Source organism: Falco biarmicus, chromosome 3 (genome assembly GCF_023638135.1).
Source record: "Falco biarmicus isolate bFalBia1 chromosome 3, bFalBia1.pri, whole genome shotgun sequence".
In the NCBI taxonomy this organism is placed as follows: Eukaryota; Metazoa; Chordata; class Aves; order Falconiformes; family Falconidae; genus Falco; species Falco biarmicus.
The window spans coordinates 114,974,827-115,086,037 of record NC_079290.1 but is presented as its reverse complement, the minus strand read 5'-3'; the positions used below and the strand labels follow the sequence as shown (position 1 = coordinate 115,086,037).

General features: G+C 57.9%; 7 protein-coding genes across 13 annotated transcripts; 3 read left to right on the top strand and 4 right to left on the bottom strand.

The window, feature by feature from the left end:
- The first annotated feature begins 4,676 nt into the window (after positions 1-4,676).
- On the top strand, positions 4,677-13,831 carry TMEM222 (transmembrane protein 222). The gene is made up of 6 exons (XM_056333756.1): positions 4,677-4,828; positions 7,220-7,304; positions 8,091-8,122; positions 9,126-9,222; positions 9,388-9,518; positions 10,541-13,831. Exons 1-6 carry the CDS (start codon positions 4,713-4,715, stop codon positions 10,626-10,628), a joined length of 549 nt encoding a protein of 182 aa, XP_056189731.1. The 5' UTR covers positions 4,677-4,712; the 3' UTR covers positions 10,629-13,831.
- A 4,747-nt stretch (positions 13,832-18,578) lies between these two features.
- Positions 18,579-25,148, top strand: SYTL1 (synaptotagmin like 1). Its single transcript, XM_056333755.1, is given in 17 exon segments — positions 18,579-19,142; positions 19,899-19,948; positions 20,958-21,218; positions 21,547-21,692; positions 21,771-21,882; positions 22,182-22,221; positions 22,569-22,668; positions 22,862-22,956; positions 23,298-23,423; positions 23,509-23,634; positions 23,636-23,676; positions 23,760-23,862; positions 23,970-24,131; positions 24,204-24,282; positions 24,359-24,458; positions 24,540-24,745; positions 24,863-25,148. Coding segments are annotated over 15 exon segments (1,788 nt in total). The 5' UTR covers positions 18,579-19,142; positions 19,899-19,948; positions 20,958-21,006; the 3' UTR covers positions 25,003-25,148.
- Positions 25,147-34,636, bottom strand: MAP3K6 (mitogen-activated protein kinase kinase kinase 6). Of its 3 annotated transcripts, none has more exons than XM_056333751.1 (28): positions 34,157-34,634; positions 33,522-33,661; positions 32,811-32,834; positions 32,203-32,390; positions 31,917-32,085; positions 31,630-31,736; positions 31,338-31,508; positions 30,894-31,006; positions 30,582-30,741; positions 30,304-30,454; positions 29,995-30,102; positions 29,877-29,926; positions 29,663-29,758; positions 29,265-29,349; positions 29,049-29,182; positions 28,843-28,970; positions 28,606-28,742; positions 28,341-28,446; positions 28,027-28,184; positions 27,740-27,920; positions 27,501-27,663; positions 27,054-27,219; positions 26,770-26,955; positions 26,527-26,632; positions 26,053-26,281; positions 25,711-25,963; positions 25,514-25,590; positions 25,147-25,405 (listed from the first exon to the last, which is right to left on the bottom strand). In XM_056333751.1, exons 1-28 carry the CDS (start codon positions 34,455-34,457, stop codon positions 25,351-25,353), a joined length of 3,942 nt encoding a protein of 1,313 aa, XP_056189726.1. In that variant the 5' UTR covers positions 34,458-34,634; the 3' UTR covers positions 25,147-25,350. The 3 variants fall into 3 exon arrangements, with proteins under 3 accessions (XP_056189726.1, XP_056189725.1, XP_056189727.1); XM_056333750.1 differs by having other exon boundaries at positions 25,147-25,388; positions 34,157-34,633; XM_056333752.1 differs by lacking the exons at positions 25,147-25,405; positions 25,514-25,590; positions 25,711-25,963; positions 26,053-26,281 and having other exon boundaries at positions 26,529-26,664; positions 34,157-34,636.
- Positions 34,637-36,536: 1,900 nt separating this feature from the next.
- On the bottom strand, positions 36,537-42,931 carry CD164L2 (CD164 molecule like 2). 3 transcript variants are annotated; one of them, XM_056333463.1, is made up of 6 exons: positions 42,454-42,931; positions 40,505-40,609; positions 39,846-39,923; positions 39,570-39,638; positions 38,705-38,870; positions 36,537-37,144 (listed from the first exon to the last, which is right to left on the bottom strand). In XM_056333463.1, the coding sequence occupies exons 1-6, from the start codon at positions 42,893-42,895 to the stop codon at positions 37,138-37,140; spliced, it is 867 nt and encodes a 288-aa protein (XP_056189438.1). In that variant the 5' UTR covers positions 42,896-42,931; the 3' UTR covers positions 36,537-37,137. The 3 variants fall into 3 exon arrangements, with proteins under 3 accessions (XP_056189438.1, XP_056189436.1, XP_056189437.1); XM_056333461.1 differs by lacking the exon at positions 36,537-37,144 and adding an exon at positions 37,151-38,251; XM_056333462.1 differs by lacking the exon at positions 36,537-37,144 and adding an exon at positions 37,151-38,251 and having other exon boundaries at positions 39,570-39,635.
- Positions 42,932-45,539: 2,608 nt separating this feature from the next.
- Positions 45,540-50,252, top strand: GPR3 (G protein-coupled receptor 3). Its single transcript, XM_056333460.1, has 2 exons — positions 45,540-45,660; positions 46,358-50,252. The coding sequence occupies exon 2, from the start codon at positions 46,374-46,376 to the stop codon at positions 47,358-47,360; it is 987 nt and encodes a 328-aa protein (XP_056189435.1). The 5' UTR covers positions 45,540-45,660; positions 46,358-46,373; the 3' UTR covers positions 47,361-50,252.
- A 3,697-nt stretch (positions 50,253-53,949) lies between these two features.
- On the bottom strand, positions 53,950-87,573 carry WASF2 (WASP family member 2). Of its 3 annotated transcripts, none has more exons than XM_056331892.1 (9): positions 87,469-87,573; positions 70,462-70,615; positions 66,346-66,480; positions 65,669-65,822; positions 64,431-64,548; positions 63,124-63,254; positions 61,397-61,552; positions 59,091-59,614; positions 53,950-58,614 (listed from the first exon to the last, which is right to left on the bottom strand). In XM_056331892.1, the coding sequence occupies exons 2-9, from the start codon at positions 70,589-70,591 to the stop codon at positions 58,457-58,459; spliced, it is 1,506 nt and encodes a 501-aa protein (XP_056187867.1). In that variant the 5' UTR covers positions 70,592-70,615; positions 87,469-87,573; the 3' UTR covers positions 53,950-58,456. The 3 variants fall into 3 exon arrangements, with proteins under 3 accessions (XP_056187867.1, XP_056187868.1, XP_056187869.1); XM_056331893.1 differs by lacking the exon at positions 87,469-87,573 and adding an exon at positions 70,920-71,703; XM_056331894.1 differs by lacking the exon at positions 87,469-87,573 and adding an exon at positions 70,826-70,849.
- Positions 87,574-102,537: 14,964 nt separating this feature from the next.
- AHDC1 (AT-hook DNA binding motif containing 1) lies at positions 102,538-109,454 on the bottom strand. Its single transcript, XM_056332557.1, is given in 13 exon segments — positions 102,538-102,688; positions 102,808-103,153; positions 103,155-103,637; positions 103,639-104,502; positions 104,504-104,785; positions 104,787-104,924; positions 104,926-106,386; positions 106,388-107,026; positions 107,028-107,489; positions 107,491-107,874; positions 108,279-108,319; positions 108,427-108,543; positions 109,314-109,454. Coding segments are annotated over 11 exon segments (5,109 nt in total). The 5' UTR covers positions 108,479-108,543; positions 109,314-109,454; the 3' UTR covers positions 102,538-102,688; positions 102,808-102,850.
- Between the last annotated feature and the right edge of the window lie 1,757 nt (positions 109,455-111,211).

Below are 111,211 nucleotides of genomic sequence, written 5' to 3'. Positions count from 1 at the left end.
TTCTCAAATCGCCTTTTGCCCTGAGAAGCAGAGCCCTGGTGACTTAGGCTGTGAGGCAGACCCAAGGTCACCTGCCTGAGCCCCCGTGTTACTGACTGATACTCTGGGATGTTTCCGCTGTCAGAAAGAGCACACTTATTGCCTTAAAGTGTCTCACACTCAGCGTGGTGTGTCGGACATCTACGTTTAGACCCAGAGATGATCCCTTGCTAAAGGATTATCAAAAACTCACTTTCTCCTCTGGGCTCCTGCTGCAAAACCTCCCAAATACTTTCCTGCCCTCCAAGCTGCACAATGCCAGGCCTTAAGTAAGAGTTAGAAAACCAGCCTGCTATTTTCAGAATCCATTTGACCTCTTCTCTTAAAAATTCCTGTTGGACATCTTTCAGCTGAAGGCCTTTTGAGGCCTCTTCATTTCAAATTCTGTCTGATATAAATTATTGCTTTAAAAGACAGCTCTGCTCTAACAAAGCAGTGTGCATCCACAGCTGGAATTGGCAATCAACTAATTAGGTCAGATCTTGGACTGAGTGGTTGGACAAAGAGGGAGCATGGAAGGGGAAGCTGAGTGGTTGAATCATCGGTGGAAATGGCTAGAAGGACCCAGAAAATGAGTTTTATTTGTAATTTGGGTAAGGGAATTGGGTTGAGGAGGGAGAGGAGCGATACGCACTGGGATGTGGGGGAGAGGAGCAATCACAGCCCTACTGATGAGTTTGCTTTTCTCTGATGTAACTGTTCACAGTGCCAGGAACAAGTCTGCAAAGGGCTCGAGATGGCTCCTGTCTCTGAGCAAAATGGGAGCAGGATGACAGAAAACTGCCTGCTGTTGTTGCAGTGAGGAATTCAGTCCTCTGCCTGTTAATGCTCCTCGTAGCTTGTTCAGGCCTTGCTGCTGCAGGAGATGAGACTGATCTGGACCCTCTCTGGGGCTGGTAAGGAGAGAAGGTGGGCCTTTACGTGGATTTCATAGCTGAGAAATCATCGTGACCTGCACTTGGCTCTTTGAGAGCTTCCACCTTGTGCCCCTTGTCCCTGAGAAACTGGTGTTTTTTTCTTTAAACCTAAAAGTTGCCCTGTGGATTGGCTGTGTCAGTTGGAGAGGGAGAGAGAGAGGGAAATGGAGCTTTCAAGTGACAGGGAAGCAGAAAAGACCTGAAGGTTAAAGCTGAGGGGTGAGATGGCTTAGGGGCATGCTTTTGGGGTGGGTGGCAGAGCCTGCGTATGTTCTTGGCGCTTGTGAGTAGCACCATCATCAATACAGATGAGAGTGACGTTTCTGGTTCATGCTGAGCGATTAGAGGCTGTCAGATTGCAGCAGGCAGAGACCACAGGAAAGGAACAACAAAAACGCAAAGCAACCCACCCCAGCATCACCTCCAGGGCGGGGGAAGGACGCCTTGGTGTCCTCCATCAGCCTGTGCCTCGGTGACATTTTAAATAGACTCCTGCACGCGGTGTTGCCTGCTGCTGCCTCAGTTGTCAATGTCAGAAGGGGGAGGGGATCTCTTCCTTGAGTGGTTTGGTTCTGGCAGTCCCTGTAATGTTTGAGCTGTCACAACAGGGAAGGTTCCCAAGGAAGCTGCTTACTGAACAAGAGCTGGCTGGGTGCCTGCTTCTTTCAGGCTCAGAGATGAGCCGGGGTAGAAAGGGGAGGTAACCGAATCCCTCCCAGGCTGAGCTCCAGCTCCAGCCATGGTGGCGTGCACTCGGACAAACCGAACCGCTGTGCGGTCTGGGCCGCTCCTTCCCAGAGTGGACAGGCTCTCCTCTCGGAACGGCTCCGCATCTCCGGGGTGCGAGCGGTGCACCAGCACCTGCAGCGAGCAGGCAAATGTCCTCGTTGTCCTGAGGATGTTTGGGGCTGCCGGGTGGTAGAGCTGCTTCCTTGCTGACAACAGGGGAGAGAGGAGCCATCGGTGGCGACTCGCTGGCAGAAGTGGGAGTGAAACCTTTTGTTTCTTGTCAAATGAGAGATTGCAAAAACAATGATGGCAGTATTCCTGCTCTGTACATCGATCCAGTATTGTAGTCAGGCAAGATAGCTGCAATAAAAAGCTCAGCCTTTAATTTTATGCATGGAGAACTTCTTACCTGCTCTCCCCTCCCTGTTTCCCCCCCTCCCCCTGCCTCACCCCCCCGCAGTTTCTTTTCCAACTGCAGCTATTTTTCCCTGCTGACTTCAGGTGTTTTGTATTCTGCTTAGATCAATAGCCGTAGAACAGCAGCAGCTTCCCAGTTGTCACTAGGAAGACCCTGCTGTCAGCTACAGCTCACCCATTTTCTGCCAGTGTGGTACTGGGGATGGAGAGCCCTTCTGCTTGCCTGACAAACACAAAAGAAAGCTGTGCAGTACAGGAGTGCTGTATTGATTTATTTATTATTTTTTTTTTAAATCCAGCCTGGGGAAAACAGTGTTCTTCCCGTGCTCCAGCAGCCGGGTTTGCCTTCCTTGCGCTTGGTTTTAGGGGGAATAAGCTGGGGTGTCTGAAATGGCCCCTGCCCACGCGGGAGGGGAAGGTGTGAGGCGGCACTGCAGGGAGATGTGTCCTACTGAGGCTGTCAGCGGCGTCCCTGCAGCGTGGCTTTGCCAAGGGAGCTGGTCCCTGGTGATACGCTGCTTAGCAGCCTCTGAGACACAAGCAGGAAGAGCAAATCCATCGCCTAATCTGACAAACACGCCAGGACCACATTAGCTGATGTGAACGTTGGCCTCTATTCATAGATTTTTAACAATCTCTGATATTTATGTTAGCCTGGAGCAAATCAATGCAAGTATTTTTCTTCATCGAACAAAAGGTGTTCACTGAAACACACAACCTTTGTGTGCATCTTCCATGCGAAGTGCCAAAATAGGAAGTGTCTGTTAGAAACCCAAGCACCGGGCATGGCTTTGCTCTCGAGAGTGTATTTCCTCAGCTTTTTCTCCTTTGGAACTGGACTGTTTTGTGAATTCCCTCACTATCAGATTCCGAGGGGCACGATCTCAGGCTCTTGATCAACTCAGTGACAGGTCACGCTGAGACAAGACCTGAGCCACTCTGCGCCCGTGGTGGATGGCTCTGCTTCCACCTGGATGCCTCTGAAGCAGCCCCCTGTCTTGGAGGGGCTGTCCTAAAACATGGTCTAGACTAGGAAATGAGATGGGATGTTAGATGATTTCTTGAGGGCTCAGTAGAGGCGAGGAAATGTAGTCTTCAGTGCGTTACTAAGCTAGTTGTGTGAAGCCCGAGTACTCCAGTGACAAGTTAGCGTATATTGAGGGCAGGTAGGCTACCTCTGCACTAGACTGTTAGCCAGTGCTTTCTACTGCCATGTCGGCAACTGGAAATCGGTGTCTCTGATGTGCCTCTGTTATAGGTAGAGGTTACGGATCTCCTGGGCTTTCAACCTGGAAGCTTCACTAGGCTAAAATTCAGTGAGCACGTAAGTGCTGTTCTGCCCCCAGAACAGAGAACACGTTGATAAATGTGGAAGGCTGGACTCGGCTTAATTATTGAACAAAGTCAGGTAATGGAAAGCCAAACACATGGAGATAAGTCTTTGATGGAGAGAAATTTCAGTAAGAAGTGGGGCTGTTACGTGGAAGCTGTAAGTTTGTGATGACCGTTGGGAGTGTGGCTCTTGCCATTAACGGGATTTGCTGATAACAAAAGCCAGCACCTTCTGTGAGCAGAGTGCTTGGCTCTGCATTGCCTCTGCTCCGTGTGCTGGAGCTACGCGGGAGGAGGAACCCAACCACGTGCAGGAAGGGGACAAGACTGTTTTATTAGCAAACCCCCTTGGCATCACGCTGTGTAACACCACAAACCGTGCTGGAGAGCTCTGGTAACTATGGGCCTTTGGAGGGAAATGCAGCTCAAGGGGTCCGTGTGAGGAGGAAATAAGCGGCTTCCAAGGAAAGCATGGAAGGATGCGAAGAGGAGGGGGGTGGCTGGACGCTCGGCAGCTCTTCTGCACCCGCTGGGCAGAACCTCCCCACCCTGGGTCTGCTGGCCGGGGCAAGCGCTGTCCTCCCTGTTCTTCCCACTAGTTCAGTGAGTTGTCACTCTGTATTTTGCCGAGTGTGTTGTGGTGGGGTGGAAATCTGGAATAAACATTTCTTCTTCAGCTTTCTCGTGTAGTTTGAATTAAACTTCCTAATAAAGCAATTGTTATTTTTCTAATCCGATTCTCCATTTGTAAATGCTGTTCCTCCCCTTGCAGTACCTCCTCTCTCGTGGGAGGCTCGGGGCGATGCTTATTTCTGCTCTGGCACTTCCCCGAGGGGGCTCCTCGCCCCGGCAGCTCCCGGGGGTGACTCTCCCCGCTTCTGATCCGGGGAAGGGCAGCAGGGAGAAGCTCGCTGCTGCGGTTCCTGTGGCGAAGCCGCACAAGGTAGGTGCGAAGGGTGACGGTACCTGCCTGGAGCAGCTTCACCCGAGCTGGGCCACACAGCCGGGCCCTGCGCGGAGCCGCCGGAGGCCCGGGGGAGGCGAAGCCCGGCTGTGCCGGGGCTGGGAGCCGCCGGCCCGCCCCTGGGCAAGCAGCAGCCCTTCCAGCCCGGCGCCCCCCCCGGGAACGGGGAGGGCCCCGCGGCGGGGGCGCTGGGCCCGGCAGGCCCGGGGCGGTGAGGCCCGCACGGGCGCTTCCTGGTTACCGGCCGTGCCCGGAAGCGGGCGCGGTCTCCAGGAAGTGACGCAACCGCGGCGGGCAAGGGGCGGGCCCCGGTGATGGCGGAAGCGGAGGCCAAGATGAAGCAGTTCAATGGTGGCGGTGGGGCCGGGCTGGACGCCGAGCGCGGCCGCTTCCCCTACTGCGTGGTGTGGACCCCCATCCCCGTCCTGACGTGAGTGCGGGCCCTGCGCTCCCGGCCGGCTCCGGCGGCGGGCGGCCGGCCTGGGGCCTGGTGGGCCGCTTGGGCCTGGGCCCGGGCCCGGGCAGGGCCCCCCCCCCGTCTTCCCCGGGCCCGGCTGCCTGGCCCCCTTCGGGGTGCCCGGGCGCTCAGCCTGCTCCGGAGCTGGCAGGGAGCCCGGCCTGCTTTGGGGTAAGCGGGTGCCGGCTCGCTTGGGGCAGACAGACCGGGGTAACTGGCTGCCTGGCCTGCTCCCGGGGGGCTCGGCCTGCTTTGGGGTGACTGAGTGCCAGGCTGCGTCGGGGCCTCTGTGGGATTCTGTCCGTGGGGCAGGGTGCTCCTCTCCCCGCAGCGAGGGCGTGGGGGTGCGGGGAAGGCTGTGTGGTGAGCGGGCTTGTCCCTACAGGAGCGGGAATGGAGGGGATTCAGTGAAACGTGGGAAGTCTTTCATGGTTTTGGAGCAAGGGTTTGGCTGCGGGGATCTTAGACTACCTTCTGCCTTGAGGAGAGCCTCTGTGCTTTGCTTTAAAGGAGTTAGAAGTCGATTTGCCTTCCCAGGCCCGACAGCCAAGTGTAAGCAGGCTCCAAGGAGAACGTGGGAAAATGAAAGCTGCAAAATGTGGCTTTGGGGGTAGTCTGGGAACACAAAGGCTTATTTTTATGCCTTCCTCTTCCCTCCCGGTTCAAATCAGGTGATAATGTTTACTGAGCCAGAGCCGAAAGTCAGGTAGAAGACGTGGTGTGGTCTGTGCCAGGATTGGGAATGGCACCGTAACTCTCCTCCGTGAGGAGAAGCTGCAACTTTCCTGTTGCTGTCTTGCATACAGCTTCAAACCAGCACTGGTTTTTACCTCTTTTCTTTTTTTGATTGCTTAAAATTTCCACCCTTAATCTTTTCCTGAAGGCCATTCCAAAGCTTTTAACCATCTTATCTCCCACTGGGACTGATGAAGAGTTGTCCTGCTGCCAGAGTCACTGGGCATCCGTTTGTGGATTCATTCCCTGATGAATAGTGGCATCTTCCTGTTGGTTTTGTTTTGCAGCAGAAATTTCAGTGCTGTTATTTGGCAAGATTTCTCATTAGACTATGTAATAGCTCCGTTTTCTCCCTCTGATGTTTCCTCTCATCCTTGGATATGGAGGCTTGAAAGCTAGTCAGTGCTGAGAGGAGGATTAAAAAAAGGAAGAAGCGTCTAGACCTTTGAAGGTGGCAATGCTGTGACAGCGTTATATTCAGCCATCGCTTCTGGCTGATAAAATGTTGCACAGATAGCCAAACTGTCTGGCTGCTTTGCATTGCACCAGACAGGAGCATGCAGAGGGTAAGTGATGAAAGCGCAGAACATCAAACTTTGCAGAGCCCTTTCTCCACGTCGTAGGGTTATGTTATCAACAGGAGCTGTATGCTATTTATAACTCAGCTACCCTTATTGGTGTGTACGGCTTGTCTTTCTTTATAATAGCTAACCGTCTCAATCCCTTTGCAGTTTGGTAGTTTTAGGACCTCTCTAAATGAGCTGTGGCTTGTGAATCTGTTGCTGTTTAGCATTGCTGTAGTCTCTTCTGAAATACTAGTCACTGCACACAGTCCCTCAGGGAGAGAGGAGTGAGAAATCGGAGAGAGGTCAGCAAACCTGAGAATGTGGGAGAGTGCTGTAACTTGCCCTGAAGTGTTTACTTCTAAGCGATGATGATGGAAGGGGGTTGGGATATAAATATGCTGCTCCCTAGGGCTGTAGATACCTAGCGGGAAGGAGAAGGTCTTTGAAACAATGGGATCATTTAGGGGAGGGAATGTTCTTCCTGAAGCCAGGAGCCCTATTTTCTGTCTGAGGTGTTTAAATCTAGTTTGCTGTGAAAAGCTGCAGCGTGAATGGGAAGATGGGCAGGGTGATCCTATTTTCAGTTGTTGAAGTGGACAGTCTGATTTTATCTCAAGACAGTTTCTCCTGGATCTAACCTTTACACTTGCATACACAAATGGGTTTGTTCTGGGACACTGGCCAGGGCCGGGGCCATGTGTAGTGCAGGCCTTTGGAGTCTTGTGCTCGCTGTAACTGCCGTCGGTCACAGTGAAATCCTGGACCCTGACTGCCCCGCAGATGGGCTGACTAGACCTGCTTGTCAGCACAGCTTTGGGTATTCCCTGCACGTTTTTCTTTTTCGCTTTTACCTCTTCTGCGTCTTTACCGGTCTTTGCCTGGCTTTGGCTCAACCTGCTTTCTTCTCTCAGCTGCGTACAACACATTAACTGTGCCCATCTATCCCATGCTATGCAGCTGGCGGTACAGCCGCTCCAGCAGTCTCCTGGCAGTATGCTGCACGCACTCGGTGTGATCGGGGGACAAATACCTCAGCCTGATGGTTTGCTTGTTGCCTTGGTAGGTGGCTCTTCCCGATCATTGGCCACATGGGTATCTGCACGTCGACTGGAGTCATTCGGGACTTTGCGGGGCCGTACTTTGTCTCAGTAAGTAGATGATGGATCCAGGTGCTTAAGGAGAATCTCTGCTTGGTCTGCTTCTCGCCTTTGCTGGTGACTTTTGAACCATCCCCTGTCTTTTGCAGCTCAAAGTTTTGCAAAGTAATGGCTTTAGAAGTTTCTGAAGATCATGGGTCTTTGCTGTTACTCTGTGGGCTGCTATCCAGTGGAGGTCGTTTGGGGGATATGATGAGTAGTGACTGGTTCGGTTTGGTGAGCAGAAGAGGAAAAATCTTGCAGTCCAGACCCTTAATTAGGAGCTTTGGACATAAATTTCCTTACAGTCATCTTAAATCTGAGTAGTAGAAGCTGTGTTCTAGCTTCCTCAGCATGGCTGTTACTTTCATGCTGCTTAGTGTAGGTATGTGCCAGTCTTCTAAACTGCTTTATAGTCTGGTGGATTTTGAAAGTAAGGGGGGTTTAATTTAAGGTAATTAATACTCTGAACAGATTGGGACATTTACAACTTTGGGTCAACAAGGTATTAACAATTAAAAAAAAAAAAAAAAAAAGAGGGGGAACAAAGTATTTACACCATATAGCTAGATGATGTCACCGTGTATAGAGTATAAATATACTCATGCTCCAAACAGGAGTATGAAAACAATTGAAATCTAAATCCAGACGCACAAATAAGATTGGTGTCTTGAGACTGCTGAGGCAATGTGACAGTTTTATCACTAAGCAATCGTGGGCTGTGAGGCCTTCCAGCAAGAGGCATGTCATGAATATTGCGCGGGGTTGTCCTCTTGAGACATTTTTCCTTTTTTGTAGGAAGACAACATGGCATTTGGGAAGCCAGTGAAGTAAGTGCTCTTGTTAGTTTTTATTAAACTAACCAACTGACCTGCAGATGTCCTTTAATTCATGGAGACAGACATGCTATAATATTGCTTTTCTTGTTGTTCAGATGCCTTAATTCAAGTGGACTGTCTCTGCTTTTCAAGAAACCACATTAAATTAAATCTTTTTAGAATTGTGACAGCAATGTAATGGTATTAATAACTAGAGATGTATGGAGCCTTTATTAAAAAAAAAAAAAAGGAAAAGAAAAGGCTAAAACATTTTAATATAATGTTAACAACAAATGCTCCAAGTAAATGCTGCCTGCCCTATATTAGTGAACTGTTGTCACTCACATCCTGTTAATGATTTTCTGGGGGGAGGAGAGAGGTGCCTGGGTTTTGTGTGTCTGTTTTGAATGGCTGGAAGGTTTTGTATCGCAGGACGTGAAAGCAGGTCAGAGTTTTGTCTGCACCCCTGAGGTCTGCGGTTTCTTTTGCTGGGGTGCTGTCAGGCTGAGGGTGCTGAGCAGTAGTTTCTGCTGCGCTCTGCAGCAAACGTTGGTCTTGAAGAGCTCAGCTCTATGGACTCCCGAGGCAGTGGATTTCACAGAACGGTTGGGGCTGGAAGGGAGCCCTGGGGATCACCCAGTCCCACCCCCTGCTGAGGCAGGCTCTCCCAGAGTAGGTTGCACAGAGTCACGTCCAGGTGGGTTTGAATGTCTCCAGAGAAGACCCCACAGCCTTCCCGGGCAGCCGGTGCCAGCGCTCTGCCACCCTCACAGTAAAGAAAATTTCCCCCGTATTCAGCTGGAGCTACCTCTGTTGCAGTTTGTGCCCACTGCCCCTTGTCCTGTCGCTGGGCACCACTGAAAGGAGCCCGGACCCATCCTGACACTCACCCTTAAGATACTTGTATGCATTGATAAGATTTCTCTTCAGTCCTTTAAGCATCTTCCTGCTGGGAAGAGCAAGAAGTTGTGAAGGTGCAGCAGTAACGTGAAGACATCTGTTCTCACCCTTCTAGGTACTGGAAACTGGATCCCAACAAGGTGTACTCCACTGGTCCCAACGCCTGGGACACAGCTGTACACGATGCCTCGGAGGAGTACAAGCACCGAATGGTACGGCTCCGGTGGTGATGTCCCTGTCTGTGTGGGGGAACATCTCCCCAGTGTTTGGGTCCTTGCCGCAGGAGTGGGACCTGTGGCTCTGCACCAGTGCAGGCTGCAGAGCTGGGGAGCCTCAGGAACAGGATTTCTAATCCCATGCCCCTTCTTCTGTTGCAGCACAACCTTTGCTGTGATAACTGCCATTCTCATGTTGCTCTGGCCTTAAACTTGATGAGATACGATAACAGTACCTCCTGGAACATGGTGAAACTCTGCTTCTTCTCACTCCTGTATGGGAAGTACGTAAGGTGAGCTGAGGAGCAGTCTAGATTAAGCAGGCAGAGGGGTTCTGTTTCTCTCGTTTTTCCTAACCCTCTAAAGCTTCAGCCTGTCCTGTGGAAAGGGGAGTTACATCTCTCCCCCACAACATGTGGGTGTATGTTGCTGGTAGGTGGTACTGTCACTGCCTGCTGCCTGTTCTTAGGAAAAGAACCAAGAGTGCTTACTGGGTTGCACTAAATGCTGCTCCCGAAATACTGTATCTGGCAGCTAATTTAGGGTGCCTGGAATCTGGGAAATGTTAGCTAAAGCAAATCTCACTCTGTGTTGTCTTTTGGCTGGGTTAGGTCAGAACATAAGGTCACAGAATGGCTTGTCTCCAAGGATTACTGGTTTCTCTTCCCTCTCTTGAATCTTGTTTACATAAAAACTAGTCAGATTTCCAGCTGCCCTGGAGCTTTCAGCTTGAGTGAAGAGGGAAACCCCGAGCTTTCCATACTAGAAAGGGCACTTAATCTCCATTTCAGCTCCTTGTGCCTGAAGAGGAGATTCTGCGAGGACTACCCTACATAAAGCTTTTGAGTTGCTCCACTTCTGTTGATTCTTCCCCGTTCTGGAAAAGCTTCTCTACCAGCTTTTAGGCAAGTGTAGTCCCTGCTGTCTCGGTTAAATACACCAGCAGTCTGAAAGGCCTGTAGTAGCGGTTTGTTGGGGTTTTTTTTGTGGTCTCCTGTCACCATTCCCATCTGTGCAGATACGAAATGTGCTAGTCTTCAACCCAAATTTAAGCTGGAAGGAGAGTCCAGCCCTGTTGTTCATGATATAGTTATTCGTGGACCTGATTTAGTCTCAACTTTTAACACCGACTGAATCTCGAGGATGTGTGGTGTGTGGCAGTGCCAGCAGTGGATAAGGAAGTCGGAAGGGCATCTGTTTCCCTCTGATTTCTCCTGTTATTCTCACATCCTTCTCCCCCTTTTTGTCTTTCTCTGCTGATTTTTTTTTTTTTTTTTTTAATGTTTAAACCCTTCCCCTTTTTTCCATTTTGCAGTGTAGGGGGATTTGTGAAGACCTGGCTTCCCTTTGTCCTCTTCTTGGGGGTGATCATGACCATTGTTCTCACACTTCATTTGCGGTGATGGCAGCTGTGAACTCCCCATTCCGTGGGCACACGAAGGAAGAAACTGTGACTGATCCAGCGAGACGGAGGCATGGGACTCTGGGAGGCATTTTCTGGGGAAGGTGGCAACTCCACTCCATTGTAAACAGCTCATCTTTGTTTTCCTGGAACCGGCTTCTTTTCATTCTGTTTTCGTTCTGTTGATGGTGTTTCCCAGTGTCAGGGGTCCTGAAGCCTCCTGCTCTCTCCCTGAATGTGCTCCCTTTCTGCAATTTGGTAGGTAAAAACGCAATAAGGAAAGGAGAGGCGCGGGCAGCTTTGCTTTCAGTGCCAAGTAAAGCTGCAAGGCAAACCCTGCCTCCTGGTTCAGGAGCACAAGCAGATACACCTTGTAAGGTTCTCTCTGATCGCCTGGTTTCTTCCTCTAGGCAGACTTCATCAGATGCTTCCTCAGATTTCCCGCGTCTCCCAGAAGAAGTTGTTGTTTCCCGGTTGCACAACTCTCCTGTAGCACATGTTTCAAAGTGGAGGTGTGGGGTTCCTCCTGGGGATGTAGAGTGCCGTAGAACTTGCCGACGGTCTCCCCAGTAGCGACAGCAAGGTGTTGATGGCGGGACGCTCCTCTGAGGAGATGTGCAGAGGAACGCTCTGTGGCAGGGCAAATTCGTCTGGTCCTGCTGGTGAGCCCAGAAAGGCAGGAAAGTCGATCGGCTGGCTTGGGTATGGCTCATGGCAGTCTGCACACTTTCAACGGCCTGTTGCAGAGTTGGGAGTCTACTGCTAAGTCCCTTTTAGCTTGTGCCAGAGAAAATATAGCTCCCCTGCTTCTCCCTGTGCTCTGAATATCTAAAATTGTCGTCAGGCTTTTCACGAGCCACTTACTTTCCTTTGATCCCTTAGTACTTTGTGTGTTGCAGCATACCTGAGCCTGCAGAGGTGGCGGTCGCAGCAGGTACATATTTCTGGGGCAGAAGGCTTAGCGTAGGGTTTTGAAAGCATCCGTGAGAGCAGCACCCGAGACCTGAGCTTAGTGGGGCCATCAGAGATTAAAAGAAGAGGTGAAAGAAATGGAAGATACCCATGTTCCGGCTGGGTTTTGCAGCAGCAAACTGGGGCACTGGCCTTCTTGCGGCTGGTTCCGGGATGGTGAATGTGAAGGTCTGTTTACTTTCTTGTCGTGCTTTGGTGAGCACACCAGGGGTAAAAGCACTTTGCAGGACTGGCTTTGATATGAGAAATGCTGATCTGGCAGCGTTGGAGTGCCAGTGGCCCTTTTGAGCCCTGGATCAGACAGGAGGGCCAGTAGGGGCATAGGTTGTTCTCTAGTGCTAGGTAGGAAGTGAATTTGGACAGGACCCAGAGCCTCTTCCAGGGTGAGGGATGCAGCTCTCTGTTTGCTGAGGCTCTGGCCTGCAGATGCTGCTTTCTGTGGGCCTCTGAGCCAGGTGGCTTTTTAAAAAAAAGTGTGGCTGAAGGATTCTGTGCAGTTGAGCAGATCCCCTCTGACTGCAAAGAAAGGAGAACAGCTTTTCCACTCGTGCCTTGAAAGGCCAGCTCTACTCTGCTACCTGATGGATTTCAACCTCAAGGAGCGCTTGTGGCTAGCAAGAAAGCTTTTCTTGACTGCGTGCCATCTCTGTGGCTTCCTCTGACTGGGAAGCCTGTTTATCATCACCCTGCCGGCTCTCAGACCTGTCCCACGTGCCTCCCCATCTTCTCCCATCTCCCCGACTACTCTAGCCATATGGGAGGGCTGGGGACTCCTCTTGGGCTTTCTCGGTTTCTGCATTTTCTCCTTTTCCTCAGGCGTTTTTAAATAACCCCTTAAACCATTCCGTGGCACCCGCTTGTCTCTGTCATCTGGTACTGGCCTTTCTGGGGCGGGTGGATATGTGCATCTACCTGGAACTGAAATAGTTGTTGGTGTCTGCTCTGTGCAGTCCTTTCAAGCCTGTGTGGAGAGTGGGCTGGAGGGTGCTGGGCCTGGAGCTGATTAAAAAGCCAAGATCTTGATCAAAGAGAACCTTACGATGAAAGGATGGTGTCTTCCCGAGCTGCCCTGTGTCGCTGTGGCCTCCACCCAGCTAGTCTGCTGGCTAGCGTGCCCGAGCACTAGCCAGTTGAACAGGAGAGACTAGTCTTTTGCCTCAGTTTTTTAACTTAAGTATGATTTCTCAGAGTGACCCGCCAAGGATGTGCTCGGAGTCCCTGGCCCCAGGGCTGAAGCCAACCTGTCTTACGCAGTAGCAATAACCTAGAGACTCTTAGGCCTGTCTCACACGTTGATTCAGTGTTTTATTGATAAGCTATAAAAGCGTTGCCAAAGCTGAGACTTCAGGTTGTCAGGGGAGGCTGGGAGTGGGGCTGCTGGCCACAGTTCTCACTCCTGGGACTCCTGAAAACATGTTGAGTGCCATTCCCCACCGTGAAAATCCTTGTCGTTTGCTCCTAATGCTTTTTACCAGATCCGGGTTTCGAACGGAGCCTTAATGGAGCAGCAGCAAATGGGCCCTGTAGTGGGTCTGAGCGCTGGCTGCCGGGGAAGGAGAGCGGCGCTTCGCCCAAGTCCTGCCGGAACAGCCGACCCGCTTCCACCGACGGAGATGGAGGGTGGCTCTGGGCATCCGAAGGAAACACGGCTACCGGGAGCGCAAGGCCCCGAGCAGAGGTACTGCAAAGCCAGCCTGCACGTCCATGCTGCACGCACAAAGCCGTCTGTACTCATGAAATGAAGGATGGTGCCTGCAGAGGTCGGATGCTGGGGGAGGCAGGTGGGCTGCTTGGATTTTTGGTCTTCCTGCGATGCGGTGGGAGTGTGGCGAAGCCCCGGCGGTGCTCAGTGCGGGAGCACCCCACTACAGGGGCGTAGGCTGCTGCTGCTTGGCGTGGGAGGTGGCAGGAGTGGGTGGGGAAGGAATGTCCTCTCTGTGCAGCTTCCTTCATCTCACTGCTGGCTTCTTCGCAGTGCCCCCTTCAACTAGCCACATTAAAGGTTCACCATGTCCTTCACCTTCCAGATGCCAATTTTATGCTCCTGTTCTTTGCACGTGCTGCAGAGCTCCGTGGCTTTGCTGTTCTCTCCGGCGAGGGCAAGCCCTCGGTACCCTCATCCTTTGTTCTCTTGATCTCTGTGGGGCGCTGGATTACTTTGTAAATATTTAAACTCTGCTTCTGTGGTTTCATAATCCTGACGGTAGGGGAAATAAAACTTGTTTCTGTGGATGTCTCCAAGCGCCACATCTCTTATTGTGGAGACTCCTCCATGCAGCCATCAGCCCGGAGTGGGGTTGGTATCCCCCCTGCCTGCTGAGCTCTGGCCCCTCTCCTGCGCCAAGGCAGCGTGTCTGGCTGCCCGCAGGAGCCGGACCCCGAAGCTCCCACACCTTTTACTTTATGAACTCGCCCTTTGCTCTGCTCCAGGGGAAAACACAGCCCTATTTTCAGACCTGCTGTTGAGAAGGAGGTGGGGGGGTGGGGGCAGGAGGAACCCAATTGCTGCAACTCAGGAAGCGTTTGCAGGATTTAAAGCCAAGGACCTGCCAACAGCCTTTGTCTTGTTTGGGAGGAGAAGGGGCTCTGCCTGCTCTTGCCCTTGGTGGATCCCGAAGCCTCTGCCTGCTCAGCAGAGCCCGGGATGGGGGGGAGCCAAGCTCTCTGGGGGAGGAGGATGCTTTCTTAGAAGATAAGCCCCCTTTTGCAGGTTGATCGCTTTAGCTGTGAGTAGCTCCCCTTTCCCTTAAGTGGCTGACATCTCTCTTTTCTTGGAGGCTGGGGGCACTGGTCGCCTGGCGCCTTTCCCCTGCCAGAACAGAGCCTCCCATTTCCCTGCAAGCTGCTGGGGAGGGGGTGCCTGTGCTGGGCCTGGGGCTGCCGGCAGCTACAGAGGAGCGGAGAGCAGAGTGGGATGCAAAGAGCCAGCCTCGTTTTCCCCTCTCCCAGCAGGATGCTGCTGCCTGAACTGGGAGCGAGGGAAGCTGGGCCTCCGAGTGCTGTAACGATTGCTAATGCAAGCAGCCGATTTTCCGTTACATCTGATATCCAGAGGCCAAAGCTGCGCGGTGGGGGAAGTAGATCAGCCTTAAAATTAGGTTGTGTACGAGGCTCAGGGATTTAATGGTGCAGCCATCTTACAAAACACCACCTGGATCCTCTCCTGCTCAGCCCCTCGATCCAAATCACGCTGCTCCTGCAGCTGCGTTAACTCCAGCCCCTGCTTTGGCTCTGGGGCTGCAAAATGCCAGCAGTAGGGATGGCAGCAGCCTCCGAGGGGTTTATCCTGCACATGGCTGTCACTGGAGCATGAGGTGAGGATGCAGAACCCCCCAGGAACGTGCTCTGCCCAGCGTGCACAGCTTTGCACTGCTGCTGGGTCCCTGCTCGCCTCCCAAGCGTGGCAGGATTTTTCTAACCCACTTCTGCTGCCTGGGGAGCTGCAGGAATCTGGCTTGAGGTGCATGGGAGCTGAGCCACGCGGTTCGGGTCGTGTATCTGGGGATTATATGGAAGCATCCAGTCTGGATCAGCCAAGATAGTCACACTCGGGCGCCCGGGGTGCTCACAGCTCTCTGGCCACAGCAGGAGGCCGGACCATGCCAGCTCTGGTCGTTTTTCTCTCCTGCCTCTCAGTGTGGCCAGCCCAGCCCCAGGAGGGACAGAGGCTGCTGGAAGCCAGGGAGGCTCAAAACGGAGTGGCAGGATCTGGCCCAATCTGCCAAATGGCCGGGACCAGAACATCAGAGGGACCTCGCTGCCTCCTGCTCCTCTGCCCTTGCCCAGGAAGGCTGAGTGTGACCGATCCACCCCAGCAGCCACAGTGTGGGGGCTTCTTCAGCGTGGGGAGTGGGGCTGGGGGGTCTCCAACCTCCCCAGGGTGGGGGGGAGCAGATGCCCCATTGCTGGCTGTGCCACCGCTGGAGGCTGGCGTGGAGCCACCTTTGAAGTGAGGTCGCTTTGCTGCAGCTGGCCAGAGGGGAAGGGGCCCCATTTCTCATCCCCTTAGGAGTGGGGGGATCAAAGGGCTCCCTGGGGGGCAATATCACACTGCGCTTGAGCATTTGCACGGGTGGGAGCTTTTGAAAACGCCAGCGCCTGTGGCTGGGCTGCCTGCAGCCCTGCTGCCTCTGGGCTGTGGTGCCCCCAGGGCTGCAGGACCCTCCTCATCCTCAGCCACCCCATCGTCCCGTGTTTCCCAGGCAGGGGAGGGGAAGGGGGTGCAAGACCCAGCTCTGGGGGCTCTTGATGCCCACATCTTCCCAGACAGGCCTCGTACATCGTTCCCAGCCAGAGGCCAAGGTGGAAATGCCACAAGGTCCCTGCTCTACTGCAGGGATTAAAAATTAAAAAGAGGAGCTGGGCTCCGTCCCCGTGTGCCTGGGAGCACTGGAGTGGCACGTCCAAGGCACTGGGAGGGCAGAGGGCACTGGGAGCTGAGTCCCTGGGAAGGGGCTGGTGCCAGAAGACCCCTCACTGGGGGGGACATGGCGGTGTAAAAGCAAGGGCAGAAAGAGAAAGGGGGATTTGGGGCTGGGGGAGGCTCTGGGGGTGTGCGCAGAGGAATTATAGAGGAATGAGGGCAGGTTAATGACCATTGATAACGTACAGCGGTGGGCTGGCTGGGGGGGGGGGGGGGGGGGGCTGGTGTGGATGAGGTGCAGCTGTGGCTGGTTCCTGCTAAGTAGTTAAATAGCTCTGAGGGGATGGAAGAGGAGCACTGGGTGGAGAGAGACCTGGAAGAAGTGGAGGGAGGAGAGAGAGTGCCCCAGGTGCAGGGGGGACATGGAGAGGCCCTGGGAGAAGAAAGGGGCCTGGGTGAGGAGAGGCCGGCTGGAAGAGGAGCCTGGAGAAGGGAGAATCTGGGCGCAGCAGAGGCAAGAAGCAGGGTGGGCTGGCGTGGAGAGGATGGAGAAACAGCCCGGACAGTAGATGAGCTTGTGAAACCTTGTGGGGGACCGGTGGCTGTGCCGGGACAAGGTGTGGGAACTGCTTATGGAAGCTAACTGGGATGGGATGGTAAAAGCCTTGCTGCAGCCGGTGAGTTTGGATAGTGCTGCGACAGGGGTGCCTGGGGGGGGGGATTCGGCATCTCCTGCCTCTGCCACCTGTGTTGGCTCCAGGTGTCAGGAGGAAGCCCTGCCCTCCCCTCCAGAGTCCCTGGGAGAGGCACCCCCACCTGGCCTGGCCTTCTGCCCCCAGCACCCCCTGGCTGGGGGGATGTGGGCTAGGGGCCACCCCAGGGCCCCCATCCCTCTGAGGTGGCAGCTGGTGGCCGTGGAGCTCAGCTCCCACAGGAGCCTTAAAATCCCCGGTTTCCCTTGATGCCCCCAGCCCCATGGACCACCCTGGGTGTGCTCGCCCGGTGGTCCCACTGCTCACACAGCCAGGGCGGTGCCGCTGTGGGTGCTGCCCCACTCCCCACCCGCAAGCCCACTGGTGGGCGAGATGCTGCCCCAGCACGTGCTCCCTGCCTCAGTTTCCCCCCAGGAGAGCCTGGCTGGACCCGAAGAACAAGTCTGGGGGTGATGTGGGAACAGAGCTGGGGAGTGGGATGGGACTTGCTCCTTGCCCCTGCTCCCTCCCCGCTGCCAGCGCTGGTTGGGGCTGGCCCTGGCGGTGCCCAAACACCCAGCGCAGAAATGAGGCAGAACCAGTTCTGCGCACCCGCCAGGGTGCTGCCAGCACCCAGCACCCAGGGGCAGGGGGGTTTGCTCCCATGGGTGCTGCTCCGGGAGGCGGTGGAGCTGGGCTGCGGGCCATTGCGGCTGCCGGGCTCACCCCGGGGTCTCTGCAAGGAAATCTGTCCCCAAGGGCTGGCCCAGTGCCTTGTGCTGGTGGCCAGGGTGTCACTGGGCTGATGAAGCCTCCTCCGGCCACCTGGGGCAGAGGGAGGCTCTGCTCTGTGGGCGCTCCCTCACTGCACCTCTGGGTCACCAGGGATGGTGTGGGGACGCACCCCGCAGGATGTGACCCACTGCTCCCCCACACCTCCAGCCCCCGGTTGGGCTCTGGCAGGGTGTGCCCTGAGCTGCCTGCCCGTGGCCCAAGGAGGGGCACTGCAAGCCCATCGCTGGGGGGTCAGGTACAACCCATCCATCCATCACCAGAGATCCACGAGCAGGGGACGGATCCTGCCACGTCCTTTCCTGTCCCAGCCGATAAACATTCTGGTGCTGGTACAAAGGGTCCAGGATGCACAGAAAGGACTTGGTGCCCACCTGGGGTGACCCGGAGCTGAGCCATGAGCCCATAAGCACCCCTGTGGGGACACGCCAGTCCCTGAGCCACCACCCCTCACCCCTGCAGAGACCTGGCCGCACTCATTGCATCTCCAGAGCACCCACAGAGCATCTGGGGCCCTCTCCCCACCAGAGCCAAGCAGCGAGCACCCTGCGAGGGGAGGAAGGGGCGGGTGGCCGACAGACAGACAGAGCCGTTGCTAAAGTCTCATTTCCTTAGAAACCACACTAAAAATAATCCCCTTTTCTTGTGGTCCTGTGCTCAGCGTGTGCTGCCAGGCTGCTGCACCCTGCTGCAATTCCTCCCCCAGCTGCGCTGCCGTCTCGCTGTAAAGCTGGCGGGGTGATGGCAGGAGCCTGGTGGGGAGCCTGACAGCCCCCCCCCCCCCCCCCCCCCCCAGCCAGCCACCTTCCCCTTGTGATCGAGGGAAACTGAGGCACAAGCCCCTGCTGTGCCGGGGAAGGATGCTCCTGCCCTGGGTGCTGGGTTTTACCACTGCCAGGCGTTGCTGGCCTGATCCGGCACGGTGCTGAGCACCCAGGTTTGTCCTGGGTGGTTGGGAGCCCCGGCCCTTTGGAATAAGATGGGATTGTGCTGGACAGGATGGGAGCTGCGGGGCTGGGGGTGGCCAAGGGCTAGGGAATGTGGGGCTGGGGGTGGCCGTGCGGTGAGGCTGGGGGGGCTGGGGCTGTCCCCCGGGATGGGAGCCATGGGGCTGGTGACACCCTGTGGGATGGGGGTGCTGCAAAGCCCCAGGACCCTGTGCTGCCCCACACGGGACTTTTGGATGGGGGTAGGAGGTGGGGGCTGCAGGGTTTTACTGCTGCCCCCACGCCCAGCAAAGACCAGTTCCCCCCAGTGCAGCCCAGGAGCTCCCCCAGAGCTGCTCCGCATAAGGCACCCCGCGGCCACATCCTGCCCCACGTGCCCCCCAAGGAACCCCTGGGTGAGGCTGGGGGTCTCCCACCCCATTCCCGTGCTCTGAGACTCCACCAGCCTTGGAGGGGGTCCCCCTACCTTGGGGTGCTTCCCCTCTGCACCACCCCTTCTCAGACTGCTTGACGCCTCCCAGTTCAGCCCAGTTCAGCCCAGTTCAGTCCCGTCCGGCAGGTGCTGCTGGCTCCAGTCCCTGCTTTCGTGCTGCCGGGGCGAGGAGGTGCTTGCTCGGCTGCGGTTGACTCAGCTCCAGGCCACCAGCACCCTGCCGAGGGTGGGGACTGGGGGCCACCCACCTTCCCCAGGGTCCCCGTGGGGTGCTGGGACACGAGCCACTGTGACCCCCACGTGCAGTCCTGGGCAGGTAAGGGTGGCCGTGGGGCTGAGGGGCTGACCCCACTGCTTGCCCGACGGTGGGGGGGCACCAGCACTCCGGGGTGAGCGGGGTGGGGGTCTGGCTTCTCGCCCTGCTTTGGGGGGGCTGCAGCCCCCCTCCCACTCTGCTCCCCACTGAGGAGGGGCGGGATGGGGGCTCAGGGACACAAATTTCTGTGGTGGCTCCTATTGTCCCCATGCTGTGCCAGAGGCCTGGCTGGGACAGTGGGGCAGGATGGGGTCTGAAGCCACGGTGATGGCCCCTGGTGCTGGGAGGGAGCTGGGGGGCACTGGGGGGGGCGCAACCCTGGGCTGCGGTGGAAGCAGCTGGGGTCTGCCGGTCCCCAGGGGCCTGGGGGTGGGGGGCGAGCCTGGGTGCATTTGGGGGGCAGGGGGGAGGAGGGGGATGTGTTTCAAACCATGCATCACCCCCCTCCGTCGCGGTGGGCTGCTTGCAAACAAAAACGGGGGACGTGCACCCTCCCTAGCTGCGGCTTACTGGGGAGGTTTAACTGGTTTGACTGGTCTCCCATACAGGGTGGGGGGGCCGGGTGCCCAGCACCCCTCTGCACAGCGGCGTGGGTGCTTGTTTACTGCCCTGCTGTGCCCACCTGTGGGGGTCCCCGCGGGGGCTGGGGGACCACGGCAGCACCCGGGCCAGACCTGGGTGACCTTTGTGGGTGCTGGCTCTGTTCCGGGGTGGGGGGACACCCCCGTGTGCCACCAGTAAACAGGATACGAGCAGGCTGCGGCGAGGAGGCAGTGGCAGCATCGTCCCAGCTCCGGTGACAGCTGGTAAGTGCCCCCCAAGACCCCCAGCCAGCCCTGGTGCAGCCTGGCTGGGTGCTGGTGGGTGTCACAGGCTCCCCATGTTAAGCATGGGGAGTGGGGTGCTGGGGGTGTTCCAGGTAGTGTGGGGGGTCCCTGGTGTGTGATGTGGGGGGTCCCCAGTGCTTGCTCACAGCGGGGTCTGTGGTGGGGTTGGCATCCAGCCCACCCAACGTCCCTGGTGTGCTCAGATCCTGTGCTGGGATCCTCAGCTCTGGGGGATGCCTGAGACCAGACACCCCCCAGGGCTGGGGACAGGGGCACCCGGGGGCAGGGACAGGGTCACATTCGGGACTGGGGACAGGACCACTGGTGTCCGAGCCCCACGGTGGAGGTGGGAGCCCCACAGCTGTGCCAGGATGCGGCAGTGCCGGTGCTCACATCCCGGGGGGGGGGCACCGGGGTCGGTGGGGGGCTGGGGGAGGCAGCACCGATCCTGCCCCACCGCTGCTGCAATTTCCTGCCCTTGGCATCTCAGGCCGGACAGAGCTTCCTCCGTGCCAGGGCCAGGAAGGGCAGCAGTGAGGCAACGCCGGGCAGTGGGGCAAGAACCCCCGCTGCACCCCCCACCCTGGGAGCTGTGATGAGCTGAGGATGGTCTCAGCCTGGTTTGGTCTTAGCCCGTCAGGGGGGCAGCCGAGCCCCCTTTTGCCACCTGCCTTGGTGCCGTGGCAGCCGTGCAGGCCGTGGGGAAAGCGGGCAGGGGCTGAGCTGGCCCTGAGCAAACACCCTTTGTAAACACGGGCTGCGGGCAGGATCCCGGCAGCGGGCAGGGCTGGCCCTGGCATGGGGCCGGCAGCGGGAGGAGCGACAGTGCTTCCCCCAGCCTGCCCGCGGGCTTGCCTGTGCCCCTTCCCTTGGTGCCCTTGGCATCATCCCACCCCTCGATTTGTCCCCGTTGGGGGTCCTGGGGGTGTTTTGGGGTGCAATAGGTGTGTATGGGTGCATGCTGAGCTTCCACTCCGTCTCTTTGCAGAGGGTCAGGATGATTTCCACCCCAAAGCGACCCCAAGGTCCCTCTCCAGATGCTGGCATCGCTGGTGCATGCCCGGCACCCTAAGCCACCCCGGCCACAGCCCCCCACTTCTTGCCACCCACCTGGGCCCGCCATGGCACTGGAGCTGGGGGCTGAGGCACTGCTGGACCTGAGCTTCCTGACGGAGGAGGAGAGGTGTGCCATCGCCGAGGTGCTGCGCCGTGACTGGCAGCTCCGCCGCCGCGAGGAGGGGCGCATCAGGTGAGGTGGGGGTGTCCCCTCTTGGGGACAGCATGAACCCCCCAAAAGCAGCCAGCTTGGGGTCCATGACCCTTGGGGACAGAGCAGCCAGGCTGGGAGATCTCCTTTCCCCTGGGAATGGGGCACCCATTGAGCCCAGCCAGGGTGAAGCCCCATGGTGGGTGACACCAGCCTTGGGGGTCCCAAGCCCTGTGGGAGATGGTGGCTGGTGTCCCCAGGACCAGTCGTGGTGGCTCCATCATCCACTTGGGAAGGGTGATGGAGCAGTGGCAAAGGGGTCGGTGGCAGCACTGGGGTGGGGGAGCCAACGCCGCCCTCCCACCACCAGCAAGCTCCGCAAGTCGGTGTCGGACCCGGTGCGGCTGAGGACCCTCACCGGGGACTGGTTCTGCGATGCCCGTGCCCAGCGCCACCGGCACCACCTGGGCTCCGACCTTGTCCGCGCCTCCATCCGCCGCAGGAGGCGGCCCCGGGGTAGGTGAGGGACAGGGACACGGGGCGGGGGACACCAGGGGCCAGGGCTCAGCCTGCTGAGGTCCCCGATGTCCCCAGGAGTGGGGGACCTGGAGTGTGGCCCCAGCCTGGGCGAGCTGGAGGCCATCAGCGAGCCGCTGACGGAAAGGGAGGATGAGGATGAGGACGGTGTGGCAGAGCTGAAGGAGAGGTGAGTGGGGGGCTTCCATCCCATCCCACAGGTGGCATCTCTTACCAGTACCCCACTGGGGGTGGCATGGTCCTGGGGCGCCCAGCAGGAGTCAGGTGGGGGAGTCAGAGCAGAGCCCACGGTGCAGGGGGTGACACCGCCAGAGCTGCACCGTCCCGGTGTCTGCCCAACCACCAGCCAGGGGGTTCTGCAGCCCTGCGGGCCCCCAGCTCCGTAAATAGCTGCAGGGGTGGGGGGCAGAAAGTGCTCGTTAGCCTAATTCCTTGTCGAGAGAAACTAATTATTGTCTCTTCTCGCAGTCCCCCTACCGAGGAGGCGCAGGCGGCTGCAGAGCCCCAGGTCGGTGCCTGGTGTTGGGGTTGAGCCGGCAGGGCAGAGCCTGCAGCCGGTACCCGATGCCCGGGTGATGGGCTCAGCCAGTGGGGGAGCGCCCTGCAGCCTGGGTCACCCTGACTGCCACGGCCCCAGAGCTACGGTAGCTCCCCAGGAGGGTGCTGCTGTTGGGGCCAGCCTTGTGCCTGGTCTTACAAAGCATGATCCTGAACCTTGTGGTGTGGGGACCGATGTCCCATGGGATGACTGTCCCCCACCCTGTCCCCAGGGACCCAGGGGGCTGGACTGAGGGGAGCAGGTGAGGGTGCCCAGGGTGCCCCTTTTCACCCGTTCCCCTATGTGCCACCTCGCAGGGCAGCCCCACGGCCCCAGCTCTGGAGGGGACCCTGGTGTCACAGCCCCTGCAGCAGGGTGATGTCCCGGCAAGGGAGCAGGACACCCCGGCCCAGCCAGGTAACCATGATGGGGGGGTCAGTGCTGTCATCGGGAGCCGCCCAGCACCGATTACTAGCCCCCTCCTCCCAGCACCCCATCATAGTCCCCCATCCCTCACTTGTCTGCTCACTCCTCTTGTCAAAAAAAGAGGGGACCCCCCCACCCCGTCCCTACTGCATCAGAACCCCCCACCCACACCACACCATTGCAGGCGACACGGTAGGTGGGAACCCCTTCGGCACATCCAGCACGGAGGAAGATGAGGAAGAGCCTGACTCTGCGCACATCAGCCCCAGTGCTGGGCAGGTGGGATGGTGGGACTGGGGGGGCTGTATGGGGCTATTTAAGGCTGTATGGGACTGGGGGGGCTGTATGGGACTGGGGGGGCTGGAGGAGGCTGTATGGTGTTGGGGTGGGCTGGAGGGGGCTATGTAGAGCTGTATGGGATTGGGGGAGCTGGAGCTGGAGGGGGCTATATAGGCCGGTATGGAGTATGGGGGGGGGGGGTATGTGTTGTAGGGGGCTGGGGGGGCCGTCTGAGGCGTGCCAAGCCAGCACCAGGCACTTGCTGGGAGCCCTCAGGAGCCCACACCGGGGATGGGGTCTGGGGCGGGTGTTGCTGACCCCTCTTTGCTTTGCATCTCCAGGGCCCAGGGACCCCCCAGACAGATCCGGTATCCCCAGGCCATGTGCCCCTGCAGAATGGCCACGTGCCCCCAAGCAGCCTGCTGAGCACCACCAGCTCCTCTGTGTCCAGCCTCAGCTCCTCCACGGTACGGGGCTGGGGGCTGTTGGGGGGGGGGGGGGGGGGGGGGGGCACCTTTCCAGCCCCCCTGACCCTGTCCCACCACCCTGCAGCTGAGCGGCAGCCTGATGAGCCTGTACAGCGAGGGCGAGCTGGGCAGCGTGGCCGTGCGGGGCTGCGTCCAGTTCTCCCTCTGCTACGACCCGGCCAAGAAGGAGCTGCAGGTCCACGTGCTGCGGGTGCCGCGAGCTGGCCGAGGCCAAGAAGCAGCGGTCGGACCCGTGAGTGCCCCGGCCACGAGCGGCGATGCCCGGGTGATGCCCACGGTGGTACCCATTGCACCCACCTCATCCTTTGGCTCCAGGTACATCAAGACGTACCTGCTGCCGGATAAGTCCAACCGCAGCAAGCGCAAGACGACGGTGCGCAAGAGGAGCTTGGATCCTATCTTCAATGAGACCCTCAAGGTTTCTAACTCTGCTTTGGGGTGGGTTTGGGGGCTCCCCTTGGTTCAAGGCGGGATGGATGGGTGGGGGCAGATAACCTCACCCTGCCTGTGTCCCCTCCCCACCAGTACAAGCTGGAGAAGAGGGACCTGCAGGGCCGGACCCTGAACCTCTCCGTGTGGCACCACGACAGCCTGGGCAGGAACCTCTTCCTGGGTGAGGTGGAGATCGCACTGGGCGCCTGGGACTGGGCCAACACACGCCCCGAGTGGTTCAGCCTCCAGCCCCGGGTGAGCTCACAGCCCCCACCTGCCCACCTCCCCCCCATCCATAGCCCCCTATAACCCCCCCATCCTCCCCAGATGCCCATCTCCTCAGACGGCCTCGTCAGCCGGGGCAATCTCAATTTGGCATTGAAGTTCATCCCTGCCGGCTCGGAAGGTGAGAGGTGCCCACGGGCACTCAGGTGGGGGGGGTCCAGCGTGGCAGGGTGCCCCTGACCCCCTCCCACCCACAGGTGGGGGGCTGCCACCCACGGGTGAGCTGCACATCTGGGTGAAGGATGCTCAGAGCCTCATCCCTCTGCAGAGCGGCACCGTGGATGCTTTCGTGCAGTGGTAAGGGGGGGGTTGGCACCCTGGGGGGCACCCAGAAGGGCTGGGGGTGTGTGTGTCCCCTCACCCTGCTGTCACCCCCAGCTATGTGCTGCCGGATGACAGCAAGGCAAGCCGGCAGAAGACGCGGGTGGTGAAGCGGAGCCTCAACCCCCTCTTTAACCACACCATGGTGTACGACGGCTTCCAGGCCAAGGACCTGGCCGAGGCGTGCGCCGAGTTCACCCTCTGGCACCACGAAGCCTTTTCCAAGCGCCAGCTGGGTGGCATCCGGCTCAGCCTGGGCACAGGTGAAGGGGTGGGGGCAGCCCCGGGCACCCCAGGGTGCCCCCCCCGCAGCTTGCAGGGGGGTGGTGGCAGCAGCAGGGTGGCTGGGGGGGGGGGTGACGATGGTGGTCTCTCCGCAGGGAGCAGCTACGGGCTGCCAGTGGGCTGGATGGACTCGACGGCAGAGGAGCGGGGAGTGTGGGGGCGCCTGCTCCAGCAGCCCGGCCAGTGGGTGGAAGCGTTGCTGCCCCTGAGGACCAATTTGGTCCCCCGGGCATAGCCCCCAGCCCCCCAAGGGACCCCCCGGGGCCAGCGAGACTGTGGGACCCTCGGGGGAACAGAGCTGAGCCTGGAGCATCACTGTGAGGGGCTGGGGTCTGCACGCCCCCTACTCTTTCAGCAGCAATGAAGTGGCACCGGAGGGCACATTTGGCAGCTGTTTATTGCTGTGGGCACCGTACCCCGAGTTCTCCCTCTGGTGTGGGGCTGGAGCTGCTGCTCCTGGTGTGGGGCTGTCCCCTCCATCGCTGTCCTGCCAGCCCCTGGGTGCCTGGGGCCCCTGGGCCGGGTCCCAGCCCTGGGGTGGGGGCTCACTCCCCTTCCCGCTGGGTGAGGGTCTGGCGATGCTCTAGGATGGCTGCCCAGAGGCGGTACGCCAGCCCGCGCCTGCGGGGACGCAGGGGCTGTTGGAGGGAGGGGACTAAGCCGTGTGTGTCCCCCGTCTCCCAGCACTGCCCCCACTACCCGCCCCCCCCAACCAGGCCGGTAGGGACAATGCGGTCTGGGGGTACCTGATGCCCACGTAGAAGAGGTCATCAGGGGTGGCACAGCCCAGGAGGTCGCGCAGGGTGAAGCCGTGGGAGAGGAGCTGCGGGAGGTGGTGGGGGGTGTTGGGGGGGCAATGCCGGGGGGGCTGCCCTGCTCATGCCAGCAGGACCCGACCCCAGCCCCCATGTAGCTCCACGTGCCAACTGGCCGCGGGCCTCACCGTGGCCGTGGTGACCGGGTCCGTGCCATGCTGCTGCAGCCACTCAAGGAGAAGGGGATCGGCTTGTCCCTGGGCTGAGGGGCTCGGGGGCGAGTGACCCTGCCCAGGGGTGAAGCACCCCAGGGCAACCTCCTCGTGCTCACCCCTGCGCTGGGGCTGGCTGGGGACCCCGGTGTCCTCATCCCTGGGGTGAAGAGCCTGCTGCATCAACCGCTGCCACTCCTGCTCCTTCTTGGCCAGCTCCTGGAGCAGCCTGGGGGAGAGCAGGGCATGGACGGGCACCCGCGGGGGCACGGACTGGCACCCGGGGAGATGGAGGTACAAGGGCTGGCAAAGCCCTACCTGCTTGTCTCCATGCGGAGACGGCAGAGCTGTGCCACCAGCACCGAGGGTGCCTGCAGGGAGGGCAGGGGGTCTGGCTGGGTGGTGGGGCCAGTGCTGAGCCCCGAACTGGGGCTGTCCTGCTGGGGTTGGCTCCTGGGGATGAACAGCCTCGGCAGCACAGAGTCATCCTTGTCACTCGTGTCCTTGGTGCTGTCCCCCGCCACACAGCTGGCCTTCAGTCCCAGGTCTGTGGGGGCAGAGGTGGTGGTGGGCACAGAGAGGTGCCCTGGACCCCAGAGCATCAGGGATAAAATGGGGAGCTGGGCCTGGCCAAGGTTTCCCCAGTGCTGGTCCCCCCTCAACATCCCCTTCCCAGTACCCCGCAAGTCCCCCAGCCCACCCTGCGCCAGCCACCCTCTTCCTCCACTCAGCCAGCCAGCCATGGTGGTGGGACCCAGACCCATGTCCCAGCTGTCCCCCAGTGCCACCCACCTCTCACCAGCATGGTGAAAGCTGCCTGCACCGCCTGGCTCATGGCATCATCCAGTGCAAACATCCAGTGGGGTTTGATGTGATGCCGGCGCAGGATCCGTCTCACCTGGAAGGGGCAGAGCCGTGCCAGGGCATCACCTGCACCAGGATGTCACCCATGCCAGGGTATCACCCACACTGGGGGATCGCCTGCACCAGGGCAGCACCCGCTTGGCACCCTACCATGCCAGCCCAGGCACTCACCGCTGCCTGGAAGCCGAAGAGGGGAGCCTGGAGGTGGGGGAGGCTCAGCCCCTCTGCCCGCAGCCGGGTCTGCAGTGCCAGGAGGTCCTGGCGCAGCTGGTCCTGGCTGGGGCGCTGGATGTAGCTCCGCAGGCAGCTCAGCAGCTGGGCGAGATGCTCCGAGCCCAACCTCGCCCCTGCCGTGCTCTGGGTGGGCGAGGGAGATGATGCTCAGGGGCTGCCACCATGCCCACCCTCCGTCCAGCTGCTGTGCAGAGCCCCCACCCCGCGCACCCAGCACCCACCTGGCTCTCCTCCAAGGCCGCGATGATGCCTGGTGCCTCGGCGGCGAGGACACGGTGTAGCGTGGCCCGGCGCTTGCTGTCCTTCCGCAGGAGGAACCGGTCCCCGCTCTCCTCGAGGGAGGACGAGCGCAGGCTGTGGTCGGAGCTGGCTGAGCCCTGGGCAGTACTAGGGGAAGGCAGGCAGGGCTGGCACTGCCCCCCCTCAGCCTCGGGCATTTAGGATAGTGGCCTTGGGGTGGGCACAGCCATTGTGCTTGGCAGAGGGCATGGGGGACCTCCTGCAAGCCCCCCAAGTTGTAATGGGGAGGGAGGCGATGCCCTGGCACAAGGAGGGGGCATTGCAGGGTGCAGCACTGGGACATGGCAGGGGGAGTGGGTGCCACGGGAGGCAGAAAGCCACCCCCCACCCAGGGTCCCTCCATCGCCCCCGTGCCTGGGATGCCCTACCCCAAGTTGCTGCGGCTGGAGGCTGCCTCACCGGGGTGGCACGGGAGGAGGGGGCTGCCCGCTGTGCCCCTCACCGGGGCATCCTGCCTGGCTGAGGAACATCCCCTGGTCCCATCGCTGCCCTCCACATCTCCACCCTGCTGCCCAAGGTGGGGGGGGTCACCTGCCAGGGAGATGATGGAGATGGTTATTCAGCAGCTCATACCAGGACCCCCCCTCCTGCCCCTCCCCCAACTCACCCCCCGCCGGGGGCACGGGCCGGCTCCGAGCCCTCCTGGCATCGGCGAGGAAGGGCTCCTGCAGCAGCGCGGCGGCTGTTGCCCGCTCGGCCGGGTCGGGCTGGAAGCAGCGCAGGATGAATGCTCTGGCTTCGTCCGACATGGACTTGGGCACCTCCGGGTGCATCTTGAACATGCCCACCTAGAGGGGAGGCACTCGTGGGGGCTGCCAAGGGACCGGCCACCCCAAAGCAGGGTGATTTCAGGGCTGGGGAACCCCCCCATCCCCTGCCTAACCCCATGGATACCTTGAACATCGCAGCCTGGGGGCTGCCCAGCTCGTAGAAGGGGGGCTTGCCCGTGGCCATCTCGATGATGGTGCAGCCCAAGGACCAGATATCTGCTGGCTTCCCATAGCCCCGTGGCCCCTGGTCGATGATTTCTGGGGCCATGTACTGCAGAGTGCCTGGGGAGAGGATGAGGAAGGGTGAGAGGAGCCCGTATGCATCACCCAAACTCCCCCTGGGGTGCGTTCTCCTTCCCATGCTGGGTACCAGGATGCAGACCCCATCATCACCTGGTCTTTGGCATCCCACCACCCCCAGTCCCGGGCTGCCCATACCCGTGAAGGTCTCGGCGCTGGGGCTGATGCCCGCCAGCCGCTTGGAGGTACCGAAGTCAGAGATCTTCAGCACCCCGCTGTACGTGTTGATGAGGACATTGTCTCCCTGGTGCGAGAAGGGCACCCCAAAATAAAACCAAGCTACAAAAAGCTCCTGGAGCTTGAGCAGGGAATCACCCCAGGGGCTCTGGGCTCCACAGTGCTCCTTGAGATGAAGGGGTCAGGCTTCATGCCCCCAGCATGGGTGGTTTCCCACCCCCTTCACCTTGATGTCCCGGTGCACGATGTGGTTATCGTGGAGGTAGCTGAGCCCGTCGAGGATCTGGCGGGTGTAGAAGACGATGGTGGGTTCGTTGTCCTTCAGGGGTCCCCACTTGGAGCGCAGCAGGGATGACAGACTCCCTGGAGAGGGGGCACAGAGGGGTGCAGCATCCCTGTTTAGGCCACGCATCTGGCCACGTGTCCCCCTTCGACCCCCAAATCCCATCCCAGCGCTGCCCACCTCCTGGCACCTCCTCCATGAAGATCTTGATGAAGCCACCCTGGCTGATGGAGCCCAGGTACTGCACGATGTTCCTGTGCCGCAGGTGCTTGTGCAAGGCGATCTCCTCGTGCAAGGGCTGTGAGAACCTGCGTGCCAGGACACCAGGGTGAGGGGCTGCCCACGGTCCCCCGGGACCCTCTGGGACCCCCTGGCATGGCACCTACCGGCTGTCCCGCTCTGGGATCTCCTTGATAGCAATGCGCACTTGGTTGCTGAGGCAGCGCCCGGCGTAGACGACCCCATATGTCCCCCTGCCCAGGACCACCCGCTCGCCCGCCTCCGAGTACTCATAGCTGTACTGTGGGCAGAGAGGCGAGGCGGCAACCTGTTGCCACCCAGCGCTCCATGTCACCCCATGTCACCCTGTGCCCCCATCCTACCTCCAGGATGGGCTGTGTGGGGCTGGGCACCTCCTCGCTGCCCGCCGCCTGCTCGGCCAGGAGGGACTGGATCTGGTCGCAGAACCTGCCGGTGGGAGGACAACAGCCCTGAGCCCCAGCAGGGTGCTGGAGACCCCTCGAGCCCCCAGAACAGAGGGGCTCCTGCTCCCCCTCCCAGTCTGTCCCCCACCAGTGGCACAAGGGGGGCCTGTGCCACCCTGCTCTGTGGGACCCAGCTGCAGAAGTCGGGTCCCTAGGACACCCCTTTCCCCAAAATTTAAGGTAAGGAAGAAATAGCATGCTCCCACCCCTCCCTGCTCACCAGGGCAGTGGCTGGGGGTCCCCCATGCCCCCGTCAGCAATGTGGGCATCCCCATGCCCCCCATCACCCTGCTCACCACTGGCAGTGCTGCTGGGAGGGGAAGTAGAGCTGGAAATCCTCCTCTGCGTGCATCACGTAGAGGAAGCAGCCCCGTTCGTCGCACTTGCAGATGCTGGAGGGAAAGGACCCCCTACCCCGTCAGCACTGGGGCTGATGGGGTGGGCAGAGGGGCTGTGGGCACATGGGGGCATCCCGGGTCCTGCCAGCAAGGGCACCTGGCACACACTTACCTGACGCCCCGGATGGCCGTGGCCGCAAAGGTCCAGCTTGATGCTGCTTTCTGCAGGAGAAGGGGCAGGTGAGGAGGGGGGCACTGGGGACCCCCATCCCCCGCATCCCCATCCCTACCTCCTCTGTGGGGCAGACAAGGGTGAGCATCAGGGCAGGCTCCTCTGTGCCACCTTGCAGTGCCAGCCGGGCTGGCTGCAGGACCTTGCTGAGCTCCAGGACCAGGACCTGTGGCAGAGGGGGGCTTTGGGGTGAGCCCACTCACCAGGTCCCCAGCCCGCATCCCTGCATCCCCATCCTCCCACCTGGGTTGGCACCGGTGGGCTGCTTGGTGCCTCCCCAAACCCCTGGTGAGCCCAGATGACCAAGTGGTCCCCAGGGATGGCCGGGGGTCTGGGCAGGAGGGGTCAGCTCCGTGGGGCCCCTCACCGGGCAGTGTGGCGTGGCAACGAAGGGCTGGCATGCCTTGAGGAGGAAGCCCAGCCAGAAATCAGCCAGCTCCTGCCGGGCAGAGGGGACCTGTGGGCTCCTCTGGAAGTGTTTGTAGAGCAGGAAGGTCTCCATGACCGAGACCAGGTACCTGCAGGGACATGCGGGGGTGAAAGAGGAGAGAGATGTCCCCAGCACCCCCTAAACCCCCTCCTGGGGCACAGACAATGGGGATCGCAGACCCAGCCTTGCCCAGGTGGGCACGTGCCATGCCATACCAGCCCGGTGCGTTGAGCTTGTAGAGCTTCTCAGAAGCTTGGATGACTTTGCTGAGGTCGTTGGCCAAGATGCCGGCTCCAAGGCAAAAGCCCACGTCCCAGTAGTAGCACAGCTCCTCCGGGCTGCCCTTGCGACCTTGCAAGCAGCTCAGCTTCACCCCTGGACACGGGAGCAGGAGCCCATCACCTCTCTACTGGCAACCCTGCACCCAGGCACAGCTGCCCCCCGAGCGCCTCCGTGTCAATGGACCCCAGTTCCTGGTCCCCATCCCTCGGTGGGTCCTTGTCCCTGACCCATGGGTGGGCACCCACCGATCTGCTGCAGCTGCACGGAGGTTTCAAACTGGTGGCCGGCAGCAACGAGGAGGACGGCAGCGTTGATGCCTGCGTGGAGGCTCGGCTCCACCTCGAAGGCTTTGCTGTACCTAGGCAGAGATGCTGGGTGGAGGGCACGACCACCGCCCACCCCGCCCCTCCACCAGCCCAAACGTGGCTGCCTTGGGGTCCTTGAGCTGCCCCCTATGATGGGGGTGCACTCCAAAACCAGAAGAAAACCACAAAGAAGTAAAAAAAAAAATAAAAGCCCAGCAGGAATTAGCATCACCTGCCTCTGCGTTGCTGCTGGAGGGGGCTGAACATGGGGCTGCGCTGCTCAGAAACCCCCCCCCCCGAGCCCCTGCAAACCCCCCACACGGGGGCATGCACAGGCAGGCAGGCAGCCCCCAGCCCTGCCCCCAGCCTTGTCCCCAGTCTCACCAGTACAAAGCCTGGTCCCTCATCTTGGTGTCAGTGAAGCTGGAGCTGATGAACATGTCCTTGTAGATGCGGCCGCACAAGCAGAGGAGGTCAGGCGCAGCCCCCTCCCCACGCTCCACCACGGGCAGCAGCACCGACAGAGCCTTCTCCCGGTCCCCGGCACCGTTACGCCTGCACACACACCCCCGGTGCTCGGCAAACGGCACCGCCAGCACCTCAGTCCCTGACCCCCCAGCTCCGTGCCACTGGGATGTCGGGGTGCATGTGTGTGTCGCCCCCCCCCACTGCTCACTGGCTGAGGGCGAAGGCGTAGTGGAAGCGGACGTTGTGCTGCTCGGCCACGGTGCAGGTTGGCAGCGCCTGGAGAGTCTCCACCAGCGAGACTATGGCATCGTAATCCTGCGGTAACAGTGGCGGGGCTGAGCCGGTGGCCTCCAGGCTGCCTGTGCCCAGCTCCAGGGGGTGATGCTCTCCCCAGACTGGCCAAACCCTGGGGGTTGCAAGCTCCTCCGAGCAAGGGCAGGCTGTGGAGCACTCCCCAGGGTGATGATAAGGTCCCCGGGACCCCCCAGCCCTCACCTGCACGTCGCGGTAGGAGAGGAGGAGGTTCACCACGATGTCCAGGCTGAGCAGCTCCACGCTGTCCAGGCGCTGCTGGATGCGGGCCAGCTCCCGGCTCAGCTGTTCCCCCCGGTACATCTCCCGTGCCCTCCGGATATCCCGCCGGATTGTCTCCCGAAAATACCCACTGGGCACGGGGGGCAGAGACGTGGAGTTTTTGGGGTGGTGGCAATTCTCTGCCAAGCCCTGCCAGCCCAGGTGGGCATGGGGGTTTGCCCGCAGCCAGGGGAGTGGGCAGCAGTACCAGGAGTTGGTGGGGATCCCCTCCAGCAGCTGGACGAGCCGGGCTGCCAGCGGGGTGAAGGCATCCTCCGCCTCGAAGCTGGGCTGGAAAAGCTCTGTCGGGCACTTCATGGCCCTGTCGTCACAGCAGACGACCTTGTCCTGGGGGGTGACTGCGTAGGGGATGAAGGTGTAGCTGCCACAGAGGTCCTGAGGGAGGGGAGAAGGGGTGAGCGGCTGCGCCAGCCGAGCTGAGAGTCCCTCTCCTTGTGCCCCAGCCCAGCCCCCTCCCCTCAGGCCTGCCCATGCTGCCTGGACCACACAGGCCACGCTAACACAACCACCTGCCATAGCTCGTTAGCAAGGAAAGACAAACCAGCTTTGCCTGACTGCCATCATTATACTCCAGAGTGAACAATCCTGGTTCTTTCAAAACCCGTTACCCCCTCACGTTGCTGTTCCTGGCGTTCGCTCTGAGCTAATGAGGCCCCCCCCAACTCAGACTTGGGGAGAAGTCTCGCTCCCTGTCTGCAATGTCCACCCTCCGAGGCCGGGGGGAGGCAGCTTAGGGGGAGAGAGGCGCTCAGAACCCCCCAGCACTGCGGCAGCAAGCGCGGGGAAGAGACACACCGAGTTCTTCTGGCAGATGTCCTCCTGGGGAGAGAGAGGAGGAGGAGGAGGGATTTAATGAGATTCCCCGGCAAAGGAAATCAGCTGATTTCAGGAGTTACATGGAAAGCATCCAGGGCTAACAAGGCATGCCAGGGCCAAGCCATGAGGGCAGCCAGTTGCCCCCACACCACAAGCATTGCGTGCGGACCCCCCCGCACTCCAGGCAGGGCTGCAAACGCAGCCGGCTTCTCCTCCAAACCCAGCACAGGGAAGGAGTCTCTGAACGGGTGCCTGGGGCTCCCTGAGTCAGGGTGATGCCTGGGGACAATTTGGATGTGCTCCCAGCTCCATTTTTTCCCCCCAAGCAGCAAGAATCCCTCCCACTGGCCCCTTCCGTGCAGAGGGTTTTGCTTCCAAGGAACCAGCTTTCCCCAGGGAAAAGAGCCTGTTCCCAGATTCCCAGCTGGTTGGGGCCAGGGAAGCACCCTGACCCAACTCTGGGACTCACTGGAGGCCTCAGCCACCCCCTCCTCATCCCATCCAGGCACAGGGAAATCTCTGCCAGAGCAGGATGAGACCATGGGAACTCAGCCAGGCTCGGGGGGGGTGGGGTGGATGGAGATCCCCCTCCTGCCGGTGCGGATGCTCCAGGCACTCAGGGATATTCCCACCCCAGAGAGCAGCACCCAGGGGGCTGGGGGGGGTGTCTCTGTCCCTGTCCCCACTGACCCGCAGGGCCTGGAGGAGGGGCAGGTCGGCCTGGCAGCACAGCAGAATGTTGTGGGACATATTGAAGCTCTCACGGACGCCCAGGTGGTAGAAGAGGGAGGGTTGGCAGATGGAGTCACTCAGCTCCACCACGGCCACATCTGCAGGCAGGACGGTAGGGATGCTCAGGGCACTGGTGCCAGACCCCTAATTAACGGGGCAGAGGAACCAACCACCCTGGCCTTGGGGGTCCGCATCCCCTAAGCGACGGGATGGCCCTGCCATCACAGCACCCAAGGCCACGGTGAGGGGCACCCGCTGGCCCACCGGCACGGGGTTGAACCCTGAGCAAAGGAAAAGCACGGTCTCCAAAAATCACACCCGCGCGTTTAACGCTAGGGAGGGAGACATCCCGGCAAACATCCAGCCACCCTGGAAAGCAAACAGGAGGAATGCAGAAAAGCAAACAGCGAACCACCCAAGTGCGCAGCTGGAAGAGCTCCACCGGGAGCTGCACAGGGCTGGGGAAAGCCTCGGCCCAGATATTCCCGGCCAACTGGGATAACCAGGCAGAGCGGCAGGAAAAACAGGATGACAGAAACCCCACGGTGGGGCCAAGCCAGGCACATCACCGGCCGAGCGGGTCGCATCCTCACCTGCGTTGTAGAAGCGGTCGAGGGTGCCGGTGTCGCCCAGCGCCAGGGTGCCGAAGGGCAGGGTGTGCAGGCGTGCCCGCAGGTGACAGCAGGCGTCACGCAGGCTGCGCAGCGCGGGGCACGCGGCTGGCTCCCGGCCCAGCACGCAGACGATGCTCAGCGCCCGCCGCCCGCTCGCTCGGCCCCGGGGCCTGCACACCGGGCGGCCCGCTGTGCCCGCCACCGCCAGCGGGTCCTGCCAGCAGCTCCCGGTGACCGGCGGGGGCCCTGGTACCTCCGTGGCTGGAGCGGGCTGGTCCATGGTGGGGGCTCACGCTGAGCACGGGGACAGCCCCGCACCCTACACCGAGCTGTCCTTGTCCTTACCGGGAAAGCCCCTAACCTTCCACTGGGCTGCCCTAATGCCCCCCCCCGGGAGAGCCTGTAGCCGGTACCGGGCAATCTGCACCAAGCAGCCCCGTGCCCCCCCCCGGGAGACCCCACACCGGGCAGCCCCGGTCCCCCCCGGGAGACCACGCACCAGCAGCCCTGCTGCTTACCGGGATACTCCCCACTGGACCTCCCCGGTCCCCCCCAGGGATACCCCGCACCGGGCAGCCCCGTGCCCTCCCCGGCAGACCCCGCACCGGGCAGCCCCGTTCCCCCCCGGGGACACCCCGCACCGGCAGCCCTGCTGCTTACCGGGAGAACCGGCGCCGGGCTGCCCCGTTCCCTCCGGGGACACCCCGCACCGGGCAACCCCGTGCCCCCCCGGCAGACCCCGCTCCGGGCAGCCCCGTGTCCCCCGGGAAAGCCCCCTACCGGGCCGGCTCGCACCGGGAGGGTCGGGCCCGCCCCGCTCACCGGCTCCTTCCCGGGCTGCCCCGCACCGGGCTCCGCTCCGCCCCGCTCCGCCCCGGGCACCGGGCGCCGCTTCCGCCGGGCCCGGCCGTGAGTCAAGGGTGGCCCCGCCCGCCCCCCGCCTCCCTCGGGCCGGTCCTGCGCGCCCCGGGCACGGGTGGCAAAGGGCGGGTTGTGAAACGGGAGCAAGGGGAAGGGGAAGGGGAAGTGGGGGGGGGCCGGGGTCGGTTCCTGCCCCCGGCACGTGTCGCAGCTGAATTAACGGCCCCGAAGTCGCCCGGGGCCGGGCAGCCCCCCCGTACCCCCACCGCATCCCCCTGGCCGGGGCGAGGGGCCGCGGCACGGAGATGGGGTGGAAACGGCTGGCGGGGGGACGGCAGCGGGGCAGGCAGGGTGGGCAGGGGGCAGCAGGCAGGGCGGCAGGCAGGGCAGGGGGCAGCAGGCAGGGCTGCGACCCGTGGCTTTGAAGTGCAGTGTCCCCAGCTGGGAAAGTCTTGGTCCGTGGTGAGATGCAGGGGACAGGCTGGCACAGCACCCTGGGCTGGGCTGTGGTGCAGGCAGGCAAGTCACTGCACAGGCGGACAAGCCACCGTGCAGGCAGGCAAGCCACCAGGCAAGCAGGCAAGCCACCGCACAGGCGGACAAGCCACCGTGCAGGTGGATAAGCCATCCACGCAGGCAGGCAGGCCACCACATAGTCAGGTAAGCCATCCATGCTGGCAGGCAAGCCACTGCGCAGGCGGACAAGCCACCGTGCAGGCGGGCAAGCCATCCCAGTGTTGTTCCCACAGCAGAGCCGGACCAGCCTGGGCAAGGGGGAGGAGGGGGATGCCGAGCCCCCCAGACAGTGGGGCACGCAGCCGGGCCTGCCCAGGCTGCCGCTCGCCCCCGCTGCCACTTCGGGGAAGGCAGAGCTGGGGTGCCACAGCTGTGGCATGCACCCTGCCCAGCCTCCTGCCCTGCCACCGCGGGAAGGAAGGTGTCCCCCCTCCCCGTCACCATCCCTGGGGTGAAGGGCCTCAGCGGGGCTGGATGCAGCCACAGAGGTTCCCCCTGAGCCCCGGCTCCGCCTGCCCACCCTCATCCTGAGCAGGGGAGCCCAGGCCAGAAATTCCCCCAGTTCCTCCAGCCTCGGCCTGCAGCCGCCCCTCTACCCACCGCAGCCCCCTGGGGCCAGGCAAGGGGATGTGTCCCGCACGGGGGGGACACCACGGGGTGAGACCCCCCAGGACAGGAGGGGACGATGTCCTGTTGCTCCGTCCTCCAGCATGGCATCACCCCTCCCCATACCAGTTACCCTCCCCTGGTCACTGGGAGGACTGGAGTCACTCTGTCCTCCAGCATGGCATCTCCCATCCCCATACTGATTCCCCTCCCCTGGTCACTGGGAGGACTGGAGTCACTCAGGGCCACCCACCAACACCAGCCACACAGCCACGTCCCCAGCTGCAGGTACAGGGTTTGCAACCAAAATCTTCCGGGGTAGCACCCACCACTAGGGCTCTGGGGTGACAGGTGACAATGACACGGACACTGGGAATAAGAGGAAAATCCTTTATTGAGTCTCTGTCCCCCCTGCACCAGCTCCGGCTCTGCCTGGCGTGGGGCTGGGGGCTTGGCCAGCAAAGGGCCACGCTGCTGCCAGCCATGGCCACGTGTCCTCTGATCCCCTGGGGTGCCCTGGGTCCCCCAGGCTCCTGCCAAACACAGGCAGAGGGACCCCAAGGCTGGGATTCAGGGCTGGATGGGACCCCCGCGCCCAGCTGCGCCCCTCCACCCTGCTCGGCCCCCACCAGGGAGCAGCTAGAGGGTGCAACTCTGGCCACGCTGGGTGCAACCCCCGCTGGAGCATCCCCAGCCGCGCTGTGGGGACAGGGACCAGGCCTGGGTGAGATCTCCCACCCTGGTGTCCCCTGGGGCAGAGCGGGCACCCCGGGGCAGAGCCAGCTTTGCATAGTTGTGGTGTGGGGCCCTGCAGGGGACAGTCTGGCCACAGGCAGGAACACTGGCACCAGACAGGGATGCCAGCACCAGGCAGGGACACCGGCAGTGAACAGGGACACCGGCAGCTCTGGCATCTTCTCCGCCTGCCCCAGGGAGGACGAGGGCAGCATCTCCCCAGCCCAGGGCGCGTGGTGGCCTCAGATCCTGGGGCAGCGGACAGAGAAGAGTGCGTAGCAGAAAGGGACCCAGGTGGCTTTGCCCTGGGGGGGTCCAGCCCCTCGCAGCCCCCGGAGAGTGGGGTGCAGGAGGGGGTGCCCCAGTGACCACCCTGCTGCACCCATGTGGGTGGCGATGCCATGGGAAGGGCTGGCCCTGCATCTGGGAACTGGGTGGGAGCTACCACAGGGGAGGGGTGGGGGACACAGGCTTTCTGCAGCCGTGCCCCCCCCGGCACCCACCCCCCCAGCTACACAGACTCCCCCCGGACATGAGACAGACACCACCTCGCAGAGTTTAATAAGGGGCAGCCCAAGCTACAAATCTTACCCCACAGCACACGACACGCACACCCCTCCCCAAAACAGCACACAGAAAGGGGGGGGGGGCGCTGGGGACCCCCCCCCCCGTACACCCCCACAGCAACACAGAGGCACAGCAAAAGCACACAGCGAGCCCTGGCTCCGCTTCTCCAGTGGGCACCAAGGGGCTGGGGGGGCCGGGGTGGGCAGGGGCTGGGGGGAGTCAGAGCAGGGGGCTGGGTGCTCCAGCCGAAATGCTGAAGGGAAAAAGCACCTGACAGCCCACTGGGGAAAAAGGAGACCCCAAGCCCCCCTCCCAGGGAGCCCCAAGGCTGTGGGGAAGCAATGGGGCAGGGGGTGCCCGGGGGGGGGGGGGGGGGGGGGGCTGCTAGGTGCTTTTTAACTGGGGCCAAACCAGACCCTGCAGCTCCCATCCTGCTGAGGGTGCTCAGGGGGAGCTGGGGCTGCACCCTGCCGCCGTGGGGCTGGGGGAGTCAGGGCCACCTCGCCTGGGTGGCACGGATGTGCTAAGGGGCCGTGCATCAGCTGTGTCCCACCAGGGGCTCCGTGCATGAAAGGGGGGGCGAGGAGGGACACCCCCTTCCCTTCCACTGCTAACAACTCCCAGGAAAACAGCAAACCAGCTGGGAAACCCCCTTCATGCAAACCAGGAGAGAAGGACCACGCCATCCCGCCCCCAGGGAGGGGCGAGGGAAGGGTGAAGCTCAGGGGGTGCATGGGAGCAGCCCCCTCCCCATTGCAGCCAGCACCCAGAACCTACTGGTTGTCCTCTCTGGCAGCGTGCAAGGAAAGAGAGACGGGGCACAGCCCCCCACGTTAGACACAGCGAGCCCCAGGCACACGAAGAGCACAGGCCCCCACTTGGCTCAGCCTCAGAGGGATGGATTTGGGGTCCTGCACTCCCCAAGGGGCTCAGAGCCAGGATGCAGCCAGGCAGCAACAGACAGAGGAGGTGACAGGACAGCCGGACACCGGCAAGGGGACAGGCCAGGGAGGACAAACCCCTCCATCTCCCAAATCATCCCCCCACTGGGTGAGGGTGGACCGGCACGAACAGCCACGGGAAACAACACTCAGCTGCGAGACAGGACACGGCCAGACGGGCCACGGAGCCCCACGCACTGGGGCTGACCCCCATTTATGGCTTCAAGGGTGGGCTTGGCCCAGGCATGAACCGGTGTGGGTCCCCCCCCCTCCCTCCTGGCTGGGGGCACGGGAGCCTTACAGCGTTTGGTAGGTGCTGTCCTTTGACTTGATGAACTTGACGATGAAGAAGACCACGGCTTGGAGGCTCAGCACCAGCACGATGCCACCGATGAAGCTGGCTGTGTCAAAGCCAGGCGGGTGAAATTCAGGGCTGCCTGTCAATGGGGCGCTGGTGGTGGTGGTCCCTAATGGCAGAGAAGAATGGGGTGGGGGGGGTTACAGGTGCTGTTGGCATCCCTGGGTACTGATACTCGTGCCAAGGAGAGGGGATGTGGGGTCCACGCAGACCCCAGCAGCTGCATGGGGAGGAATGGCTATTTCCCAGCCTGGGGCTGGGATGTCCCCACCAACATGCGGATGCAGGGACAGGCTTGGCCTCTTCCCATGCCAGAGCAGCCAGCACCGCATGGGAGAGAAGCCAGCAGCAAAAAGATCCCAGTGGGATCAATAATTCAGAGGGCTCTGGGCTCCGGTTACCCGCTGTAATTAGCCCAGTGCTCTCCAGTTCCTGCTTCCTGGAAGAGGCTCCTTCTCCGCTCCCAGCCTCTGCTCCAGCCCAACTGGAGACAGCACTTCCCAGCAAGAATGGCAGCAGGGATGGTTCTTGGGGGGGCTGCAGGGTGTTACGACCCCCCAGGCCCACGGCAGCATTGCTCAGGGCAGAGCGGGGATGGGGATGGAGCTGTGACCCCGGGGACAGCACTGGCACCTCCGGGGGCACAGCCAAGGCAGATGCAACCCCAAGGGCAGCTCTGCTCATCCCTCCCAAGGGCACGTGAAACACAGAGGGAAGTGGCTTGTCCCATCCCACTGGCCGCTGTTCCTTGGGGCACCTGGACCCCCCACCCCATTCCACCACCTCCCACCCCCCCAGACCCACTCACTTGGGGAGTGTGTTGCCGGCTCCTTGCTATGGGACCATGGAGGCTCTTCGGTGGGGGACTTCAGTGCTGCTGGAGGCAGTGACAGAGGGAGGGGGGAAAAAGGGTTGTCAAGGGACATCACTGTGCATCCTCTGTCCCATGTCCCTGTCCTGGGGGTGGGATCTCATCCCCACGGCCCCAGCACCTGTGGCAGCACCTCTGTCCCAAAGGCTGCTGGGTCTGGGGGTGCTGCTGGGGTCTGGCAGGACCTGCTTTCATGGAGGGGAGCAGAGTTACCTCGACACAAGGTGCTGGTGTTGTAGAGTGCACAGGTCTCCCGCACTGCTGCCCCTCTCTGCACGCAGCTCCCTGTCTCTGCGGGAAGAGGGAGCAGGGTTTTCCCAAGGGACCCCCCAGCAAACCAGCCCACAGAGGCACCCAGTGCAGACGATGGCATTTGGGGTCAGGGCTGCCCTGGGCACCCAAGGGTTTGGGATGGTGAAGGACTCATTCCCAGGGGTGGGCATCCAGCCAAGGGGCTGCAAGCTCAGGCTTGCATCCACATCCCCATAGGGAAGAGCCCCAAACAAGTATCAACATCCAGCTTTCTCCCATCTCCATCTCTTGGTGCTGCTCCACCCTCATCTCCATGGAGGGCAAAGTGGAGGATTCCCAGCATTAGTCCAAGCCCAGCGTGGCTGGGAGTAGCACACACAAAAATCCCACACCCTGCTGGGCTGGCACGGGTCACCTGCCTGCCCCCAGGATAGGTCAGGTGAGATGGACCTTGGCCATGGAAGGCAGCTGGGACCAGGCACCCTAGGGTGCTGAGCTGCCAGCACCATCCCGACACAGCCCCAGCCCAGGGACAGGGGCTGGGGAAGGCTGGTGGCAGGCCCGGAGTAAGCTCTGGCTGTGGGAGCCCGTTGCTGTCCCCGCAAGATGCACCCCCTCACCTGGCTCCTCGGGGGTCCCGCAGCCCACCCAGATGCAGCCGGTGGCGTTGTGTGAGGTGGTGCTGGCCATGCATGTCTCACAGGACCTCAGTTCGCTGCACTCTCCTGCCAAAGCCGGGCAAAAGGGTGAGGGCAGGGCCAGCATCTTCCCCCCCCCCCATCAGCTGGGGTCAGGGCTGGACCCTCTGCTCCACGGAGGAGGATTTCTCCTGATGCAGCACAAGGGCTGAAGGCACTTCTTGAAGCACCAAGCCCACTGACAGACCCATCCCAGCAGGCTGCAGGTGTGTTTGTAGCACCACCAGCCCTCCAGGGAGGGGACATCTTGCGCCCCACAGCCCCCAGCATCCACAGTGACCCAGGACACGCAGGACTCACCCCATCGCCCACAGCCATGGTGGGCCACAGTGCAGGTCAAGCCCACCCAGCCCAGGATCTTTTGGTGGAGGTTTATAAGAGATGAGGCAGCAGCACCAGCTCAGCTGCTCCCAGCAGCCTGGCTGGGGTTACCTGAGCAGTATCAGCCCCCTGCCCCCACCCAGTGTCCCACAGGACCCCCTGCTCCCCATCACCCCAGCGAGGGCGGTGAGTCACTCCGGTGTTTGCGGAGCTGCTCTGCCATGAGCTCTTCTCCCACACGCACACGCTCATCATTAATTTACAGCAATGACTGTCAGCGAGGGAGGCTGCAACGGGGAGCTGCAGCCGGGCCCTGCCTGCACCTCGCTGCGTCCCACGCCTACGTTTGCACCATCCTGGGAAAGAGCTGGGAGCCATTTCCCACCCTGGACATGCTTCCAGGCTCTCAGGGGACAAACAACCCCCACAGAGTTCCCAGGAGGGGGCTGGGGACTGGCACCCCCCTGGAGCAGCTCCCCAGGGGTCTCTGCCACACAGGGACCACCCCAGCCTTGCACTTGGCTTCACCGCATGGGCTGCACACCAGCCCTGCCACCAGCACTTTGCGGAGGGCTTCCTACTACACCACCCCCCTTTGGGGTGGGCAGCTTCGCCCCCCCCCCCCCCAGCTTTTAGGGTCCTGCTGGTCACTGGGGCCATGCCTGGCTGATAGCAGAGGCTCTTTCCCGCTCCCAGTGCCCCCCCCCCCCCCCCCCAGCAAAAGCAAAGGGGGCAACTGGTGGCGTAAGGCACAAAGTGGGATGCTGCGGACCATTGCCATGGCTACGGCGTGGTGGCCACGCCGCCGGGCCCCCTCCTCCAGCATTTAGAGACCTGCCGGGAGCCAATGGGAAAGTAGGACTTTGTTCACAAGGGTTTCAGGCAGGTTTATAATTTAAGTTATTTTTATCGCGGCAGGCACAGGAACAGGCGTTTGTGCGCGTTTAAGTGTTGTCAACTCCCGCTCCTGCCCTCAGGTGTGGGGAGGGAGAGGCAAATAAAGGGGGGCAGCGGGGCTGGCTGAGGGCATCCCCAGCCCCACGGGTGCCCTGGGAACACGCGTGGGTCCCGGTGGGACAAGTCAGGGTGGAAATATCTCCATTGAGCTGCGGGGGGATGGGAGGAGGGGAGCAGAAGCAAGCCTGGGGTTTGCATAATTAATGCCCGGAGTTGCAGACACCCCGGGCAGGAGAATGATGGCTCTGCTCCCCGCTTCCCCCCCCTCCCCGAAACCGCCACAAGATCCACCCGCTCACCGGAGAGGAGCCCCGCACCCGGTTTGCCCCGCATCGGGAACCCCTCCTGGCCCTGGGGGTCCCAGCTCCCCCGGCTGGGAGCAGAAGCCGGAGCCACTCACCCCTCAAAGCGGGGCCACCCGAGGGAGCGGGGCTCTCCCGGCCCCGCCACGGGCGAGGGGGTCCCGTGGGGGCCGGGGCAAGGGGAACCCCTGGAAAAAAAACCCCCCAAAAAAGTTCATCTGCCCCAAAGATACAAACTCTCTTCCCCCCCCGCCTCCGGCCGCGGGTCCCCCCAGCGCTCCCCGGCCGTACCTGCGCAGGTGGGAGCGGGCCCCTGCGCGCATAGCAGCGCGCACAGCAGCGCGCAGCGCAGCGCCCCGGCGCACGGCGGGGCCATGGCCCGGCCCGGCTGCGCTCGGTTAGCCAGGCTCGGCTCAGCCCGGCTCGGCTCGGCCCGGTCCCAGCGGGAGGTGTCGGCTGCGGCGCCGCGGAGCTCCCGGGAGAGCGGAGCGGAGCCGCGGGCAGATGCGCGCCCGCGGGAGGCGGCCCCGGCGGCGGCGGGGGCGGGCAGGGGCGGCCCCGCCTCGTCCCGCCCCGCCCCGCCCCGGGGGGCCCGGCCCGGGGGGGGGGGTCCGCTCCAGAGGTGCTTGTGTCCCCCCGCGCCGCCTGCACGCTGTCGTGGCTGTGGGAAAGCCGGGGCTGCCCTGCTCTCGGGGGGCTCCGAGCGCTGCACCCCCAGCACGCACTGCTGCATGGCACAGTGCACTGCGCACCCTGCGCACGCTGCGCACACTGCTTCTGGGCACAGCGCACTGCACACCCTGCGCACACTGTGCACCCTGCAAACCCTGCGCACACTGCTGCTGAGCACAGTGCGCTGCACACCCTGCGCACCCTGCGCACCCTGCACGCCCTGCGCACACTGCTGCTGAGCACAGTGCACTGCACACCCTGCGCACCCTGCACGCCCTGTGCACCCTGCTGCTGAGCACAGTGCACTGCACACCCTGCGCACACTGCGCACCCTGCACACCCTGTGCACACTGCTGCTGAGCACAGTGCGCTGCACACCCTGCGCACCCTGCACGCCCTGCACACACTGCTTCTGGGCACAGCGCACTGCACACCCTGCGCACCCTGCGCACCCTGCGCACCCTGCGCACCCTGCACGCCCTGCGCACACTGCTTCTGGGCACAGCGCACTGCACACCCTGCGCACCCTGCGCACCCTGTGCACCCTGCACGCCCTGCGCACACTGCTGCTGAGCACAGTGCACTGCACACCCTGCGCACACTGTGCACCCTGCCCACCCTGCGGACCCTGCAAACACTGCTGCTGGGCACAGTGCACTGAGCGCCCTGTGCACCCTGCGCACACTGCTGTTGGGCACAGTGCACTGCACACCCTGCGCACCCTGCGCACCCTGCACACCCTGCGCACACTGCACACACTGCTGCTGGGCACAGTGCACTGCACACACTGTGCACACTGCGTACACTGCAAACCCTACACACACTGCTGCTGGGCACAGTGCACTGCACACCCTGCGCACACTGTGCACCCTGCCCACCCTGCGGACCCTGCAAACACTGCTGCTGGGCACAGTGCACTGAGCGCCCTGTGCACCCTGCGCACACTGCTGTTGGGCACAGTGCACTGCACACCCTGCGCACCCTGCGCACCCTGCACACCCTGCGCACACTGCACACACTGCTGCTGGGCACAGTGCACTGCACACACTGTGCACACTGCGTACACTGCAAACCCTACACACACTGCTGCTGGGCACAGTGCACCGCACACCCTGCGCACACTGTGCACCCTGCCCACCCCGCGCACCCTGCGCACACTGCTGCTGGGCACAGTGCACTGAGCGCCCTGTGCACCCTGCGCACACTGCACATCCTGCGCACACTGCGCACACTGCTGCTGGGCACAGTGCACTGAGCGCCCTGTGCACCCTGCGCACACTGCATTCATTGCACACGCTGCTCTCACTGGACATGCTGCCTGTACACTGCACACACTGCAGTGTCTGCGCACTGCACCCCCTGCGCACTGCACGCACTGCACCCCCAGCATGCACTGCGGCTGAACACACTGCACTGCACACCGTGTGTGCACGCACTCCCTGCGCACCCTGCTGCTGAGCACAGCGCACTGCACACCCTGCATATCCTGTGCACACTGCGCGCACTGCTGCTGAGCACAGTGCGCTGCACACCCTGCACACTGCCTGTGTACTGCACTGCCTGCACACCCCGCACTCACCGCACTGCCTGCGCCCCGCACACCCCGCACTCCCTGCACACCGCACACGCACAGCCCGTCGAACACCCTGCGCCCCGCACGCGCCCCGCACACGCCCCGCATTCGCCCCCCAGGGCCGCTCGTCCCCCGCCCCCACAGCCCCCCAGCCCCGTGCCCGGGGCACCGACACCCTCCCGGGCTGCGGCGGGTCCCCCCGCCGGCCCCCCCGGTGCCGCCGGGACGCGGACGCAGCCGCCGGAGATACCGGGGGGGGGGGGCGCGCCGTCGGCGGCGTTCAGCACCGCGAACAGCTCCCGCCGGGCCGGGCCGGGCCGAGCCGAGCCGGGCCGAGCCGAGGGGGCGGCCGCAGCCGGGCACAGCAGCACCGGGGGTTCCCGACCCCCGCGGGGTCCCGGCAGCGCCGCAGCCCGGCCCGGGTGCCCCGGGGCCCGCCGCGCTTTGGCAGAGGGGCCGGGCAAGGGCTGGGGGGCTGCGGGCTTCGAGGCACCGGCGCGGGGGAAGAGTCCCGGCAGGGTCCCGGGGGTGCGCACGCCTTCTGCCTCATCCTCTTCCTCCTCCTCCTCCTCCTTCTTCCTCTCCCCCCCCCGGGGAGGTGGGCTCCCTGCCCGCCGCCCTTCCCGCAACGCCCCCGCGGCCGGGCCGGGCCTTCCCGGTTCTCCCGGCGATGAATTATGCAGGTCCCCACGGGAAAGCCGGGCCGCGGGGACCCGCCGGGGAAGCCAGGGGAGGGGGGCTGCGCACCTCCGGCTGTGCGGAGCGGGAAGGACCCAGCTTCGCCCCCCCAGCCCCCTCGGGCCGCCCCCTCCACACCCCACGCTCAGAGGAGCCCCCGGAGTTCTGCAGTGGGGCGGGGGCTAGCGGGGCAAGCCGCCGCCGCCCCCCTCCCCCCCCCGCAGCACGGCCCTGCACAGGCTGCGCAAGGACGTGGCGGGGGGAACCCGGGCTGGGGGGTCCCGGGGGCGGCGTGGGCCGGGGGCGGGGGCTGTTTTTATGAATGGGCCACTCCATCCCCGTCGCGATTACTATGCGGCGCGCGCGCGCCCGCGCTACCTCGCGGGGCGCTGATTGGCTCCGGCGCCCCATTGACGTCACAGCGGGGCGAACGGGGCTGGGGGGGGGCGGCGGTGAGTCACCCCCCCGGCCCCCCCCGGCGGGGCTCGGTCACTATAACTCGGCAGCGCCCATGGCAGCGGGCCCCCGGCCGGGGAGCCCAGCGCAGCCCGGGCCGCTGCCGAGCATCCCGGCAGGTGAGTGCCTGGCACCGGGGAGGGGGGCACCGGGAGGGGGGGCAGCTCGCTGGGGCGAAGCGCAGCGCGACGGGAAAGGGGGTAAGGGGCAGATGTCGTGTGTCCCCCCCACACCCCCCCGGGCTGTGCTGCCCGCCCAGGCACCCCGGGAGGGGCAGAACCCCAAGGCAAGAGCAAGAGGGACCCCCCAGGTTGTGGGGACGTGGGGGAGTGGGGTCGGGAGGGAGCCTCCCCGCGCCGGGGTGCCCGTCCCGGGGGTAGCATGGCTGCCCCCTTCACCTGCTGCTTGGGATCCCGTCAGTTTGGGGGGGCGAGCCAGTGCCGGTCCTGCTCCCCTGTATTATCCACCAGAATCATGCAGTGCACGAACCCCAGCACTAACGTGGGCAGAGCGGGGGTTCCCCCCGCCTCCACCACCCCCCCTCCACCCCCCCCGCCAGCCCCCCGCCTTTATTCACATATTTCTTTTTCTTTGCTTGCAAAAGAATTAAGACCAAACCACCTTGTCCAGAACAATCCCCCTCTGAGCAAACAGCACCCCCTCAACACACGCCACGTTGCCCCTCCTCCCAGAGACAACTTTTCTGGGGAGGAGGCAGGACTGTCCCTGGCCGGTGGCACAAGGACAGCTTGGGTGGCTCCCCGCTGCGGGCAGCGGGTGCTGAGGGGGCCGCTCTCTTGCTTTTGGCTGTGGCAGGTCAGCCTCCGCCAGCATGATGGAGGAAGGGCCCCTCAACTCCAGCCGAGGCCACCAAGGCTGGTTGGCGGCTGGGAACGGCAGTGGCACCTCCTTGGACCTGGAGTCTGTGGTGCAACCCCTCGCCTTGAACCCATGGGATGTCGTCCTCTGCATCTCTGGGACCATTATCTCCTGCGAGAACGCCATCGTGGTGGTGGTCATCTTCTACACCCCGACATTCCGGGCTCCCATGTTCCTCCTCATCGGCAGCTTGGCCACAGCTGACCTCCTGGCCGGGTTGGGGCTGATCCTGCATTTTGCCTTTGTCTACTTCATCCCATCAGAGGCGGTCAGCCTGCTCACGGTGGGGCTCCTGGTCACCTCCTTCACGGCCAGCGTCAGCAGCTTGCTGACCATCACCATCGACCGCTACCTGTCCCTCTATAACGCCCTGACCTACTACTCGGAGAGGACGGTCACCAGGACTTACATCATGTTGATTCTCACCTGGGGAGCCTCCATCTGCTACGGGCTCCTGCCCATCATGGGCTGGAACTGCCTGAAGGAGCCCTCTGCCTGCAGCGTCGTCAAGCCCCTAATGAAAAACCACCTCATCATCCTCTCCGTCTCCTTCTTCATGGTCTTTGCGGTGATGCTCCAGCTCTACGTGCAGATCTGTAAGATCGTCTGCCGGCACGCCCACCAGATCGCTGTCCAGAGACATTTCCTGGCTAGTTCCCACTATGTCACCACCCGAAAAGGCATCGCCACCTTGGCTGTCATCCTGGGCACCTTCGCTTCATGCTGGCTGCCCTTCGCCATTTACTGCCTCCTGGGGGATTACAGCTACCCAGCCCTCTACACCTACATCACCCTCCTCCCCGCCACCTATAACTCCATGATCAACCCCGTCATTTATGCCTTCAGGAACCAGGAGATCCAGAAAGTGCTGTGGACCGTTTGCTGCGGGTGCTTCTCCTCCACCATGCCTTTCTGGTCCCGCTCCCCCAGTGACGTCTGACACGTCCCCCCCTCCCCCGCCTCTCCGCACCTTTCACTTACCGACTGCCGTTGGGGGATTTCCTTTTTCTTTCCCCCCCCACCTCCTTTTCATTCCCAGAGACACATGGCAGGAGCTCACAGAATCAGAAAGCTCTTCCCAGCCCCGTCCTTTTGGGGCACAACCCCTTCTCTTCCTCTATTTTTCCACTTTTTGAATTTGCAGGAGAGAAAAACATATTTTTTATCCATAATATAATCTATATTTATGTGTGCGCGCGTGAGAGAGAGGGAGCAGATCCTCATATTTTCTTTAAAACTATTTATGATGCTTTATTTTTTTAAGGGGGTGCGATGCCGGTAACGTTCGCTCCCCTCTTCCTTTTTTTACAGCCTCATTATTTACCTCAGATAGTTAAAATATATTTTGTATGATTGGGGAAGGGAGGGGAGAGACTCGCTTGCCAGAGGAGGAGGGGATTCAAACCCACCCCCTTCTCCCAGCTGTCCATCCATTTATTTATTATTTATTTATTTTTAATTATTATTTAATATGATTTTAATGCCTCCCTCCTGCCGGCCCAGCACTGGGGCTTGCTGCCCTCTAGTGCTCACTGCCTTTGGGCAGAGGGTGCTGCCGGAGGCCCTGCACCCCCAAACCCAACAGCTTCGGGGTCCCCTGTGTGCTGCCCCCCCTCCCCCAGCACCCAGGGCTCCCCCACCAAAGCCTTTCTTTGCACTGGGACTGGATTTGCACATTTTGGGGTGGGTGTATGTGATGGATGTGAAGAGGCCTTGTGGAATGGGGACCCCTTGGTGGGTGCTGCAGAGCAGGGGTTGGGGGGGGGGCTGCTTCTTGTTTACAACCGGGGGGGGTGGGGGAATAAAAGTAATTTGTGATACGAGGTGTGGCTGTTTGGTGCTGGTGAGGGGATGGGTTGGGATAGTGTCTCCCAGGGAGGGGGGAGGCAGCAGGTTGAGGTCCCCGAGCCCAGGCAGGGCTTTCTCCCCGCTCCGTTTCCCCATGCTTGGATAAGAAATCCCAAGTGACAGCACTTCCCCCCACCCATCACATCCTGTTAGCAGGAGCCAGCCCCAGGGCAGCAGCACTGAAGGCCCTGGCCATCCTCATCCTCACAGCGCTCAGCAGGCAGCGGGGCTGCATCCAGCTGTTACTGCTGCCTCCATCACAGCAAAATCCCGGGCAGCTGCCTGCACCCTGGCCCCTCTCCTGGCAAGGGTGGCACAGGGAGGGTCTGCCCGAGACCCCTGCACCAAGGTCCCCGTGCTGCAAGAGCCACCACTCAAATACGTTCTGGGATGCCCATCGTTGCTGCCCATGCTATCTGCACAGAGCGCTCATTGCAGGGAAGACAGGGTTAATGATGGCAAAGCTAATTAGGGCAGCTTGTCCCCTCCGGTAGCAGGGCTCTGCGCCCCGAGAGCCCCCCGTGCCCCTGCCCGCCCCGGTCAGGGAGCAGCAGGTTTCTTACAGGCATTTGTGCATCAGCAGACACGCCGGGATATGGCAGAGCCCAGGGCTGAAGAGCAGCCAGCGCCTGGCTGGGTGCTGCAATGCAGAATTTGTGCCGGCCCCTGAGGCTTCGCTTCACCTTGGGCTCTGGGACCTGGTGGCAGCCCAGAGGGCTGGTGCTGTTTATTGCAAAGGAAATAAAAGATTTCCTTCTGCTTCTCAGCTGAGGAGTGCTGGAAAGGGGTTATGGCAGCAAGCGTCGAGGGAAGATGGGGCTGTGGGGAGGCTGAAGGACCCGCGGACCAATATCTGCTCTCCAGGGGCTGGGCTCAGCGCTGGGGATGGGGTTGGGGAGTTCGGGGCTCCCCTTGTCCCCACTGAGGTTAAGCCAGGGGGAAAGGAGCAAAGCCCAGGCATTGGAGGTACCCGTTGTGGCCCAGGGCTGAGCTGAGACCCTCCATCCTGCAGCCAGGGGATAATTCCCAAGCCCACCTCCCCCAGCAGTGAAAAATCCTGTAATTCCCAGCCCTGCTTTATTCACGGGCCGTTTATACCTGGTTGTTCTTATGTCAGTGTTGTACAGCAGCTTAAATAGCTTTTCTTTTCCTCGTGCTTCCCCTGCTGATGTCTTCAGAGGGAGCGGCCGTAGCCCCTTTCTTCTCCACGTTGGGCAGCCCCAGCCAGTCTCTGCTGCTCCCTAGGGTCCCTGCCACCTCCCCTGGGGACAGGGTGCTGAGCCACGGTTTACCACACCGTGTGCAGGCACACGGCATTAAGGCAGCACCATGCAGGTCTGCTGGAACATCCCCCCCCCCAAGGCTCCCACCCACCATGGTGCACACAGGGCTGCAGCCCTCTGTTCCTGGCAGGGGCAGAATTCACCTCGGGGGGAGCCCACAGGGCTGGGGGGAGCCCACAGGGACAGCCCGGCATTGAGAGCCACCACCAACCCAGCCGCATGTCACCACATCAGGCAAAGGGGCTGCTGGCACCCAGCTGCCCCCACAGCCAGTGATTTGGGAGCCCTCGTGCTCACCACCACGGGTCCCCTGAGAATGTCACCCCTCACAGCCCTGTCCCCCGCTACCATCAGCCACCGTGGTAGCCATCGCTCAGCACGTGGCTGCCCTGTGTGCTGCTTCCCAGCTGGGAAACGCACCTTCGGCTCCTACCTGTGTCCGATTCTCTCCTGCCAGGATGGTTGAGGAAAGCCGAGGCTGAATGTGGGGCTGTATGAAGCTGGGACCCCAGCCCCACCGCGGTGCTGGTTCTCTCCCGGCACACCAGCCGCTGAGTCTGGAGACATTCCCAGCTGCTCCAGGCCTTTGGGGATGGACCAGGCAGAACTGAGCAGGGAGATAAACAGCCCGCAGCAGGGCCCAGCCTGCTCCCTTTTTTGGTGGAGAAAGATGCAGAAAGCGGCGGTCTAAAAAAAATAAATAACCAAACCCATCCGAGAAGGCGCCTGAGTGCCAAGCAGCCACCCCCACGCCACTGATGTGCAGGAGGGGCTCAGAGGGGACCAGCAGCCCATCTTTGGGGTTAAATTATGAGCTAAGAGGCTGTGAGCAGGATAAAGGCGTGGGCATGCCATGACCCCAGCTGTGCGTGCACATCTGGCAGCCCCTGCCCGGCACCACGGCTCCCAGCAGATGCTGTAAGCCGCAGGCAGCCTCTTGCCTCCAAACGCTGCCTGTGCTGCAGTGAGGGCAGGCGGGCTCTGGGCAGGCTTTTCCCCCCTTCTCTGCTGTGGGAACTCCTGTCCTGCTGGCAGCAGTGGGGGCTTGCCTGCGGCTGCAAGCACCAGCCCTGTACCACCTTGCTGGCAGCAGCGATGCCAGGCGAGAGCGCTGGCAGTAACCACAGCAAAGCCAGGGCTGGTCCCTGCCAGGCAAGAGCCCCCCCCCCCCCCCCACCCGCTGAGAAGCCTCCACTCAAGCTCTGGTACCAAAAACACAGGGGCTTTGGAAGATTGGAGGGGGGAGGAAGGTTGCTGCTACCCCCAAAACCTCCCGCCAGTACCCTGGACCCTGACTGACCAGCCCGTGGCAGAGCTGAGAGCTGCCCATCGCCCACACCGCATCCCAGGGACGGGTCTCTGCTCCCAGTTGTTTACTGGGGTGCCCGTGATGGCTGCATCCCAGTGGAGCTCATGAGCCCCGATGTTCCCCCCCACAGCACCGTGGGCACCCAGGCTGGGAACACTGGGCCATGGGGAGGCTGAGCAGCTCTGGTTATTGGAATGGGTTACATTTAAATGAGAAACCTCAGCCCTGGCTTGGGGGATTTTGTTTCCTTGGAAGCAGGAGCAGGCAGGAAATGAAGAAAACGCGGCCTGCTTGTAAGCGTTTTACCAAATGCCGAAGGCAGCAGGGCAGCGGGAGGCAGTTCCCTGTGCTGCTCCGGCTGTGGAGCATCATCCCCAGCCACCCCCGGAGCCGTGGCACCAGGAGGCATCAGCCGGCATGTCCTGGGGAGGAGAGCCCATCCCAAAGCACTGCTCCGCGTGGGAGATGGCGAAGAGCAGGCTGGAGAGCCGCTTGGTCTCCAGCACCATGCAGCACCCATTTCACCCCGCTGCAAGGTCCCAGGCAGAAGGTGGTTTCACACCACGAGGACCCGCAGCACCCTCTGCTCCCCCTGGGCAGGCTGCCGAGGGCCAGGTCCCCACGCTGGCTCGGGCTGGGGCTTTGTCCAACTCACCCAGGCCTGGAGACGGCCCCGGGAGCACGATTTGGCCCCGGCCGCAGCCCCAGCTCCGCGCCGGCTGCCGTAAGCGCTCCACATGCAGGCGCTGGCCTTTGCGGGAGCGGATGAGCCCAGCGCAGAGCTGCTGCCCTGCCAGACTGCAGAAACTTGAGCTCCAAATACATAATTCCTCTGGCACCCCGTGGTTATTTGTGAGCTGCTGTGAGCAGATGGAAGAGTTACAGATAAAGCCATCCGCAGCACGGGAGCCGATTGCCTTCCCCACACAACCGCGTAGGCAACAGCAAAGGCAGGGAGGAGGGAGGAAAAAAAAAAAAAAAAAAAAGCAAAAAAAAAAAAGGCAGAAAGAGAGCGAGAGAGAAGGAGTCAGCCATTTCTACAGGGGCTGAGCTGCCATCTCAGCACACCTACGTGCAAGAAATGGGGACTCTCTGCTGGCAGCGGGCCCTTCCCGGGGAGTTGGAAGAGGGGAGTGCTCTCCCACCACCCAGGGATGCTTGGCGAAGGCAGGCAGCGCGAGTCGGGGGTGACATTGGCAAGGCAGAGCGCTGCCACACACTGGGAGAGCAGGCTGTTAACGCTGATCAGAGCTGGCAGCGCCTGCACTCGCTTTGGTCCCAGAGGGGGAATTAAGGGAGAGAAGCTGACGTCAGTGGTGGAAAGGACACGCAGCCCACTCGTCCAAGGCAGCCGGCAGCATCTTCTGGGTGTTGCTGACACCACCTTGAAGGAGAAAATTAAATAGGTCTTTGGAGACAGGGGCTCCTGTGAAGCCGGAGCTCGGCCAGCTGTGATGCGCTGCCGAGTGAGCGCGGTGGAAGAGGCAGAGGCAGCACATCAAAGGCTGGGGCCAAGGCCAGAGTGCCAAGGCTCCGCAGTGCCCCGGAGACTCCCCCCGGGCCGAGCAGCTCCGCCGTAGGAAACTGCTCTCACGGAAAGGGCTCGGGCGTCCAGAGCACCAGCACCCGGTTCCTCACGCTGCTGGCTGGGCTTCTCCTCCTGCACCCAGCCAGACCCCGCGCCAGGGAGAAGCACAGCGTGGGGCAGGGGGGGCTCCCCGGGCTCCAGGAGCTCCCCCCGGCACCGGGTGGAGGTGGAGGGCGAAGCACAGGACCCTCTGATCTCCTCACTGGGCTACCTGGGAAGGCACACCTGGCACTTCCCTGTCTTTTCGGAAGGTAAACCAGCACAACAACGCTCTCCACTATCCACACACACACCTCCCTCAACCCCCAAAGATGACTTTCAAGGGCTGGTACCCCAAAACCACAGTGCTAGCGTGTACCCCCAAAAAGCAGAGGCACCAAGTTAGCCCTGGCCACAGCTGCACCCATCCAGACAGGGAGCCAGGGGGCCGGCTGCTCCTCCCGGATTCGAGACAGAGCCAAGAGCCAGGACACGCAGCACCAGGGAGCGTGGAAGCTCAAGAGATCCCTCCTTCCCCTGCCCTCCGTGCCCCAGCACGACTAAAGGGCTTGCTTGTTCAGAAGCTGGCAAGGCCAATTAATCTAATGAGGTTTTGCAGCCAGGGACTATTGTCAGCCAAGAAAGGCACAGCGCTGCAGAGCGAGCGCACGGGTGTCTCCTAGAAGCCAAGGGAATTTGGCAGAGCAAAGCTCGCAGTAAAAGCAGGGACGAGGAGCAGCAGGGACGGATCCTTTTGTTGCTCTCCACCGACCGGCAAGAAAATAGACCCGCACAACAGGCTCACGTACCGAGCCCAGACAAGGCACCTGAACACAGGGCCAGGAGCCATTGCTGCTGCGGCTGGGGCCAGGCAGATTAACTGCAGAAGGGACCTTGAGCAGCTGAAATGGAGGAAAAAAAAGGAGAGGGAAAAAAAAAAAAAAAAAAAAAAAAAAAGCAGAAGCAGCCCCCTCCCACCCCAGCTGCAGCAGCTCTGCTCTTGCAAGATGGAGCATGGGCTCATTTCGTATGGCAGGGAGCACACCCGGGAGGCTGGTAGCTCCTCCTGGATAAAGCTTCCTTGGCGCTGTTACCCACCGCCGGCAGCACTAACCACCACCATCGATAATCCTCAACCCACCTTGGCACGGCTGCATTTCAGTACTGCAAGAGGCTTCTGCACGGATGGTGTTTGCAAGACAGCTTGGGACCCGCTGGCTTCTTCAGCGCTCTGCCCAGGCACCTGCGGACAGGACACAGCCCGGGCGCCCTCCCTGAAATGCAGAATGCAGCCAGGCTCCCCAGATCACACCCCAACACCCTGGAAGATGCACTGCAGGACATAAGGTGCACAGGCACCAGCTGCTCAGGTGCCCCAGCACCTCCCCGTGCTGCTGGGCAGACGAAGTCCCACACAGAGAAGTCGCAGCAGCCCCTCTGCCCCCAACCAACCACGTCCATGTGCCACAAACCACACCGCAGCTCCCCAGTACATGCCCGGAGGAACACACGCAGGCACTGATCAGAGAGAAAGGTTTTATCAAGTTTACAGTTAAAAAAAAAAAATAATCAAAAAAAATTTTATTTTTTTTACATGTACATTACAAAAAAAAAGGGGATCTTCATCCAGGGGTTACTGAGCTGATTATTAAAAAAAAAAAAAAAAAAAAAAGCAGCAGGAAAGCCTGGCTTACACAGCAACCGACAGGGAAAAGCACAGACAGACATTACATGGGAAAACAGGAGGCAGCGAGTCTGCGCCGCGATGCACAGGTACGGGCACGGACCAGGCTCCGCTCCCCCAGCAGCAGCAGCTTCACGCCTGCTGCACCCGTGCACGCGAGGCAGCAGAATCTGGCCCTCAGTGTTTATTTTGCAGGAGTAAGAAAACCAAACAAGTCTACAGTATTTTGCTCATGAGGTTGTTGTTTTGTGGGTGGTATTTTTTTTCTTTTTTCTTTTTTTCTAAGCAGAGTTTCACTGCTGAAACTCCTTTGGTCTGAAGTGAGTAACCCCCTGCACCCTGAGAGTATCCGTCAAACATCACCCTTCTGACCCCCAGCCTGGCTGGGTCCTTCAAGGGTGCTTCCCATCTCTCCTCCCACCACATCTGCTCAGCAATAAACCCCTAAGATACAAGTGGAATAATTACTCTTATAAATATATTTATATCATGTAGGAAAATAAGGCACTTCAGGAGGGTTACAGCTTGTCTAATTCTACGACATTCTAATCAGGAAGAAAAATGGGTTAGTTTCTGAAATGAATTAAAATGAATGTTAATACAGTAATAAAAACAATCGGATCCACTTCCCAATTCAAGGCTTTGTTTAAAAAGGAAGAGAAGAAAGCACACACACACCTCCCCCCCCCGAAATCCCACAGCAAGGAAACCTGAGCTGGGGCAGCTGCATCTGCCCCACGCAAGGTCCTGCCAGCCAGCTCCCCTCCGGCGCCCGTCAAGGGCAGGTACTTTCAAAAGAGGCACGTTAAATAAGTTCATGGACTGAAGAAAAAATAGAAAAAAAAAAATCCTTTCCCTGAAACGACACTCTGCACAGTTTCTCGGCCATCTGGGACCTCCAGGAGCCCCATCCCTCGCTCTGGTCTGGTGCTCTGGGTCTGATAAGGAGGAGAAAGCAGTGAAGGTCACCGACTGCGGATGAGGCTCCAGGCTGAGCCCGGGGAGCCGGGACGAGGCTTTCCCTGCGAGCGAGCGGGCAGGGGGGCGGCGGGGGAGAGGCTGCCGGGAGCAGCAGCCAAGCACTGCGGGCGAGGACACCGGGAGAATGTTTAACCAGGAGCGTGGCGCCGGGAAGGGGAAGGCCTGCCCAAACTTGCACGCCTCCAGCGAACGGCTCCCAGGACAGATGAAATGGCTGCTCTGGCTCTGCACCTCCGTACGGACACGGCTCGGGGCTGAAATGGAAAGACGGGGGCTCCCCCCGGGCAGGTGGAGAGCGGGGAGGACCCCAGCTGCCAGCTCTGGCTTTTGGCTTTGTGAAATGCTTGAGGTTCGCCCGCCGTGCCGTTCAACCCAGCCTTACACGGGAATAAAAAAAAAAAAAAAGGGGAGGAAGGAGTAAGTTAACATGAAATGACAAAGATGGCAGGGGAGCCCAGCACAGGCCCTCGGTCTACATGGGGCTGCAGCCTGCAGTTACGGCACAGCTGCTCTGTCTTGCAAAGGTTGTTTTTGGCACCTCTCCTCTTCCCCTACTGGTTTAAGAAATATTAAGCTTACTTGGTGGCCCAGTGCTCTGTGATTTTGCAACGATACTCAAAGACGGTCGCTTTACACTAGTTTTTCTCAGGGATCTCCACGCTAGGCTCATACCACTTCTTTTTGCAAACAATGGAGATGAAAAAAAAAAAAAATATAAAATCAACCATAAAAAAACCCCAACCGATCTTTCCTACCAGTCCACAACCCTTCTGTTTAAGATCCAGCCATTTTGATTCTCACCTTGGGATGGGAGTTTGAAAGCAGAGGGTGGTTACAGCAGGCTTGCACGGACAAAGCAGCATCCCTCCCATTGCCAGGAAGACCTTGCAAGCAGGCGAGGCAGTCGGAGGAGCCGACTCCACCCGCAGCCATGCCAGATCGCCCACACAGCATCCTTGTGCAACAGGCAGCGCATGGGGCAACCGTGTCCCTAATGCCCTGAGGCACGGCCCTGCCTGACAGACCATCCATCTGGGTCACAGAGAATATGGCACTTTTCTGTATTTCACGCGACAGGAATACTCGCTCCCCTTTCCCAACAGGGGCCAAGTCTAGTTAAGGCAATTTAAAATTAACCCAGGTTTGGCATTTGCGAGCTCCTCGCTTCCCTGTGTGATAACGCTGTCAGCCCGGGTTAGCTTAAAGGTCCGTTTTCCCCAGGAACCTGTCTCCGAGAGAAGCCAGAGGAGGACGCTTACAGAAACAGCAGAAAAACAAGAGGCTGTAATTCTCCTCTAACCCCCCTTACGCAGCTTGCAGCAGTAATCAGTTTGCATTTCCAAGTCCCTCCACTGCACAATGGCTCACTAGCACTCGAGGGGTCTGTTCCCTCTTCCAGAACCTGGAACTAGCGCTGCTCAGATGTTCCCAGCCCATCAGGATGCCTCGCTGTCTACGCCCTTTGCATCCTGCCTAGCAGCTGATTTGCAGACAAAAGCTGACGGTGTAGCGATCCAGTAAATCTCTCAGGGTCGCACTGGATCTCAGCTTGACCCACACCCCAGAAAAGCCCATCCTCCGGGCCATCATCTGCGCCGTCAAAGATTAAAAATGCGCACACACAAGAAATCAGGAAGAACCCAATGGCACCAACTGAAGCCATCAATCAAACCCCAAGAAGGATTTCCAGCAACGTGGCCGCCTCGGGCTGGGCCTAGCATTCCAGGTACCAGCAACATCATTAAACAAGGCAAGCCAGAGAAGAACAGGCACAGGCTGGCAAAATACTGTACAACAGGAAAGGCAAAGAGGTTGGAGAGTTGGTCTTAATGGGACATGCAGGTGGTCCCACCCCACAACAGCTGGACCCACGATCTCCAAAAGGCTTTGGAATTGCTTTCCTGCATGACCCTGACAGAGTCATGTCCAAATTAAAATACACGTCTGTAACATCAGGGGTGTTTGTTTCTAGGTTTCCAAGATACGCTTATATTCTACGTAAGGTAATAGAAAAAAAAAGCAATAAAACCTAGGTCGGCTAGTTCAAGTTCACCATTTTCTCCCCCTGCCAGTACTGTATCTGTAGTGAGCAGCCGAGGAACTCATAGGGTTAGTGAGAAGAAATGCTTTCTTAAAATTAACTAACGAATTAGAATAACAAAATTTCAGGAAACAACGTAGAGGTTAGGTCCGATGTTAACTGACGGGCAACTCAATTCACACAGAAGAAATTTTTAGGCACACAAACTCCCCTCCTTTGGTGGAAAGGAGGAGGAAGCAAAGGTAATACCAGCATTTGCTACTCAAGTCCCTGTGTAAAAAGCATGGTCACCCGGCTAGAAAAAGCACCTCTTCAAAGTGACTGCAGCATTGCCCTGAACAGGCCAAAGGCAACCAAAGCGGCTGGTGTTCAGAGAACCCCTCCCCACACCATCTCCCTGCTCTAGGCACTTTTTTTTTTTTTTTTTTTCTTTTTTAAACACACTCTCAGCATGAATTGGAGAAATCAGCAAAGGGCAGTTTCGCCACCGCTCAGTGCTGACCACACAGATGTGTCTCAGTGGGGCAGCAGCTCTGCTCTCCCAGAAGCGGGAGGCCGAGCAACTGTTCTGCCCCGGCTTTGCATCCCTTTGTGCAAGTCTCCTTCGGCAGACTTGGCAAAGCAGTCCAGGAGATTTGAGGAAGGTAAAGGCAGCTTTTAAAATAAAAAAAGTCCCTCCTCACATTGCACCCAATGCACTCCACAGCCCTAGAGCCAGGAAGCGCACCCCACACAGGGTAGTCTGGAAATAATACTAGGGGGTCAGAGGGGAAAGAATTGTGCACTAGTGCCAAAACCGGATTATTTGACAGTGGGATGCAGCAGAGAACTGACATTTAAAGCCCATTTTCTTGCAGTACTACCAGTATTCACTGGAAAAGAAGAGCCATCAGATCAACTGTCTGCTGTTGCAATGAGAAAACTAGCTGAAAATGTCCTTCATCTGAAAGGCCACGCGGCCACAACAGGATCATCCATCTTTACTTTAAAAATCCCTCAGGATGGAGGGTTTATATGTGCTTTGCCTGGTGGCATCGAGAATCTGAAGGTTTAGCTCTCTTTTAAATAAGCAACCGTTACACCCCCTCCAGCTAAATCCCAACACCGCATCCTCAGCGTCCATGATGCCTTTTGGAAAGGCAGAGCACAAAGTCCTGCCAAAGCCAGAGGGGGAGGGAGAAGGGAGATATGCTGCTGGTTGTCTGAAAACCCTTGGCACATCTTTGGTTACGGGATGAAAAAGGAAGTGGTGGAAGGTTTGGCCACCTGATTCTTTAAGATGTTAACCCAGGACAGAAGGGGGAGACGGGGATGGGACTGTGGTTAATCCGACCATTCGTCCTCATCGAACTCCGAAGAGTCATCCTCAGAGTCGCTGTACTCCACAGCGATGCGGCGTGACAGGATCGTTGCCACATCATTGCCTACAACGTCCCGCTTCTCCTGTTCCCGCTGCTCCTCCACCTTGCGGAGCTGGAAGCCTGTTGGGAAGAAGGCAACAGAGGGGATCATGCAAAGGCTTTGGTCACACTGAAATCTTCAAAGCAGCCATCCCTTTGACACAATCCTCTAGGCAAGGCAGCCTGTCCTCTGCCAGCGAGTACTGGACATGCTGTGGGGTAACACTGATGGTGAATGACAGCCAAGACAGGCTGGGTGGGCAGGTGGAATGGGAAGCAAATCGTTTCCGTGCTCCGCTGAGGGGTTAACACCACTGCCATTCAATCCACTCATAAGCACCGACCACACCAATTCCAGCGCTGCAGTCTCCAAACTGCAGGCGGAGGCAGAAAACCTGCTGAGGTGGTCATCAGGGTGGGTAGACAAGGAAGGACCACAAGGGACAGGTCTCAAGCAGCGAGGCAGTCGCACCACTGCTCGTGTGACGGCTCTCACTCGGATACCGTGGGGTTTTACAGAAGCAAAGGAGAAAGTTGGTACTGAAACAAAACCTTACCTTGACGAATAGCTGAAAGTAGATCACTCCTGGCATCGCTAACCGCAGGCAGGGATGACTTGGGCTTAGAGGAGGAGGTGTCTGAGGGTGGAGGAGGGGGTGGGGGACCATCCAGGCCACTGGAAGACAAAGGTGGTGGGCCTGGAGGAGGTGGTGGTGGCGGGGGAGGCGGCGCACTCCCACTGCCCAGCTGAGGCAGCGGAGGTGGGAGCACGTTGGAAAAATCGACTGCTGGAGGGGGCGGTGGGGGTGGCGGGGCAGCAAACTCAGGGTGAGGAGGGAAAGAAGGGGGTGAGGGTGGTGGTGGGGTTCCCGGGGTCGAGAAGCCCAAGGGGGGCGGTGGAGGCGGGGTGCTTCCTATCACTGATGGTGGTGGCGGAGGTGGCGCCGGAGGAGGAGCAAAGCCCGGCCTGGCCGCTGAGGGGGATCCGATCGGAGGAGCTGGTGGCGGGTGGCTTGGGCTAACCAGGCTGGATCGTTTGGTCCCTCCAGAACCAGAACCTCTTTGGTTGTCTACAGGATAGCTGTTGCAACAGAAGGAGACAGACATAAGGCTATAAGCTGTGAGGTCAGATTAGACTGTACAATCTCGATGTTAATGCAAATCATGTGTGACTGCTGCAGTCCAGACAAAAATCTAAGTTCCAGCTTTAACTGGTGTTTCCATGAGACTTCACTCTTGGGTTTAGTTCCCTCGCAGTGTTTCTTTTGGCCTACACCACGAGAACAAAGGAAAGCTTCTGGGGACTGGCAGAAATGCTATCATTCGTCCCATCTCCCAGGCTGACAAGAACATGAGCCATCTCACCTCTCCGCCAGAGGCCAGGCGTCATGTCTGAGCCCAGAGCTGCCTCCTGGCTTAAGAGCTCCTGCAGCAATGAAAGCCGCTACCCCTCCATGCTGAGGTCAGACTTATGACACGCCAAGCGGGGACATCTACCATGATAAATCGCACAAGGACTGGTGGGTGTGCCAGGAAAGCATATGCTCTGAACACCTGCTAGGAACAGATCTCTTCACTGGATTCCATGGCTCAGAGCTGGAGCGCAGCAGCCATGTCTCATAGCTCGCCATGGGGAGTGAAGAGGAAGACAAGGAAACCCAATGTGCTCTTAAGGAAAACACCGATTCATGAGTGACTGAATCTCCCACTTATGGAAGCCGTGTTTACACCAGAAAACACTGCTGCCCATAAGACACTGTAATATCTTACATATGTGTAAAGGAAGCCCTGAAGTGACATCCCCTCCCATGGTAAGACAGAAAAATAAAGTGCATTCACCACAAAAACGTCACCATTTTTAACAGTGCACAGTGCTGATCCAAGACAGACTACTGGAGATCAAACCTAGCTCCCAGGGTTCTTTAAAAACAACCACCAAAACAAAACCAGAGAGGGGAGATCTCTGTGGCTAAGCAGAGATCTAAGCAACTGCATAAGGCAGCGTCAGCTTCATCTGAAAGCTCGTTTCTGCTCTGCTCTGCCCTAGAGGAACATGCTGCAGAGTGGAGTGCTTGGTCTCTTTGACACATCAGAAGAGCCTTTTCTGCAGCGTTGCTGCCTTTGGATTAGATGGAGACAAGCTAACGCAGTCCCATCTATCAGACACACTTCCTCCTGTTACTCTTGACTCTATTTTACTGCCTTTAAAAAAAAAAAAAAAAGGCTACTCTCTTGTTTCACTCTTTGCGTCTTGAGCCACTGTTGGAACATAATTCTCATCTCTAGAGGTGACTAGAAGTCACCATTTCATCTGATACAAAGCAGCTGCCCTGAACTTGCACCAACATCTCTGGGAAGAAGTCAGCTGGTGTGCACAAGTCCTTAAATTTAACTACATCTACATCTTCAGGGCCCATGTTGTGTGTTTGTCAAAGATCATAGGGCAAACGGTAAAAATAAAATAAATAAATAAAAAGGGTGAAAGAAGCCACTCTTTGCAAAGCTCTATCGGGAACGTAAGTTACACGCTCTGGAGCAACTGCATTGGAAAACCCATGCAATGGAGCCAGACCATTAATTGGGATCCTGGTCTTTTTGAAAGCAAGGTAAATTTACTCTAGTTCTCACCAAGCCCATTTTCCCCTTCTATACGTGAACAACGGCAGTGGCTGGGATTTACGGAGAGCTGTGCTGCCTGTGCCTCCGTCCCTGCCTGCAGTTGCACTTTCCCTCCAGACAGGAGCATTCTGGTTCCCGTACAACACCCGTTAGGAAGCTATGCTGAACTATCTCAGCCTGTCTCATGTCATCCTTTTACACCACCTACTACTCCTTGGTGACAGAAGGGATCCCGTAGGCTTACCTAAATTCCACCGGGGGTGGAGGCAGGCTGTCATCTGGGAACGAAGGAGGTGGTGGCACAATAGAGTCAGTCTGCGGCGGTGGCGGGTAGCAGTTCACGTCCATGCTTTCGTTTGAACCGATGCTGCCATTCTGATACACCATGTTAGAGGGGTACCTGAGTGAAAGCAAGGCAAGCAATTTATTTAAAGAGTTCAAGGCAGTGTCTAAAGCTCATTTTTCCCCTCGCTCGCAACGGCTTTGCCTCCTGGAAGGGTTACAACAAACCACAGTGCAGCAGTTCAACCACCGACCAGCAGTCATATTAACCACGTGGATGGATCAACCTGCAAGGTTTAGAAATGAGGTTTTCTAGCAGGAATGGCTTTTCCCAGCACAGTGGGACCTGCTGTTAGGTGGGACCTTATCAACCACCACAACAGGACACACAAAACCTTAAAGCAATATTTAAAGAAAAAAAATAAAAAACTCTCTATTTCTCAAAGCATCCTATTTGAAGAACCATGTCCAGCTGTTTTAGTTTGCTCTGCATAATTCTTCAACTAGAATTTGTCCATATGCTCTCATGTTTGTTGATGGCTATCACACACCAGAACAGCATGAGTATATATCTTAGTGAACAAGAAAACACCAAAATAAAAAAATATTTTTCTTAATATTTGATTATAGAAAAAAACCACTTATAAAAGTATTTTGACCAACCTGGACTTGAAGGACTCCCAGTTACAGTGGGCATCAATAGCAAAAGAAAAAAAAAAAAAAAAAAAAAAAAAGAGGCACTCAAAGATGCCAAAAAATAAGCTTGAGAATAGAATATCAAAAAGGAACCCAAGAAACAGTGATGCCATTAAAAGCAAGTATCCAAAACTGAAATGGTACCAGAGCAAGAGACCACTCTCACACTGAACTTTTAATGAGCTCATCTCCCTGTGGGGTGGTGGAACCACCCCATTCGTGGGCGCTCTGGACCTCAAGTGAATTCAAATGCATGAACATGCTCACATGAGAGAAGAGAGGAGCAAGAAAACGGTGCTGTTGTGCTGCTCGATTCCTCTGCTAGAAACCAAACCTGTTCTCCTATTAAACTAAAAGCAAGTTTTATTTTTAGCTGGAGAGTGTGATTTAAAGAGAGATTTTTCTTGTATGAAAGGAAGCTGCAAGGAGAGAGCAAGCGAGAAGTGCATTGTGGGGAATTCTGTCTGCTTCCAGCCTTGCTGGTGTCAAAAGTTAAATGTATTCCCAAGCCAGAAGCGCTGAAGAGAGATCTGTAGCTCGAAATACTTGGATGGGGACAGCCCCCGCTTCAACTTTAGGGTGTGAAGAGCCATTTGCGAAATGTAACAAAGCAGTCACACAATACCACCGAGATGCCACCCCACTCCTCAGCGTACGGCCCAGAGGCTAGGTGTGATGGGAAGGGCATCGTGATGGGGTAGGGAGCCAAAGCTCTCAACACTTCCATGCCCACAAAACAGGCAGCCGACAGCAGACTTGCTACAAAAGCTGTTCCTGCCACCTTGTTCAAACCGTGCAGCTCCCTGATGTATTTAGCAAATTTTAAATCAGCAGACGGATTTACTTTAGAGAATCTGATTAGTGGCAGTATCGATCCGCACTGTGCAGCGGATCTGGAGAAGCTGCAGAGCAGGGTGAACTGCATTACAATCAACAACGCCCGCCCGCTCCCCCTCACTGGGGAGCTGAGCAGAGAGCCCCAGACTTGCTTACCCAGCAGGGCCATGTTTGTCCTTTGACTCAACAAATTCTTGTCCCATTTTCAGCTTCTCCCACTCTTCTTTCCGGGTTTTGATTTTCCGCGGATTCACATTTCCTCGGTTCGGATTCTCTTTTTTCTCTTTCTAAGGGAGGAGGAATCAGACAGAAGCCTTATTTCGCTTTAAACTCACTGGGAATAGGGAGGGATATGACAGACTCGTAGCAGTTTCAAGAAGATACATTCTCAAAGAGGGCAAGGATTTTTAATTTACTTTCCCAACTGCTGCAAGCTCCAAAGATCTCCCATACAAAGAAGCTGGAGCACAGATAGCATAAAAAAAAAAACCAAAAAAAAACCCCAAAACAAAACAGACAGACATCAGATTTCCCCGGTGCAGCCCAGACACGATGCCATCGTTACTCCCTGGCACGACCACCTTGAGGGCAGAGTGAAAGCTCAGCTTCCCATATCAATTCAGTTTTTGGCCTCTGTGTCAAGACTGCCAAATCTCACCATCACCTTGCTGTTGTTAAGTGCTTTGGGGTGCAATATGGACACCCGTCTACAAAAAAAACGGGCTTTAGCCACCCTTGCGCTCTGCATTCTAACGTGCTCTAAATCTCTCCTGTGTTATTTTGATTGAAAAATCATGATCTGGTTTGATATTTAATACTCCAGTTGCTCAAAAGCTAAATAAAGTATGCTCAAACTGAATCTTTTATGGTGTAAGTTTCAGTGTTGGTAAACATGGGTCCAAATCCCCAGGCAACCAAACCAGCAACTCTACCTGGCATTTTCAGCTTAAAGGGTTTTGTTAAGCCTCCTGCTTGCCCCTGATTTAACATCAGGCCCTAGTTTTGCACTCCTGAAGGGACATTTTCTCCTTTCTTTACTCTTCCACAGTAGAATTTATTACACCACTCTACACGCTGCAGTGCTGGGGCAGTGGGATTTGCACTGCTTCAACACCAACCAGACCCCCTCTGCAGCATCAGAAGTGCAGAAAAGACTCCAACACAACTTTCTCCCCTGCAGACTGCACCAGCGCTATGTTTGAGGACTACAAATTAAGCCATTATAACCATACAAAGACAGTGGCATTTGGAAAAACAGATTAAGGGTATCTTTGTTTTCTTTTTTTAATTAACAAGGATGAGAGCAAACCAGATAAAAACTTCACTGAATTGATCCCTAAAGAGTTTAAGAGAGAAAACCTGGATTTTGGATAGCAACTTTGGAGCCCAAGATTTATTAACACTTCCCACCTCCTATGCTTCCCTGACATGCCTCTATGGGCAGAGATCTCCTATTTCCTCACCCTGTGTTTCCGCTTCTCTTTCATAATATCCTTGGTGTCCTGAAGCATTTTCTCTTTCCAAAGGTCGAAGAAATATGAAGGATCTGTGTAGAATTTAAGCGCCTCTTTGCCATCATCCCTAGAACAGGGAGGGGGAAAGAAAAACACACAAACAGGAACCAAGTCATGCATCTGTTTGAAGCCCAAAGAAAACACAAAGCACAACCCCAGATGACAGTTTTAAAAGTCTGCAGCGAGTAGGTCAAACACACCGCTCTCGCCTCTGTCCCCCATTTTAGAACAGGCTGCAAACCCACAGCCTCACTCTTCCTGGCTCTCCCACTTGCCACTGCTTTTGCCCTCACACAAACTCCCCATCACTCAGCACCTGAAGGGCTCAAATGCTCTGAACAATCACCAGGAGAGCAGCAGGTCTCTCACTTCAACTCCCACTTGTTTCTGTTGTATTTCTGGTGTGAAAAAAAAACCCAACAAGCCTTCTCCAGCTCAGGAACCCTAAATCAGACCAGCAGCGTCCTTGAAACTCACAAGTGAGTGCGCGCACACACACACACTCTCCTCCTACTTTGCAGTGCAGCCGCGTCTGGCAGAAGACAGCTGCCTCCAGCTATCTGTAATTACTTTTTACCTGTTCAAAAGATATTTATGGATGTGGGCTAAGTCTCTGTATTCTGACCCCCTTTACTTCTACTACCTACAAGATGAAATCAGAGTGGGACTGCTCAGGAGAACTGAGTACATAGCCAGCGTAGGTCACATCGGATGTCTCGGACCAGGCACAGAAGGCCACAGAAAGCATCTCCAGATCTACAGGAGTCAGCTGCACCCACCTGGGTGAGAGCCATTTACAGATGTATGCTCTGCAGTTTGCACTGCGGCTTTCTGGAGAGGAGCCATGGGGCTACAGAGAAGCACAAGAAAAATGCATCATCTGCACAACACCTAGCATGTTTATGCAGTGCCAGCCAAGCCTTGCCCCAAGGCAGTCACAAAACTGACAGCAGGTAACCAAATATATAATTTTCTAGCTACGTTCATTTGTACAGCCCCAAAAGCAAAGTTTCATGTAATCCGGAGGACGGAGATTTCCTGGTGGATCTCGGTTTAGCAACTCAATTTCCCATTGTAAACGGCTACTTCAATACAGCACAGGTGGGAAATGACCTCCTTGGCAGGTTGGGAGGAAGAGGTACTCCTCCGCAAGGGAGCAACGGGCCAAGAAGGTATTGCAGCCATACCTGTAAGGTGAGAGAATGTTGAGAGGTGGAGGAGTATTACAGGTCCTATAGGTTTCAAGGACAGGCACGGGGAGAGAATCTCTGTCGAAGAGCTTCTGGTCCTGAGTAGTGGAGCTTTTGAAGGCCTTCCTGGTGTTAATGCCTTGTAGGGAGACTGTAAGAAAGAGGAGAGAGCAAGTGAAGAACAGCCTGACCCAGGCCAATGACACTGAAGACCAAGTAGTGAACATCTGATTTCAGTTGGAGTTCTTGGCATGCTTAGCACTTCTTAAGGTCAGGTTCCTTTTCCCACAGATCTCTTGGGAAACTCAGCAAATTTCAGATCATGCCGTGCCAAGATCCACTGCTGTATAGACACGGCTCTCTTGAGAGTTGCCGATATGGTTTTGAACTCCTGTGACCAAGCCTTGAGAAGCGCACCGCTATCAAACTGCTGAAAAGCCAGTTTCCACACGGAGACTTTGCTAACAAGCCAATCCAGACTCAGCCAGAAAGGCTATCCACATGACATGAGCAGCACGGTGCTTTTTCTGGAAACTGTCCCTCTTAGGCCAAGAGGAGACATTCCAACACCCATCGCAGTGTCATGTTCATTTTGTGCGCATGAACCAACCACGCTGACTCAATGAGAACCTATACCATGCTTGGTCTGCAAGGACTGCGCTCCACTCCATTACCTTCTTCCTCTTTGGGATCCAGCTGAGTGACTTTGACTTGCAAGCGGTCAACTCTCTCGACTAGAACGCTCACCCGTGAGGCAAAGGTGTTGGCTTGAGTAAACAACTCTCCAAATATGTCTTCTGCAAATTTACCTGGAATATTAAAGTGTCCACATTACCCTTGTGAGCCGCATCAGACCATATTCAGTCTCCCAGTGGGCGTTCTTGAAGAAAGAAGAAAGAAAGACAGACCGAGCCACGCTTCTTTTCAAGTTTGTCAGGGTTGAGTTTAACATCCAGGAAGAAAACGCTCTGCTCCACCAAAACCTGACATTTCCAAGGGATCTTCAAGCAATAAAGAAACAATCAAGACATACTTTCAAGTCATTGTTAAAGTAACGAAATAAAGAGGGCTGACAACACTGTACTGGTCTGAATCTGCATGGGTCTGTAGGTCCTTTAAGATTCTCTGCTGTCGTGTTTATTACACAAGCAAATACAGTTAGATTTTTATTGCTCTGGAGAATCTCAAAGGCTCCCAGTCTCCAGCAGGCCTGCCTCCAGGGTAACTGGCACATATTTACAAGCTCAAAGTACTCTGGAACTAGAGAGCAGACCCAGTCCTTGATCCTAAAGCCTGAGCTCCAACCACAGACGAAAGCACTGACCCTTTTGTTCCTTCAGGTGGCAGTGTCTGAAAAATTGATGCATTCACGTTTATTCTAAATCAAAACCAAAGGGGAACTTCTCAAACAAGGATATTCTCTCTTTAACAGCTTGGATTGCCCAGTGGGCTGCTATGACAAACATCATCCATCCTTTGGACTGCGAGAGTGCCTAGGGGCTTGGATGAGGAGCTCGCTGCACCACTTAGAAGCATAACAAAAAGATATCCCCTGTCCTTAAGAGTTTAAAAATCTATGCACGCAACAAGAGATGACCACAGGTAGACAGATGGGAGAACTGGGAAAAAAAAAACCCTACGAACTTATGACGAGAACAGTCTTTTTGTTCTGCTCTCAGGCATAACCCAAGACAGGGAGCCCTAACCACTCCGAGGACAAGGCTGATCAGAACAGACTTGGCACTGACAGCAGACACAGGCCCATGGAGCTCCCACTGATGGGAAACATTTCCAGCCACGGCTGTTGAGTACAAGGCTGCTCCCAATAAGCAGTCTGGTTTTGAAGTGCATCATCATATGGTCAACAGTTTGTTCTGGAATCTGTTACTCCTGAAGATCCCCTCCAACATTCAGGGAAGGATAACCAGTTGGAAGCCTAACTTTAACAGCAATTTTGAAAAATCTGGTTGTCTGCAATGAGTCACATCGAAAAGACAAGCACCCCTTCCACAAGGCAATGCGAGGGCATCCCCCGAAGCCCAGCTGCAAAAATACTCGCAGCTATCTAAACTGACATATCAGCTACTTGTTCATACTCCCATGCAGTTCTCCTTACACTGCCAAGTACGGGGAACCAGCCAGGTTAAAAATCAACCTCCTCCACCCCTTCTGGTGGCAATACCAGCTTGAAGTGTTTGTAGAAAGCAAATGCTAGAAGTTAACTTCAGCTGACCTTCTCCTTCCACTCTCCTAGACAATACAAACTCCATATACGCTTCATTAACAAGCCCAACCAGCTTTCCCCACACTCACGAGAAGGATTTTATTTCTGCAGACCTAAGGGCCAAGTAGCTCCTGCCATAGCCAGGTTTCATAAAGTGCTCTCAGTGTTCAACATTAGCGCAAGACCAGACCTCCTGTTCGACCAGAGAGCGAACATTTATCTACGGGATAATTTGAGACCTCCCAGCAACAGCTCAGAAGAAAAAAAAAAAAAAAAAAAAAAAAGAGAAAGTTGCAATTTGGTTTCTACTTTAATGAGAACTGAAAGTAATTTCTCTATTTCACTAGGAACTGCAACAAGTGCTAGGGAAAAAATAAAGTTTTTTGTTTGCAACACTGACATTTCAAGCATAAAATAATAGATAAACAGCACTGCATATACCAGTCTTAACACTGGAGGGAGAAGAAGGGATGCTCCATATTCCCTTGCCTGTGTCAGCACACCTGTACAGTCACCATCCAGCATGCCACATACCGTTCTGTGTTTCATGTACACTTTTAGATGGGGTAAGGCAGAGATTAATTTTTTGGTTTAGTTACTTTGACTGCAAAAGTGCAGCTTACAATCAGAATTATCTTTGTCATGCACTGGCAGGAAGACAGACAGCATGATTTAATAGGTCTTTCCATCTTTAGCTTGTGGATTCTATAAAATCACACAGAAACGCACAGTCGACTTATACAAAGTGCTACCAGCTGTGATAGTAACGAAGGGTAAACTCACTGGAATATGAAAGTTTGACAAGATTTATGTTTGCATCTTTGTAAAGAGACTGTGGTGCACTAGGCATGGCTGATTATTCACTTGACAGGGCTGTCACAGCCTACTGAACCTGCTTTACATTCCTGTAATATTCAACGTACGAGGAAGGAGCGGATTTATTTTTCAGAAGTAAGAGAGAGAAAAGGAGGAGGGGGCAGGAGTTTGGTCATTTGGGCACGAGCGTTCTGTAGCAGTTAGCCTAAATATTGCTTCATTTAAAATACTGCTGACCCTAGGGAAGCAGATAAGAGATGGTGCTCAGCATTTCCTCCCCACCCGCCTCGCTCCCCTCGCACACAGACAAGCACGCAAGTGTCAGCAAGAGCCACCTCTCCCGAGTTTCCCCTCCAGCACTCTCCTCAAGGAACCTGCCATTGGTCCAGCAGCACGCACCTCCCTCCCCACATCGCCAGCGAGGCTCCCAGGGTACCTTCCCAATAAAGAAACCAGGCTGCAGTTTGGCTTCCAGCACTTCACCCTCTCTGACGAGGTAGAAGCAGAGAAGCTTTGAATATCTGAGCTGTGCAAAGAAGGTCTAAACCTGAAGGATCCCACCACGGCTCTGTCACACTAACCCACTGTGTGCCTTTGGACTGGGATTAGCTTCCTCCGCAGCTGAGATTTGCACAGCTTTACTGCCTCCTTCCTCATCATTTCACATGCACGAGATGGATTTTACTCACACTCCACGACCATCTTGGCTATGAGACTTAACAAATGAACAACAACGGCCAGTTGAACGCGAGCAGGGAGACTGGCCTTGCCTGTGCAGTGACATTTCTACAACCCAACAGAATGTGATACCGACTGGCAGCAAACACAGGCCCAGATTTTAGCGACAGCCATGGTCTTCACTGCTGGAAAGAGACTGCACCGAAACTTTCCCTGCCACATTCACGCTATGGTGGAAGACAAGGGGCTTGCTTTGCAGAGCAAGCAGAAGTGCTTGCAAACACCACAGAGCCACTAAACAATATATTAATTTGATTTTCAAAGTCTGGCTTCAAGGGCAAAGGTGGCTAATCAGAATCCAGAGCATTTCAACAGAGTAAGGACTCATCCTGGAGAGACCACAAATAATTCTTTGTTTCTTCTACGGCATGTAAGGCCATGTTTTCCCTCCAGCCTTCACAAGGCTATCGGTCAGCCCACTGGAGAGCTGAGCTAGGCATCGCTTATAGCTCGCGCTGCCATTTGAGCCAGCGGCCCCAAACCCCCAATACTCCAGAGGCAACGCTTGGCTCAGGCTGGGGACTTTGGGTCTTGCAACGCAACAAACAGCAGGGGCAAACAGGCGGCTTCTGCATGTGCGCTTTAATTATCTTTCATTAAAAAAAAAAAAAAACAAAACTACTGACACAGTGTAGATTCAACACAGTCAAGCTCCATTTAGTAGCGCGTGCAATTACAGGCACATTCTCTGACACAAGATCCTGGCTGCTCGGAGAGCCTCCCATTTTACAAGCCTGAGTTGTGCTCCATCCTTCCATCTGCAGTTTCGCTGCAGCCTCTCACACACGCACGCACACACACATACACACACCCCCCTCCCCATTTTCTCTTAGCTAGGAAGGCAGTGGGACCAGGGATATGAAATTAGCATCAGATTTCTTTAGGAAAACATTTTAGCATTACCCAGGGAAGGCAGATGGGGGAGAAATAGGAACACGAGAGTAGAAAGGGAGCTAAATAAAGAGCACTAGCGACTCCTGAGGGCAACGCGCAGGCTCGCCATGGTACTCACTCAGGCTGCCCAGCTGTCGAATGACATTTGCCAGGGTGATGTTGGTCATGCATTCCAGCTCGCTTCGAACGCTAGGCAACGTCTGACGGCACAGGTGCCTTGGCTCAATGTTCCTCGTTACTAACGGCATGGTGGACCTGCTTCAGGCACTGTTCTGAAAGATGAAAAACAACCCAAAAAAGAAACAGGAAAGGATTACTCAACCGCAAATTCCAGGCACACCAGAGCCATGGTGTTCGTTTTTCCTGCTCTCAAATGGCTTTATTTATAAGCCTTCTTTCCCCCCTCCCCACCCTTATAAAATCGGTTCATCAGAAATAAAGACCCTGCTGTTCTACGACTTGCAGTGACAGCGAAGCCCCACCAGCTCAGGTACAGAGGCAGAGATGGAAAACTGCACATCTTCGCCCACACGCAAGGTGCTGCTGGCATTACCACAGCCGTTGTTCCCTTCCTACCCATCCGCCGCTTCTGAGCAGTCTCCTTCCTCCCGTGCTCACGCACGGCGTCTTTGGCGAGTCTTACAAGCTCTTCTTCAGAAAAATTTTAGACTTGCGATCAATAAATTAAACTGAGATTTAACTGAGTGGATGAAGACTGGAGATGTTAAAAAAAAAAAAAAAAAACCAAACCACAAACAAACCCAGAACACCCAACCAAACCCCAAAACAACCAGGCACACCAAAGCAGGTTTGGTGCCTCCCTCCCAGAGCAGCAGGCAGGGCTCTCCTGAAACAACAGGAAGCGCTTGCAGCTGACCAGGAAACTTTCTGGTGACTGTTCCTTATCCTGCAGGCTGCACCCCTCTTCCCTTGGGAAATCCCCCGGGGCCAAGGTTTACACTGGACCATTGTTTTCCTGCTACGGCAGTTTAAAGTTGAGGGAGCTCTAATCAGGATGCAGGACTGGAGTGTGCTCAGAAAGAAGTCAAGATTGATTGTACAACAGTCAGGACAAACTTCCAGTTCTTTAAAAAAAATTAATAAAATAAAATAAAAGACAAAAACATAAGTGTCCGGAAGTTATGCTTTGGACAGAAAACTCTTTTATGTGCAGGTCAGTGCCTTGAACTAACAAAAATCATCTTTGCTAACAGGCTGAAACGTTGGAAGCAACAAACGGCTCCCTCTCAGATCATCTGCCTCCAAAAGAGAGGAGGAAACCTGGGTAAACAGCTCAGAACAAGGAGCACGATACATGCCTGAAATCTTTAAGACTAAGTGAAAGCAAATACATCCCAACTTCTTGATTAATTTAGAAGGGGAAAGAATCACTTTTCTAGGTCAGCTGAGGAACAACCCAAGAGAAGCAGCCAGCTCCCATGTGATAGGCATGCTGATCTGCTTGGGCTGGGTGTAAAAATAAAACAGGAAGCTAACAGCTTGGGGAACATGGCTTCCTGTCACCAACAGCAAAAACCCAAGAACCATAAAAAATCAGCTGTTTGCTCTTGACTTTGAGCCACCCTTTGATAGTCTCTGTGGCAGCTGGCAGCTTATCTTTGAGGTCCAGGAGTCCTTCCTGGATGCTTTTCTATCAGGGTGTTAAGAGGAAGAAGTGGGCATTATCCCTCCTAATTACCTCACAACCCAGATTTTGAATTGCTAAATTTGACCCATTAAGGCAGAGGAGTTCAAGAGCAGCAGCTACCAGGCGCTGGGATATCTCCCAGACAAGCAGATGTAGGTTGCCATTTTGCAACGCCTCTACATGAGGGATTTCACATGCTGGCTCCTGTGCAAGGAAAGGGTCCCCAAAACCGCACACCTCACAGGAGAGGGGTGTGAGATCTGCATCCAAATAAATAAAAGCAGAGGCTCTCCGAGGACTGAAGCCCATGATGTTCTTCACCGTGTCCAAGCACTGCAGCAGCCATCAGTAACTGCTGGGATATTTAAAGAACAGGGTGAACTAAGGAAGGACTCTGACCTTCGCTTCCAAATACCCCGTGTTTTATCGATTACAGCCCAAGCCCTACAATCTTTTGTCAGCTTTAGCGGTTTATGCCAGACAAACTTTCCCAGCTCCCCCCAGACTGCAGTCTGCACCAACAAGCAGCTCTCATAAACAAGGCAGCATTTGCAGGCTGCCTGCATCAAGCTTCTCCCCCGTGCTTCCCCAGGGCTCAGCCCGCGAGCACGCACGGTGGGATCTGCAGGGCCAGAGTGGACAGCCCGTCCACCCAGCCCGGCTGGAAACCTTCCAAGGTGCAGGACAGACAGAAGGAAAACAGCAAGAGGAAAAATAAGCCTGTAAAGAGGGGGGGGGGTGGGTTTTGAGATGTGAGCGTGCAGCCGGGTCAGACAGGCACAGATAGTAGTAACCTCCGCAAGTACGGGGAGAACAGGGCAGAAAATGGAGTAGTGCCCCAAATACCCACAAATAAGCAAAGGCTCAGAATATGTTGTCTACATGCATCCCCACTGAAAGTGTTTGCCTGCAACGCATGTTTTGAAACTAAGAGCAAGGACTAGTGCTGAAAGTTGCTTTTTTGGGTTTTTTTTGGAAAAATAACAATGGTACAGCACACGTACAGTATGAATTTGCACCGGTGCAAGACAGCAGAGATAAGGGCTAAGAAAAGCACTCCCTTTATAGCCTAGCTCATCCTGCCAGCCACCCCCACCCTCCCAGCACAGCTTGCCACACTCCACTGCAGAATCAAGAGTTTCGCCCTTGTGATCGCTACGACAGCCCTCCTCACAAGAGTACGGCAGCACCGCTTCTTCTCAAGGCGACTGGACGGCTCTGCTGCCGCGTTCCTGCTCCTAAAACCAGTCAGGATCCAGCAAGCAGCAGTCACACCAAGAGATTAACCCCACGGAGCACTGGAGACGAGCGAGGCACAGAGGACAGGATGGGCTGTGGACAACCACCCTTCTGCTCACCCAGCAGCCTCTGGGATAAGAAGCATTTTGAAGCAAAATTTCCTTCCCTTGAGCGGAAGGGCAAAGAGCTTCAAGGTTTCAGATGTTTTTGTAGGGCGAGGCGGGCAGATAGGAAGCCTGGGACCTACAACCAGAGCCTGGTGCCAACACTAGCAAAAAGAGCAGTCACTGGCCCCAGAAGAACGTTTTTCTCCATGTCTTTGGAGGGTAGGTACAGAGGTAACAGCTAATGGGCTCCTGTAAAACCTTCATGCCTCACGAGTAGGTGGGACAAAGATTAATAGTCTGGATTGGAAACTAAGCAGTGTATTTCAAGAACAGCAGTCAGGTGGGGCAGAAAATCGAGTGTGGAGAAGGGACAAGGTACAAGAGCAGAGGCAGAAGGAGGAAGGAAAACCCTGGAGACAGCACACAGCGTACGGCTGGGGGCAGGGAAGATGCACAGTAAATGAAACAAGGAACGGACAGACCTAAAAAAGCTTTCCAGGAGGCTCTTGCTTTTATTCTTTAAGAGAGTCATTAAGAAGCCAATTGACAGCATGCTACCAAGCAAGGGCCATCCAGAACCGCTTTACTTTCAGTGGTCAGGGCATGACAGCACAGCAGTTTTCCACCCCAGCTAGCCAGACTGGTCATCAGCATTAGTCACTGTCACGTAACTACCGCAGACCATACATTATAACTAAATCCTACCATTCAGAAGCAAGTTAAATGAATTGCAAGGCCAAAAAATCCTTATCTATCAGGCAAAGATAAGTGTTTCCATTTGCTTATTAATGTTGAAGATTAAATTTGTTTCAGCAGTAGAGTTTGGGGTCTACACGCTGTTTTTAAGCAGCTGCCAGAAACACACGGCATGGGTGACCTGCCCCAATGCCACTGTAATGGGAGAGGAGATCAAGTATGTTAAAAGTAAAAGGAAACTGCCTCTTAGAAACAGAAAACTGTCTGCAACAGATTTCTAATGAATATGGAAAACAAAGAAAGGCATCCAACTGAAACACAGCGCTAGCTATGTGAGGAAAGAAGTTAAGTGATCTTTGCTGGTTGCAGAGTAACACCGGTTGGGAGAGCTGTAAGGAAATGGGCTGATGCTGAAGCTGCTCAGGTGCCAAATCCACAAACACTGCTGCATCAATTGATGTTCAAAATCCTCATCCTCCCAACTGCCGTGCTTCACACCTTCTTAAAAACAAGAAGTAAGGGCTTTTGTTACCGTAACAAATGATTTTTCTCTCCCACTTGAATCAGAACCTTCCTACCTGCTCACAGCAAGCATTTCCTCTGAAGTCTCCAAGTCACGGCTTGAATCAAAGAAGGCTCCAAGCCTTGTTATGACGGCAGTGACTAAAAGCCAAACCATCCGAAAGGCCCAGCTTCGCCCTGTAGCTCTTTCCCCCTCTCCTCCCCACAGCTGTATGCTGCCCCACCTCCAGCCGGGCATTGCCAGAATTCCTCATAATTTCCTTTCTCCCAAAATGCTTACGCACACGTTGCCGAGCCCTGGCCCGCTCCACAGCCCTGCGCCGGCCCAGAAAGAAGTTTGCTGAGCACGACAAAAGCCCTGGAAGCTGAGCTCACCACTCCTACATTCCTACCAATCTTCCAGCCACAACTGGCAACTCATTTCCAGGATTCACCGGGCTTTTGCTCCCCATCACCCTTCCTATCAACTCCTGGGCATTCCCACCACGGACACAGTGGTCTCTGACACCTTGTACTCCTCCAAGAAAGCAGGATCCCCGTGTAGTGCTGCTTTGCACGGCTGCCGATCTGACACGCAGCTCCCTCCGCAATAAGCTCTCGCCCCCAATGGCTTGCTCACCAGTTTTTAAGTGGATTCTGACTTCAGTAATTATTTCTGTAAATACTCGTGGGGCACTGGGGAACAAGCGTGGTGCAACACAGGCTCGTAAAGGGGAGGAAAAAAAACTCCAACCAATTCCAAAACTGTGACTTGCAATTTTTGCCTTTCCAAATCCCAGCACTTCAAGCAAAGCACGAGGTAAATTCTAGTGGGAGGTGTCCCTGCCCATGGCAGGGGGTGGAACTAGATGATCCTTAAGGTCCCTTCCAACCCAAACCATTCTAGGATTCTATGACATTCAAGATAAGTGCACTGCTCTAAGATTTCTTATCAGCAAGTCATTGACCGCTCTCCCCATGAGCTCTGCTGTAGCAGATCACTCAGGAATCCCAGTTCTGGATTAGAATCAAGTACAATTGGTTTGTTTCAAACAAGAACTGCCAGTCTATAACCCCCTTGCACAAAGCTGCATCTTATTGACTATTTTTAATAAATAGGGCTGGCACAGTAGAATTGGACAATTGTTACGAACAATAAAGGAGACAGACTTTGATTACAAGTATTGAGAAGCAATACAGGGACATTTTGGGATTGAGTATTTGCTTTCCAACACGAGTTCTTTCAACTGAAAACAGCAACTCAGAGCAAATACTCCTTAACAAGCAGTTTGGAGCAGAGCAGAAAACAGCACTGCACAGCAAGAGAGGAACCAGCCTATTCATTTTTTTATTTTTTTTTTTGTACAGCAGGCAGATCGCACAGTCAACACGGTGGTGCAGAGGAGAAGGCAGGCAGGACTACAAGGTGAGATGTGTGTATGCAACGCACACAAAGAGCTGTAAATAACAGGTGAGTTGGAGGGAGAGATCTGGCAAGGTTCTCCTCCCTGGTATTTGACCAGCTAGCATAGCATTACTGGGAGTCACCTGGGTAATTCCCCACTCAATGTGACACACAACCTCTTAGATCAGGGACCATCTGCAAATAAATCTGGACCCCAGCAGAGATATCATCTGTCATAGTGTCTGGTGTAGCACAAAGCACCTAAGGAGGACAGAGCACATTTTTGGGGAAGGGGAGGGAAATTAGGCTTGATTTGCAAGTACATCAGGGTGACCAATCACCCTGCCCTCAGCAGGGCTCACAAAAATCCTCTGCCTGGACACAAACAAGCAGCATAGTCAAGGAGACCAAGCCTTCAGCTAAGCGCCTTGGAGAGCAGCCTTTAGGAGTACCCATCGGGGGATTAGACACACCAGCAGGTTTGGGAATGAGGGAGAAAGGAGATAATCAGATCTGAAATTCCCATCAGTATGAAATAAGACTTAACTCAGTAGCTTGCCAACGCAGACTGACTGTTCTTTCTAATGTCTGTGACAACTCTGCTTCAAATTTCAAGCTTCTCTCAGCAGTAACTACTCCCCCATGTAGCTGTAATGGCCAGAAAGAGACTGGCTTTTATGTAACCCCAAAAGACTAGCAGAAAGGGAAGCAGCAGACACACACACACACACACAGAACTGAGGGGGGGGTGGAAAAATTCAGCAGAAGGCTCTGCTGAGTGCTCAGGGCTATATCCAAGCTCACAATGCAGCCACAGAGAAGTGGGATGCAGCAATCAGAAATGCTACAGTTCCATGCTCAGAGAGAGACCTAGCAATCAGTGCGGCATCCGAGCAATAGGGAGTAAAATTATAGAGCAAACTGCCATGTGATGCCACAAACTACTCCATCCCGCCAGCTGTAACAAGTATTCATTCCCAAAAACGCGTCACAGGCTCATCTGTCATTAACAGCCCAGCCTGCCAGCAGCTGAGCAGGAGTCAGCAGTGAAGGGCAGCTGCAGGGCTGCTTCCTTTCACAGTGGTCTATTCTCCCCAAAAGCCACGGTAGAGATGCACGGGTAAAACACCTCCAAGCGCCAGGGAAAACGTTGCCCACCATCTCTTACCAGCCGCTCAGACTGAAAGCGCAGGCTGTGTTTTCACCCACCATCGCACAAAAGCTTTGCTGAAGCAGGACCTACAGAAAACACAGGGCCTTCAGGAGAACACAGCTAGCCGATAGCACAAATACGCACACGACCCCTCTGTATGTTAATAATCCAGTTCAATCACCAACTCGAGAGAACTTTGCAGATACGATCTGCCAGCGTTACGAAAGAAGTGTTTCGGCAATAGCGTGGGGCAAGAGCGGTGCCGCACATTTCCACAGTGATGCTCTGGCACTAGGAAACATCAGCCATGATCTTGCAGAATAACGAAGCATTGTACCTTGCACTGTGGAGTCCTTGAGACAACAAACATCCAGCCCGCTCAGTTCCCAGAGTAAAAATCCTCTTCCCCCCCACCCCCTTCCCCCCATTCCCCCCTCCCTCCTCTAGTCTGCTGGTTCTGAAAAATGCAAAAGAGGCTCAGAAAGCCATTTTCTGTGTTTTTTGTCTGGCTCATACATTATCATCATCATTTACTGCCCTCAAGGGGATTGCACAGGTGTGACTGAAAATTTGGCTCTTCCTTTTAAACTTTTGTTATCAGCTTTAGTGAAGATGATCTTGCTGGAATAAATGCCAGCCTGCTCTCCTGGAGAGGGACTCGCTCGAAGCTGCTGGCAGAAATCAAGCTGGGGGTGGAAGGATGGGGGTGTCACTAATGGAGAACATACAGATCCTCCTAGCTTCTGCTGGCGTGCAAATACAGCCAGCAGTTTGACCTAGACTTCTTGGCTTTTCCTACTCCTAAAAAAACCACACCACTGCCCTAATTAATGTTTCCATTCATTTAGCTGAAAAACAAGTTAAACAAAGAGGGTCACCTGGTGTTCCTATCAATACCTGACTAGGATACAGGCAGAACAAATGCATTTAAATAAAACTCTAGAAGAGATGTGACAAGAGAAAGGCAGTTTAGCTCAATTAAAGAGAGCTGTCACAGGGATTTGATTCTCAGAATACAGAACTATTGATTAAACAGGAATTAAAGCTCCGGAACAGAAAGGTTTCAAGGTCTTTGCCGTGAGGATATACATCAGGAGAGAGGCAGGGCTCCTTCAGCACCAGAAAAGCTCTGGCTTTGCTGCTTCCTAGGAAACAGGAGCAGTAAAGGGAGCAGAATGCTTTCTGTTAAACCTATGAATAATTTTGGCAAGGATGCAAGGTCAGTGACAACACAGAGCAGCATTGCAAGCTTCAATCAACAGGTAGCTTTGGTGTACTTGGGTACAGAAACCCCACTACAGGTTCTCAAACATTTTTGGAGTATGTGGGGAGGGGCCTGGGCAGCGGGCAGGTTTCAGTCCATCAGCAGGAGGTCTGACAACACCTGGTCTGAGCCCAAACCACTGTCCAAAGCCAACAAGACCAAAGGAATCCGTCTCAACCTGTCCCAGGAAACAAGTCCCCCAACCAGTAACAACCACCAGGGTCAGCAGCCACAGCAACCCCAGCAAGAGATGTCTACTAGAACAGGATTGCCACTCTGCCCCAAAAACCAGTCCCTAAAGGTCAAGGCTGAGGAGCTTTCATTGGCAAAGTCATCCATTTGTTTCTGTCCCAACCCAGGCAAAAGCAGCTCTGGACAAAAACCACCAGATCTCATTTTCCAAGCCTTGAAGTCTGTAACAGCACTGAATTCACTTCAAAAGGTCTTGACTAGAAAAGATGCAATTTAGGTGGCAACACAAGCGGCACCATTCCCACCAGCTTCATTTGGAGGTGCTGCAGGTACCCAAGCCTCATGCTGTCGCTGCAGGATGCCTGCGCAGAACCACGGGCCAACTTCTGCAAATGGTGCACGGCTGCTAAAGCAAACACCGCTGAATCGCTCATTCCCAGGCTGAATTACTGCTAATGAGGATAGCATGTTTTCTTCCTCTCCTTCACACCAGCCTCCTCCAGCAAGAGGAAAGGCTTGTGCCTGTTAGCACTAACAAAGCGCTCGGTGCAAAGCACAGCTCTCACAATACATCAGCACATTTTCATTCTAGGGCAGCGCTCAGTAATTAATACGGAAAGAGAGGGTGTGGTTTTTTTTTTCCTAAATGACTTATTCCTGAAGTCTGAACATATTTTAACCTTCCTTTTCAGCAGATAAACTCTGTCTCATTTGCAGCTAAGCTCAGCCTCCTCTCCTTTAACACACACTATTTTGATTAATGAAAGAGTAGGAACAAACCAGTTCCAAGTGTTTTCTATACAGCTCAACTGCTCTTTCAGTTTCAACTCACGCCTAGATAATTATATCACAGCTCTGAGTGCCCCCACCCTTCTGCTGCACTTGGGGAATACTGGAAAGATAAGTCTTTTCTTAATTATTAAATGTAAATAGCTCATTAAATATAATCCAATTACTTTAATTGTAAGAAAAAGGAAGTAATTACAATATGTACATGTATTCTTGCCTGAACAGTTTTAATATCTTAAATGAATCTTTGCAGCATTAATATTTTAAGTTAACCTTTGACATGAAGGGAAAAAAAAAAAAAAAAAGACACTGACTCCCTGATATTTTCCAGAAGTGTTATATCTGCTGGGATTTCCATCACAAAAAAACAAGAGAACAGCCTTGAGCACCTAAATTAAAATGGTTTATGAACAGCGTCTTAATGAAGTCAAAATAACACATGGGTTTTCTATTGTGGAGAGTTAAAAAAAAAAATACATACGATGCCACATTAAAACCATGAATATACTTTCTGGATCTCAGGAGTCAAGTGAGATGGGTACCACTATGAACTCAGAACAGGCAGCCCTCCACCCCACCAGTACCAAAAGCCACCACGTGTCTGGGGTTTTCCAGGCAGTTCTCCTTCCCCACGCCTACGGTCTGTCCTGCCCGAGGGTGGGAAGACCCAGCAGGGCTAGGGAAAAAGGGATCTGCCCCAGAGCTGGGATTACCAGTGGTTCTGTAGAGGTGCCCAGCAAGGCAACTCCACAGCAACACCAAATCTGGCTTTTGTGCGTGCAACGTACGGGCACGGCACATGATCCCAGGTTGCCATTTGGAATTTTCAGGCAGAGCTGCAGGAAGCTGCAAGTAGCAGTCTTCTGGTTTTGCTCAACAGCATGACAATCCTCGGACTCACTTTCTCCATCCACGCAGCCAGTGGGACTGGACAACCTTCCAGGCAGACTTCAGCAAAGCCCTAGTGTTTCAATCAGCCCCCCTGGTCTGACAGAGCAGCATCAAATTTCAGCTTGGACTTGGTGACAAATGCCTATGTAATCTCCTTGGGACAGTCAGAAAAATATTCTTTTTAAGCTGTAGTTGTTTCCATTTTGCATGTTCTGAGCCCAGCAGTGATCTCACCTTATGTAATCTGCAGTGCAAACTCCAGGCTATGGAGCATCCAAAACTATTTCAGAGTGTTTGAAACGATCAGTTCAATGAAGTGATGTTTTTGGGAGAAGAGAGATTAGACCGTATTAGGGATGCTAAGGATGCAAGTCTTTCTATCAAAGCTCACCACAAGGTCTATAATAAGCTGCTTTATGGAAACCTCTCATGTGAAGCCAGACCCTAGATGTAACCTCCTTGATACAATATTGTATTCTCAATAGCAACCAAAAAGGCTATTTTGTATAAGTTAATTAGACGCTTTTTTAATTTAGCCTCCAAAAGGGAAGCGGCCAGTTACTTCATGCTGCCCTAGACAGAAGGTAAAGGTTTTTCACAAGCTGTGTTTATAGCTATATGCCTTCCTCCAGCAAAGGATCAGCTCAGCAGCTGTTGGTATTGAAAGAACAGGATCTGGGTGTGTGCAGAGTTCTCTCTCTCTCACTTTTTTTTTTTTTTTTGCAGCTGCAAGGCCGAAACCATAAGAGTGTGTGCTTTTTCTTACGGTGCACAAAAGCAGGGTGTCTGAAAGGGAACTCGCTTCCGCTCTGGCAAGCACTCAACAAACTATTTGCTGGGCTAAGGGGTGGTCGGGGAACTTTCACCCATCCATTCAGCCAGGGCCGCTATTCCCCCTCCCTCCCAATTAAATCCCATTTTTTACACTCCATGCATGAACCGCAGCTACACCAATACATCAGATATTGTGGCTGATAGCCTCCTCTGAATGCCACTTAAAGCCCTCCAGTGCGGAGCTGCCTGAAAGCAAAGCATCATTCATTCTTTGAGCAACAGAAAAAGACTTTTGCTATACAGACTTGAAGTAAGACTCTAAGAAGTAGGAAAAGGGCATCCAGTGAAAAGAGGAAATGAGAAATTAAAACCACATTCAATCTTATTAGTGGTAATACAATAGGTCAACAAAGTACTTCACAAAACTCCACAGCATGTGAACAACTTATGCAGAACTCACTCCTACGCGATCAGTGACACCAGTCCGTCTGGCTCTTACGGAAAAAAAGCAAAGACTGTCAGCAGCTATTTTAAATAGCCCGGCTGGGAGGGGAGATGGCTTGGAGACACCACCTCCATGCCTTGCTGGAGAGTACACTTCCGAGATGAGAATGGGAGGAATAGCCCCCCCCTCCTCCTTTTCCATCTGAAACATTTTCTCTCTCTAGGGATTTCCAGCATCTTATAAGCGAAGCCTCTTTGAAGTGCCGCAAAGTGGCATTGCTCATCATTTCAGTAATGATAGTAAATAAGCTCCCAGTATTTTGTTGATCCTCTTCCTTCTGCTTTACAAACAAAAGGTCAGAGTCATTAGCCCAGTTTTATGAGCAGGGAGAAATGGAGGCTCAGAAGAGGCAGGTTGCTCTGCAACATCATCGGAAACATCAGCGAACAAGCAAGACAAGAAACCCTAAGCCACAGGACTTCAGAATAGCCATGCTAGGTCATCCAGCCTCCAGATAAATCAACATCCTCTGCCCATTGGTGGCCAGGTATCAGATGTGTAAAGAAAAAGACCATGAGAACAAGGCAAGCACAGGGCAACAGTTCTCTCTGCTGTCCTTTTTCACACCACAGCATCCCACCATACCTTAAGACCACACGGAAACAAACACTACCTTTTGTTGTCCTTCATGGATTTCACTTCCATCAACTGGTCTCATCAGCTTCTGAACTCATCTAAACAGTCGGCACCCATGAAATCCCAGGGCAGTAACTCCCGCACCTATCATATGCTAGGTGAAAAGACGCTTCCTTTTATGCCCTCCACTTTACAATTAGGAGACTTTAATCTCAAAGCTATGTGTGCCTTCACTTCATAAAGGAGTTGTTCAAACAAATGCATCGCCACTCTCATTAAACACGCACCTTCTGAGAAGAAGGTTATCAGGCTGCATCATCAGACAACATAAGAGAAGCTCTCGATGCTTATTGAGCACTTTCAGCAGCAACCAAAATAATAAAGTCATGGTTTAGGTTTGATTGACAGCAGCAGTAAGAATAAATTATTTTTAGCGGACAACTCTTTGCATGTTGTCCATGCCATTCTCGACTGTGCCCCACTTCCAACAGTAGAATCAATACCTCCAAGTCAACAGGTCACCAGTGATCTCAGAGTAGCTCCTCTGAAGCGGCAGCACAGCAACAGCCTCCCATGCAGAAACTTAAGCCCTCAAGAACAAATGCTAAATGCTGCTGCTTCACAGGCATCTCCCTTCTTCCTCTCTTGGCACCACAGCATCCTTTAAACCACCACCTCTCCCCAAAACAGGGCTGGGATACTGCTCTGGAAGAGGAGATGACACAGAAGGCACAGAAGGAACAGAGCAGGTCACCAGCAACCCCATTTGTGGGAGACAGAATTGAGATTCTTGGTCCTTTTTCTTCCTCAAAGCCCCTGGCAGATGCATACTTGAGATATGCCTACGCTCCACCACTTCTCCAGTAGCAATATAATACCAGAAAGCTTTACTGCTATTTCAAGAATTAGGGTAGGATCTACAGGAACTATTTCCCAGGCCCATTACTGCAGCAAAGGCGAGCTCAGGATGGAGAATGTGATTAATGCCTTGCACTGCCGCTGCGCTGCTTGCTCAACAAAATAACGTGGAAGTCCACGTTTCAGTTCTTCTGGGAGGGGACCTCCCCCCTACTGCCTCCCAGGCAGGGAAAGAAAAAATCCTGCAGACCTTCAGATGGAAAACCAAGTCTTATATAAATCAGAATCAGGCCTGAGTCTGATAAACTTCTGTAGAAGCTCCTCTTAGCAAGCACGCCCTTTGCAGGGAAGCCTGATCAGCAGCACCGGTAGCCTCCCCTCCTCAAAAAGAAAACACACGGTCTTTTTATTACACAGAGTTGCAAAAATACAAAGGAAGTAAATGTCACCAGGGTGGTTCTGTTCTGAGCAGTCATTTGCTTATTACCCAGAAGCCACTTCCACACGCCTTTTTTTAAATCCAGTGTTTATAAATACCTAAAATATTTAAATAAATGTTAATCTACGGTAACTAAGGGCCTGATCTCACAAATATTTATCCTTGCACAGTGAGACTAAATACACAATTTCTTACTACAGATCCCATTAGAAGCAAGAGTGCTGCCGAAAACAGTAACGCACCATAAGACAGCCTGGGAAAATAGTTGCATTTTGCTTTCCTAGGCTTCTGCACAGTGAAAGTTGTCACTTTTGGCTTGCCTCCTGTGCTTTTTGCACAGCATTACTTGAGAAACTACATAAAGGAGCAAGCCCAGCACTAAGCCATCAGACAGGGGCCTATTCTGGCTATTTTAACCCTCGGAAGGAGCTTTTGGCAGTGCGTGGTTTTGCCAGGTGCTGGCATCCCTTTCCGTATGGGGACAGCGGGAATTTTATACATCACACATGCAAACACAATTGCTATTCAGTCCTTTTCCTGGTTTGTGACTGACCTGTGCAGCACATGCTGCAACATATACTGCTCACCTGGATGACCCAGGGAGAGCTAAGTACTGTCATCAAACCTAGCAGAGGCCAAACAGAAACCTTACATTTAAAGTTATTAAATATTTGAGTCCAGAAAGCCCAAAAGATAGTTTTATCTGGAAGGATTAAAGCAGAGTCTTACACTTGTTGAAATCTTCCTTATTACAGTCAGTCAAAGAAAACTAACCTGATTTTGTGGAAATACTAATCCTAAGAACCTTCTCTATTCACCACAAAAAATAAAAAAAACCAGGAGATGGATTTACTGCTGTAACTATATGCATATGAGGCAATCACTGAAATTTTAACCCCTCCACCCACACCAGACGATTATCTAACCTTTGTGAATGAAATCAACTTTTCCTAGACCAGCCCTGAAGAATGAGATACATTCAAAGCATGCTGAGAAACTGGGTTGGTAGTTATCATAAAGGTTGTATTCTTTTTAATGAATCACTGCTCACAAATATCTTCTGAGCTGTAACTTAAAAATACACCATTTCTGTTCGGTGTGTCACATTATTCATAGGGAAACCAGTTTTATACTCTGCTTAAAAGAACTTTACTATTAACTCATTACTTCAGACTCCAGCAGTGTTATCTCTGAAGACACAAGGGCTGCAGTTCCAGCCTCTACCCTTCTTCAGCAAGCCACTCGCTTCAGAGCACATTTCAAACAGGACTTCTACAAAATAAAGTAGCCAGAAACACACGTTATTTCCTTCTTTATTTCCTGCAGCGTCAACCTGCACCCTCCTGCCCACCCCCAGCATAGTTTTGTTAAAACCAGCGTTTGAAAGATTTGTTAGGACTGTAGACCCGACAGAAACTAAAGTAAGAAACGGGGCGTGAGCCCGCAGGCTGAGATCAGGCAGCGGCATTGCTCTGCTGCGCTGCTGATTTTTTGCAGGGCTGGGGACAGGGGTGCGGGAACAGTGAAATGGAGCAGGGGTCTTGCTAACAGCATCATGCAGCGGCTTGGAAAAACCTGATCAGCAGCAGACAGCTTGGAAAGGTTTTATCTTCACAGCTGTGAAGGAGAAGGAGCCCGACCGGCATGAGCCATCAGAAGGTTAGGGTTGGGTTGTTTTTTTTTTAAATAAATAAAATGGAATTTGGGGCATTTACTTTTTGGACTTATTACCAGACAGATAAAAGACATCACATTTCTTTTTAAAAGCAGTAAAAATATGCAGTTTAGGGAAAAGTTTATATTCAGTTCACCCCTGGAAGTTTATCCTCTTACAACCCATACTTATAAAGTACAGCAAGGCTTCACCTTGTCTCAGCTGGGCTGCACAGGGAGCTGGTAAACCTGCTCCTCACCCCAAAGAGAGCAAGGCTTTTACCCAAGCAGAAACTGATGCTTTGGAAGATGGAAGTTCTGGGTTTGATCCCTACTGTCACCAACCCACCCAGGAACCATACTGACAACTGCAGCTTGACCAAAGATCAGCCTCAGGTGGGGGTTTAAAGCTTGGGTCAAGCTCTCTCTGTCAAACTTCATGTTTTCAAGGACAATCCTTCCAAAAAAAAAAAGAAAACCCAACAAAAAACCCAAAAATGCACAGAACTGGAATGCCTGGGCTGCTCCACCCCACTTCCTGGATAAAGCTTGTCCTTGGCTGTGAATGCAAGTGGATTTTCAAAGCCACTCTTATCAACATGCTGTGTTTTCAGTGGATAGATGTTAGCTTTGGTTTGTTTTTAACCAAGTTTTGGATTATACTCTGTATCGGTTTCTATGACAAAAACCCACTCAAGGTCAATAAGGGGCAAATCGGAATGAAAAGTGTCGCAACGCAGCATTTTAAATTCCTGCAGCATTTAGTAGCAACTGATTCTGCAGATGTTTAAAATGGGTGGAAAATATAACTATTCCCCTTCTTCGTGTGACCAAGCATACAGACTTCGGTACTTCCCATAAAGTAACACTCTGCATCAGCTTTGTCACAGGGAAGCACACACACACACAGAGCTGACTTCCCACATCTTTTGCTTTCAGCTTTTCCATCTCACAAATCTTTGGAAAGGACACACAAGCTTGAGGTTTAGAGGGCTCAATCAATTATGACCCTGTCTACAGGCAGTGTACTGTACTTAAGAGTTTTTTTATCACTATAATTTCATGCCCACCAGCATCTGCAGTGCTGAAAGACAGACTTTCAGTATTTTCTAGCATCTTATTGAATAGGCCTACTCCTGGCATTAACACACCACGCAGTCCCACCAGTGGCTTGATCTATGTAGAGATGCCCAATTCTGTTGTTGCTACTAATGAAAGTAAAACAATAATACCAAATGTGAAACTTTTGACAGAAAAAAAAAAATCGTACCACAGGAAGGTCCTTCAGGTCAAATAACAGCTAACAGGGAAGAGCTGCTATCTCTTACCTTTCTCCGAAGGACACAGGTTATTTGTATCCCAAAGGAGTGACCCCAACACAAACCTAAATGCATTCCCTAACAACTTATTTCTTCTCTGGAAGAAATATGGTCTGAGATCACCTGGAGGTCAATGCATTTGACCTGACCATATCTCATTACACCCTCCAAAGCTTGTTTTCAGAGCACACCTAGAGATTTAATAACGGGTAAAACATCTTCCAAAGCATGCTACAGCATCCACACAACCTTCCCCCAAGTAGTTTTCGATTTTACGTGCTCGGGTGGCTACTTACTAGTCAAGGGGCTTACACCCACCTCTAAAGTACACGCAGACATACTGAAGGGTGCACCCACTTGTGGGGCAGGAAGACAGCCCAGAGGGAGAAGCTGCTTTTGCAGCAACACTCCACAAGCACAAACACCAGAACTTGTACCAAGGAGGGAACCAGCTCAGAGCCAGCCAGACTTTGTACGCTGACACGCACACGCTTTCACAAGCACTGATGTCAAACCCAGGCAGTAAAGGCTGCAACCAGCCCGGAAAGGGAGGGACCCCCCACCCCCCAGCACAGCACCACTGCTGCCCCCTTAGAGGGGACCCTGCAGCACCCCCCTTCTCCCCAACTTCCCCAAGCCATTCCCCGCTGACTCAGCCCTCCGTAACGGCCCCAGGACAGCGGACACCGGCGAGGCCTCGGGAAAGCCCGGGAGCCCGGCATTTCCTTACCCCGGCCCGGGCCTCTGCCCACCCCCGGGGCAGGCCAGCCCATCCCCTTGCCCCAGCCCCTCCGGCCAGCCCGGCCCAGGCACACACCCTGCACTGAGCCCTGGCCCCCGGGAGGGGCTGGGCAAGTGTCAGCCCGGGGACGAAGCCATTTCCTTGTCCCCGTCCCCAGGCCGGACCCAGGCCCGCCCCAAGCCTCCCGGCCCGGGGCACCGGGGCCCGCACCAGGCGGGCACTCACTATGTGGCAGGAAACAGTGACAGGCTCAGCCCCATAGCTCACTATCTGGCAAGGGCCTAGCGGCCCACCCCAGCGCCTCCCCCTCTCTTCCCCAGGAAGAGGCGGCCTGGGAGGCCCGGGGAGCATCCGCTCGCCCCTCGCGCACTCACCTCTCTCCGCGGCTGTCCCCTCCGTCCCCCTCAGCTCGTTACCACCAGGGCGGGCCAGCCCGGCCGTCCGCCATTCCACAGCTCCCCCTCCCTGCCCTGATTGAGTCTCGCCCCGCCTCCTCCCGGCCGCCGGTCCGCTCCGCCATTGGCTAGCTAGTCAGAGACGTTGCCGCGCTATTGGTTATCCCTAGCTGTCTATCAAACCCGCCCTACGCCACTTGCGTACGAAACTGGCGCAGGAGAAGAACCCCACCCAAGCCGGCCGCGCAAAGAGAGTAAACAGGGAGGAACGTATCATTAGGGGAGATAGACGGGGGGAACCCGGGACAGTTTTGGAACTGATTCCAGAGGAACTGGGGAGAAACACGACACCAAGCACAGCCAAAACGTTTTAAAAATATCTGTCTGAGTCTTTGACGGCCAGAGCTCGATATTCTGCCAGGTGGTTTTAGAGGAAAGGCGTCTGTGTCTCCCCTGCTTCCCCCCTCGGCGAGCTCGCCTTTGGTGTTTCCTTTCACCTCTATGGTCTCACGCCCTGCGAGGAAAGTTCCACCTGGGGGAGTGGGGGTGTCACTCCTGGGCGGGGCGGGGGGCGCGGCCATGGGGCAGGGGTGGGGTGAGGGGACACGGCTGGGGGGCTTTGGGGAAGAGGTGGGAGGTGGCAGTGGGGCGCGGGGGTTGCAGTGACAGTGCGAGTGTTGGGCCGAGCGGGACCGGGGCCTGGCAGCTGCCTGTCCTGCTGCAAACCTGAAGGGCCCCCACCCGCCTCCAGCCCCCAGGCCAAGGGTGGGGGTCCCCAGCTCCTCATCCACCTCCAGCCCTGACCAAGGGTGGGGGTCGCTGCCATGGGGACAGCCAGCTGCCCTTCTCGCTGGCCATGCAGGGACGATGGCCGCTGGAAGCAGCTGGGTGACACTGATTTTGGCTCCTACCTGGGTTCCTCCCCATGGCCTGACAGGGCAGGGAGTCAAGTCACGGGTTAAACAAGCCTGGCTTAAGGAACGGGGCTGGCAGCGTGTGTATGGGGGGACACGACACACGGGGACGGGTCCCACTGAGCGGACACTGCAGTGTGCCTTGGTCCCACAAGGACATCACCTTGTGACTGCGGCAGGTGGGTGTCACACCATGGGTAGCATGGCCAAGCACATGGGGCCTCAGAAAATCCCATTCCCTGCCCGGCCTCGAGCTCGGCTGACCTCGGCAGCGTCCTGCAGCTCAACCCACTCCTCAGCAGAGCCAGGGCGATGCTAACGGCCCCCTCAACGACAGCGGGAGCGAAGACTTCATCAAAAATTACCAACACGCGGCATGCCACATCTCTGCCTGCGCACCTGGCTGTTAAAACTTTCCTCCCTACCTGACTGCCGATGCTGAGTGCTGGGTTCATCTGTACCTGCAGAAGAGGGAAGGGGGAGCAGGCGGGGGCAGGAAGAAGGGCACGGGGTGCAGACATCTATCTTTTCGGTGCTCGTGCTTTAAACCGAACCACAGGGAGTAAATCACTGGTGCTCCCATCACTCCCACCGGGAAGCAAACAAATCCATGTCGGCACTGCCAGGAGCCACACGGTAGCCGTGGAGGGCACCACAGCCGTGGGCATCGCCAGTGGGCATCGCCAGCAGCCCTGACTGGAGCTGCCAGGGAGTCACTCCGGTGTGTGCCGTGCTGGTCCCTTCTGTCCACAGCTCCTGCCGCCTCTGCCCTGTGGCACAGCCTTTGCCCGCTGCTGGGGTCTCTCCGCTGTGGCCGCCGTCTCCTTTGGCTCCTGGACAAGACAGGCACGTGCGCGTGTTGCAAACAGCCATTTTCTGCTCATTTTGCATCGCTTCCCCACACGCACAGCCACCTTGGGCACAATGCTCAGCACCTGCCGGTGCCCCCAGCACCCCTTGGTTCCCCGTGCTGCCCCAACACACCCCCACACCCCCCCATGGGTGCAAGGCAAGGGCCAAGGTGCTGCTGGAGGTTGCTCAGCTCCAGGTTTTCCAGGCTGCCAGCGAGCCGTTCCCTTGAAGAAGATCTGCTTCTATCTCAAGGTGTCACAGCCTCAAGGGAACCACCTAATCTGTATCTGCACTGCAACCTTTATCTCTCCCCGGCTGTGTGAGAGGCTCTGTTTATAGCTGCCGAATAATACCTGCTAAATTGCAGGATCCAACACCACCCCCCGCCCCCGCTGTACCCCCTGACACTTGTTTCTCTGCAAGAGGGATGCTTGCGCCTGCCAGGTGCCTCCCTGCATTTTGCTGCAGGTAAATGATGCTCTGGGGTATAGGGAAGGGCAGTGGGGCAGCTTCTGCCTCACACCTCCCTCCTAGGTGGGCTCCAGCCACATCCAAGCCCCTGATAACCCCAGACAGACCCTGGCACAAATTGCTGCCCCCTCTGACTTCATCACAGCCCCTCTTCCCTCAGCCTGGGCTTTGTTTCTGCCAAAAATGAGGTGGGATCCAGCAGGGCCAGTATCATCCTTTCACTTTGTGATCTCGGCGGGGGGAGGGGGACATCTTCCATGGGAGGGAGGAGATGGCAACTTACCAGAGCCTAGGTGCCACCCCAGCCTTGCACAAGGCCATGGCCTCGCCTGGGGAAGGCAGCCAAGCAGCTCTCTGGAGTCACCCACCCTCTGCCAAGGAGCCTTGGGTGCCCCTTCCCCTGCCAACTGTCCCTGTCCCAGCTCCTCCGTCCTGCTCCCCTGCATCTCACAAAATGGCTGAGGGTGTGAGCATGTGGCAGCGTGGCACAAGGGTCAGTGCGAGGGCAAAGCAGCTTTGGCTGCATCCTCCAGGGAAGGAGCCTGGGCTGTCAGCAGTGGAGCTGCAAGGATGCTCTGGAAACATGCACCCATTGGTGTGCTCTGGGCTTCTGCACCCCTGATTCCCATGGACCATAACAACCTGGTATCAATCTGCACCACAGCTGTGAGCTGGGGTGCCTGGGTGCATGGGGTGCTGGGATGCACAGGGTACATGGGGCACCTGGATGTGCCTCAGGGATGTGTGGGACATGTGGGATGCCCAGGGTGCCAGGGATGCATGGTGCACACAGGATGCAATGGGGCACGTGGGATGAACGGGGTGTGTGGGATGCATGGGACATGTGGGATACCCAGGGTGCCCTGGGGTCCATGGGTCACATGGGATGCAATGGGGCATGTGGGGTGGACAGGGTACACAGGGTGCCTGGGGTGCACAGGACACATTGAGAACGCAGGGTGTGTGGGATGCACAGGGTGCCTGGGGTGCACAGGACACATGGAGTGCACAGGGTGTGGGATGCACAGGGTGCCTGGGATGCACAGGATGCAGCAGGGCGCACGGGTTGCATGGGAGGCACAGGGTGCCTGGCGTGCATGTGATGCATGGGGTACCCAGGATGCAGCAGGGCGTGTGGGATGGATGGGAGGCACAGGGTGCCTGGGGTGCACAGGATGCAGCAGGGCACATGGGTTGGATGGGATGCACAGGGTGCCTGGGGTGCACAGGATGCAGCAGGGCATATGGGCTGAATGGGAGGCACAGGGTGCCTGGGATGCACAAGACACACGGAGTACTCAGGGTGTGTGGGATGCACAGGATGTAGCAGGGCGTGTGGGATAGATGGGAGGCACAGGGTGCCTGCGGAGCACAGGATGCAGCAGGGCACACGGGTTGGATGGGAGGCACAGGGTGCCTGGGATGCACAGGACACATGGAGTACGCAGGGTGAGTGGGATGCGCAGGGTGCCTGGGGTGCACAGGATGCAGCAGGGCACATGGGTTGGATGGGAGGCACAGGGTGCCTGGGGTGCACGGGGCGCACGAGGTGCCCAGGGTGTGTGGGGTGCCCAGGGCACCCGCTGCCCGCCGGGTCCCCAAGCCAGCGTGGCAGCAGGCAGTTGCTGCGCCGCTGACATTTACTAATCAGCTCTAACCTCAGCTGCACACCCGCTCCGTCTCGCTTGCTGTCTTGTCTCCATGGAGACTCCGCAACCTTTGCTCACTCGTTAATGGTATCTCAGCAAACGAAACTCCAACGCCACCCAGCCTTCCCCTCCCGGCCCCGGGAGAAATCCTCGCCTCTCACCTCCATCCCCGTCCCCTCCCGCCGATGGGGATAAAAGGGACGAGTCCTTGTTAACGAAGGACCCAGCCACGCTGGGCCGAGCCGGGGGCAAGTTCTGACGGCGGCGCGGGGAGGCGAGTGAGCTGCCATCCTCCTGGCCGCCAAAAAAACAAGGCCGGGGGATTTTATCGCTGTGGCAGCAAGGACAAGCTCCGGCCATGCAGGATGCCAGCCAGCACCCCCTTCCCGGCTGATTTATTGAGCCACGAGGCTCAGCACAAGCCCTTTTCCCCGGGGTTGCATGTGCCCCCACCCCAAACCCACCCTTGCCTATTGGCCAGCACCCACTGAGGCCACTGGCACCCAAAAATCATCCACAGGCAGCGGCGGCTGCCAGGAGCATGCTCCATCCCTGGTGTCCTGCTCTCACTGATTCTGTTTTCAAATTAACATGGGAAAGATGCCCATTACCTGCTTCCAGATAATGACTATGATTAGGCAGAGCTCTGCTGCCAGCCGAGATCTGAAGGATTTCTGTGCACTCCAGCAGCGCTTGCCGGTGCAAAAACAAGAGCAATAAAGTGTAAATAAAAGACTAAAGAAAATAGCGCGGTCCATCAGCAGAAAGGGTGCGCGGAAGCAGCTCTAATGACGGACTTTCTGCGGTGGTGGTGGTGGCTTCAGCCTTGCTACAGGCAAGGCAAAATTGGAGAGGGGCTGCCCCATGCCTGCACCCCACGATTGAACCTGGCTTGGCCTCCACTTCCTGGAAACTGGGGGTTTCGAAAGAAAAATTCGAGATGTGCACTTGTAAGCTGCAGTGTAATGAGTGAGGCTGTCCTTGGGAGACTCCCGGCCCAGCAGACAGAGCCAGGGGCTTAAGGAGGGGGAAAAAACCAAAAAAGCCTGATCTCCTGAGATGGCCGCACCAGCTCCCGGCACACCCAGTGTGGTCCCACACCTCCATTGCCCTGTGGTGTGACTATCGTGCCCTGGCATCCATGGAGCTGGTGGGGAGCAGTGCAGAGGTGGCTCCTGTGTGCCGGGTGTCCTGGGGCATCTCCATCCCCAGCCCCTCGGAGCCCACCAGGCAGGAGGTGCTCACAGCCCCATGGGGCTCAGGATGGGCAGGGTACCACGGTGTCCACGGGTACTGGCCCGCTGCCCCATGCAGCTGGGACACAAGGGGACGGGATGGGGCACACGATCCTGCTGTACCCCAAAACTTCGCTGTTCACAGCTACTTGGCTCAGCTGGACCCTTCTCATCCTCCTGCTCCCCTGTCAGCCCTTACCGGGGGCTGGCAGAGCCCGCACTGATTTGCAGCATCCCCCTTGCATCCTCACATGCCAGTACGCCCTGCAGCACCCCAGCTTAGCCCAGCCTCCATCCCTGCACCTCCAGGGATGCCCCATGGCACGTCACCCCATAGCACATTGCTCCATGGAGCCAGCCACCCTCCCCCAGCAGCTCCAGCCGGGGTGCTCCCCCCACCCCGAGTCAGAGCCAGGCAGGGCTGAGCTGGCAGCAGCATCACTCACCGCCCGCTGTGCAGCGGCTGCCGGAGGAGGGTGAAGGAAGCAGACAAGGGGGAGAAAGGGCAGCCAACACATCCCAACGCTATAGTAGGGAGATATTCGCCTGGCAGGAGACACAGGGCTGCCCAGGCACCGGTCTTGGCTCCCACCGGCGCTCCATTTCTCACCCTGCGGCTCAGGGCTGGGGGACGGTTACTTGGGGGTGCAAGAGGAGTGTCCCATCCTCTGGGGATGCTGCGATGTCACTGGGGACACTCACCCTCATCCTGATGCCAGCTTGGTGCCATGGGAGGCACAAACCCCCTGCCTCTGCTGCCAAGCTGAGCTCCTGCTCCCCCTGAGGCTGCCAAGATCCCCCCAGCATGGCTGGGGGAGATGGAAAACGGTGGCCACGGCCATGAGTTTGCCCTTGCTGGCATCCTTCGAGGCAGCTCTCACCATCCCTGGGGCAGAGCATCACTCCTGGCTTGTCCAGCACTGAACCCTAATGCTGGTTCCTGCAGGGCTAGGGTACAGCACACCTGGCCAAGGGTGAGGGTCCCCACGGTCCTGGGGGAGGCTGGAAGAGGAGCTGCCATTCCCTCTGCCAGCTGCTCCGGGCAGTAACCATTGTCTCCAAAATCTGGTCCCACATGTGGCTAGCAGGCGAGGCAGCTCCCTGGGGATCTGGTGGCCCCATGTCACCCCGCTGGGCTCCTGCTGCTGGTGGGACAGGTACAGGGAAGCCCCTCTGGACCCTCATCCCGGGCAGGGGCAGCCGCAGCCCCAGTGTCCACAGGAGCTGTCCCAGCCCGGCCAGGCTGAGGCAGGGAGCTAATCTCTGCTCCAATTAGGCAGAGTTCCCAGCAATGGAGGTTTCTTCTTTTTTTCTCCCCCCTCAGTGATAACAAATAATAATATAATCCCCTTAATCCCTCCCCGAGGAGCCGGCGCACACACCCGGCCGGGAATCATGGCGCTTCTGCCGCTGCTGATAACTCGCACCGCCGGGGCCCCCAGAAAAACAAACACTTCAGCTCACACTTTGCCCCCCAAAACCCCGTGTGCTGCCCCTTGCCCCCCCCAGGGCCCTGAGACCCCCCACCTCACCCCACTGCCATCCTGTGGGGAACCAGCATTGCTCCAGCCCCTTTCCATGGGGCACGGCTGGGCAAGGCCACCACAACCCCACAGAGCCCCCCAACCCAGCCGGGGGGGGCAGCTGCCCCCTGTCTGGGGGGGGGTCCCATCCAGGATCCCCATGGGGCTCTACTCCCCCAGTCTCCTGCTCCTTTTGCAGTGGGGACGTGGTGAAGCCCCTGGGGGCTAAGCCCTCCGAGTGCTCCCCCTGCCCCTGAGTCTCCAGGGGGCTAGGGGGGATGTCCTGAGTGCCCCCACCCCAGGAGGGTCTGGGGTTCCCCCAGCACACCCCAGCACTTCAGTTTAGGAGCATCGGTGTGGAAAGCATCGCCTCTCGCCCCAGCAGGGCCCCACCGGCAGCTGCGCAGGACCCAGGAGCGCTGGCACGGATCCTGCATCCCCCCACCCCATCACTGGGTGCCAGGAAGGAACCCAGGCCTCCGGCTGCCAAATCCCCCTCCCTTTGTGGGGAGCCCAGCCTGTCCTTTCTCCACAGGGCGGGCACGCAGCCCACCCCCCGGTGCCGGCTCCCCGCCCCCCCCCCCCGCCATCATCAGCCAGCAAATATTAATAACAACCCCAGCAATAGCCTTTGCTTTTATTCCCTCGCTTTGCTGGCCCCCGCTCTGCTGATCTCAGCTCCTCCAGCTCCAAAATGCCTTTTAAAATTGCTGGAGAGTGGAGACCTCTGCAAACACTCTGCCCCCGGCTGCCCCTGCCTCCCTTTCCGTGCCGGCACCCACACCGCAGACAGCAGCACCCATGTGCCATGCGGGGAGCTGGGTGCCATCCGCCCCGGTTATTTAAAAGGCGCCAGGCTGGGCTTGATTAAAACCAAGTAAAAGCCAGAGCCAGGGCAGAGAGGGGGATTAGATCGCTCGGGGGAATGTTAATGGACTCCAGAGCTTTCTGCCGGGCTGGCGGCTGGGCCAAATCCAGCCCGAGGTGGCTGGGGACGGGCAGGCGCAGCCCTGCGGTGGGTGCGATGAGTGTGCCGGGGCTCAGCTGGCCCCTGGAGCGGGGAGCGCAAGAGGGAGCCCAGGCTGCTGCTGGCGGAGCGGAAGGAGGATGGGGGGGACACAGGGGGGGTGGAAATATCTTCCAAGGGCCTGGCCCTTCCTCTGGGAAAAGCAGGGGTGGTCTGGTCCTCCAGCTGGGCTTTGCGCCGCCCCCGCTGCCGGCACAGAGGCCATTTCTGCAGCGAGGATGCGGGCGGCACGGGCTGCCTGTGGCGGGATGACCCTGGGGAGCATCACTGTCGCCCCGCATCCCTGCCCTGGCTGTCCCAGAGTGGGGGGCAAGGACAGCCCAGGGTGACACCAGCCATGGGGGGCTTCAACAGAGCTAAAGGAGTTGTTCGCAGAGGTGCTGCTGGCAGGGAGGGCTGGTGCAGCAGCAGGGGTGTCGGTGTTGGGGCGGGGGCATTGGTGGTCCCCAGCACGAGATGCTCCCCACCCTGGCTGCCAGATGCACTGGATTGCAGGTCTGACGTGGGAAATCGCCTCCCTTCCTCGTTAGCTTGTGATTAGCATGTCAAGTGGTTGAAGTTGGTGGGTATAAAGGATGCGAGCTAAGAATAATGGCTTCAATTTTCTTCACGGCACAGCCATTAATTTGAAGGAGAAAGGGGTGTCCAAACCTCCCCAGCAGCTCCAGGTGGCTCTGCTGGCCCTGGCCCTGTGGGGTGAAGGCAGGGTCCTGCTGCTGCCCCCCATCCCCAGCCACAGGGCTGGGGTGGGCGACATGGCCCTCACCCTGCTCCGGATGCCAGTGAGCAGCAGCTGAGCCGGGTGCTGGGTGCCAGTACCAGGGTGAGCTTGGCACAGGCATCCCGTGTGCTTCCTCGTGCTGGGGTGATGGTGCAGCCAGGAGTGAGTGTGCAACATGTGTGCATCCATGCACGCTACCCTCTGGCACAGCATTCCCTCCCTGGGAACAGGGCACTTCCCCAGGCTTGCACCCCCCAGCTGTCCTCGTGTGATGGGGAGGAGGGCAAATTCCTGCCTTGTTTCCAAGGGGATGGAAAAAGTCGAAATGGCGGCAAAGCTCCCTTCCTTCTCGTGCATACCAGATCCCGGCAGCAACAGAACAAGCCTGCTTGCAGCCACGCTGCCCATGGCACATGTGGGCAAAGCTTTGTCTCATTGTGGCACAGTGGTCAGTCCTGGACCCCTCTGATGGTGCCCGGGACATGGAGCATCCCTCATCCCTCTGTCCTGCAGCATCCCTGGGCTCCGAGCACCAGCACCGGCTTCAGCATCGTTAGCACCATGAGTGGCCAGAAACCTCCTCCCAGCAGAGCTGCTCAATTAAAATAATCATTTCCATCCCAAGGAGGTGGCATGGCCGAGCAGGTACAGCCAGGCACCCAGGGAACAGGCTCTCCTTGCCCCACTTATCCTACATCCCCTGGGCACCGCGTGGCACTGTGGCCGTGCCAGGCTCACCCCAGGTGCCTCCACAAGCAGCTGCCAGAAACCTTGGATAAACCTGGGCCACACAAATAACGTAGCAGTAAAACAACCATTTCCCCACCAAATTTTGAAGTCTTTTCTCCTTTCCACATACACGCCCTCCCCTTCCCCAAGCAGTCTCTGCTGGCAAAAGCCAGGCGATGCTGGGTGCGGCAGCGATGCTGGGCTGTGCTGATAAACCCCCAGCAATCAGCCCAATCACGAGGCTTTTCAGCCTCAGAAACGGCACACGTTGCTTGATAGATTTAATTGAGTCTTAAAAAAAAAAAAAAAAAGAAAAATAAAATAAAAAAACATAAAATCAAGCTGTGCTCCAAGCAGCCGGCCATGCCCGGTGAGGTGGTGGCCTTGCCAGGCGATGCCTCCCAGTGGGATTTGCCTCCCAGGGGGATTTCTCTCCTGGCTCACCCTGGTGCTGCCAGCAGTGGTCCCATGCTCGTTTGCACCCACCTCACCCGGGCATTAATCAGGCCACAGCAGATTCCATCTTCCTTCGACACTGCTTTTTGTGTCCTGAAATCAGAGAAAAAATGGGGGGGTAAAAGAGCAAACTGGATGGTTGTGGGAAGCCTCGCGTTGGAGCCAAGGTGGGAATGGTCATGCACCCTCAAAAGACACCCCAGGAGTGGCCACGTGGGAGCTGGCTGGGGGGTCCGGCATCTGCAGGGTGGGCGCAGGGTGTGGGCACAGCCATGGCACGGGCAGCGCGGCAGGGAAGGCCGTACTCCCCTCCCCTGCTCACGTGCCTCAGTTTCCCCATTGAGCAACGGCACGGTCAGGGGTGTTTGGTGCCCACCAGGGTGAGAGCACAGCATCAGGGTGGCCCCCTCCGCAGGGTCCCCCTTTCGCCCCAGCCACAGCACTCTGCCTCGTGTGTGAGCACCGTGGCAAGGGGTGCTCCAGCCACAACCCCCACCCCCAACCAGCAGCCACCCAGTCTTGCGGCCACCCTGGGGTGGGGGGGACCCACCAGCTGTGGGGAGCAGCACCGCCAAGGTCAGCAACAGCTGTGGGGTTCTGGTGATGGCCTGGATGGGGCCACTGGGTGCCCAGCAGCGGCTAGCCCATAGCAAGCAGATAGAGCTCGCTGGGTGGAGCTCCAGGTTGTGGTGGTGTTGGAGGTGCAAGTGGCCCCCCAAGACCACCCAGCACCAGGATGCTCACAGCACGTGTGGCCGGTCCCTAGGTACCCATGGGACCCTAGAGTGGAGGGGCAGCATCCACTGCAGGGCATCCCCTGCATTAGCAGAGCCCCCCCAGCCCTCCTCCATCACTTCCACCAGCAGCATCTCCCCCAGCTCACTCCAAGGGTCCTGCCCGATGGTGGGGGGCACCTGGGGGGACCACAGAGGAGCAATGCCCGCCCTCCCCCCAGTCTAGCCCCTGCAGAGATGTGGTTGCCTTGAGGGACTCAGCTCATCTGCAGCAGGCACACCCCAAGCACACACACCCCCCCCAGCCAGATTGGGGGGTGGGAGGTCTAGGAGCTGGTGGCTCCCAGCGCCCGCCCGCCCGCCCCCCCCCCCCACAGCCCCCACCCCACTGTGCTCAGGGACACTTGCAGAGCCTTGGGGTGGGAGCTGGAAATACAGTCCCCTCTAAATACCCAACCACTTTCACCTGGGGCACAGGGACTGGCAACCGCCCCCTCCCCCCCTTCCCAGCACCCCCGGGGTGGGGACACACAGCTGTGAGCCCTGCTCTGTGCCCACCTGGGTGCCCTTCACACGCCGTCAAGGGGGGGCTGCATTGGCCTGGACTCCCTTGGTGTGTCCAGCCAGTGTGGGGGGCTTTGCTGGTCCCCCAGCCCAGCAAAGTGGGGGTCCCCCAGCATGCCCCCCCCCAGCTCTCCCTGCACAGCACCGACATCTTCCCAGGCTGCAGCGGCGCTGGCAGCCCCACTCCCCCCGCGTCCCCCCCCAGCCATCAGTATGCACCGTGTGTGCTTCTCCATAGCAACCTCCTGCCTCCCCCCCCGGCCCCCCCAGCGCTGCACAAGCACTTCGCTGCAGCAGCCCTGACCCCGCCGGGATCGCTAACCTCTCCCACCCACAGGTAGCTGGTTCCCCCTCCAGAGCCCCCCTCTCCTCGCCCAGAGGATGCTGCAGCCTTCATCTTGCCGGTCCTGGAAGTTGGTGGATTATTTTTTTTTTCATTTGTTTTTTTTTTTTTTTTTTTTCCTCCTTTATGGTGTCGGTGCTTTTCCCATCCATCACCGTGAAGCTGCCTGCAGCCCTGTGTCCCCCCCGGCTGCAACCCAGGGTGCCCCGTGGGTGCCAGGGAAGGGTGGGCACCCATCCTGCATGGCGAAGGAAAGCCCCCCGGGATAACTGGTGCTCCCACAGCCCTAAGCACGAAACCAGTGGCGAGGGCAGCAGGTCCCTGGCAATGTGCCCCAGGACCCCCGCTGGCCCCCCCCCCCATCCCGGGGGAGCCGCAATGGGACCCTCCCCGCGCCACGCTGTACCCTGATTTGTACCAAAATTCACCTTTCTCACTGCAATTCCCACCTTAGGCCAGATCCTGGCATCCCCCTCTGAATGCAAGGGGGGGGGTCAGCCTCCCTTCAGCCCCCCCCCCGGGGCACAGCCAGGCCGTGCCACCCCCAAAGACAAGCAAGAAAGCAGTGGGCATCGCTCAATATATAGGTTTCTTTTTAATATAAAAAAAGTGCCTATTAAAAATTCCTTCCTAAATAACACAAAAAGACCAGTTGAGGGGAAGAGCGGGGGCCGCGGGGGGCCGGGCACGGGGGGCTTGCTGAGGGGGGGGCTTACCGGGGGGGCCCGCTCCGGCCAGGGCAGCACAAGCACTGCGCAGGTCAGCTGGGGAGGGCAGCACGGGGGGTGGGGGTGGGGGATGGGGTAGGGGGGGTGGCTGTTTTGACCAGGTAGGGGGTTTTCCCTTTTTTTTATTTTTTTTGCATTTTGCCTTTTTTTTTTTTTTTTTTTTTCTTCATTTCAGGGTGTTTTTTTACTTTTTTTTTTTTTTGTTATTTTGAGTTTGTTTTGTGTTGGTGGTTTGGGTTTTTTTTTTGCACAATCCACAACGCTGTACAGAAGTTGCCAAACCCTGGGGGGGGGGGAAACACACACAGGGGACTGGGGGGCAAGGAGAGGAGTCCAAAGCCCCCCCCCTGGCACCCACGCACGCACCCACACCCTGAGCTCATCACCGCCGCCGCACCGGGGGCCACGGGAAAGCTGGTGGCCCCCCCTTTGCCCTGGCCCTCCCGGCTCCCCCTCCCCACCAAGAGGGTATGTGATTGATTTCTCCTTTTTTTTTCTTTTTTTTTTTTAATTTTTTTGTTTGTTTTTTTTTTTAAACTCCTTTTTTTTTTTTTATACAAATTTGGATCTTTGGGTGTGTACTGCCAAAAAAAACCCGCCTCGTTCTTCTTAATAATAATAAAAATAAAACTCAAATCATCGTCATCGTCATTAAAAAAAGGCAACGGAAACCCAAGGAACCCATGCGGAAGTTGCACACCACAAAACCACAGCAGATGTACAGAATGCAATATACAAGACACGATTTATAATAAAACATTATATACAATAAATAGGTTATTGTTACTTTTTTTTTCTTTTCTTTTTTTTTTTTTTTTTTGTCGATCGATCTGTAAATAAATTTTTCTCAGTGCATACTGGTGGGTTTTTGCTCTTCTCTCCTGCATATTTGCCTCTCGGTTGCTTTAGGTCTGTTCTCGGTTGCTTTTTGATTCTCCCTCTGGTGCGTGGCTCTCCTTTTATTTTTTTTTTTGTGAATTTTCAACTTTTTTAATTTTTTTTTTTCCTTAAACCTTTTTTTTTTTTTACTTCTTTTCTTCAAAAGTATTTACAATTGCTGGTTTTGTGCAGAAAATGAAAATTAATAAAATAAAAAATAAAAATTAAAGAGTCCCTCTGCTTCTGGCCGGGAGGAGAGAGAACGCGGCGCCGGCGCCACGGCCGAGGCGGGGGGCCGGCGGGCGAAGCGGGGGGCGATGGGGCTGGGGTACCCCGCCGGCAGCGGCCCCCTCCTCTCCTCTCTGCTCCGGTGGCTGGGACGGGTGGGGGGCGTGGAGCCGGGGGTGCTGTGGCTGGCGGGCAGGCTGGGGGGTAGAGGCGAGAGAGGGGTGAGTGTCCCCCCCCGCCACAGCACCTCGTCCTGGCTGGGGGTGCCAGGTGTGAGGCGGGGGCTCGGCACTGCGCCAGGGCACCCACTCGGTGGGGCTGGTGGTAACTGGGTGGCAGGGAGCCCTCCCCACGCCGGCTCCCTGCGGTGGGGGGATGGAGCTGCACCCCGCTGTCTGGGGTCCTACTCACCCCCCATCTGGCACCCACGTACCCAGGGGTCTGGGGTCCTGCCCACCCCAGATCTGGCACCCATCTATCCAGGGGTCTGGCACCCATGTACCCAGTGGTCTGGGGTCCTGTGCACCCCCAGGCTGTTACCCACATACCCAGGGGTCTGGAGCACCCCACCCCACTCAGCTCTGACACGCTCGGGCTCCAGCACCCAGCACCCCCACCACCCTGGGGCCCAGCACCCCACACCCCAGGATCCATCATGCAGCATACCCAGGGGCTCAGCACCCACCACCCTGGGCTCTGGCACCCCACCACCCTGGGGTCCAGCACCCACCACCCTGGGGCTCAGCACCCACCACCCTGGGGTCTGGCACCCCACCACCCTGGGGTTCAGCACCCACCACCCCACCACCCACCACCCTGGGGTCTGGCACCCCACCACCCTGGGGTCCACCACCCACCACCCTGGGGTTCAGCACCCACCACCCACCACCCTGGGGTCTGGCACCCCACCACCCTGGGGTCCAGCACCCACCACCCTGGGGTCTGGCACCCCACCACCCTGGGGTCCACCACCCACCACCCTGGGGTTCAGCACCCACCACCCACCACCCTGGGGTCTGGCACCCCACCACCCTGGGGTCCAGCACCCACCACCCTGGGGTCTGGCACCCCACCACCCTGGGGTCCACCACCCACCACCCTGGGGTTCAGCACCCACCACCCACCACCCTGGGGTCTGGCACCCCACCACCCTGGGGTCCAGCACCCACCACCCTGGGATCTGGCACCCCACCACCTTGGGGTCCAGCACCCACCACCCCAGGCTCCAGCCACCCACAGATGCTGGGGCAGACGGGGTCCCCAGTTTGATGCTTGCCAGTGGGGGCAACACCTGGGGCAACTGCTTAGAGCCCAGAAGGGTCCGTGGGCACCCAGTGGGGTGAACCTCACTGGGTGCATTTGGGTTAGAAACCCCACCGGAAAGCGCGAAGCACCCACTGCACCCCACTGCCCACCAGCATCCCGGCCCCCAGCCCCACCCCACCCCCCCCCGGGGAGCAAGCATCAGGTGGGGGACGGGGCTCAGATGGCACTTACCGGGCGACAGTGGCGTCTCCGAGCCCTGCTGGCGAAGCTGCCAGAGCCTGGTGGGGGTCAGCGCTCCTAAACACCCATCGGCATCCATCCGGCAAGAAAAGCACCCCCGGCAAGCGAGCGGACGGGGAGGGAAAAGGAAAAAAAAAAAAACCAAAAAAACAACCCCCAACCAGACACCCCGTCCCGGGGCGGCCAAGGGGGCTGCCCTCACCCCCCGGCCAGGCTGCGGGCAGGGGGGACCCCGCCACTGACCCCCAGGCCCCATGGCCGCCTGCTGCCCTCCCTGCCTGCGCCCCTGCCCTGGGCTCGGTGGGGGCCAGTGCCGTCCGTCCGTCCGTCCGTCCGTCCGTCCGATTGTCCTGCTGCGGGGCGGGAGGTGGGGGCACAGTCCGGGAAGCAGAGCCAGGTGGTTGGCAGGTGGAGCGGGTTTGAGTGCGGAGTGGGGAAAAAAACAGGGCTTTTCTTCGTCCATTATTATTTTTTTTCCTTTCGTTTCACTTATTTTTTAACTTTTTTTTCCTTTTTCTCCTTTTTTTTTCTTTTTTTTCCTTTTTTTTTCTTTTTTTTAGAAAACAAACAAACGATTCCAATCCCAGTTAAATACAGAACTTGAAAAGTGTTCCAGAAAAAAGTGCTGGCTAAATTACCTCTGAAAAAAAAAAAAACACAACACGGAGGGGGGGGGAACATGATGAGAAAGGGGCCCGGGGGTGCCCCGTCCCCCCTTGCCACCCCCTCCCCCTTGCCCCGAGGGGCTCCCCCACCTACCCTGTAACAAAACCTCGTTGTCCGGTTGGCACGTCAGCAGACACTACAATGAGGTGACCGTAAAAGTGTCCTCGGGGTGTTGTTGCTCTACCATGGGTCCCAAAAACCCGCTCTTCTGGGTGGGGGCCATGACGGGGTGCCCTTGGGGTGCAAAACTGGGGTACCTGTAGTTGTCCTGCAGCTGCAGCATTGAGTCTCTCGGTACGGGGGAGATGTTCAAGTCATTGATCAAGGGACAAGCGTAGGGTCCTCGGTGGTGAGCCCGGGACATCTCCAAGGGCTCCTTCTCGCCCTTGGAGGGGTGGGTGCCGCTTGGGCTGCTCAAGTGGGGGTTGAGACACGAGGGGGTCCGTCCTGCCCATGAAGTCTACCAGCATACTGGCCCCCGCTTTGCCGTCGTACGAGGGGCTACGGGTGCTGGCATTGGGGGAATACCAGTACGGGGGGTTTTTGCAGCTGGGGGAGTCGTAGTGCGGTTGAGGCATGGGGAGATCGCGGCAAGCCAGGTGGGGGGCGTGTGGCAGGGCCCCCCCCTGCATGCTGTGTTTGAGCGAGTCGCAGGCAGGCAGCTTACGGATATTGCCTGCCCGTAGGTCCTCCTTGAAGGCCAAGGTTGGGGAGCAGTTGGGCGAGAAGGCTTTCTGCAAGCTGGCCTCGAAGACAGTCTGCTGCCCGGGGGCTGCCAGCTGGTGCGGGAGGGCAGGGAAGTGCTTGCTCTCCAAATCCGGCTGCCCCAAGCCGGGGGAGTCGCTCTGAAAACCCTGGACGAAGGTCCCGTCTGAGGGGGTGGAGGGGTTCATGGAGTAGGGGCCGGCGTAGTCGCAGGGGTCCCCGCTCGCCCACCCCGAAGCCCCGGGACTGGGAGGGCAGAGGGGACATGCTGCTGTCCCCGCTGTAGTAGTCCAAGCCCAGGTCTGTGCTCTCCTGGAAGAGGGGGTTGACCGCCTGCGACTTGGTGGGGAACTTGGTCTTGCCCGTCCCCCTCTCCTTCTTGGAGGCACAAGCCCCCCGGGAACCCCGGGGCTGGCGGGGTCCCGTGCTCCTCTTGGAGGGATACACGGAGGAAGAGGAAGAAGAGGAGGAGAAGTTCAGGTGAGAGGTGTCGAACATGTCCACCTTCTTCCGTCGGCCTCGACCGGGCTTGGAGTTGCTCTGGAAGAGGACGCTCTGGTTCCAGTTGTAGCCCGGGGCGGAAGACGCCTCATTCCAGTCCATCATCAGCTTCTCCAGGCTGGAGAGACTGGACTGGCCCTCGCTGGAGGAGGCCTCGCTGTTGGCGCGCCGGTAGCTGGCCGGCTGGTTGAACTGGGTGCTGTCAGAGGAGGATTCAGAGAAGGTCTCCGAGACCGTCTGCTGCTTGGCTTTCTGTGGGGTGTAGTTGGAGATGTCCAGGATGACGTTGGGCTCGTTGAGGTGGCACTCGAAGCCCGGGTTGTACAGCTGGCTGAAGGCCTCCGAGCTCCAGTCCAACCCACCATAGCCTTGCCGGAAAGCCCACGGCGCGGCGCTGGGGAACTGCCGGCAATTTTCGGGCGAGGGCTGGAAGGAGGCCGAACCCTTGGGCACCATGTAGCCGCCGGGCGAGACGGTGCTGGCGCGGCTATCGCAGCGCAAGGGGGTGTGCGCCGCGCTGGAGAACTGCCCGCCTTGCTCGGCGCTGTTGAAGAAGGCGGCTTTGCCCAGTGGCAGGCTGGGGGCCGGCCGTCGGCGGCGCGTAGCCGGCGCTGTGGGCGCTGCTGGGGGAGGACGGGAGGCTGCTGCCGCTGCCGTAGGCGAAGCTGCAGTCCTTGCTGTTGGGGCAGTCCTGGGCCGACGGGTACTGCTTCCCCGGTGGGAAGACGCTGGCGGGTGCCACGCTCTGCCCGGTGCCGTAGCTGCCGTACGGGGAGTAGCCGGGGGTGCCGCTGGCCGCCGGGTGAGTCGTGGGCGACCGGGAGACAGCCGAGGGCGGCGCCAGCTTGGGGAAAGCCTCGGCCCCCCCGGCACTCCGAGGACCCTTGGGCCACCCCGTAGCCAGCAGCGGCGGCGGCACGGCTGGGTGGGAAGGCGGGCCGGCCCTGCATCGCCGCATGGAAGGCGGCCTCGGTGCCGGGGGTTGCCGCCGCCACCTTGCCACCCCCGGGCCGGGTAGGCGGCCAGGCCACGCTGGCCCGGCAGGGCGGCCGGAGGGGCCGTGTAGGCGGCCGCCGACTTGCGGGACTCGGAGCGGGAGGCTGAGAGGGCGAAGTCCAGCAGGTCGGAGGAGTCGTCCGAGTCCAGCAAGGAGCGAAAGTAGCCGGTGAAGAGGCTGTGCCTCTCCGGGCCAGCCTCCGTCTGCGAGGACGGCGCGCTCCCGGCGTAGAAGTTGGCCCGGCTGGAGGAGCCCGACTCCAGCCCTGCGGCGTGGAAAGGTCTCGCCTCGGCCCCTTGGTAGCCACCATTGCGGCCGGCCTGGCCACCAGGGTGGCCATGGTGGGGGGCCCAGGGGCTGCCCTTCTCCCCACCAGCCCACTCAGCAGCGCTGTCGCCGAAGCTCTGCCCAGGGTTGGGCTCGGGGAAGAGCGCCCCGTTCTTGCGGGCCCGTCGCTTTCGCTTGGGTTTGCCCACGGGGTCGGGCTCCGGCCGGCCCCGCTTGCGCGGGTGCACGGGGTCAGCGTGGAGGGCGGCAGGGGCTTTCTTCTTCTTCCCGATGCCCTCGAAGAAATCGCTGAAGGAGCAACGGGCGGCGCGGGCGGCGTGCCCCCCCCCGCGCCCGCCGAAGCCCCCTGCCTTGCCACCGCGCCGGCGGAAGCCCTGGACGCGGTGCAAGAAGTGGGAGATGCTCTGGGTGTCGGGGGCTTGGTGGATGGACTCGGGCTCACTGGGGGTCCAGCAGCGGGGTGGCGAGCAGCGCCCCGAGGACTGGCTCTGCCGGTTGAGGAAGGCCAGCTTGGCCAGCACATCCGAGTAGTCGGCCTTGCTGTCGTTGGTGTCGGCGATGTAGGAGGGCTGGGGCGAGGCCAGCTTCTGCTTCCTCCTCCTCCTCTTCTTCACCTCCGGGGTGGGCTCCTTGGGCTTGGCTTGGCCCAGCAGCAGGTTCTTGGGAGGCCGGCCTCGCTTACGCTTCAGAATGATGGGCATCTCGCCGGGGGGGAAGACCACCACCACGTTGCGCCCGTTGTTCTTCATCTTGAGCAGCGGCGTGGGCTCCATGGAGCTGCTGGCCGCCAGCTCCTTGCCCTCCAGGTTCAGGTTGCTGCTGAGCGATGACACCTTGTAGGTGGTCTTGTTCCTCCTCCCCAGGGACACAGGGATCTTGGCCATCTTCACCACCATCTTCCTCACCCCCCGGCACTTGCTCTTCTTCCCCGTCGCAGGGGGCTTGGGTACCTCGTCGGGGTCCAGGGTGCTGGGGGGCGGTGGTGGGGGGGCCAGCAGCGGTGTGCTGGGCTCCTCGGGCCCAGGAGGCACCTCGGCGGGCAGGGCGAGGGGGGACAAGACGCGGCTCTCGGGGGTGACGTCCGCCCGGCGCCCTCGCCCTGCCCTCCTCCGGCGGCACAGCATCTTTGGCTTGTCTGTCCGGCGCAGGGCATACTTGCGGTGGTCCTCGCCACACCGCCCGGCCCCCCCGGCCCCCGCAGGGGCCCCGCTTCACCACGCTGCCCAGGGGACACCCCCCTAGCCGGGGCTGCAGCCCGTGGGGCCGCAGCGGGTCCCCGGCACCCGGCTGCGCCTCCAGCAGCTCCGACACGGGCCCCAGCGTCTGCGGCTCCAGCAGCGAGGGCTCGGCAGGCAGCAGTGGGGGCTCCAGCGCCCCGGGCAGTGGCTCCAGCGTCTGCAGCCCCAGCGGCTCTGCCAACGGCTCCAGTGACTGCAGCTCCAGCGACTCGGACAGGGGCTCCAGCGACTGCAGCTCCAGTGACTCAGAGAGCGGCTCCAGCGACTGCAACCCCAATGGCTCCAGGTTTTGCAGCTCCAGCGACTCCGGCAGCGGCTCCAGGCTCTGCGAATCGAGCAGCTGAGGCTGCGACTCGAGGGACTGGGAATCCAGCAGCCGGGACTGGGAGTCCAGCTCTTGGGCTGGCAGCAACTGGGGCTGCGGCTCCATCGCCTGCGACTCCAGCAGCTGTGTCCCTGGGCACGCCAGGGAGGCCAGTTCGTTAAGGATGTCCGCCTCGGCCAGGTCCGAGTAATCACCGGCATCAGGCTGGGAGCAACCGGCTTCCTCTGCCGGCGCTTTGGAGCTCCCCCCCACACCCCCCGCTGTGGCCGGGGGGCTGTGGGGCACTCCCCCCACCGCCATCAGCTTCTCCATCACGGGCCGGGGGCCGTGGGTGCCGCGAAGGCTCGGTTTTGCAGAGCACTCCCCGCTCCTCAGGGCTGCGGATGCTGTTGGCCAGGGAGGGCGAGGAGAAGAAGCTGTACTGGAGGTCACGGTCGGCGGGCAGGAGGCGGCTGTCCTCGTGGCCACCGCCGCCACCACCGCGGAGACTGCCGCAGTCCAAGTGCACCCCGCTGCTCTTGAGGTCCTCGGAGAGGCGGTTGAGGTCCTTCATGATGTCGATGAGCTGCACCACGGGGTGGAGGTTGATGTGCCCGTTGCCGCACTTGCTCCGGAGCAAGGCGAGGATGCTGTCGATGTTGCAGCGGCCCGAGGCCAGCGTCGCGTTGGGGAAGGTTTTAGGCGCCCGATCACAGGCGGCTGCCTCCTCCGCGCTCCCCCCCCAGGATCCGGGGCTCGCCGGCACAGCCCAGCAAGTCCTCTGCTGCCTTGGTGCCCCCGTGCAAGCTCTGGCACCGGTCGGCCGGGTCGCCGTGCAGCAGCGAGCCTGCCTGGTGCTCCCGGCTGAGCGTGGGGCACGAGCCCTCAGGGAAGCTCAGCACGCTGCAGGATAAGGCCTTTTCCGCAGGGCAGGCCGGGGGCCGCTGCACCGGGTGTCCCGGTGGGTAGAACTTGGGCTCTCGGACGTAGTCGGGTGAGCCACGCACAACGCTGGTCGTTACCACTGGGCCCGGGGGCTTCACGCGCATCCTGACCTCCTCCTCCCCCGCGTGCCGCTTGGCCGAGCAGTTGCTGACATGGGGGGTCAGGGAAGGTGAGACCGGGACCTGCGTGGGGCAGAGAGGGGCACAGTGAGGCTCCAAGGGCACCACCGGCCTGGAGCAGCCGGCAGTGCCTCGCTCCGTCCCCACCGGCCTCAGAGAGAGAGTGCCCACACTCGTCCCCTGGCTGTCGCCCCTGCCCTGTCACCAGCCAGGACCTGGCTGGCACCACAGCAACCTGCCCTCTTGCCCGCCGCAGCGGTGGGGAAATGGGGTCTGGCCCCCTCCCCTACTCAGGGGGGGCTGGACACCCACCCCACAGCAGGACCAGCCCCCGCCTTGCCCCAGCGCGGAGCCACCTCCGGGGGAAGCGGGGTGGCTGGTGCCCGGGGGGTCCGGGCTGCCCCGTCCCCCCCGTGGCGCAGCGCTGGGGGGTCCAGGGGCATCCCGGGGCCGGGGCTGGGACTTACCCTCTGCTTTGCTGCTGCTCCTGCTATTGCACTTGAGCTCTCTGCAAAGGAAGGGGGGCGGAGGGTTAGCCCCGAGCCGGGGGGGGGGACCTGGGTGCCCACCGCGCCCACCGCTTCTCGGCAGCGCCGGTCCCTACACGGGCCATACCAGGGGCCGGTCCTCCCGAGCTCCCACAGCCGAGAGGGCAGCGCCCGCCCATCACCCTGGCGTCGGGGCTGCGAGCGGGGCGGGGACGGGGAAAGAGGGGGGGAGGCTGCCTCCGATCTGGGGGACAGAGGGGACAGGTTTACCTCCCCAGCCCCCCCCCAGCCCGCCCCCCCCCCCAGCCCCCTCCTTTCCTCCTCAACCCCTCCGGTGGGGCGGGGGGCCCGGGGGGGCGAGGCGGGGGCCCTGCGGCCGCGCTGCCGCTAGGTGTCCCCGGTGAGCCGCGCTCCCCGCCGCCCCGGCCCGGCCCCAGCCGCCCCGGGCGGGGGGGGCTGCCCGCCGAGGGGGCTCAGCATATTCCGCCCCCCGCCCCACCTCCGGTCCCACCCCACGCACAGCTGCTGCCCCCACCCGATGTGACACTGCCCGGTTGCCAGCAGCCCCCCCCCCTCCTCCCGAAACCTCCCTCCCTCCCCCCGCCCCCCGCCCCCCCCCCCCCCCCCCCCCCGCCGCAACGCTCCTGCCTCAGTTTCCCCTGGCTGGCAATGGGGTGAGGTCTGTGGGGGGGCGTGTGGCACCCATGGGTGGGTAAGGGGTGTCTGGCACTCAGCACGGGGCCCACGCACCCACTGCACAGCCCACCCCGCACACCACGGCGGGAGGGCTGCAGGCACCCCTATGCAGCCCCCTCCCCGCCCCCGCCAAGCCAAGAGCTTTGCAAAGCCACCAAGCCCCACCCCACCCCCCTCCAGGGATGCTGTGCAGCCCCCCCACCCCCGCCAAAGCAGGGACAGGCAGAGCAGAGCAGCAAGATTTGCTGCCAAGCCCCCGACCCAGTGCAGCCCCCGCTCCCCGCTCCCCATTCCCAGGGCGGGGGTCCCCCCGGGTACCTGGGCCGCGGGTGCTTGCAGTGCAGGTTCACTCTGAAGCTCCTGCCGTCGCCGTCGCTGCCAGGCTGGCGGGGGCCTGAGCCCTGGGCGCGCGGGAACCACTCGGCTGGCGGGCTGGCACCGTTCTCCAGTGCGACGGGCTGGCAGGCGACCGAGCTCCCATCTGCTCAAGCAAGCACAGAGACCCCCGCGTGTCAGCCCGGCAGCCCCCCTCCCCAGGGAGCACCCCCCTGTCCCCTGGGTGCCCGCAGGGCTGGGCATGCTGTGTGCCCCCTGTTCACCGCCTCCCCCCTTGAAGCCACAGCCCACCTGGGGACCCATGCTGTCCCCTCTGCCCCACAGGATGGGGTCCGTCACAGGATGTATGGGGTGGCATTTTGGGGCAGGACACCTCTTTTCCTGCCACTGTGGCCATGCCTTGAGCTGGCAGCTGCCCACCCAAGGCAGAGCATCTCCCCACCAGGCTGCGGGCACGTGTGTGCGTGCGCACAGGGATGTGCGTGTTGCACACATGTGTGCGTGCACCTTTGCCTGCTCTGGCCCCCCACTCCCCTGCATAATGCCAGCGTGCTGGGGGTCCAGGCACGCGCAGCAGCTCCCCACTCAGCACAGGGGTGCACGGTGGAGCCCCCCCAACCCATCGCAGTCCCCCAGTGCCAGCACGTCCGCCTGTTCCCCCCCCCCAGAGCCGCGTGTGATCCCTGCCTGTTGGCTCCCTCCCCCAGCACACACCCGCAGACACACACACGCAGCCGCTCGGCGTGATCCAGGCTCTTCCCGGCGTCTGGATTAGCGTGACAACTTATCAACAAGGCAGGGAAAGAGAATTCAAACCTGTCAGTCCATCCGCATCCCCCCCCCCCCCCCCCCCCGCCTCTCCCCATCTCCCCCCCAGCCTTTGGGCGCAGCGCTGGCATGGAGGCGATGCGGGCACCTCGCTGGCAAACGCCGTGTTGCCTGCGCGGTGTTGAGTTACACCAAGGGCAATGTGGAGCAGGAAAATATGTGCTAGAAAGACCGTCTAGTCTCTGATGAAGCTGCTAATGTGCCCGGAGAGCTGTTGGAGGGGAGGCAGGCAGGAAGGAAGCAAACGGGAGGTTTTCCAGAACAGCCGCTGGGAACCGGTCCCCGCCGCACACGCTGCGCATAGCTTGACGGGGAGGACCAGGGTGTCGCGAGGCACAGGCTCCCCCCCTGCTATATCTGTGCCGGTGTCCCCCCTGCGTGGCCAGGGCGCACGGAGCTGTGGATGCATTGGGAAAACCTGTGGGATGCCCGTGAGGTCCCCAACGGGGTGCATGGCACCCGCCGGAGTGCACCCATGGGTGCCAGAGGTGCTGGGCACGGCCCCCCTGCCCTGCCCTGCCCGTCCAGCCAGCTCTTACCCCACACTGGCCAGCGTCAGGCTCCTGCCCACGGACCCGCTCCCGGCCCCACCAGGGCCACGTGTCGGGTGACAAGGCGGGGGATGCTCCTCACACTGTGCCAGCGCTCCTCCCTCACCCCAGCCGAGCCACCGCCAGCCAGCTGCCCCCCACGGCGGGGACCACCTGCGCCCCCCACCCGGCACCCACTGCAGCCCGCTACGGGGACTGGCGGCACCCACTGTCCCCACACCACCGCCCACCTGCGGCACGGGGCGCAGGATGGGTGCCCGGCTGCGGGCGCTGGGGAGGGGGCTGTGGGGGGGGCAGCCGGGCGCGCTGGGATGCTCGCCGCGCCGCCGCGCTCACTTTCACCTCCCTGCTCAGCCCCAGGCAGCCGCCACATGTTTCGCATTAGGCTCTCCGGACTTCGCCATTCCTGGCTTGCTCGCCAGGGGTAGGGCCTTTTTCCTCCTTTTTTTTTTTCCCCCTTCTTTTTTTTTATTTTTTTTTTTAATTTTTTTTTTTCTCCTC

Excerpts from the sequence above, each read along its gene's own strand:
- TMEM222 (XM_056333756.1), top strand. The coding sequence starts at position 4,713 with ATGGCGGAAGCGGAGGCCAAGATGAAGCAGTTCAATGGTGGCGGTGGG. Across the intron at positions 7,305-8,090 it reads CGGGGCCGTACTTTGTCTCA|GAAGACAACATGGCATTTGG; the intron begins GTAAGTAGATGA and ends CCTTTTTTGTAG. Across the intron at positions 9,223-9,387 it reads AGGAGTACAAGCACCGAATG|CACAACCTTTGCTGTGATAA; the intron begins GTACGGCTCCGG and ends CTTCTGTTGCAG.
- MAP3K6 (XM_056333750.1), bottom strand. The coding sequence starts at position 34,457 with ATGGACCAGCCCGCTCCAGCCACGGAGGTACCAGGGCCCCCGCCGGTC. Across the intron at positions 31,509-31,629 it reads TACGCCTTCGCCCTCAGCCA|GCGTAACGGTGCCGGGGACC; the intron begins GTGAGCAGTGGG and ends GTGTGTGTGCAG. Across the intron at positions 28,743-28,842 it reads CATGGAGGAGGTGCCAGGAG|GGAGTCTGTCATCCCTGCTG; the intron begins GTGGGCAGCGCT and ends CCCCCTCTCCAG.
- CD164L2 (XM_056333461.1), bottom strand. The coding sequence starts at position 42,895 with ATGCAGCAGTGCGTGCTGGGGGTGCAGCGCTCGGAGCCCCCCGAGAGC. Across the intron at positions 39,924-40,504 it reads CGGGACCCCCGAGGAGCCAG|AGACAGGGAGCTGCGTGCAG; the intron begins GTGAGGGGGTGC and ends CTCTTCCCGCAG. Across the intron at positions 39,639-39,845 it reads CACCAGCACCTTGTGTCGAG|CAGCACTGAAGTCCCCCACC; the intron begins GTAACTCTGCTC and ends CACTGCCTCCAG.
- GPR3 (XM_056333460.1), top strand. The coding sequence starts at position 46,374 with ATGATGGAGGAAGGGCCCCTCAACTCCAGCCGAGGCCACCAAGGCTGG.
- WASF2 (XM_056331892.1), bottom strand. The coding sequence starts at position 70,591 with ATGCCGTTAGTAACGAGGAACATTGAGCCAAGGCACCTGTGCCGTCAG. Across the intron at positions 66,481-70,461 it reads TCGACAGCTGGGCAGCCTGA|GTAAATTTGCAGAAGACATA; the intron begins GTGAGTACCATG and ends TTAATATTCCAG. Across the intron at positions 64,549-65,668 it reads AACATTCTCTCACCTTACAG|GGATGATGGCAAAGAGGCGC; the intron begins GTATGGCTGCAA and ends TCCCTGTTCTAG.